Below are 144,179 nucleotides of genomic sequence, written 5' to 3' on the forward strand. Positions count from 1 at the left end.
GGTCCGGTTGAGGATATGGTCCGGATGAGGATATGGACTAGATGAGAGTATGGACTGGATGAGGGTAGGGAGTGGATGAGTGGATGAGTGTAGGGAGTGGATGAGTGCAGGGAGTAGATGAGTGTAGAGTGGATGAGTGCAGTGAGTGGATGAGTGCAGGGAGTGGATGAGTGCAGGGAGTGGTCGAGTGTAGGGAGAGGATGAGTGTAGGGAGTGGATGAGTGCAGGGAGTGGATGAGTGCAGGGAGTGGATGAGTGCCTGGAGCGGAAGAGTGCTTGGAGCGGATGAGTGCCTGGAGCGGATGAGTGCCTGGAGCTGACCGTGGAATGGAATGCAGGGGTTTATAGAGCGCATGCGGTATGGAGCACATGGGTGTATGGTTCAGATGAGTGTATGGAGCGGATGATTGTAAGGAGCGGATGGAGCGTATGGAGCGAATGGAGCGGATGGGCGTATGGAATGGATGGGCGTATGGAACGGATCAATGTATGCATTGGTTGTGTGTATGGAGAGGCTGAAGCAGTCAAGAGCGCATGCCTGGCGCTGTGAAGAGTGCATGCGTGGGGTGGACATGTGGACAGTTGGGTGGCGGACAAGAGCACATGCACTGAGCTGACTAGATCGCGAACCAGAATGCATTAGACCAGACTGGAATACATAGAACTGATAGGTGTCCATCCTCGGTACGGAGTGGAACGCATAGAACTGCGTGACATATATAGTATGGTTTAGAATGAAAAGAACGCTTGAAAGAACATACCTATCCTCTCCCTTACATCACCACTCAACTGGAACACAGAGATACTATGACACCATTCGGTATAACTGTTCTCATAGTAACATCCGCCGCTCACTCCACATCACTCTAAGTTGACACTGCTGGTCTCACACCCCCCAGCCAGGCGTTCTCCTCAGGCCTAATGCAGCCACAGCCGTTCTGGATAAAACTTGCCTGAACGAACACATTCTCCTGATCCCTCAATCACCACACCTAATGCTAAGAAGCAGCTACTACACGGATATCGCACAAACTGCACACATGCCTGGTGCTCAAACGCCCTTTTGACTCTTTCTACTCTCTCTACTGATCTGAACTTCGGTTCCAAGGGCATTCAACCTACCAGCGCCTTCAGACCATACCAATGGTATATAAGGCGCTATATAAATGCAAAATAACATAACATAACATAACATAACATCAGCTTTACTTAGTCATTTAACCACAGATCCAGTACACCCCATCTTACATTGAGTACTGGAAAGGGTTACTCCGTATCCCTTTTTATCTGTACCTCATAGAGCATTGTTTCGCTCTTTTAACATTTAGACTAGGCTGATGACAGTTGTATCTACTCTAACTTTTCTACCGCGATTATACTATATACACGTGGTATTGTTTTAGGCTATTATATTAGCCTCAAACTTAAACAGGCTTGATAAAAAATACTTTTTCCTTTGGCTCCGGTTGGGTTTAGTTGCCATTTCTTTTTGTTAAAATCCTTCTTGTGTTTTACTTTACACGGATAACCAGGTTTGCCTCCTTTGTTCACTGTCTTTTGGCATGCTTCTGCCAAGAAGCCCTCCTCTAGGCGCCTGGGTGTCTAGGTGGGCTGAATGTGAGGGAGGGGTGTAGTCACCCCCTGCACAGGGTATCCTAGGAAACCCAAGTCGCACTTTGCCATGATTGGCTGAGGTGGTTGTCCGGGCTGGAAAACCCCCCTGCTGCGTGATTGACAGCCAGGCTGTGTGAAGGGGGATTTTCGCATAAAAGACAGGTCTCTTGGGCTAGACGGCAGAGTCACCACTGGAACTACAAGGAACCAAAGAGAAGCAGAGAAGAAGACGGCTGCTGCAACTACCCCGTCCTGGTGAAGCCCTGCTGCAGTCCTGAGCTATCTACCCTTCGACGACCAGAGAAGATCCAGTCCAGAGTCTTCCACAGCCAGAGGATCCTCTTCTTGGTCGAAATCGCTGCACACTGCTGTAGTGGTCTGGATAGCCATCTGAAGAGCCTCTCCTGTTTTGAAGGAGCGCACCTTTTATTCACCGTCGTTGCTGCCGGCCTCATCCCTGTGTGGTGCAGACCCCTCCAGACGTTCTCCTTCACACCGAAGCTCCAGGAACCGTGGGTCTGCAGGAAACTACCAGGAACAAACGCTGTGGCACCAGCTTCTTCATTGAATAGGGTACTGTGTTCTGCTTGAAGAATTAGGGTGGACCCCTTTTCTTCGCCTCCGAGGCTTGCCCTTGTTTTCCCTCCTTCTTATAACTTTTGCTTCCTCTGTTGACAATATCTAAGTAATCCTGGCAACGTTGAATCTTCAACTATCCGACTGTGTCAACTCGACAACAGGAACCCGGTTCCACTTCACACTGGCTCCGGCCTATTGACTCTTGAATTTCTGTCTATGAGTGTTCTCTGATTCTGTCTGCCTTGACAAAAGTAGTGCCTATGATTTTTGCCCCCAACTCTCTCTGGTTAACTCAGGTGCTAAGTGTGTTTTTGCCCCGTAACATTTCTTGCACAGATACGCGTTTCTTTAGTAAGACCGAACTGTCAATACTGTCAAAAAGTGATTGCAAACGTATTCCCGGTAACGTCTTTTGTTTCATAACATTGGTCCGTTAATAATTAAGGTACTTACCTTGAGTTAGAGTGTACCAAAGTGAATTGGTTGGTTGTAGTATATTTTTCGTGTGATTTTGATTAATAGAAGTGCTGTGTTTATAACAAATGGTTTAAAAGTAAATGTAATTATATTTTTTTACCTGAAACCTTGAGTCAGTGTTTGCTTGAGTCACAGTAATTGTGGTCCCTTTGTGTAATCTCTGCTACTGCTCATATACTCTTGAGATAAGCCTGGCTGCTCCACTACTGCTACCACTTTAACAAAGTAGTACAGGCTTGTACCAAAGGTAAAACTTCTATTGCCACCTCTAGTCTTAATTGTGTGTAGTGGTCCCTACGGGCACTGCACAGGATTCTGCCTAATAGGGTCTATATGGGATTGTTCTTTGTATCTGTGGCAAAGTGCTGGAGATTTAGGACCTCATCACAAGTCTGGCAAAATCCAGCTCAATGTCTGCTGAGCGGAAATAACACTACCATAGGGTTGTGCAGCGGTATAAGCACAGCATCACAACCCGCCGTCAACGCGTGCCCCACTCTAGCTGTAATGCTATTACCGCCCGCCAGAAACTGCTGAAATAAGGTTTTCTGACAAACCTTTGGCACAAATAGTACTACCGCTGGCGATCCTGGCCCTATTAGCGCTGGAAGAATTTGCTTCTTCATCAGAATAGGAATCATTGCTGCTGCCACTTTTCAAAACATAATCCATCAAATATCTCTACTTCCTGCAGCAATCTGGACCTGGAAGCAAGCCAGAATGTCACAGGAGAGGTCCAGAGGCAAGGTGCCTGAAAACCATCTGCAAAAACCCATGTTTAGTGAGGGGAGCTGGTGGTCCTCATAGTTGAGGTCATTGCTCTCTATGATGAACGATATGGCAGTAGGCACCGTAAGACCACATGGCAGTGCAGGCCAGCCATCGGCATGCCATCAGCCATAAAGTGACTGCACTGGTGAGTGTACCCCGTGACGGATAGGACTGCCACAGCAGTGCAATCGCCTGAGGGTCAGGGTGTGTGAACTGCTGTCTCAACACCACCAGGAGTCTCTGGTAACTGGAGGAGGCACTGTGGAACCACTGGTTCTCACTGCCTGGGAGGAAAACTGCAGCACGGTCCTGGATATGGAGGGAATAGAGGGAGACTTAGTTGTGGAGGCGGGTGGCAGCAGTCAGGAGGCAGGAGGTGAGTCAACCTTCCCAGGGCAAATGACAGCCTAGCATATGATGCCCCAGTGGACAGAGACATGTCCGAAGACCCAGAAGCTGGGCATGCCAACATGTTGGAGTGACATGGTGGCATATCAGCCACCCTCCACAGCAGCCATGGGGCAGGGCACCAATGGCACCCTGAGCATTACAGCAGCAGCAAGGAGTGCAAAGGGACCTATCCAAGTGTCATGCACACCACAACCCTGCTTGTGTACCCTGTGCCAGCGGGATTGTGGAGTGTGAGCAACCACGACACTGTGCAGCAATCACAACAGCATGTTGTGGGCTCAGTTGACCTGCCCTATGTTGGCATGGCAGACAAGCCACAGGGAAGTACACGTCCCCCTACACTGACATGGGCTCAGCTAGCAAATTACTGTACACCACAGCACAACCCTGCTGGCTACACAGCACTGTCCCATAGAACCATGCCAGTGCCATGGAGAAGCCACAACCCCCACCTCCACAAGGTGAGTGCCACCCGAGTTAAGGATGTGGGGGGTATGAATTATCACAAGCATGCATGCTATGCATCAGCTGCCTCAGCATTGACACCCTGCCCTCCCCACAAACAGGACATAGACCAAGTGGCCATGTGTCACACACTCATTGATGCAACTATCCCCATATGCTCAAACCACATGCAATCTCCCCTGACCAACCATGCCCATCTGCCCAAATGTGTGGGGTCCCACTCTGTACCATAGCAAATGTGTCCTGCATGAAAACACATGTGGCAGAATATACCTGACATTTCCTGACATTTCCTATGTCCCCTACAAGCACTCATGCAACACCTGAGGCATCAGAGTAGGATTAGGGGGTGGGCCTATCTGGGAGTGGTGCATCCAGGCCCTTAAGGTCAGCCACCACCACCCTGCAAAGGCGAAAAAGCCTACACTGAGGCAGATGTACTGCCGTGAGACACCACAACCCAGCAGGGCCCATCCAACATTGACTCCACAGCCCGCCAGAACCACTGCAAAGCCCACTGCACACACTCCTGAAACTTGAGGGTCTGACATCAAGGCCACAGCTCCAGGCACGGCAACTGTAGAGACACAGGGGGACTCTAGCCTGGTCACTGCTTACAGAAGAACAACAAACCTCTAAAGGCCCTTGCCACTGCCAGTTTTTACAAACACCAGAGAGCCCACTCTGTCACTGGTGTGCTCAGACACAAGAGAGCCCTAACCACCGCCAGCATTCACAGACCCCTAAGCACCTCACAACTGCCAGCATGCTCAGACACCTGAGCCGGACATTGGCACACACCGTCCTATTACTCTCCTGACAACAGCTCAGGGCCACTGCACAACCCCCCTCCCATACGGCACACACCAACAAGCTGCACCATGCTGCAGAGGCTTTAGGAGATGGAGCAGAGAAAGAGGGAGATGAGGGCAATAAGCCACTCGGAAACACCTGCAGGCCATACGTGACTTCCTACAAGGGTCCACCCACAGGATTGTGCAGGCCATTACGAAGAAACGGGCCAAGGCATCCACCAGTATGGCTGCCCTAACATTATATGGCCAGATGGTGAGGGAGATGAATGCTGGGGTCTCGGCACTCACAGAGGCCATCTGACAGAGCACAGAGGTCACACTTCAACATGTCCTGGGGCCAGGCTTCATCCCTTCCAGTTCTACGACTCCCACAGAGGAGTCTCAGCAGAGCACATCCAGGTGCCAGTCCCAGCGCCATTTGCGCTCAAGATCAACGGCGGCTGGCAGGGGTTGAAAGAGCAAACGGTTATAAATATCATCGAGACACTCATTGCCCTGAGTGGCCATGCTGGGGAGTTGGTGATGGGAGTAGGGAGGGGACATAGGGTAGTGGGAGGAGGTAGGGGTGATAGTGTACTGGGGAGTTGGTGGTGGGAGGAGATAGTGGATATAGTTGGGTCACTTATCATTAAAACTGTGAAACTTCATCAATGCAAAGACATTCCTGATTGTATCAGTGCCGTGTTTATTGATAGAGGTGAGGGTCACACAGTCATGACTGTGCTTGTGTAATGGGGGCTTGTGTAATGTCAAAGTGTCAGAAGAAATTGTCTATCAGTCCCTGGCGAGCCAATTTCCCATCCCTCACGTCATCTCTGGAAATGGATGCATTTGACACTGCCACAGGCATTGCACCCTCAGCCTCTGGGGGTGGCATGTCCATATCAGGGGGTAGCAGAACATTTCTCTTCAGGCAGATATTGGGCAGCATGGCTTACACAAGCCCGAGGTTACCCACTTTCTCTGGGGCGCACATCAGGGCTCTAACAGTATGGTTGAGGCAGCGGAAATTAGCGTTCTGGAGGCCAAAGGTATGGTCAATGCACACACAGGTCTGACTCTGAGCATGGTTGTAGGCATTATCCTGCATTGTTTGTGAATCACGCACAGGGGTCATTAACAAGAGCAGCTGTTGGTATACAGAGTCACCAGCATGGGGGATGCACAGACAATAGTCATGGTGTAAAGTGTGGGGATCGCCTTGCACAATATCAGGGCAATGGACATATTGTGCATGCAAATGGGCCTTCAGGTTACGTCATGTGTCTATTTAATGTCTGTGCATGCTGTCACTCGTCTCATGCATTGTTTCTGCTTCACATGCACCCTGTTACCTTGCAGCATATGTTATGTAAGCTGGCTGTCGGGAACATGTGCAGCTGACATGGTGGCTGCCATGTGGCAGTAAATTTCCACCATGCATGTGGCATGCTGGGTTTCCCATGGGCTCTCCCTGAGCATCTGGGGCCACTGGGCCACCATTGTGGGCTAAGTGCACATCAGTGCATGGCTGTGGTACTGGCAGGGTTGTTGTGTGAGGCGATTTCGCCATTTGTCAGCATTGCTTTGGTTAGTGCTAGTTGCATTGTGGTACCTGTAGACATGTTTGAGTTTATAGTTGCTACTTTATGTATATATCAACTTCTCCATCCAGGTAAGTCTGATGTGTGCATGCTCCCTGGTCTGTACTGTGACGTTGGTGCGGGAGGTGGTCAAGTACAGATCTTGCATTCACTTGTCATGACATGCTTTGCATAGTTATTCGCACCCCCCCCCCCCATTTGGACATGTACTTCGCTGCGCATGCATTTCTCTTCAACTACTATCCCGGTCCGTAGTCCTCTGTGCCTCTCCATGTATCCTGGCAGCGTGGTGTTCCATTGGACCATGGAATTATGGGTTGTACCAGGATAGCGGGCACAGCAATGAGTGATTTACAGGTTGTGGTGGCAGGTCACCTGCATATTCAGGGAGTGATAGTGCTTGTGGTTATGGTACACTGCTTTGTGGGTCTAGGGGGGCCACCAACACAACATGGGTACAGTCCAGGGCAGAAATCACATTTGGCATTCGTGGAACGACATATAACTAACTGTGCCTTCATGGCATTCACCTGCGTTGGGGTGGTAGGCAGTGAGATGTGGCGTTGCATTTGCTTCAGGAGGGTATCTAGCACCTGCAGCAACAATGCGCAGAATGTGGGCTGTGCCATGCCGTGCATTATGGTCACAGAGTGCTGGAAGGTGCCAGTTCTAAGGAATTGTAGGACAGACACTAGCTTCAGCAGTGGGGGGAAATCTGTCCAGATGTTTATACTTCTCCCTATGTTGTCCTGTAATGTGGTGAGCAGCTCAGTTATGGCCTCCCTGTTGTAGCAGTACAGGGTGACCAACTGGTTGTCAGTGAGGGTCCAGGTTGAGGGCCTGACCCTGGGGATCGGTGCACACCTTGCCTGGGCTCTCCTCCCCCTCACCCTCTGTACTCCCTGTGCCCTGGCCTGCTTGACAAGCCTCTCAATTTCCAGGTGCAGCATTAGCAGCTGCCTGTCTCAGCTCATAGTGACTAGTGGCAGCATGGTTTTGGAAACAGTGTTTGGGGTAGAGGTGTGCCTTATGTAGCCCTATGAAGTGGATTGGGTTCACCTGTGTCTTCATTTATAACACCTGTATTCATTTACATCCAGCAAAAAGCTGGAGGTAACTGTGCCATGTTTTCGGTGGTATAGGGGCCGGGTTTTGGAGCTCTTACCACCAGGCATGGACTTGTGATGCAGCTATGTCCGTGCCTCATGTTCCCGGCTCAGATACCGCTGACTGTGATGGCACTATCTGTAAAAGCGCCGGCTGTAATATTACCTGCTGATTTTACAGTCAGCAGTATTTGCACCAGCTCATGATCGAGCAGAGCGGTACTGGCAGCGCTAATTCTAATACCACCACTTTTAAGAGTTACAGAGAGAATTGTGATGAGGTCCTTAGTGTGTTGGGTTGAATGGGATTACAAGGGGCGTGTGCTGTTTTTTGTGTGGTTTCCGGTTTGTTCTGTAGTAGGGGTATGTGTTTGTTGCATTTAGAGGTTGAACTGTAAGCTTGTAGGAAAGTTGAAGGTTTTTAGTAAGGTTAATTATGAGGTTTAAAAGGAGTTAGAAATAGTTAAGAATACACAATAAAAAAAATTCCAGAGTTTGTAAAACCATAATATGAATATCTATACAGAGATGAAGCGAACGGAACCACCTAATGCCCAAGTTGCAATGTCCAATAATCATACAGAATGTACTGCATCCAATGCCCTTATTCAATGCCTTTCCAGAACTTGTAATTTGGGCTACGTTTGTGGTAACGTACATGCCAGATATTGCCTTAAAAACTGTTAAGGCACGAAATATATTTTTTATGGACCAACGGAAAAACTATTACAAAGATCCTGCTTTCGTAAAGGTGAACTATGATAAAGAAGTGCTGAGCTCTGCTAATTGTTGTCCATACTGGGGATCTAGATATGCATACATCTTGAATGGCGTGTTTCCAGAGCACTGTAAGGAAAAGAACACACAGATGATGCTTCGCCCGGCTTTTCATTTTTATAGGTATAATATAAGACAAGCAGTCAGAGCAGGCATGATCTCACCCAAAAAGCAATGAGGTGCTAAATAGCCAGGCAATCCAGCTCTAGAAACAACCATAGATGTCACATACAGTCTTGAAAATCACATCTGGTAATGCCTGGGACACCGTGGCTGCCTCAGAGGCTGATGCAAGATGTTGCCTTATGCTCTAATTAGTTCCATGTGAATAACTAACGTGCTTCAAGTGCACAATGAATGATGTGTTGGATGTGGTGACTGTGAAACCTAGCTGTGCCTGTTGTGCTGAATATTGCACAATCCTTGAAAATATGTTCCAAGACAAGTCCACCAATCCCAAACTCCTGCCCTGGAATGCCCCTCACTACATATATCAAACACCAGGAACACAAATATAATACCTGAAGACCAGGTACTGACTAGTACAAGGTCATGCTTTTCTGCTCCCACATGATTCTTAGATGCAGTGCTTCTTTCAGTCATGTGCCTTATAGTCAAGCAATGGAAAATGGAACCAGTTATTCACATCAGAACTGGTCCTGAAGACTGGAAGCAAGGCTATGGGCAAACGACAGCATAAGGACACAGATTGGAACATAGAGTCGTGATAGCTCATTTACTCTGGTATCCATGCTGCTAAATGTTCAATTTACCAATTTGTGTTCAAGTTTCTTTGACTGCTGATGGGCAAATGTGATGGTGAAATGTCCATGTTAATGAATTCGGGGGACTGTTTTGGTCTCTTTCTATATTCTTTAAGCACTAGTGAAATCGGCGATATTACAGGCATGATCCTCTGATGCTGACGAAGGTGTTGACTAAAATGTAGGCTTCTTGTCATTAGGGGCCACTGGAATCTTATTCAATGACGCTGGGTATGGAACAGAATTTACATTCCAGTGATGGCACATTTCCAATGACTACTGCAAAGGACAAAGACACAACCAGCTTCTGGCAGATGCCCTTTTTTGTCTTGTAGTTGAGGTGACCATAACCTGGTATGGTGTATTTGCAGGCTAGACTCTGCTGGGTTTTACAGCTGTAGGTCTGTTGCCCTGTTGGCTGCAGATACTTTTGCATATCTCTGTTCTGTGTCTAGCATCAAGGTAACATCCTAGAAGAGAGCAGTTATGCAAAGGATGGCTCTACAGTTTAACTGCTGCCACAGTTGGACCCTCTGAGACAAGCTGGTGAGCCCCAGTGCTGACTCCACTCTCAAAAGTAAAATGTTCTGCTACTAGAGCTGCCAAGAAGAGAAACATTCTTCATATGGAGGTCTTGGAGGTTTGCTATAATAATTTGCAGCCTGTCTTCTGAATAGATCATATTCCATATGACTTAAAGAGACGGGCAGAGCTTACATATTTAAGGGAATATGAATGAAGGTCTCACAGGGTCAAATTTAATCGAACAAGTTGGTAGCCAAAAACTCAGCAAAGGTCATAACATTCTGTCCACGTATACTGGGAATGTGGATTCATTCAGATGTGCAGACAGCCCAATCACAGTAGCCAAATCTGAACCCACTGATATTGCCCCTGGAAACACAAGGCAGGAGATCCATAACCATATATAACCACATCTGTGGGCATCAGAATGCTGTCCAGTATGCAAAACTAGAGTTATCACCTTGATGAACTCCCTAAAAATGATATACATTGCCACTAGCTGTGGGGATTTCTCAAAACCATACATATGAGGTTACTCACCAGGAAAAATGCAAAGTATATAATTTGTCCACTTCTCATTGGTTGCTAGGACCCTAGTGTTCACATCACTTCCAGCTGCACCTCCCCAGAGGTGTTCTTCCTTTTCTCACTTTACTCCAGAAGCTCACTGTCTACAGAGCCCTGTCAGTCTCTAGGCTGGACAAATGCAACAGCCTCTTTATCAATCTGCCTTTGACTATCCGCCCTCTGCAACTTATCCAGAACAAGACTGCGAGACATATCCCTGGCCTCAAGCCCAAGGACCGAATCTCTTCAGCCCTAAAATCTCTCCACTGGCTCCCGGTTGCTGCAAGGATCAAGTTTAAGACCCTTTGCATCGTGCACAAGGCTTTCTATATCCAACCCTCTCTTCCAAAATGCCTTCCTTCTCGAGCCCTTCACTATGCTACCTCCAACTATTTAAGGGTCAGATGTTTCTCCAGGCAGAGATTGGGGGATAGATATCTCTCCTCTGCAGGTGCCTCCCTCAGCAATGGCCTCCCTGCCCCTTTCAAATTTGAGCTGGACCACTTGAAGTTCTGGAAGCAGCTCAATACCTTACTTTTCTCCTCTGCTTGCTCTCTCTCCCGCCCTGCTGACCTATCTGTCCACTGAGATGACTGGTTGCCTGGCTACCCTCAGAGTCTCACTGGGTAACAGGCTCCTCCATGATCAGTCTTCCCTGCACTGCCTTCGGGCTTAGCGGGCACTTAGGGGCTGTAACTGTAACCTTGACAGCCCCCTGCCTCCTTGCACTTACCCACAGCCGTGAAGCTCTGGCTGCACTTACAAAAGAGCAATGCTGCCCTGATATCACCTACCCCTTGCCCCTTGGCACTTCCCCCTCTAGCTTCCCCCTGGACTTTCATGGTCGCACTTGCACCATCTGAATGACACAAGGCCTTGTAAAATTGTTTGTCTTTCCTCCATCTGTCTTCCTTCCCTTGTCTTGACATGCCTAGAAACACTTATGAAATGGCACGTTATAAATTACATATATCATATCATATCATGTCAGAAAATGTATCACTAGAAATGCCTGGGGATCCGAGCACACAGGGTAAACATTAAAAACAGAGTCTAATCAAGTGGAAAACGAACATTAAAAAAAATGCATGAACAGTGCAAATGGGATGCAACTTCAGAGTTTCCAACACGTAGGGGTCAAACAAATTTCATAGAAAAATGTCAACACCTCAGGAATGCTTTTACGAATAATCGATGGGACCTGGTGCAAAGATTGTGCATGAAGATGTATGTGATTTTCCCTAAACAATTATGATTGTTTAATGTCTATCGAGTAAGGATGTGGGCCTTCATATTTTACTCCATCAAAATAATAGCTGATAAATATTAGCTGAATGTACAAGGCCATTTTAGTAAATTATTTCCTGAAGTTCTCTTTGTAATTGATCTTGCCTATATATGTAAGCTGTCCTTTTCATTCATCTCTTCATATATGTCATTTCACTCACTATCCCCTTGAAACTTTTCTTTATGTAATAACCCGTTCAGTGATCAGCTGTGGCAACTAGTAATGGCCCACCTCCTAGTCTAATAGGCCTGAGCGTAGCCAAAACCTTTAAAGAGGGGGTGGTACCATACGCACCTGTTGCGACAGGCACATTTAGTTATCATTACCATTAGCACCCATGAAAAAAGGCAGGTTGCTATTGTCAGGAATTCATTTTCAGAAAAAAATGCTTGCAACCCTTCTTACATGAACGAAACATATTAGCCAAACCTAAATGGCTCTCGGAGAAAATAGAAGAGGAGCTCAGAAAATAAGCCCGTTTAGCTATTCCGTGGGGCCTAATGTGAGTTTGGAGAAAAGCAGAGCCAAATGGGGTTGGGTGAAATAAGTCATTGTGGCCGAAGATGGACATTTGACCAGAGAAAAGAGATACCTTCGCAGGGGAGAGGGAAAGGGAGTTTGCTACTACGCAGGAGTCAGTTAAAGAACACAGGCTTAGAGCAGATAATAAAGCATATGTGCTGTGCCCCTTGATTTGCTTCTACAGCGCCCTAGCAGGGTGCTCATCCTATATTCTTTATCATTTCTGGGATTGACCTGCAGGAAAGTACATTTCTCAAAGCCATGTGATTTTCTCCTGAGCTACTTGATCTGAATTAGCTTTTGCGGTGCCTTCAATACACTCTGTCCATTTTTATTGAAATTTTAAAGGTCCACATATCAATTCCCATTGAGAGTGAGTACATACACGGTAAGAATTGATGACGAGCTCGATAGAACATGGAGAAGCATACGTACGAGTTTGAAATGAAACCCTTTGTTAGTACATTCTGTAGGGTCTGAACGTTAGGCTTTCACCTTACAATTCTGTTTTACAGAAATGCTTTATACCAAATATGTTGCACAACTTTTAACAGCATTGTACTGTCTGAACCTTAACATGTGTGCATTTGTACAAATACAATTGTGCTGAGACTTGGTTGACCTACTTTCATATTTTTAGAGAAAAGTGGTGGGAAATATAAATGAAAGTTGCCAGACAGACAACGTTAGTGGAGGTTTTTGCCACCGAGTGTACATCTGTGTGTGGAAATAGAGAACAGCTGTTTTATAAAGTCATTTGTTTTGTATTTCCAACACATACATTGGTGGCTTGAAACTACAAAAGTGTCAAAAAGGAACGCGTCAGTATGGGCAATTATTTCTGGCTGAAGACCGATGCACCTCCGAACAGAGCCATTCTTTCAAGAAAATGCAAGATTTTACATTTCGGAAAAATGGTGGCTGATTATTTACCTCTGTACTCCACAAGTGTAAATCACTACTAACTTTGCAGGGGACATGACCAGAAGGACGTTTAGACCCCTGCACGTGAAACACGAGGAGAGACTGCTCGTAAACCTAACTGTCTGTGCTATGTCTTTGAAAGGTCCAAGAGTGAGCTGGCCCTTGATCTCAGTCAAATCCCAGATGGACTTTGCATTTATTACAGCTTGTGGGCATTCACAAGAAAGGATCGATTTTTAGGACATTTGCATTCAATTTCTATGGCAAATTTTTAATTAACTGGTCATCTAGTATGTTGCATTGAGAACTCGTTGATTGACAACTCAATCAGATCCCAAAGAATCTTTAGAGGTGCAGGGCACCTTTTTTTGTCTACCATTACAATTCTGATGTATCACACTGTAAAGGAGGAGCCAAAAGCCTCTACCGGAAGTCTGGCCCCTAAATTGCTTATTTGTTGGGAACCGGAAATGGTGACAAGCAAGAGACCTGTAATGATGCAAATAACGCCAGCAGCCTTTGAAGCAAAGTACCCATTGAGAAAACTGTTCTTTATGTATCCACGAAGAGCTAACAGCCTCTTGGGGAAGATCCCTGAAGAGTGAGAGAAGATGGACGAAAGAGCAGACTGATGATGTCACATGACGTAAAGTGATAGAAGAGATAATAGAAGAGAAAGTAATGAGAACATATAGAATCTCGTGATGAAGTAAGAATCGAGTAAACGTTCACCTGTAAAATGAAGATTACACGTGTGGAAGAGCATGGAAGAAAAAGCAAACGATTTTATAATTGTACAGACACTGTATCGCAAGTAGACTAAGTAATCATAAAGGCTGGCTATATGTAGTGGATAGATACATCAATGTATGTATATGCATAAGAAATCTAGATGTTCCACATTGTGTTTTAGCAAACTGGGATTCCATGAGCAGGGAAGCCGAAAGTGTGGCACAGTTAACAAGAGTAGCTGACGAGCAAGAAATAATCCAAGATGACTTGTCTGGCCCAGTGTCAAAGGCCAGTGCAGCCGAGAACTGGTTGTCTAGCTTTAAAAGATACAATGAATGGAAAAGACGGGCTAAGCCCCTGCCAAGGTACAGCAAAAAGATAGTGAGTTTTGTTTGTTTTAAAACCATTAAATACAAAGAAGAAGCTCGAAAGGTGGTCTCCAGTCTCTTGTCCGAGATAGAAATAGACTTGGGCAGACAACGCTGAGACGAGAAGATGACAGCATGCTCACACTCTCATTTTATTCCCAGGCGTTGTGAGGCCTGCAAGGCCATGTTCAAAGGCTAATTGAATGACAGTAAGTAAGAGTGATGATAGATGTTGGCTTCATTGGGTGGGGAAGCATGGTCAAACCCAACCCACCAACACCTGGGGTACCAGCTGGCATTCTGCTAGCAAGTGGAATATTCCAGAAGGGTACAAGCATGCCAACCAATTATAGAGGGTCACGTATTAAAGAACCCTATAGTTTGTGAACCAATACATTATTGTGTATTTAATAACAATGACTTGCACCAGAGGAGGGCTTAGTTGCCCACCTGACAATAGAAACCCAATTAAAACACCATACCCCATAGAAAGTATATGTATAACTTTCCCGTTATCCAGCCACAATCCAGTTTAAGTTTTTACAGTTTACCCAGTAGTGTGACGTCAATGATGATAAAGTTGTACTATAAAAGCATGTTTTTTATGAAAATCGTTGAGAGCTTGCCATGAGACATCCGTCGATGTCCGTTTGGACTCGCTTTTTCAGAGAATTGTTAATAAAACAGCATACCTTTTGCCAACTTCCTGAGTCGATCCTTTTATTGGTTTTTGAGTGACATCTGCATCCCCATCCATCCTATAAGAGTGCCCCCTCATCTTAGAGGGCCTAAGGGCTCAAGTGGTAGCAGGTTGGATGGTTAGATAAAAATCCATTGCTTTACTAGACTCGAGATTTTCAGATAATCTGATACCCTCCACCATCTAGCTGGAAGGATACAAAGTTTCCTGTGGAGAACGGCTGAAATAGTCAAGCTGGCAATTAAAGAAGATACAGGTGGGACAGGCTTTGCTTTGCCGAAATTCTTCTTGGTTTCCACAGGTGTCTAGCGGACTGAAGGCAACAATGGACAGATTGAAGGAGGGGAGACGACACTAAGCGCCTTAAGCTGAAACATGAATGGTGAGTAGGTTGAGGATAGTGGCAAACTGTGGGATGGGATTGTGGTAATGAAAAGTAACCGGGTTGTTTTAGTGTATGATGAAGAACATCAAAGATAAATGATAAAGAGTTAAAGTGAGACGTATAGCATCTGAAATCCTGGGGTCCCCGCTCAAAAAGCGTAGAATGTATTGTCTTAATATCAAGTGGATAACAATAGGTGGCACACAGACAGGTCTGTAAGAGAAGACAATTCAAACTCCCATTGGAGTGTTTTAGAAGCTAAGTGAAAAGGGGTTTCATGACGTGCATGTGAAAGTCAACTAAGTTTGTTTATTTGTGAATTTTATGTTTTAAAGATGTGTTGGGAGAAATGGCAAGTATATGCTTTGTTGAATTGAGGTAAAAAGATATTATCTATATTGGGTCATTGGCGCCGACCGCAGGGTAGATTGAAAGCATACAGAAGTAAAGGTTTGAGCGGTGAGTGTGGACCAAGCTCATATTTGTTATTTTTCTGAAACGTATTGTGTGTAAACGCTGTTAAGTATAGAGAGTCAATTGAGACTTTTCAAAATGGGAGAAGAGACACCACTGATGCATATGTGCACAGCCTTGCCAAAACACATGCCCAAGATCAAACAGTACAGTGCAGAATGGGTAAAAGGCATGACAGATGAGATGTGCATGCCGTGGCCACAAGGAGGATCACTGTCAAAAGCAGTAGTACAGCACATGACCACATACTTGCAAGCAGCATTCACGGGAAAGAAGTTAGAGAAAAGGTTTGCTATTTGAGAGCTTTGGAAGATGTATCAGGAGGAGCGAGAGGATCCACCCCCTGAGGAATGGATGCTTAACCAGAGCAAGAAGAAGGGTGTTGAGCCTTCTGCTCCCCCTACTTCGTTGGAAGTAAACAGCGATAATATGAAAGGTATAGAACTATATCCGTTGAGAGAACTGAAGGCGGCAATATGGTATAGTAATCCGATATATGAGCCACCTTCGTATAGCAGTGGTGGCAGTTCAGAAGAGTAAGAGAAAGCAAGAAATCTTTAAGGCTTTGCAGAACAAGGAGGAGAAAAATGAACAATCAAAAGTGACCACAGATATAGAATGAGAGATTAAGAGATGGAAAGGAGTAAAGGATAAAGTTGACAAGATAACGTTTGTACAGAACAAATGGATGGATGGACAGATATTGCTTAATCTTGATGAGAAAAGCATCTATAAAAGTTAGGCAAGGGAAAGACCAAGCCGAACAGGATAAAAAAGACAGAGAACGAGAAAAAAGGTTGAAAGAAGATGAAAACAAGAGAAAAAATAGACAGAGCCGAGAACAAATATATCAGAAAGAATAGCAAAGAAAGGAAGAAAGGGCAGAGGAACAAAGAAAGTACGACAGCAGGCAAAGCGCACTTGATGAACAGGATAGACAAGAAACAAAGAGAGAAGAAGAGTACGTGCAGAAATTAAGAGATAAAAGGATACAGAGACAAAGGGAAGAAGAAGAGTGAATGGCAAGCAAAATAAGTAAGGAGAAAAGACTAGAGGAAGAGGAAAGAGTTAGATGGGAAGCAAAGAAATATAGGGAACTAGTCAAAGTAATGGAATGAAAAAGGAGACAAAGGGAAAGTGACACTGAGCCTATTTGAAAGGGGTTATTGGAACCATGTCCAGCGATATCATGGAGCCATATAGAGAAGTATCTCCTACCACAGTGAGCAATGGCAGAACCACTTGGAATAAACCTAGAGGAGTTTGCTCTGTTAAAGGTGTTAAAGGAAGCAACGCCAGGACCATCTAGGATAAACCTAGATGAAAGTTTTCAGATAAGAAGCATCGGAGACAGGATCAATAACGTTTATCAGGAGATGAGAACAAAAGGTGAATCGGGAAAGCAGGGGAAAGGAAGATCGATCTATAATTGCTCAGTCGCGAGGCAAAGAAGGAAGCCTGTTTAGCCTCGAGCATAGAGCCTTGTCGTTAGGCAGGCTGACTTTGAACAGAGATGAAAGGAATGAGAGTCATACTAGTTGGAGTCTAGATATGTCAGATAAAGGAAGGGAAACCTTCCGTGAGGAGGAGCAAGAATACGCATGTGATCCAGAGGGATGCACGCTGTTAGACAAGGAAGTGAGATGGTCTGATCTGGAACAACCTAATGATAGGACGCCAGATCATATAGCATATCCCGAGCGCCCTAAAGGACGAGCACATAGTGAGAGAGGAGAATTGCCACCATATGTGAGCAGATGAAGGTCATTTCCAGGAAGAAGCCGATGCCAAAACATTGTCCCTGCTATGGATAGGCAAACAATGGGAGCCAAGGGTGGAATTGGGTTTACGCAGTATCCTCTATTGGAGAAAGGAGGGGCCAGACCACAGTATATTCCTTGGCCCCAGATGGACAAGGACACTTTAAGATGTAAACTTCCCAACTTAATGGCAGGCACGGGAAAATGTATTCATGGACTAGAAGAAATGACAGGAGGAAATACTATAGCTTTAGGGGATATTAAGGTTCTCCTAGCAGCTATTCTTGGGGAAAGGGCTGATGGCATTTGGACACGAGCAGGTTATTCTAGTGTCATGGCACAGAATACAGCTCATGATGGAGCGCCATTCAATAATTTTAGGGCAGACATGTGTAGAGTGTTAAGGGTGCAGTATCCTGAAACGTCAGATATGCATGCAATTATGTCACGTAAGATGCAAGAAGGGGAAGATCTACTTGCTTACATTCAAAGTATTTACGAACAGTGGACTTTGGAAATTCACAAGCCTTGGGGGAAAACAGTGGCAGTATTTTACCACATTTTATGTTAGGGACTGCCGGAGCAAGTGCAGAGGCAGCTCACAAAATTAGTGGGTATGGAAGCAAGACCATGGGCAGAAATACAGTTGACTATAGTGCACCGTTGTTGACTGTTGCAAGAGAAGAATAAGAAATGGGAAGAAGCTAGGAAACATGAAAAAGCCAAGCTAGTTCAGAAGAAATTGTCAATATACTCTTTAGAAGGGGCAGTTTTGATAAGCGCAGAAGGTCTAGGAATGCAGCAACATATGGGTGTATTGCAGATAAATAATCAACGACAGACAGATCAAGGAGCAAATGGGTTTGTAAATGGGTTTGTGCAGAGAGACCGAGGAATGGATTTCAGAGGTAGGGATGGTTTTCAAAATAATCAAAATAACTTTCAGAATGTGCAAAATGAAAACCAAAATATACAAGGAGGTCAAATTAGAAGGGCGCCTCTTGTATGTTGGGCGTGTGGAATGACAGGCCAAATTGCGCATATGTGTGGAAGTCAAGGGTATGTACAGAATGGGCAACTTTCAAGAGGGGGGACAGTTTACCCTGCGGCATAAAGCCCTCAAGTTAGAAATGGGTTTGCACAAGATCAGACAGTGTATCAACAGCAAGCGCCGCAAATGCAACAAGCACAACAATTACAGCAAGCACCATTGAGGCCGCCGCAAGGACAGTCACAACAAAAACCCATGCAAATACAGCAGAACACAAACACGGGACAGCTAATGACACCTAGAGTGGGTGGTGCTACCGTGAAGGGAGGGAGTCCTTTCACAGGTACTGGGATGAGTATGTATCCACAATAGGACAGCTCATAGTGTGACTTGATGTGTTCAGTACTATCGATAACACTACACCCCAAGGAGGATCAGAGGGTTGATGTATCAATAGGAGGCAAATATTTTTTCTTTTTTAGTAGACCTGGGTGCGACTCGCTCATGTATACGAGATGGAAAATTATCGTTACCAGGAAATGCCATGAATGTCCAAGGTTTCTCTGGAGCTACAAGTAGAAGTCCTTTTCTGATGAATTGCCAATTTCTGTGGGAGAATGTGACATGTCTGCGCCTTTATTGTAATCATGGCAGACATCAGTCAATATTTTGGTGTGAGATTTAATGTCAAAACATCACATGACAATTTGTTTACTGATGATGGCATAGTGTGTTCCACTCCTGGGATACACTATTTGAATATGGGTGAATTTATAATTGCATTTACAGGGCATATTGCTCTGCAAGGAGTGCCACTGAAAACTGAGGTTGTTCTGTATGGGATACGTATTTTGTTAACATGGTTGCCCGGTTTAGTGTGAAAGACTATGAGAATACCTGTGAGTTTCTGTTTAGACCACAGCTACCTATGAACAAAGAGGGGGGATGACTCATTTCTCTAGAACTAGTTGCAGCTGTAGTACAAGGGGAATTGGCCATGCTCTAAGGCAGGGATGAGGGCAGGCCATGGAGGACAGTCATTGCTATTGGGGAAGGGTATAGATTGACTAATGTCACATATGAGGAGTTTTTTATAGACGATCCAGCAGAGGATGAGTTGATATTTGAAATTAATATTACTTATTGGATTAGAGTAAAGAAAAGAGAGGTCCCGCTGTGAATGATGATAGTGTGGAAACGTCCAGAATATGTTGACGAGGACTTAGAAAAAGTGCCAATCTCGTTGTGTACAACAGGCCCATATGATGTAGGCCTACTGCAGGTGGTAGGACAATTTCAGATTAAACTGAAGCCAGGAGCAATTTTACCTCAAGCAAGGCAGTACACCATGTCTCCAGAGGCAGATGAAGGTATGTTTAAGACTATTTCAGCATTAATGGAACAGGGTATCCTAGTGACAACAAAGTCACCATGCAATACTGCAGTGTATCCTGTGAAAAAAACAGAAATGTGGGACATGGCATTTAATTCAGGACATGAGGCTGATTAACCAGATTGTAGAGGCAGAGTTTCCTGTATTTCAAAATCCTGCGACGATCCTATGTAGTATCCGTGTTGGGGCACGATATTTAATGGTAATTGACTTGAAACATGTTTTTTTCTGAATCCCGTTGCATGAAGACTCTCAAGACTTGACGTCATTTACGTTTTGTCAAACTAAGTTGAAAAGCACATGTTTAACTAAAGGGTAGTGAGAATCTCTATCGATTTTTAATAGGGACTTCCAGATGGACTTAGGATATAATGAATGAACGGGAAAAGTGTTGTGCTGCAGTACGTAGATTACATTTTTAGTTTGCAGCATGACAGAAGATGAGTACAGAGAAGACTTGATTCAATTAATGGTTATACTAGCAAACAAGGGATATAAAGTGGACAAAGAGAAATTACAGTATTGTCAAGAGGAGGTGGTGTACATAGGCCAGTTGATCGCACACGAAGGAAAGAAGGTTACACATGAAAGAGCAGATGCAATTATGAAAACAGCAAAGCCGCACACGATAAAACAGATGCAACAGATTTTGGTGTTATGTTACTATGTTAGAGCATGGGTATTTGATTATGGTGCATACACAAGACCACTTTTGCAGGCATTAAAAAAGGCACACGCGAATAATGATAAAATAGAATGGACTGAGGAAATGGTGGAAGGGTGTGATGAATTAAAGAAAGCAATTTATACAGCTCCAGTTTTAGGAATTCCCAATTATTCTGAAGAGTTCTACCTATTTTCACATACAAATGGGACAGTTATGACAGCAGTGTTTACACAGAGGACTACCCTGGGGTATAAACATCTGGCTTATTACAATGGGATTTTAGATCCAGTTATGAGAGGACACTTTCCTTGCAAACAATTGCTGGCAGCAGCCATGTCCACCATTGAGAAGGCTACAAGCATAATGATGGGGTGTTCTGTGACCTTATTGACTGAGCATGCTTTGTATGCGTTTTTGGAAAAGCCTGAGGGTACATTGATGTCTTAGAGAGCATCTGCGTTTGAAGTTGCTATTTCAAAACCTGCAATTAAGATAGTCAAGTGCAGGATAGTGAACTCTGCCGCATTCGTAGCTGAGCCCATGGCAGAGGATGAACATGTGCATGATTGCACTAGCTATGAGGAGTAATATGACGGATAAGCCCGGCGAGGAGTAAAGGGCAGCAAACTTTTCATGTTTGGATCCTGTGGAGCTGTGTCTACGTGCTGCTGAGCCCTCTGCCCCCTGCCCCTTCCCTGCTGTGAGGAGGGAAGCGCTTGAGGGAGGCGACCTGCAGAGCATCACAAACAATCATGGACCATTGTGGGGCTCTGTCTCTTTAATCCAACATCGGGACACCCACGCACCTGCGTATCACGTGACCTATCACGTGAATTTTGAAAACATTCAAAAGACTGACTGCGGCGCACTTGCGGCGATAAGCCTGGCAAGGAGTAAAGGGCGGCAAACTTTTCCTGTTTGGATCCTGTGGAGCTGCATCTACGTGCTGCTGAGCCCTCTATGCCCCCTGCCCCTTCCCTGCTGTGAGGAGGGAAGCGCTTGAGGGAGGTGACCTGCAGAGAATCACAAACAATCACGGACCATTGTGTGGCTCTGTCCCTTTAATCCAACATCGGGACACCCACGCACCTGCGTATCACGTGACCTATCACGTGACTTTTGAAAACATTCAAAAGACTGACTGCGGTGCCCTTGGGCGATAAGCCTGGTGAGGAGTAAAGGGCGGCAAACTTTTCCTGTTTGGATCTTGTTCGGAGCTGTGAGGAGTGGAGCCTCGATTCTCGGTGACAGCACATGGCCGAAAAAGGAGTTAGAAAAAGCAGATTTGAACGTACATCTGGGCCCCTACTAAGGAGCTCTACTCTGCGGTGCCCCAGTCAACCGGCAACCCCAGCTTGTGATCAGGAAGAGCCAAGAGGTGGATTCACAGAGTCTCACCTGCCAACTTCCACCAAACCAGGTAAGCGTGCACGTTCAATCTCGCGCACGACCATGTTTGCAACTAATACATCCTCAACATCGCAAGACTGTATACTCGTCCCAGAGAGGGTTGATGACCACTATACGACACCCAATGTACTCTCGGGAGGTTTGGGCCTTGCACATAGTACCCCTAATCAGCCCCCTGAGCCCGCTGGGAAACAATCTACTAACAATTTTTCTGAAACTCAGGGACCCTGTAAGACCTCCCAATTCCTGGTGCCTACAATTATTGGTAATGACAGTAAGGGATTGCAAGATGGGGCCGAAGGGGTAGGTGCAGGCCCACACACCGTTGTGCTGGAAAGAGACTAGCTGCTCTCTGAGGGCCTCCCATCTCATATGGACGAACAGAAAGCATGTTTGATTCATACAAACAAACTGATTTTGCAGGCGGAGGTCCATAGTCTCCCACGGACAGCTGTTCTGTCTGACTTTACACCTAGAGACAACACCTACACTCCACCTTCAGCTTCCTCTGGTGACCTTGTCGACCACGTCCACAAAGAGTCAGTGGACTCGAAGATACTGCAAGACTCAGACACACTGGTACAGGAAATCATAAATAAAATAATTGATTAACCACCCCATGACTCAAATGAAACTGAAACATCCGATTCTTCTGACTCGGACTCCGAGCACATTAAGTCCTCGGTAAAAACTCTACCCAAACTTCAAGAAAAACAAGCTTTCACAATAACAAAAAAAACACATGTAAACAAGTTGGGAAAATCAACAACATTCAGAAAAAGGCACGCTCAGAAAAGAGACGGTCGACACTTACCGCGAAAGGAGGAAAAAATATCCTGCAAATCAGTTCTCAATTATTTCAAGAAAAGAGGCCAATCAGCAGGAGAAATTTCAGAGGCCTGCATGACCCTGCCGTAACACCGGAACCACCAAAGTTACCCAAAGAGCCCCCAAATGATTTTCAGGACTCTATAGCCTCTATATCTGACATCATACCAAGCAAAACATTGAGATGGCACTATGGGAACCTGAGGTCTCCACCAAAAACAGCAGAAAGCCAGCTAAGCAACCAAACAGAGTCTTTGTACATGGACTTGACATCTCCACAGCACGAAGATAGGAAATTTGACGATCCACTGATTAATCCAAGCCTCAAAGCCATCAACGAGACCGCCTCTCCAAACCAAATGGATACTACATGCAAAAACTCCTTGGAACTCACAGGAAATTAATGTACAGAATCCCTGTGGGCCCCAGGATTGAAAGGTGGCCTGCTGGACATTTTACAAATTACACCAAATAAACTTCAAATTGATAATAGAATACGGCCACGAGAAACGAGGGAAAAGAGCAAAGCAAACGTTTTCGAAGCCACTCCAAAAAGAGACCGCACATCCTTGGGCTCTCCACAAACGAGAAGGCAATCTGACCTCCAAACTCCTAAGTCTGCAGATTATTCAGGAAAAAAGCCAGATTTACTAACGATCATGTCCGCAATCACCATCGCAATGGCCCCCTTTTGCAAATTGTACGAGGGAATATCGGAAACTTTAAAGGACCATATAAGCATTGCGGTGGCAATGACTTCAAAAATGTCTATGCTGGAAGGTTATATATTGGCAAAGAGCATAGAGGCATCAAATACAACGAACCAGACAATGGAAGCCCCTCACAAAGACTTTCAGCTTCCGTCTCATAAAACTAATCATAAAATCGTCAACAGTGCGGGAGCGAATGGCTCTTATTCGCAGGGAATTCAAACGAATGAATGTCCTAATGAACCTGTCATCTTAATCCCGGATGGGGAAAATGGCCTAATTGACTTGACTGCGGTAATTAGAACTCAAAAAGGGCAAACTGTTGAAAAGAGCGTAGCAACTGCAGACTTATTGCTCTAAGGGCCAGGACGCAAACTAGCCACTACAACAAAGAACTTACTTAAGGGAGACATAACAACAAATGGATGCATATCCCACAACAACCTCTCAGAGATAAGCCCAAACCCAGATACAGACAAATCCCTTCAAGCGAACAGCAAGCCAAAGAAACAGCTGGACGAGGTGGCATCTTTTGGAATATTCTCAAAAATTCCCCAAACTATTACTGACTTTGTGTGGGCGTCTGATCCAAAGCAAAATGCAAGCACAGATAAACATCAATCAGAAAAACCATAAAAAATAAATAATCGGAGAGTGGTGCTGCTGAATATACAAAAATCAAATGCTCCACACACCAAAGGGTCAGCGCAAGGCTTCAAAATCCAAGAGAAATCGTGCTCAGTTGCCATTAGATAAGACAACCCATGATGATTCCGCCGACCTAGTGAACATGAGCATATATCTGGAAGATGATACAGAACTAAATCACCTACAGTCAGAAGGGAGAAAAAGGAAAGCAGGGACGGGAAAAAGTGATGACAGAGAGCTACCATTTCAGGAAAAAAAGAAACCAACAAAAGACTCTTTGGCTCCGGCATTCCTGACCGTTGAAGACAAAAGAAAAAAATCAAACAAACAAAACACTGAAAGAAGGCCATAAGGCTGTAGAATTTGTATCTTTAACAATTCCTCCTAATAGCTTCAGATTTAAAGAGAGGAATGAAAATGGAAGCAAACACATCTACGGGAAAAAAGATTTCTTTGATGTCAATGAACCCCTCAAAAAGCCAAATCATAGGTCTGTGGTGCTAGACGAATACAGACCAAGAAGATCACCAAATGAAACAAACACACCCGCGTCAACAAAGCACAGGAAATTTCCAGATCGACATTCGAACCAAACGAAGCAGCTGGAGAAAAAGACAACTCTTTAAAAATCTTTCAAAATTCAAAGAGTATTGAATAAAAGGGACAATTTACTACTTAACAGAAGAACCCTGATGGACTTATTTTCAAGAATACCAACTCTAAAACGACTAAGGTCCAGCGATCTAAAAATCATTGAGCCAGGAATAGATGGGCGCGACGATTCAGCTTTTTTGTTCATCGAATCCTCAGCAGTAAAAGACTGGTTGAGACAGGCGGCGGATGATCTTTATGATTGGGGCTACGCACTGGACGATGTGAAGCCAAAGATCTATGAATGCCCCTCTGCTTATAGATATTTGGACGGATCAACTCACAGATCACATCGCCCAGATAACGCATCTTGGCCAGGAGGTCAAAGAGCTTTGCCTCTCAGGAAACCTAGTCTCCAATTGACCTCCAGGAGTAACCCGGCAAGCGACATAACACAAAGAACATCGAGAAAAAGTGACAATCGGCCAAAAACAGCAATCAAGGGGGAAAGATCACAACACGAATCCCCCAGAACGAGAGAACCACAAGGATACGATGGTCTGACCTCCAGTGATAGTGATTCTCCAAACGACTGTAAAGACCTTGATCGATTCCCGAAAGGCCCCATTCCAACGATGAAAATTACCTTCAACCAAAAACGGACTCTGAATGAAACCAAACGCTCAACTCATTTGGACGACAATGGAGGCAAGAGGGCGGAAATATGGTCTTGGATCGCGCCAGCTCTAAACAATAAAAATGTTTAGCAATTACCAATACATACGGGAGCAGAGCGACCATGAAAACCCTCCAAAGAATGTCCAACGGAAAATGTATCTATTGTTTCGTGGAACACCAGAGGCTTCATCCACTTGACTAAAGAAAGTGACATAAACTTGGGACTTCATGATGTAATAATGGTACAAGAGATGTGGCTCCTAGACAAACCCTCTTTGGGTGGCTTTGAAATCTACTTCACCCCAGCATACAGAGGTACTAAAGGCCACCCAATGTCTGGTCTATTAACAGCCTTTCGATCAAGCAGCGGATTCCATCTGATCTCAACATTGACATCGACAAACTTCATACAAGCGTCTTTAGTTCAATGGAACTGTCATATTGCAAACTCAGAAACGACGAGACGGAAGATGCTTTTCATAAACATCTATTGGAACCCAAATGCTATTACCAACAAAGAGTTCCTTCATGATCTAGAAAACGTCATTGAAACGATGTCCGAGAACCATGATATCAATCACATTCTGATCGGCGGTGATCTAAACACAACTTGTGAAGGGGTTGGTGACCAAATAATAACCAACTGACAACATACAGAGCCATCAGTAAGGGCCAGATTATGGAAGTCCCTCATGAAAAGCTATGACTTGCATAACCTCCATCTACTGTTCGAAACACCAATAGGAAGGATCCCAACCTGGGAAAGAGAAAACCAAACAGGAACAATAGATCACATCTACGTTTCACTCAATTTACTCGCAGAAATAAAATCTTTTAACGTAGTAAGAACTATCCACAGTGATCACAATATGCTGCAGGTGAAGTGTATTTTCCCAAAGCCACCAATCGAGACAATGCAACATGAATTAAAGACTGATTGTAGCTTAGTGCGCCTCAAGATCACAGAAGCAGGGATTGCAAAACTAATCAATCAATACTCTAATGCTGATACAACCAATAAATCAGTAGATTATCGTCCACTTCTTATGGCCTTCAGGAAAACAGACGGAAAAACAGCAATTTGTACAAGACCTACAATCCACACATATGATCAAGACTTAGTCACAAAGCGTGGATGGATGCGCAAACTGAAGAGACAAGCAAAAAAAACAACATCACCCAGCATAAAAGTAGACGCCATTAAAGCTGAAAAAGAATACACAGCCTGGGCGAGAAATCATAGGAAGAAAATGTATCAGTCTGATTCTGAAGAGATGCTGAGGGCTATCTGTAGGAAAAAAAACAAGTACTTTCTGGACCCTAGTAAAAACCACTACAAGATCATCCAATGAAGTCCTACAGAAAAGCGTTGGAGAAGAAAAATGGATTAACCACTTTAAACAGTTGTATCAGGAAAAGAACATCTGCTCCATACAGACACCGGAAGAAACTTCTGACTCATGGGTCATTCCACACAATCCGGCCCAAATACTAGCTAAAATAAGAAAACTAAACCATTCAAGAGCCCCCGGCCCTGATGGGGTGACCAATTTTCACTTGAAAAAGCAGGAGGAGGCCTGGTCGATATTAATTTCCAAGGTATTCAAAAAATGTCAGAGGACTAGATCAATTCCAGTGTCATGGAAATGCGCAAATATTGTCCCAATATTCAAGAAGGGAGCAAGGGACAACCCAAAACACTATCGACCAATCGCACTACTTGACACAATCGGAAAGATCTTTGCCTCATGTTTATTGGATCAATTTCAAACCTGGACCAATAATAACAATATCAATGATCCTCTGCAGTCCGGATTTGTTAAATACGTAGGAACAACAGCAAATATTCTGCTTTTGAGCATACTGAAGAATAAAGTTTTGGAAGGTAAGCCAAGAGTCTTCATGGGATTTATAGACCTCATTCAAGCAGGTCAACCGGTCCAAACTTTGGAATAAACTTATCTCCTGGAAATGCCCATTGCAACTGTTGGTGCAAATCAGAGCTCTATACTCCAAAACAACATTTCAAGTACGCCTTAGCAGAGTGGGTCATCTACCAAAACCTATTGAAACAACCCAGGGGGTCAAGCAAGGCTGTCCCCTGGCGCCTGTGCTATACAACGCATACATTGCCGATTATAAGGAAAGTGAATTAGAAGTCCCAGCTTTCCCTCCAACCCTCAGGGGTGAACACCTACCCCAACTAATTTACGCAGATGACATTATCGTCATTGATTAAACTCAAATAGGCATCCAAGGAAAACTGGACAATTTGGCCTCATTTATCAAAGTGAACGACTTGGAAATAAACAACTCCAAAACCAAGATAATGTCTTTTGAACTCCAAAAGAAAAAAAAAGAAAAAATCAAAATGGTTCATTGAAGGGAAAAAACTAGATACAGTTACCAGCTTCAAATATTTGGGTGTGACCTTTAGCTCACACAAAAGGGACTTACCAATGCAAGACGCCCTCCAAGAAAAATCGAAATCTATGATTGCCCAGACCAAAGCCGTGAATAGGAAATACGGAAGATTCTCCTTCATACCGGTCCTGAAATTTTATAAGGCTAAGATCATACCAAGCCTAACATATGGCGTTGAAGCAATGCCAAATCTCCCGGAAACTCTATGGGACAAGCTGGAAGGAAAGTTTTGGCGGAGAGTCTTGTTATGGCCATAATCAACTCCGATAGCATTGATTCAGAGGGAATTAAGTCTCCAATCCATCGCATCAATAGTCGCTCGCAACAGAATCATGCTTTACAGGAAGATAATCGACATAACGAGCCCTCACATATTTGGCCTAATTAACAAAGAACTCCAGGGAGCCAGTACTAAGATCATGTCTAGATGGGTCACGGAAATTCAAATAAGACTAGGCCAAATTGGCTGTGCAGAGGAGGATCTTTTGAACAATCCAACTACTTATTCAGGATTGTATATCAATGCAAGATCAGGCCAACAAAAACAAACTGACAAAGAATATACCGCTGATAATAAACACAATCAACCAACCTCCAAATTACATCCAAAAATTTCCCAACAAAAATCTAAGGGAAAACCTTTTGAGAATAAGATTAAATTTACTAATGACTAAAGAGGTAGTAGCCATAAGAAGCAAACAAGGTGAAAACTTCTGTCAGTTTCGTCAAAACAAGAACTCGACTGAAAATTTAAGACATCTATTGTTAAATTGCCAAGCACTTCAACAGCAAAGAAAAATCAATTTTAACCACATACTTTTCGATCTTCATTCCTACAACGAAAAGGAATGATGGTCTCGTCTCATGAGCGGCGAACGAACCACTTGGGTAATCGCAGTTACTAAATTCTTCCAGAGTTTGAATCTAGACAATACGAGGCCAGATTAAAAGTTAAGATGAAAGACTGCATAAAAGAATGGGAGGGGTAAATTTCTGAATCAATATGGGACTTAGAGCTGGAAAGGGTACCAAATATCCAAGGACCACACGCTATGTTTGCACTACCACTTCATTCAACCACCCACGCACCTTCGAAGGAACTTGACTTTCTTTTAAAGTTTTACTGGATCACAGAAAAGATGAAATTGCTGATTCTTGTAAAAATTGATTTTCAAATAAAACAAGTAAAAACGCGTTGTCGGAAGGGGAGATTTTCTTTATTGATAGGTTGTTGAAAATTGATCAAAATAATGGAGAAAGGCTAACTGGTTCAGCTGTAGTGAGATACAGAGCAAATGGGGATTTTGAAGTTGTTGCAAGCATAAGGCTGCCATCTAATTTTTTGGCACAGGCAGCAGAATTGCTGGTGCTTATTATCACGCTTGAGAAATACAAAGGGGAGGAAGTGACAGTGTACAGTGACTCCGCCTATTTGACCTCAACCGTGCACACAGGGCTAAGATGTTGGAAAAGGCGGGGCTACCACCAAGTGGGCGGCACTCCAGTGCAACACGCAGTATTATTGGACAGCTTATTAAGGCACTTCAGCTCACAGCAGCCATTGCAATAGTCAAATGAGCAGCACATACTAAGAGAACTGATATTAGTTTGCGTGTAAACAAAGCCGTGGATGAAGAAGTTAAAAGGATTACAGATTGGCTATGATAATGCAAGTGGGATTTAATAATTTACCGAAAACACAGTTGATGGAAATTCAAGGTAAAGAATCTCAAGATGAGAAGGAGTTATGGGAAAGGAGGGGATGTTCTTTATCCCCCACTGAATAGTTATGGTTGCAAGACAGCACAAGAAAGCCAGTGATTCCAGTAGCATTACGGAAGGTAACGCTTGAACAGCTGCACTACCCCGCACACGTAACTAGGGAAAGTTTTGCAGCTAGTATTGTGGAGGACTGGTTTGTACCAAACCTGTTAGAACACATTGGGCCTCATTACGACCCAGGCGGTAAGTTACCGCCTGGGTCGTACCTTTACCACCATGGCGTAAACTATGTTTACGCCATGGTGGTTGGCGGATTTACCGCCCCATTCCGAGGTTGGCGGGGCGGTAAGTCCCCAATCCCCATTTACCCTTCCCCATTCCCATTTTTGCCCCATAGGGCATAATGGGAGTGGGGAAGGCATTAATTACGCCACCGTAAATTACGGTGGCGTAATTAACAACAAGGTCCCTTAGCGCCATGGATTTTAACACCTGCTAAAAGCAGGTGTTAAATCCTCCATGGCGCTAACGGACCTCGGAATCAGGCGGTAAGGGTCGGCGCTGTTTACGCTGCCGTAAACCCCTTACCGCCTGGGTCGTAATGAGGCCCATTGCATTTAATGTAGTAAATTGTATCGTATGTCAAATGTTTACTGCTGGGCACACACTGTGAACAATCAGTGGAGTGATTCCTAGACCAAATGATTCTTTTCAACATTTACATATTGACTAGGTTGATATGCTGCAGGTATGTCGTGGATATAGGTATATGATAGTGGTGGTGTGTCCCTTTTCAAGATGGATAGAAGCTGGTCCATGTACACACCCGGATGCCACTTGCAGAGTGAAGTTTTTAGTACGCGAAGTATTTCCTAGATGGGAGTATGTGAGGTGCTGAAATCCGACAATGGTCCATATTTTGTAAAGGAATTATTCAAACAGATCAGCTTGTTATTGAATATAAAACATATGTTTTCTTCTTCTTATAAACCACAAATGAACAGGATATGTGAGAGACGCAACGGTCTTCTCAAAGAGAGAATTGCAATGAAATGAACACTAAAGAAGGGATGGCTTTATTGCCTACCCCTAGCCTGATATCCATTAAGGAATCAGCCTGGGTCGGACCACCATCTTACACCCGATGAACTAGTAACAGGAAGGTGAATGAGAAGTCCTCTGACTCCTCCATCGAGGAATAGACGTGATGCCCAGAAGACAGTTTAAATGCTAGGACATGAGATATGTGATTATTTGCCATGTATGACCGCTAGTATCTCTGTCAGTTCAGATCAACACAGAAGCAAGGGGTGTCAGTCTCAGGATGCAAATGATGACCATTCAGCAACCAGAACTATTACCTGTACCAAGATTATTTGTGGGAGACCCAATCCTAATTCGCGACTTTACTAGGAAGTGGCAGGAGATCTGTTGTATTGGTCCCTATATCATTGAGAACATTACTCCCTTAGCAATAAAAGTCCAAGAAAGACGTGCCTGGATACATTTGAGTGATGTAAACTCCTATGCTGCTGAGACCAATCTACCCCCCCGTTGATTCGGAAGGAAGTCAACACAAAATAGTTCAGAATGTGCAGACTCAATCAATGATGAGGAAGAAGGATGCAGAAAGTGCTGAGTAAATAAATGCAAGTGTGCATTTGGACTGTGGCTTTCCATGAACACTCCTTATAGATAATTTAGCAGCATGCAAACTTTTAGCTTGAGCCACTGAAAACTTTTGAATTTGGACTTTAGAAAGTATTGAAGTCCTGAAAGGAATGCCAGATCTTGAGTTTTTGTTTAACGACTGGAAGTGGGAGCAGTTGCCAGATTTATTCCTTACTAAGTTCTTTTTTGGTCTCCCTAATGGCCCTGTCTAGTACTGATGCCCTCAGACTTGTTATGATCTTTTATTATATAATTCAAGTTCATTCCTATCTTGTTTGGCACAACACCAACACTTATGTGTTTTTACGAGATGCTATAAATCATCCTGCAATCAGTCGGTTACTTGTGGAGAAAAATGAGCAGATTCGGCAACTTATGGGAACATCTGAAAAATTGGCCTGATTAAAGCAGTTTTTCCTCCCTTAAAAGTAGTTCACAGGCGTGTTGTGGATCCCTGATAATGATACAGTAGTAGACAATGAACTACACTGGTGCATAATATATGCATGCACAGCATTCATCGTTGTTTTCCTGATTCTTATGGTACACATTGTTTACTTTGTTGGTTCAAAAAGGGCAGCCGTTCCTTTGATTCTTCCCACAACAGTGACCCTTACAGACATATCTGTTGTACGAAGGCCAAGGCCATATGTGATTATCCCTACACCAGTAACACATGTGAAGTCACATATTTATGTGACAGATGGCCCTATACTTCCCTTTGGAGAGAGGTCTGTTTTTGATTTGTTCCAGAATCATTATGTACAGACTCACTTATCAAGAAAGAGACCTGAGAAAGGTATAAGAGAAGACGATTATGTTGAGAAGAACACCTGAAACCAGTCTTGGAAGATTTATCTTTTTGAATCACTATTTTTGATTTAAATAGACTTCCTACTACATTTTATCAGAGAGTGTGGGCAATCATAGGTTTAGACACAGACAGATTTTGGTTTTGGACTGTTAGACATTGGCAGAGCTTAGAAAAATCAGTTGAGAGAACCATCCCTTTAGAGTTAGGGCCAATGAGATAGCACACCAAACCCAGCATTATATTAAATAATGGTTTTGAAACTATAACACTTGAGCCTGTATCTCTCTTCATACCATGCCTGTCTCACATGTTGTTCTGTAAAATGTCCCCATGCAAATGCATGGCTAGGACCTACCCGTTCCTAATTAGTCTCAGAGCACATCAACATTGAAATACACATCAAGTTACACCTCTCTCCACATTTTCATAGAAATATTTCTATTCACCATTTAGTCGTATGCTGCGGAAATGTATAGCCTTCATTTTATGATCCTAATTCTAAATTCAGATATTTTTTCAAAGCATTCGCTCCTGGTTGATACTGTGTTACCCATATTTACAGTATTACTGTTCAGCATGGTAAATGCTTTCAGATAAAATACTTGAATGTGCATTACAACGGTTGACTGTTCTAAAGCGTTTTTAATTTCCATTTGCACCCTAACACCTCAAGAGGACTGTCCTTAGAGGTCAGTCAAACCAAGTATGGATCCAATGAAATTGACTGACAGGTGTTGTTTATCTATGGCTATGTTTAAAGTGGTTTAACTGGAGTCCTGATTTTCTGCCCATCTATATCATTACTGCCATTATAACACACATGCTTTCTGTTTGGCACACTTTTACAAGCTGTAATAATGTACTCTTATAGATTAACAGAGGGGTTATCATTCTAGCATATTTACCAACATTAATGCTATTGTCCAAGGTAAAGCTGAGGATCATGACTTGAGGAAGGGTTATTCCCCAGTGGTTCTGATCCCTGACAAGGTGTATAAGACTATTAGCACAAATTGGTAACAGTACTATAGGTTTGGACGTTGTGGTGATGAAGTAAAATAAGTTGAATTAATAGAGTATTGTAAATGGAAAACAAAAGTGTTAGTACATTGGAAGTGTTTTTTATTAAAAGTTGTTTTGTTAGTTTGGTTACACTGGAATCGTTTAAACATGAGCCTTATTAGAGTGTAATTTAAAAGCAAAAGGTTTAATAATATAGAAGTCGAAACCTTTTCCATGTTCAAGTTTTCACTTTGCATGAGATCTTGGATGGAGCCTGTGAAAGTGAAGGTGTAGTGAAAAAAGAATTCTTGCATAGTAGGAGTGTCAAATTGAAATAAATCTTGCTCGGAAATCACACTGTTGGTTTTATAATACAGAAATGCACATTTCAAAATGTCAAAGATTGATTTCTGCTATTTCCATGTCTTTTTTATGGAATCTGAATGCAGTCTATAACTGTGCTTATTGACTGCTTTTTGAATTTTCTGATTAGCTAAGTGGTGGTCAATAATGACGATTGAATTGACAAGGGGGGGTGCTGGGAGTCTCTCTGCCAGACATTATTCCTGGTTACGAGAGACTTACCCAGAGTCTTTAGCTCACTCTCTTTCACAGAGAAGAAAAATCCCAAACATATCAGTCTTTGTCCTGCCCTGGGGCAGTCCAGCACCGAAATGCTAGGCAATTCTCCTCTGAACAAGAGTGCCAACAGCATTCCCAGAAACGTGTGTTGGTCTGTTTGGGCCTCATCAGTAAGGAGGAGCTGTGCCTCTCTAAGAATAGTGAGCAAGGTGTCCATGTCTGGATTCCCCCAGTAACTTAGGGTGAGACCCAAAGTTACTTAAATATGCAAATTGACAAGGGGGGTCCTGGGAGTCTCTCTGCCAGACATTAGTCCTGGTTACGAGAGACTTACCCAGAGTCTTTAGCTCACTATCTTTCACAGAGAAGAAATATCGCAAACATATCAGTCTTTGTCCTGCCCTTTGGACAATAATGACATTAATGTCCATTTTAAATAAGTCTCATAGAACAAAGGAGGGTTCATTGTCACAAGACGGGCCGTAGGGATAGCTCAGGGGCAACGCGGTCGCCTTAGAAGCAAGATGACGCAGAGCAACACAGGTTTGATCCCCAGTTCTGCGCTTAAAAACCTCTGGGTGTTAATCACACTGTAAATAACCAAATACAATGACCTCCCCCTAAGGTGCTGAAGTGAGGTTTATGGCTGTGATTTCATTATCCCAAGCATACATACCCTCCTTCAAGATCCTTAAGACCACCAGCACATGGAGATTAGCAGCTAAAAATGTTTTGGTAAAAAAAAAGTACACAAGAAAAGTACAATGTTAATGTAATGGACATGTACCTACTGATAGCAAACAATGCACACTCTGGGGGTAATTTGAAAGAGCGCAATATTGAAATGAAAGTGTAAAATTGATTTTCACTTTCATTTTCCATTCCATATCCTTTTGCAGTCATCCTGAGGCCTAGAGGGGCAGCAAAGAAGAGATAGAATCCCAGCTATGCTTTCCTCCTCCATCTCAGGAGAGCACCTAATTTTACACCTGAGAGATTTTCATGCAGGTGTAACACGAATGGATTCCAAATGGATACACCTCAAATACGCCTTATGAATATGCCCCCTGCCTTTTTTCCAGTTCTTTTCTGCTGTTTTCATCCAACTTCTGCCTTTCCCTATTCAACGCATCTGCCATTCTTGGCTTTCTTGTGCAAACTCTCCCCTGTCCTCTTTCCTGCCCCTGGCACACCTCCCCTACCCTTGATTGGCCTTTCCTTCAGAGGGAGGGAAAATAACCTTCTGGTGCCATGACTGCTCCACTGCATCTTATGTCTTGGCCCCTGCGAGGTGAGGGTCCTTTTCCCCGCCCTGTGCGCTCCCTGCTTCCCCTTTTTTGCCGCTTTTTTTCTGCTGTTTTTCATCCTTCTTCTGCCTTTCCTTTATCTAAGGCCTCTGACGTACCTGGCTCTTGTATGCAACCTCTACTCTGCCCTTTTTCCCTCTATTTTCTGTTCTTTTCTGCTGTTTTAATCCTTCTTCTGCCTTTCCTTTTTCTATGTCCTCCGCTGGACTTGGTTTTCATATGTGACTTCTCACCTGCCCGCTTTGCCGCACCGACCCGCCTCCCCTACCCCTGATTGGCCATTCCTTCACTATGACAGTCAGCTATTTGTCTTATCCAGATGAACTGTATTAGTCGGCTACTTGCCACATCTAGGTGAACTCTGTTAGTCAGCCATTTGTCATCTCTGGGCAAACTGTGTTGCTTAGCCATCACTCACATCTGGGTGAACTAATGCTAACACTCAACCCTTTGCATACATCTCTGACATACTGCACTAAAGACAATCATAACTCAGCACAACAAAACGCACATACTTCAAAACACTGCAACAACAAGACATTACACACATAACCTTGCACAACATCACCCAACGGCCACTGTCGAATCTCGCACCAGGCTCAGTGAACGGTCCATCCGACCTGAAGCTGCCAACAGCACCTCACGGCTCCCTTGCTCTTTTCCCACTCCTCCCACTAACCGTACCCTCTCCCCTCCTTATTTTTTCACGGAACTACCAGAGCGGTGAGAGACCAAGCAAGCGGCACCTGTGTGCGGTATAAAAACCTTAACATTAATATTAACATTAACACCTGCTAATGACCCGGTGGATTTCATTGGAATCCATTGCAAAACAGTGCATCCATTTACATATTTGCAGGCAGTGTTTTATTTTCCTTTACACAGAGATTAAGTAAAAAGCAAAGGTGATTTTGCCTTGCTTTACTTTTCCACTCCTCTTTGAGAGAGTTGACAACTGCATGCAGAGGGCCAGCAACACTTAAGTGTACGTTATGGTGAATCAGGGTGTTTGTTGGCACTGCAAAGCGACTTTACACCAGTGCAAACTCACTTTGCACCATGCTAAAAGGTCTATGAATCGGGCCCTCTGTGTGTTTCATTGCTGTTTGTTGGTTTGGGCATTTGAGCTGCGCATTTGAGCTCCTATCAGCCTTCATGCTACCACTGGCAGTTTTCATCTTGTCTGCTTGTCAGGCCGATGCCCGAGTGACAATTTGTGAATGAGGTACATGTGAGAGGTTGTATACTGCATTCCAAGCCTCAAACATTCTGTTTGGCCACGAGATGGTCTGTGAAGGAATGCAAGGGCTAATTAAGCTTTAACGCCTGCAGAGGGTGGCTCTGAAAACCACTACGAGACCAGAAGACTGATTTACTGGTCCTCAGTGAAGCAAGGGCTGTAAAGGAAGGCTGAGGGCTCCAAATGTCCGGAAATGCTGACCCCATGGGTGTTAGGTCTTTTTGCAGCTCTGGGAGTGGACATAGCACATCCCTAAAAATGAAGACGGGGATATGAAACCTCAATGCACTGCATTGCCAGGGCCATATTGCAGTGCAGAGGTGAGTTGTGGATAATAAAGCTGCAGGCAGTGGCATGCCCTGGGCCATCACATGCAGTCAGACAGAAAGGATGGGGAAGTAGAGAGAGAAGTGTTTACTCTGGCACTCATGCTCCGCAGAGAAGTGTTGCATTGCTCTACCCAGAATTGACCTGTGAATGTGAAGAAAACAGCACCCCACTTGCTCTTGGGGCCAGAGGTGTAGGCAGGGTAGGGCCTGGGCAGTCAAGGGCAACCTAAAATCTATAAATGGCCACTCAGCGTTGTGTGGACATTTGTATATGTTAATGTCACTGCGATGGGCCCAACGACATTAGCTTCATGCCCCACTTGTTATAAGGCAAGGGACCTGGGCCTTGATAGCTTGTGCGCTGCCCCACCTGAACCATTGGTTTTGCTGGAGCAAATAGAGTCCAGGTCATCGGTGGTGGAAAAAGTGGCTTTCCATAAGCACACGAGGAGCTCCTGAGGAATACACACCAGGATCAACCATGTATGGTATGTAGGGTTTGGCTCAGCCAGACAGGCTTGAGGCAGTCCAAGCACCCACTTGACGCTGGGTGCAGAATATGGCCGGAAACCTCTATGCCCAGAAAGTCCAACTTAAACACTTTGAGCGAAACTTGGATGTTAAGTAGGATTGCAGTGCATCTTCTTGCTGGGAATCCTTTCTCCATTGGTGTGAACACGTTTAGCACCTGTTGAAGAGGGTGGAAGGCAGAATGCACTTACCAAAAGTCAAACGCGTGTTAAATGTGTGTACATAGCGTCCATGCACTTGGTTGTTATGGCTCTTGATGAGTGGCAAGTGAGATCATCCCAGGATTTAACCACATAACCTGGCTGACAGATTGAGGCAAGTGTCAGTGCTGGGCCACAGAGAGAAGGGCAAGGTTTGCATCCGTGTTTGCAACATTGAAATAATTGAAGAGAAACAGTCATTGGGTAACAGAGGCCATACCGATGAGGGACGGTGACAGCAGAGGGCAGTGGGGCTCAAGAAGAGACAGAGATGGAAACTGGGACAGACATGTCATGTCAATGAACTGAGGCATATTGGAGTCAGAACAGTTTTGCACTATCAAAGATTAATGCCCAGAATACCTGAAATCTGATTTGCTGGCTACTCAGCAACATACTAAAATTGTGATATTTTACTTTTTTTTTTTTTTGTTTTTATTTTTTTATAAAGAAAATTGTGTTTTCATTTTACAATTAAACTTTTTAGACTCTATTGCATTACACATTGCTTGTAATAACAACAATTTATAAACAATTTATAGGATACAAAATTCATGAAAACGGACAACATAAAACAATACAGAGTAATTTTACTTAGCCTTGGTCCCTGAACCTTCGCCAATCAGTCTCCCCCTGTTGTACAATCAGTTTCAATTTCAAAAAGATAATTTCCAACAGATTACGCAAATCTAAAATCAGAGCTTGATTTGAAGTGGTCATTCACCTGTTCCACAACAATGATGTCGGAACGTGATCTGTCGATATGGTGATATGGGGTGTTCTAATCAACACACTGTTACTGAGTTGTCAATTTCAGATGGGCAGGGACAGCACAGCTGAGATTCCAGTCGTGTGACGTCCTTATTACACACACAATGGGCCTCATTATAACCCTGGCGGTAGCCGTGCCTGTAAAACAGGCATGGGTGGCACCGGAGTTGCATTTTTTCCGGCACCCATCAATGAGGAATTACCTGGTAATTCCAACATTGCCGGACCCGGTAATTCCTGCATTGCCGGGTGCCTGTGCCTGTCAGTCCCCATTCCCATCTGAGCCCCATAGGGCTCAATGGGAATGGGGAAGCTGCATGCACTGGTGCCATTCGTGAATGGTGCCGGTGCATGCAGCATGCTGTGGTCACGGGTGCCGCTCTGCATGCCAGGTCCGACCTGGCGGGCAGAAAGGCCCCCACGAGCACAGCTCATAGTATGGCGATCCGAGAACTACGGTACTGGCATGCTTACCGGTAGCATAGGTCCCGGACCACTATGCTTATAATGAGGCCCAATGTTTGTATGGTTTGTTTTACTATATGAGCATTCATTTATTCATCTCGTCACTCTCACCGTTGCTTTGATTCACATGCAGATCAAAATGTACTTAACGACTAGACCGAGCCACTTTTACCATTTTAAAACGTGTACAAGTCACCTTCAAGTTTATTTTTTACTAGCAACATTAAACCAAATAGCAATCTTGCCATCATATGTAACATGTTTATGCAACATAACATTGCACTCACACCTAATACTAAGTTAATTATAGAACGATTAAGCATTGTTTATTTGTTGAATCTTAAGGCTGCATTTTGCAAACATCAGAAATTATGTTACAACCAGGTCCAACGGATGGTTATGTTACATATGTCTCTGTTAGGAGAGATTGCAATAACTGGTTTAAATGCCTTAATATTGTTTTTTCAACAATGCTTCATCATTCGTTTGCCCTTTTCTTAGAAAATATATTTATAGAATTCCTAAGAAAGTTCCTCTGTCCTGACTTGCCAGTGCTCCGTGGTATGAAAATATGTTAAAATATGCCGAGACGCTTCCAGGCATGAGACACAAAATAAATCAAACGTGCAGAGAAATATAAGAAAACCGTGCTGATAAGGCGTATGCACTTTGGGAATCCAGGGGATTTACAACATTGTAGTATAAACTGTTTAGAAAAGCTCTTTTGCAAGCAGATTAGCTCAGCAAAGCAAAAGCCACCAGAACTATTCTGTATGCTGAAAAGCCCCGTAAATCTAGCCTCTGCCAGAAACAAGATAGATTAACTGCCGTGCAATCTAGCCTAATGTCTTTGTTCATGAGGCCGATCACATTTCAACACCTACCACATTTGCAGAAACAAGATGAGTGGGGTGAGGTTCCTGGAATGCATTTCAGGCACTGCACTTCTGGAATTCATCTTTTTTTCGGGGGGGGGGGTTAGGGGGGTGGCTCACATTGATGGTACGCATAGATGCCCAGCCACTCCCTCCATTTATGGGACTGGCAAATTGTATCTGGGTCAGTAGTGCAGCACTGTTGCCGCCACTGTTTTGCATGTATTTCCAGGGAATGAGGTGCTTTCGTTGGGATAACTTTCAACAAATGTGTTTTATTTTGTTGTAAAGATCTGAGGGGAATGCGGATTGGGTGTCGCGTTTGCACAATTATTCAAAGTGCATTTTTCACTCTCGGTGTGGGCTTTATGGGGGCTGACACAACACTACAATTATCCTGTATTTCCAAATTCTAGCAACAGTAGATCTCACTCTTCGGAAATAAGAGCCAGCTCGTCCATTCGTCCTTGATTTCCAATGACTGTGACGTTTCTAAGGGGGGATAGACAGCAGGTTAGGGACTCATTACAGGTCGGGCAGTCCGGGATTAACAGGGGCGGTAAACCCGCCGCCACTGTTAATTCCGGACCGCCTGATCCCGACTCCTGCAGGAGGGAGGTGATGTACAGCCAGGTCTGACCTGGCGGGTTTAACACCGCCCGCCTGCAGGTGGACGTGGAAACACCAGCACCATCACGAGATGGTGCCAGTGTTTCCACTTCCCCATTCCCATTGAGTCCTCTGGGACTCAATGGGAATGGGGATTTACCGAATTCTGCCTCCGGAATTCCCGGGACACCAGGGTCGCAATGCCCTGGTATTTCCGGGAGTTACGGAGGTGGAATGGTAATACGAGTCCGGCGGCAACCAGGCGGTTTTGCCGCCTCGGTTACCGCCGGACTCGTAATGAGGCCCAATGTTTCCTGCTATAGTAGTTCAGCATGGATAAACGAGATCTGGCTCATACAAATAAACCCCACTGGGTCAGATTCTCATCACTTGTGCCAAAAACGTTGTGCCTTTGTGTAATGAGGGAGTGGCACATTGTGCACATGTTAATGGCAATGAGGGACCAGGGAGAGGATGCCAGCAGTAACTGAAATGAAGGATGGAGAAGAGGATGCCCTTGGTATTGAGGGACTGGGACGACGATGCTTGTCGCAATTATAATGGCAATGAGGGACAAAGACAAAGATGTGTGTAGTGAAGATGGTCCAGCACTTGGATGGGTGTGGTAATGAGGGAATGGAATAAAGATGGTACAGTAATGGGAACGAGGGACCAGAAATACAATGTGCATGTTAATGTGGCCATGAAGAAGAAGAAGACAAGAATACATTTATGAGGGACAGTGAGGAGGATGTGTGCAGTGATGCTAGTGAGGCACTGGACGTGGATGTCGCGGTAATGAGGATGAGTACTGTGAAGAGGGTGTGGGTGCAATAATGAGGCACCAGGAAGCCCCATGTGTGGTAAGGAGAGACCAGAACAAGGATTGTGCTGGTAATGAGAGACTGGGATGAAGATGCATGCAGTAATGAGAGCCTAGGGCAATGATACATGCTCCAATGTAGGACGCTCTGACATTGGGCACAGAAATGAGGGTCTAGAACGCAATGCACTGTGTCATGGTAATGAAGGACCAGGATAAGGATGCATGTTTTAATTAGGGTCTTGGATGTATACATGTGCAATTTTGGTATTGAGAGACTGAGGTGAGAATGCTTGTGATTATGAGGAACTATTTTAAGGGACTGTGATGCCAATGCATATGGCAATGAAGGGCCTAGTTGAGGATGGCCAGGGTACTAAGAGACTGGGATGACGGTGTATGCAGTAATGAGGTATCAGGGTAATAATGGACCAGGACAAGAATACCCACTATAATGAGGGACTGCAATGGTTACGAGGGTAGTAATAGTAATTTGGGTGGGGGGTGAAGGTATGTGTGGGAATAAGGGACTGTGATGAGGATGGCTGCAGCAATGATGGAGCCGGATGCAGATGTGCTCCATAACGAGAGACAGGTAGAGGATGGTGAAATAAGGATCTTGAGTATGATACACTCCTTTTCATGTACTTTTATTGATGATTGATACACAGATGATTTGTGTGGAGAGAGTCCACACCAGCTATATCGCTCCTTCTTCCTCCACCATTTAAATAGCTGTCCTCAGAACCTCGTTAACCAACACTCTACTGTTCTAGAACCCTCAGGCAAGCTCACTACAGGACCTGCAACCTTTTTGAATAATCACACATTTACACCACACACCTCCCTTCTCTATTTTAGAAAATGTAACCTCAATTCACTCACGGCCCTCATACTTTCAGCACTCTACCAAGATTCAACACTTGGCCACAGCAAACCCTCACCGCTCCTGCACTGACCTTTTTTTTTTTTTTAGAAAGCATTGGTCAACATTTTAACCATTACCATCGTGCAAGTGGATGTGGGGTTTATAATACAACACGAACATAAAATAATTGAAAATGTCAAAACATCTCTGTGTACTACTCTTTGAGAGCTCTATAAGACCCTTAGAATCCGTGCACTTTAGTTAATACCATATGTATTGTCAAGTAGTGAAATTTTTTGATTAAATGTCATGGAAATAATTGTATTTATTAATATGAACTTTTTCTGCACGTTCTAATGAAATACAAAATCGAAAATGAATTAATTTAGATCCCTTTAGTTTTCTTTTGAAAGCTGAACGCAAGAAAAAACTGGCCGAGCCATTAGACATTTCTAGTAGTTGTTTTTTAGGCAACACACTCACGACCTCATCTAAAGGTAGCAAAATATTTAGAGTCATTCTAAATGATTAGGTACATATGGTTACCCATATACTTCATTAGTGCGGTTTTTCATCAGATCCTTGCCACTTGCATGGGATCGTTCTAAAGGACGATCTCATGCAAGTGGCAAACCCCCCTACCTTCTGACACCCTTTTTCACTCTTAGGGAATCACATTTCTTCACCTCCCATTCTTCCACATCTTTCCTCTACTTTGTCTCTCTTTGTATAAAATACACCATTTTCTCACCTCTCCCAGATCCACCAGTTTAACTTTAGCCTGCCCCAGCCAAGATGGACAAACACCGGAGTTTCCTTTCCTCCCACTCATACGTTCAAATGGCTCTTCGCCAGTTACAGCGTTTGGCGACATTCTCAGCCCTCTTATGCTTTCAACCACCATTTCCTTTTTCCTTTTTCCACATTCTACCGCCATCCATATAAAATACATTATACTCCTATTTACCCTTTCCATGACCCCTTTACACTCAAGGTAGTACAAAGAAGTTCTCTTATTTTTAACCCCACAAATCCCGAAATGCTCTTCCATCACTTTCCCACAAAACTGTGAACCAGTGTCGGTTAACACAGACACTGAGTAGCCTTCCCTTCCAAATACAAACTTTAAGGAATTTCACAATTCTTCCTGCACTCGCCTCACAAACAAAATGTTTCACGAGGCAGTGGGATACCATATCTACCAAAACAATAACATATTTTCCACTTCCACCTTTGACATGAAAGGGGCCCAAGATATCAATTGCCAACTCTTCCCACAAGGGGGAAACTCAGAGAAAATAATTGGCCTTGCACGTGCACCGTGCACACAACCTCTTACCACTCTTCTCGCCCTCCAAACACACATCCAAATTGTTCCACCATCATATCCAAACCCGGCCACCAATAATACACGTTCAACACCCGTTTTGTCTTGGAAACTCCAACATGGCCAACATGCGCCATCTCCACCAGTCGCTCCCATAACCTAAACAGAACAACTACTTTTCCAGGAAGGTAAAGTATCTACTTTTCAATACTCAATTCTCACGGAATTCCCAATATGCTCTTACATCACCGGCGTGAAGTATTTCCCAGATAGGGAATACGTGATGTCATCAGCTCAGATAATTGCACTCACTTTTTAAATGAGATGTTCAAGGAAATAGGCTCTCTATTGTGTATAAAAACAAATTGTGATCCATTTACCACCCACAAGCCAACATGAGATTGGAGAGAATGAAGCAAAAACGTGCCAAATGATGTGATGCATTGCACAAAACTGGCTCCATTGTTTGGCCCTTGCCCTTTTTGCACTGCGCAATCTGCCAGGTTCTGACCATCATCTCACCCTGCATGAAATAATCACAGGCAGTTGGCTGCACACACCTCTCACACCGGCATGCAAAGTCTCTGATGCACAAGCCTCTGCTGACATTCTTGGAGAAGAATTCCAGGGATACCTTAGAGAACTAAACAAATCTGTCAGATTTATATCTCACCAGGTTGGGCCCCATCACAATGGGCAAGACCCACTGGTAGACAACTCATTGCCAGTACCACAAGAGTCCTCACAGTGTGCTCAACTGCTGCTCTTTCCAGGAGATGGCGTCTTCATTCACAATTTTGTGCACTAGTGGAAGGACCCCAAATTCCTTGGAGATTACTACTCCCACAGCCGTAAAAGTATCGGAATGCAAGACATGGATACACCTCAGCGGTGTCAAGAAGAACACAAGTTCCATCACCACTCCCCAACAGCAGGAGAAAGAAGAGGGGGAAATGACCAGGGGAGTTCCTGTCTAAGTTCCATACATCCATTTGGGTGACTAGACATTACACCACGTAATCAGGGACAATCAGATCAATTTAGGCTGTATATGCCTTACTTTGCTCTTATTTTTTGCATCTTATGTTTTTGCATGTTACATTTTATGTGCTTTATCCCATTAAAGGGTGGGTCTCATAACGTTACTGAAATTGAACATACACCTGCAGTTGTAAATGTTTCTGTGCCTAGAGTTAGGAGGGATATTTCTAATCCATGAGTGAATCCAAATAAATGTAACATTGTGCATCACCATGCAGAGGAAAACATGTGGTTTCGCCACATGGAGGCAGTGGGTAGAGAGACATTTAGTGAACCTTGTTTTGTGTGTTTGTTGACTCCTTATTCAGAAGCCACACCCAGATTATTCTTGCCTCAAGAGATGCCACCAGAGATAGCAGGCTGTTTAGTTTACCTAGCCTTATGCAGGGTATGAGGAACAATGCAGCCATACACGGTCCAAGTGCAGTGGGAAGAAGTGAATGCAACAGTGCATGATGACAATTATCTAGAACTGACAACAAGGTAGAAAGGGTTGAGTGAACTTATACATAGTTATCAAATAAAATCACAGGCACAGGTGACTGACTTTCAGGAGAAGCAAGTTAAGAAAGGGGCATTGATTACCAGCATCATCTGCATCACGTTCTCTCTGTGGTGCAGGGCAGAGCCTGTCTCCTTGTGAGGGGAAACCTAGGTTGCAAATCCAAAGTGCTGTTTCCTATTAATAAAAATTGGTTGAAGGACTGATTGGGTGCAGGGCAGGAAGAACGTTTGGACTAACCAATGGTGTGGTCCTAAAAATTAATGAAACACGTTCAACAATATGGATGAAATATTTCAACAGACTGACGTGACTTATTCAGCATGAACCCCCAATTACAATTCTGAAACTTATTCGGTATTCCTTGTGTTTCAAATGCAATGCCAGTATCTTTGTGGGTACAAACATAAACTGCAAAGTCACTGTGCACCTTCCCGACATTCGAGGTGGCACTGCAGCACTCATGGACATTTACTGGGTTTGTGGAGGACTGGCCTATATGCAATTGCTACAGTCCTGGGCCGGTGTCTATTCAATGGCAACATTGCAAGCTCCCATGCTGACAGCACCAGATGTCAACCTCACTGCCATCCTCAATCATCCCATGGCCAAGCCTATGTATGTACTGCACCAGTGGGTTCAGCGATCTCTGTGCCTGCTTTGTCAGTGTTGCAGTAACCACTTTTTTTCAGGAATCAAGTGACAAGCTAAATGTGATAACACAGGAGTACAGGCTGTTCAACTAAGCTGAAATGTTTTTGCCTCAATCCTGACTCCTGGGGTACAAGCAGGAGTAAATGCCAAATCGCTGCAAATAACATGGCCGGAACCCATTCAATGATACAAGGAATGGATTGAATGTGATCAATAAGGATCTTAGGGCTAAAGAAATAACCACTTTGCAGAACCACTATGTCTTAGATCTTATCACTGCCATGGACCCGTGGGGTCTGTGCAAAACTAGACACTTCTTGCTGCACTTACATACTATCCAACAGCACAAAAGATGGAAGTATCACACAAGCATTAAACTCACTGCACACTCTGGGCACGAACATGGCAAAAGAAGGTGGGGTGCAGAATGATGATTGGTTTAAGTTCATATTGTTGTGAGTTCCCTCAATGGATGAGTACATTTCCTAATGTTTCTCTTCCTTTTATCACCTTGCTTTTGGTTCTTTTTTCTGCATGTGTGGCAATTTATTTGTCTTTTTGACAACTTAATTTGAATAGGTTGCATATATAGTAGTACATTCCAACAATAGAGCATGGTGTATAATCATACATTATAGAGGCATAACTATGTCAAACCTTTCCCCACCTCCCTTGCCCCCTACTTGCCCCCATCATTTCCTAATCCAGTAGACCTCAATGGGGTTGAAAATGTGTTCTTAGTAGTTTTGAAAAAACAACCTTGCCCTCTGTGGCTTCTGTGTTTGCACCGGGATGTTTTGGTCATGTTCCAAGAGCGGGGACCGGATATCTGTACATTTATGGAGGCACCCTTCTCCCAAGTTTGGCCAATCATCATGTTTGCTGCTAAAAAGAGTTGGGTAATTAGTTAAGCTGTCACCCCTGTCCTAGAGTAACTCCCCAGGGTAGGGGCCCCCAAAAAGGTAACCCCGGGCTCCATCTGAAGTTTGATCAGAGTAATAGCTTCAGTCCTGCTGACTACTTTTTTCTCAAAGTTCTGAGCCAGGGGGCACTCCCACCACAGTCCCTAGGGCCCCACATTTGCTCCAGCATGCAGGATCCAATGTACTCTTAAAGTGGTGAAAGCATACGGCGGAATAATACCCCCGATATAGCAGATTAAAGCACACTCTTTATTTGTCACACATTGTGAAGAAGAGTAGTTTCTTGCCCAAATATCCACCCAGGTCTGGTCTTCTATCGTCTGACCCAGGTCCATTTACCAGTCAGCCATGTAGTTGGGTTGCAAGGTTGTTATGTCGCCCTGTAGTAGCGTGTACACCCTGGATTTGTTCCCCCCCTGAGAGCCATCCAGCAGCATGAAGTCACTGTGATTCATGTCACACATGGCCCCTTGTTTTATAAGTGGGTTTATTATCCAGTGTTGAATTTGGACATAGGAATAGCTATTCTCCTCAGACAGCGAGAATCGTTCAATTGTCAAATGGGCGTGGCAAACCATTCTCAAAAAGTTGTGAGACAGTCTGCAATTCTCCTCACTCCCATCTCTTGAAATCAGCAGGCCGGAAGGCTGGGGTAAACTCTAAGTTTTGGAAAATTGGAATGCTTGGGGCTATGCTCCCTGTATCCCCCCTTATCTTCAGCACCCAGTCCCATATCTTTATCATTGTTTTTGTGGAAGAGTGCATCTCTGTCCAAAGCCTATGTGCCGGGAGGGAGACATATGGCTGAGAGCATAATGGGAGCGGCACTCTAGATTGTTCAATGTCACCGCATTTTGGGGGCTCATTGGTGGAGAGCCCTAGCAAGAAAGTTTGTCAACTGTGTCCCTGCATAATATTTTCATACATCCGGGCCCCCCATCCCTGCCAGTCGGTCACTGTCCATCATGATCAATCTTGGGATCCTTGCTTTCCCCCCACACCACACAAATTGAGGGATTTTCCATTGCAATCAGAGGAGAGAGTTTTGGGGAATTTCCACTGGGAGTGACGTGCAAAAGTAAAGGAATCTCAGGAGTAGATTCATCTTACATACAGTGATGCGACCCATCAGTGAAATCTCTTGGGCCAACCATATCTCTAGGTCAGCTTCTAATTCTTTAAAGAGTTGTAGGAAATTAGCTGCATACAGATCTTCCACGTGTGCCGGGATGTGAACCCCCAGATATTTTATAGTGTTCCCACTCCATTAAATTGTGCAAGAGGGCTGGAGGTCCTCCACTTCCCCAGGTATTAGCCCCACTCCCAGAGACCCTTATTTGTCATAGTTAATTTTAAAGCCTGCCAGTCATTTAAAGAAATCCAACTCTGTAAAAGCTTATTTTAAGAAGGGTTGAATGTTCGTGATGGAGAGCTTTATGTCCTCAGCATAAGGGGATATCTTATAGTGATTGTGGCCTCTCATTACCCCTTCAATGGTGGGGTCATTGCAGATCCGTCGGGCAAAGGGCTCCATTATAAGAGCACAGATTAAGAGGGAGAGTGGGAACCCTTGACTCATCCCTCATGTGAGTGGTATGGGAGTTGATTGTTTCTGGTTCACCGGTAGGAAGGTCTTTGGTGATTTATAATGAGCTAGGAGCATTTTACAGAAATAGGGACTGAACTGGAATGCTTCAAGATTCAGTTGCAAAAAGGCCCAGTCGACTTAACTGTATGCCTTAGTTTCATCCAAGGTCATTAGTGCCAATTTCTGTCGTTGAGAGGTTACTATTTCAACCAAAATTAAGGCTCGACGAATGTTGTGCCCCGTGTTCCTACCCACTATGAAGCCTGTCTGGTCCGAGTCAATTATTTTAAGGAGGACTCCGGCTAATCTGTTGGTCAAAACTTTAGAGTAAATGTTGACGTCAATGTTAACCAGTGAGATCAGCATGTAAGAGGCACAGCCTTTAGGGTCTTTCCTTAGCTTTAACAGCAAGAATCGTGATGGACTCTTGCATTAAATGGGTTGTGCAGCCTGGAACTCAGAAGTAGTTATAAAGATCTGTGAGGGGAGCTAAGAGATGGGCCTGGAAGAGCTTCTAGAATGTAGGCTTAAACCATCAGAGGCCCTAGGTTTCAGGAATATAATTACTAAATCAACTTCCTCTGTAGTGATTGGCAATTCTAAGGTGCCTCTGTACACTAACTGGATGCCTGAAAGATTGGCCTCTCATATATTGCCTCTGGTCAGATAGGACTCATGGGGTGGCTGTCATAGTTTCGATTAGGTGGGACGTTGCATGTTGTAGCTTAGTGTCTTCAGTATACTGAATTGTCTCCTCTGGATTACGCAAGTCTACTATTGTATTGTGTTGTTGAGTTTTTCCCAGTTTTCTAACCAAGAATGTGTTTGCTTTATTGCCTTTGCCATAGTATCCATGTTTTGTTTTAAGGAGGGTCTGAGCTGTTTCCGCTGCATAATGTGCCTCCAACCAGTTTCGGGCAAGCTGTAAATCTTTATGAGCTCTGGGAGACCAGCCGTTTTTGTACTTTCGCTCAGCTTGTGTTACCTCTTTTTCTAACTGGGCCCTTTTCTCCAATCAGCACCTCCAGTGGGCTACCACATGGGCTATGAATTCCCCTCTGATTACCACTTCATGGCTTCCCATCTGTTAGCCTTCGACGTGAGCCCTATGGAATTCTCTTGGAAGTAATTTTGGATGTCCTTAGCAATTCCATTTATGAGTGCCGTATCATTTAGGGTTGGATTGTATAAGCACCATTAGGGTCTAGGAGGGGCTCAGGGTCATGGATTTGAAGTGTTAGAAGTACCGGGGCATGATCATATAACAATCTAGTACCTATGGACCCCTCATCAACATATGACATCTTTGTGGGTTGTCTAAGTTCAAATCTATGCACGAGGAGGTGCGGTGTACATGAGAGGAAAAAGAGAAATCCTTTACCTCTGGGTGTATTACCCTCCAAGTATCAACTACCCCTAAAGATTGAAACAGGTTGATCAGCCTTAGCACTATTTTGCCATCTCTCAATGCAGGTTTGTTTGTTTTATTGGCTTGGGGTTCTGGGACTCCATTAGAATCTCCCCCATCACCAATTGCCCTTCAAGAAAGGGGAGTAGTTTGGATTCCATATCTAGCAGGAAAGCCTACTGCCCCTCATTCAGAGCACAAACAGAAATCACAATGTAGAGTTGTCCAAACCGCCTAACCCTGACCCCTATATACCAGCCATCTGGAGTGCATATTGTCTCCATTACTATGAATGAAGCTTCCGTTGCTATAAGAATCACTGTTTCTCCACTTTTGATTCCAGTGGATAACAGAAATTACCTTGGGAAGACTCTACTATGCAGGTTGGGGAAATCAGATCGTATCAGGTGAGTTTCTTGGAGGAATACCACTGTGCTATTCTGGCCCTTCAGGTGGTATAGGATTGATTTGCGTTTGGCTGGAGAATTTAGGCCTTTCACATTAAGAGCTACAAATTTGAACTTCTGGTGAGGGAGAGGTGTCACCTGAGGAGCCGCTACCATCTCTGGAGAGGGGGGAAATGGGTGAGCATAAGAGGCCATCTGTTTCCAATATCGCCTCTGCACTCTGCTGCAACTGGGTTTCTAACTTTTTAAACCAAAATGCACCTACCAAATGTGGAACTAAAATGATGATGGGCTTACTGCCCCATTGGCCTGCGAGTGCCATTACAATTCTGGTCTGGTGTTGACCGTGTGGTGCCTGGGCCCCATGTTTCCAATGTAATAATTTGCCTGCTCACTTGGAATATATATGTGGCTTGGATGGATCCGGCATGGGGTCGTTCGGACCTGATTCATGTCTGCTACAGGAGATGCTGCAATTCTGCTCTTTCACCCAGGTATTATGTCTAGGTTTAGAGTCATCCTTTATTGTAGATATGCAGGGTTCTGCTAGAGTGTCATTGTTTGCGCTAGGATGACCTTTGCCCAAGATTGTTTCTGCTTCCTTCAAAGAATAAATGGTCTGAGTTGTGCCTTCAGCATGAACTTCAACGTACCCGGGAATAAACACTGCTATCTGATTTTACGGTCTTGCAGGAATGTTGTTAGCGGTCTGAGCGCTCTCCTCCTTTGTATTGTCGCTCCAACAAGGTCTTGAAAAATCTGTATTGATGTACCCTGGTAGGTCAGATCTCCTTGTGACTGGCTCACCATCATAATCTCTTGTTTGGTTGTGAAGAAATTGATGCAAGTGATCTCATCTGGTGGGCCATCTGTGGATGAGCCCCTGCGACTGTGCAGCCTATGAGTCCAGTCTAGTAACAGCATGGCCATGTCCAAGTGTGGCAGAAAAGTCTGGAAGAGTCCACTCATATAATCACTTAGGGCTTGATCAGAGAAAGTGGTGGGCACTCCTTTGATTCTTAGGTTGTTTCTGTGGGGTGTTTTCTCCATGTCCTCTTATTTAGATGCCATGGTTTCACATTTCCCTTCTAGTGTCTGGTGTTTGTATCCTGCACAGGATGCCAAGATATCTGGTCTCACCAAGGAGAATGGCCTTGTATTTAGTTTACTTCTGGGGATGGAAGATTTCACCCTTTGTACTGAGTGACCATGATTAGGTCATCTGTGGGATTTGCACTAAAATGTAACTTGTTGTTCTACTAACCAATCAGAATATGGCAATGTACTAACCAATTGGAATAGGGCAATGTATTCTGACTTTGGTTTTATATGGGAAGGAGTCAATAGAATGTTTTAGAATATAGTTACACATACTTTTTAGTTTGTACACAAATGTATTCTAATTCTTTAAATACTACTGTCTGATGTGGGTGGGCAGGTTCTCAGCTTTCCGGTCTCACAAGACTGACTGTCTCTCCTTGCTGATTTTTTACATTTGAATATAGTTGTGTTTTCTACAATTCTTGGTCTCTATTCATTGTTTTGATTTTCTTCAGGGTCTACACCCTGCATCACTGCAAAAACTTCCACACCCTGTTTTATTGCTTCCATCAGTTTCCTTTTTCCTATAACATCATCATGAGTTACAAATATTTGCTCACACCACTCTACCTTAACTACTTCCTGCTGTTCCCCTAACCGTGCCAAACAATCAGTAAAATCCTTAGCATTCCCTGCAATAAACTCTACACTAAATGAGTGATGCTGAATCCTTGCTACCTAACTGGCCAATCTTCCTGAAAACGTATACAGCAAGTTTCTGATAGTCTGTACATAAAACAAAATGAGAACCTCACACAAATGTTTTAAACTTCTCCACTGCCCAATGACATGCTAATGCTTCCTTTTCAGTACCTCTTTTCAAAACCCCTTAGTACACGCAATGCAAGTATAATGAACTTTTTATTCTAACTCTCATCATTCTGAGACAGAAGCGCACCTAGACCTACATCACCAGCATCAACTGTGGTAATAGTGTTTATCCGTGTGTCAAAATGGTTTAACAGAATTCCTAAATCTATCTCCTCCTTTATCTTGCAGAACTCATTCTCACACCTCCAGCTCCACTCAAATGCCACACCATTGCACAACGTATTTCTTTTTTAATTGTGATTTAGTTTATTACAAGCCTTTTACCATATTTAGCCACACATCTTAAAATGCCATCATTTGTTTCAACTTTCTCAGTGTTATACACCCTCATTTGTCATTTTGCCCCATTAAAAAACAGAAATTATCCTATTCACTCGTAATGTTTGTCTAGTATTTTGTCTAAAAAATGCACTCCTGCACATACTTGGATTTTCACCTAATAAGAACATGCTCCACCAATCTTCTAGTGATACGGTCCTAGTATTTATGATGTATTCCAGCAGCAGAAATTGTTCTTACATCGATCAGTGCAGGGCACACTGTAATGAGGTGTTTGCTCCTGTGCAGTCCAGGTGGTCAGAGAAGCGGCAGATACTATCATTAGAATGCTGCTGTTTCTGAACATGCAATCGTTCCTTCGTTGCATACAAGTTTAGTAATGCAGACACTGGTTTCGGTGGTATCAGCGAGGCCACTTTCGCAAGTATTTCAAGGTCGTGTTTAACAATGATTTGTACAGTGCTTTCTATTCATGGGTTTCAATCCTGTCTTGTTTCCTTATTTTGTATTTCACCACACAGGGGTTGGTCATCAAAGTCTCCAAGGATGTCTCCAGGTGGAGCAGATGTAGCAAACATTTTGTGTACCACTTCTTTAAGAACCAAGGGCTGTGAGTTTAGTATTCTGTATGGAATTGCCTCATCGGGTATAACGATTTTCTGTAGGAAAGATACATATTCCCATACAATAACTGATTGTAATGATTGGAGTACTAATTCTGCTATCATAATGATGACTGTAAGACTTCCTGGTAGTTTCAGGGCTGCTTTCCAGAATGTACTTTGAGCACATTCCAGATTGTCCATGAAAGATGTACACTTGCTTCAACTGCAAATGTTAAAATGGGCAACACTTTTTGTTTGTAAACTGTAAGAGGCATTCAGCTGCTCCTCTTCAACTTCGTTGTCACAGTCCTCATTTGTTGTAGTAAATGATCTGTTTTATTATCTCAGTACCTCTTCTTTGTCACATGCCTTCATCATAGTACTTCTCCTTTGTGACATACATTTTCCCTCTTCATAGGCCCTTTAGTTTGTAAGTTTACTTTAGCTTCATCATATATCTTCTGTTTGGATATTCGCTCTTCTTAATAACAAACCTTCTACCGTGTTAGTCATTCGACACAATCCTTCTCCTTTTTGACACACTTGTACTTCTCACTCAGCAGCCCTTTACCACAGTGCTTCTTCTTTGTCACAGTTCTTTTCCTTCATAAAAGTAATTCTCCTTCGTAGAAATCATTTTTTGTCACAGCACTGCATGATATTCCTTTCTTTTGGCACAGTATTAATTGGTTACACTCTTTCAGTCCTTCTCCTTCATCAGTTTTTCTTATTCACAATCCTTCATTGCTGTCCTGCTCCTTCACCACAGACTATCATTCTCATTTGACACAATTCTCCTTTGCAATAGTCCCTTGTCTTTGTCACAGTCCCTTGCCACTGTCCACTCCTAATTACAATACTGAATCACAAGTCCTGCCCATCGTAGTGGTTCATTGCAGCACTTTCCTTTGTGTCAGTTCTTCATCAGAGGCCTTCCTTCTCTTTCATGTCAGAAATGTTCTAATTGGTCACATAACTTCTCAGTCATAGCAGTGCTTCTCCATCATGTCAGACATGTTCCTTCTTAACAGTCCTTTTGCTTTGTAACTGTCCTTTATCTTAATCAAAGTCCTTCTGCTTCATCAGTCCTTCTCCTTCATCACATCCTTCTCTGTCACATTCCAGCTCTTTCATTTGTCTTCATTCGCATCTTGTCTCCTTCATCGCAGTCCTTCTCTGTGGTGACATCCCTTCTGTTTCATCATAGTTTTCCCCTTCATCAAAATCATTTTATTTGGTCACTGTCTTTTCAACACAGTGCTTTTCCGTCTTCACAGTTTTTCAATAGTCCCTCTCCTTCATCATAGTCCTCCTCCTTCATCATAGTTCTGCTTTATCACAGAGCTTCTCCTTCATCACAGTCAATCTCCTTGATGACAGTCCTTCTGCTAATTCATATTCTTCCCCTTCATAGACTTCCTCTTTCCTCATATCCATACTCCTTTGTCATAGCTCTTCTATTTTGTCATAGTCGTTCTCCTTCATGGCAGTCCTCATTCCTCACAGTCCCTTTTCACAGTCTTTCATAACAACTCTCTTTCATCTAAGTCCTCCTTTTTCACTCTTAGTCACAGCCATTCTACTTTATCACGGCCCTCGTCCTTCATTATTGTCCTTCTCCTTCATTACAATCCGTATCAGAGTTTATGTCCTTTATCACATACATTGACCTTCACAAGCACTTCTCCTGCATCACAGCCCTTCTTCTCTCCAGGCTTTCTCCTTCAACAATCCTTCTCTTGCAGTACAGTATTTCTTATTCTAAATAGTTAATCTTAATCACAGACCTTCGTCTTCAGAACCAATATTGTCTATTGTCAAAGTCTTTCTTTTTTGCAGACTTTCCTCTTTGTCGTAGTACATCTCATTTGGCATATCCTTCTTCATCACAAACTCCTCCTCTATCAGTGCTTGGTCACAGTGCTTATCCTTCCTCACAACCTATCTCATTCATCACAGTCTTTCACAGCTATTTTCCATCCTCACAGTCCTCCCTTGTAGCAGTCATTCACATTCATAACAGTTGTTTGCCACAACAATTTTCTTCATCAGGTACCTTCTCCTTCATCATAGTATTTCTCCTTAATCATTGTTGTTCTCTTTTGTTGCAGTCCTTCTTCATCTCAGTCATTCTCATTTCTCAGAATCATTTTTCCTTTTCCTTATTCCTTATCAGGAATTTGCTGTTGTCACAGTCTTTCATTGTAGTCTGTCTTCTTTGGTCTATTGTTACACTCTTTCTTTTTTTAATGCAGTTCTTCCTCATCACAGTCCTTCTCCTTCATCCCAGTCCTTCTTCTATGTCAAATTCATTCTCTTTTGTCATAGTGATTTTCTTCCTCCTTCACCACAGTAATATTTAGTCACAGTCATCCACCTTCATCACTGTCTTTCTCCTTTGTCAACATTGATTGCTCCCATCTCAGTCCTTGTTATTGTTCTTCTCCTTCCTCACAACCCATCATTTGTCACAGTTCTTGTCGATTGCCACAATACTTCACCCCAGTTCTTCTTCATCATTGTCCTCCTCTTTCATCATAGTGCATCTCCTTTGTCACTGCTATTCTTCTTTATCAGTCTTACACCTTCATGACAGCCCATGTCCAACATCCCTTTTATTTAAAATCTTTCTACGCAGTCTTTCTCCTTCATCACATCATATATCTTTCTTCATGGTACTTCTCCTTTGTTACAGTCATTTGCTGCAGTTTTTCTCCTTTGTCACATTTTTTCATCTCAGTCACTCTCCTTCCTCACAGTCCTTTATCAGTCTATATCATTTTGTCACATTCCTTCTCCATCTGTCTCTGGTCATCCCACTATCTATCATTTCTCCTTTTTCTCTCCATGTGTCCCTCTTTTTCCCCATCTGTCTTGCTGGCTATCTTTCTTCTCTCATCATGGTATATGATGGCAACTTAGGCTCAAAAACCCAATTAGTCAAAAAATCAATCCAATGAGCAATGAAAGTGCACGAGTTGCAAGAAAAACAAATGTTTATTACATGCACCTGGGCTGGGAATGTTACAACCATCATTCAACATGTCATCATTAAATGGCGGATTGTATACGAGTGAGTGTCATCACAGCTTTAACAATGTTACAAGGTACATGTACATTTCTATTCACCCAATTGGACAGTAGTTGCTGTCCCCTACAGAAATCTATACAATACCTAGCACTACCAAATTGGTAATCTCCTCTTAGTTATGACCTAATACTCAGGTTATCAAAACTACATTATATATACCCCCACCCTTGCATGACCCCCTACCATATTCCCTACATTGATCAAGCATCCCCTTGCTTCTGTGATCATGAATCCTCATTTCTAATATTCTTAGCCGAAGTACATGTTTTGTGTGGTACTTGTAGCTTCATTCTTGGGTGGGCATGTTCTGCCAAGGGGCAGTGTGAGTCTCCTGCCTGGTCTCATTCTCACCAAACGGTGACCTTCACCTTGCAAGTTTTAAGCAATGTGTAAGAACATTATTTATTATAATGTCACTGGTTTAAGCCTTGGGAGCCTAGTGCACCCTCTGCTTCTAACCAACCAGTAACCAGCCATCCTGTTGGGGCCCAAGAAGGTAACATAACCTTACCACCACAACACCACGGATAGAGAAAAAAACAACTCTCAGGGAGTAACAGGAATGAAATGTCTGAAAGCCACTTTGCTCTCCTCGAGGCAGAAAAAAAGAAACATAACTGAATGCACTGTTCAAGATTCACACAGATAATACCCACCCCTGACAGTGAATGTAGCTTACCTGATCAGGAGTTAGGAGGGATGTAACAGGAAGGGAACACTAGAAGAACAGGAATTAGAATCCAGAATGAACGAGGATGAACTACAAGGATGGAGCGAAGGAAAGAATTCAGACTTCAGAGGAGCGTTCTATTATAACAAGTATCCAGAGAGCTCAGTGCCAAAAGTAATCTCTTTAGAAACCATTCCAGATAGAAATTCATTTGCAAAATAGTCCAACCATGAGGAAAATCCAAATGAGTCCAGAAAACAGAGCCAGGTGCTTAAAACACAATCCATTCAGAAAGATACCAAATAACAAAAAAATAACAATCCAGGATGCAGTTCCCAAAGGTAGAGAGAGCTGGGTAGCCACAGAATTACAGAATATACAAACACCTCTCACTTACTGTTTAGAACAGCTGAGAACTGCTAGTTCTGTCAGTTCATTGTGGTTTATGAAGCATCTTCGGCTTCCCGGATGCTGTCAGTCAGCCTTCGCATCACATGGCCATGTGTCAGTCTGCATGCTGTGATGCATGAGGCAGACCGGCACACAGAAGTTCTTTGGAATTGTAGTTACCTCTGCTTCATTGTGTCGCAGAGACGCCAGTGAAACCATCATGAGATGCAGAAATGCCTGACACACGCTCAAATCATGGCACTCAGGAACTGTCAGTCCCTTTCCTGAGGGTTTGGGACAAGATGAGTCATTTTTATTTGGCTCCCAACATGGGGGCTGGCATGGCACACACCTCTCATGGGTCCTGCAACACAGTGAGGTCCTGAGAGGCAGCGTGGCTGGCAGCGATCCAGGTCTTGTTCCATCAGCAGTTCATACATAAAGATCCCTGAAGATGGTTAGAAGGCAGAGATTGCCTTGAAACACCTGCTTTCACCTCACAACTGGAGAACTTTGGAATGGGCCGCTCTTCCAACAGGGTGCAACACAATCCTCTTGAAGGTTTGAAGTCCAGCGATGATTCAAATAAGTGGTGCAAACCCTTCTTTTAAAGGCAAAAACCCACAGGTGATTTGACTAAAGCTAACATTCTTTAGCATTCCAGTCCCTGTTCTTGGAACAAGTGGACTTTGCCTTCTGAAATCACACCCAAAATGCTTTGGGGTACAGAAAGTGGAGAAGAAAGGAATGAAAGACAGAGGCAGAGAGAAACAAAATGGTAGAACATTCCCACAGCTGTAAAGAGCTCCCTCTGTCTAGGCTACCCTGCCCCTTCGCTTCTAAAAATAATCAAAGGCCTTAAGATATGTCACCCTGGGCTGAGGCCCATCCTTTTCTGAATGGGTGTGCCCTTTGATTCCTGTTCCCATACCAGCTTCCTGTAGAGTGGCTGTCTTTCTGGGGAGGGATTACCTATGTTCATAAAGGAAATAACAAAGAGAGGCAATCTCTGAAGTCTAGAGTTTTGTGAGCAGTGGCAAGGTCCAGCCTGTCTCTGGTGAATATACGTATACCTTCCACAGCTGAACTGGGCTCACAGGACTGATACAAGTGTGATACCAAATTGATGTTGCTTGGATAACTATAAGAGATGCTTGTCACTAAACCCTAACTGAGGTATGGTTTACATGTATAGTTTAACTTGAAACCAGGACAACATCCTTCTTGGTATGTCTTTTTTGGAACAGGGTTGCATACCTTAAATGCAGCCCCTGTGCCGAAATGACTTGGGTATCACTGCAGCTGTCAAGAGGGCACCTGTGACCTCTGAACCAGCTATGTGCCCTTGGTAAAGCAGAGCAGGTGCTGCACATAAGGATACTGATGCATCAGGGCACAGGTACACACAATGATTTTGGTATTGAATGTATAAAAGAAAGGGGAATCCGATCATCAGATTTCACTTTCAGAGATGGAATTAGCCACATAATTGTATTAATTTATGCAAATAAAAAAGGTCTGGATTTCTACACCCTCGCCAGATGCCAAATACTCAGAGGGGTTGCTTGGAATATTCTTCAGAAGAGTTTTGAACTATCAGTGCAGGCTTAACGGCCCCTTCTTTGGTGGGACCAATACTGATTTGCACGTAGTCTCTATCATTCTGTATTTACATGGCAGGCTGAAAAACAATTGTCTTGATGGTTGCCCAGAGCAACCCAAGTGGTGGTGACTAATTCACGACCATCCAGCCGCCAAACATCAGATTTTCGTCTGTCATCCCAAGTGAGTTATATATACCGTCATGAGACTGCTGTGCCTAGACATCCGGGATACACATCTGGATGATGTACAAGGAAGCTGAAACATGCCTGGGATTGATTGTGGACTCAATCAGGTTGCATGAAACCTAGCATTATGCTGGCCTGCCTATTGTGCTGTGGACCATGTCTGATTTCCATAGGATCTGTCCCTTCTTTAATAGCATGACAGGCTGAAAAATGGTGGTATGGATGGTTGACAAGAACCATGCCAGTGGTCATGATTAATTCAACACCTTCCAACCATGACGCATCAGTGATGCTTTTTTTACCTGGTTAGTTTCAGTGATAATAGTATTCCCAAATGTTGGTTGAAAGCCTTCTGCCCCATATGATGTAAGCTGAACCCTACGGATTATGCCTGATGAAGATGAAACTTTTCTTGGGTAGCCAGTGTTCTCATGCAGGCGGAATGCAACATAGCAGCTGGATCTGGGCTGTCCCTTTTGGGGTAGACACAACCTTGTATGCCCATGGTCTTTCCACTTCTGTAATCTCATGGCAGGCTGAAGATAGTTCCAATGCAAATTTCCTGCATGGCATTTTTACAGGGATCTTGTTAGCCGAGTTCAGCTTTGGTGCTGCAGGGAATATTGCTTGTTTCCCCACCCACCTTGACCATCATCTTGTGCAGGTGAAACCCGGCCTTCAATAACTCCCCCTTTCCATGCTCCCCTTCTCTGGTATGGGGGACACTGTGAGGAATTCCACCATCCACACAGGGAGAGTCCGCTCGCCTGGGCTTTTTTGATTTTTTAATAATGAAAATGAATGATGGGAGACCAATCTCCGAGAAATGTACAAGGCCATTTTGCATACATTTCATCTGAATCCCACACAAAATGTATAGGAAATGTGCTCCTGGAAGACACAGCCTACAGGCGCGGTCTTCCCCTGTCATATTCAGGTGGAATGTGACAGCCCCGGGTACTCCATAGCATCTCAAGGAGGGGATCGGTACACCATCCTCCAGCAAAGGCAGCCTAATATAAATATCAAATGCTCCATCGATCGGCATTCCTTTGTCCTCCGGCTGGTGGCAGTGCATACTAACGAGATAATTGAAGCAAGCCTAGAGTAGAGGCTTGGTTGCCGTAAGAGACAACAGGAAGTCGGGACCAACACCCCTTAGGTATGCAATGTGTCAGCTTGAAGCTAGTTCCCACCCATCTGTATGATAGGCAGTGGAATGCATGTTTGGGTCCACTATTTACCATAGGCAAACCCTTGAAGAGCTGACCCCTTTTAGAGGGGAGAAGTATGTGGTTTGGGGGCAGACATGAAGTCTGCTCCCAGCACATACTTCAAGGGAAACCTGCACTTTTAGTCAAGAGTCACAAAGGGCTCAGTTAACCAGAGAGAGACTTTGATCTACAACAGACAGGGAGATGGGTGGGAATTAGGTATATGTTGTCACACCCGTGTCTGTGTTGCAGAGCACTCTGGTCCTGACCTCATGCATACCATAAGATAACAGAACAGAAGTTTGTTGGTGAGGACCCATGATTGGTTCATTAAGGTAGGCTTTCAATCACTGGGGCCCATTTAGCTTTAAAAGAGAGCTGAACCCCTCACTTAGCAGACCATCTGAAGACTTCGAAAGGAGTAAGAAGGACTCATTTGGACCTGAGCTGAAGGTACAGTCTGCCTTACATCTTCCGCCAGTGAAGGAAGGCCAGGAGTTCCAAAAGGAAAGCAAGATCCCTCCCCTAAACATCTCCCAGGGAACAGAGGGAGGTACCAGACTCAGAGGACCCGTCCAGCAGCTTCAGAACCGGTACCCCACCGGCACACTGCATGCCCTGCTAGGTTCTGCCAGCAAGCTTCCCAAGTGGGACATAACAGAGAGTCTCTTGACAAAGGACAAGGCCATTGCCTGCAATCACTCTCCTGAGCTTTGGCCCGTCCATATTGAAAGGATGCTACAAGCCCTGTGAAGAAGCCAGGAGGAGTGCCACACAAGCATTGTCCAGTGTCCATCTATTAAGGACATTTTCGATTTAGACAGTGGAGTTCTTGAACTGCATCCGAATGCTGTCACGCTGCAGTCGCAAGGGCCATCCGAGCCAACACAACCAGCATTCCAGATCCACCAACCAGCAAAGAGACAATGATTCTCGTCCATGAGCCGCTGTGCTGGAGAGCGTGCAGATGTCCGTCCACCCTCTTTTGCCCAACTGCCTGCTGCCTTGTACCTGCAGCTGTCTCCTACCACTAACTCTGTCTCAAGAGCTACTATACGCCCTGGAACCACCTTAACGCTGTCGAGCACCGAGAAATTCTTCAGCACCAGGTATAATGCGTTTCTATCCCCTGATCCTTCTCTGAAGGTCCCTAGAGACAGTTATGACCCTTTGCCCCCTCGGTGCTGAAACCAATAACCTTGAACAGTAAGAGTGATTACTTTACCAACTACCCTCCTGTCAGTATCCAGAGTGCATCCCTTTCCTTTGTTAAACCGTTTGTCCTCTGTGTTCTTTTACAGGGTGGGTCGTATTTGCTGTGTGCTAGAGCTGTATGTTGTAGTAATAATAAAGTAGATATTTGTATACAACATTGACTGGACAGTCCCTTTTATCATTTGGTAATAATTGTATTTTTGCTGTGTTGCAACTAACCAACGATCCAGGACCTTGCAGAGATAAGCCTGGCGCTACGTTCATGTTACCAAAAGTGGACAAGGAGGTCTTATAATTCACTTGTATTCCAATATGTTCAGATCCCTTCCAGTGTACTAGAGGTGTGGGGTTGATTGATGGTTTAGAAACCGATATTCATCCCTGGACCACTGGTGCCCCGGAAGTTGATTTGTCACAGACAACCCCACAGCCCCGATCTCCCACCTCTTCCGGCCTCTCTCTAGTTATTCGCAATATGCACATGCACTTTTCCGACAATCCGTGGTTTGAACAAAGTGCCCTCTCAGGAAATACCATTTTGGAAAAATGTGCATTTCTATGAAAACATGGAGGTTTCCTTCGAGGGATCAATGTTCAGTTTTGTTTTAGACTATGGGGTGCCTTGTTCAAATTCCCCCTGACTCGCTCTATTATTTTTTAGAATTATCAGCATCTTTTACACACTTGCCTTTGAATAATGTCGTAGATGACACATATGAAATGTGAGAAAACTGCCATGCGGTCTGTGTGTCTTTAATAGCAAATTACAAAGGTATCAGAATCATAGCTGAGACTGTTTCTTCTACAACAAACAATAATCTTGTGTAGTTGTTTGCATTGCACCAGTGCCAAGCACATTGGAAGCACCTGCTTGATCTCATGCCAAATCCAAATCACTGCCAAATGTTGAAAGACAAGGTTCTATCAAATGCTAAGTTACTTAGAATACACCTCTAACCAATGCACACATCTATAGCCAATACTCCATACCCTGACCCTGTTTCACTCCAGCTCTTCACCAATACAAGCTATCTAACCTGACAAAATATGTACGATGTAGTTTCTGTTCAAGTCTCGCCCTACAGTCTCACTGATTGGCAGCACTCACAGTGATTCTGCAATGTTGGCGAAAACAGTCAGGCCACTATAATGCATTACATTATCCATGGCTGCTACACATACCCCTCCAGCCTTTACAGTGAGTGCATGTTTTTTTTTAGTGTCAATAGCATGTAGAGGATGACTCTGTGGGTCCATGGATGATACAGCAATTCACAGAATCACTTTCAATAGAAATGCTCTCCCATCTTCTCTTTCAGTCAAAACACTCACACTTCCCTACCTTTGACGTATTTTGAAACAGGACCTCTACAAATGAAACTGGGAAGCACTTAACCTGACGTATTTACCTAAGATTACTAATTCAGATGCATCTGTTACCTTGGAGGGGGAGCAATTGCATTGCGATAGAGAGCTGCGTGTGTCACAGAGTTTATCTCGAAACTGCAACCATCAACATCTACTCTAAGACTCTTCATTGCATATGGAAATATCCGAAAAAATACTTTAATGAATAATATACCTTTTACAATTAATAAATTGTACGCAGCCAATCGGTAAAATGCATTCCATTCATGTTACAAGTGTACTTAAGTTCAAGCTGTCTAAAAATGGAAGTCTGAGGAATAATATGACATGTACTTTCCCAAACTTTGAAAGAACATCCTTGATGTTGTAAGAGGATTCAATTCAACACTACAGCTAAGTCAACGCCTAGTCTATAATACTGAATGAAAACCCTTATTGATATATCTTTATGTCCAGTTCATGCGTTCCGGATGACTACCCCTATATAACACCCCTCTCTTGGAATCCCCCTGACCCCACTGAGCCAAGAAGTACTTCTGTTTTGCAAGTTTAAAAGGTTTATTTGATAATTTAAAATATATATATATCACACTTTATAATAAATTAATAATTGAATATCACCCTTAATCTGATATGATAAGGATTAACAACGGAGAATCTGGCACTAGCACACTTCTTTATAATCACTAATGAGTTGACATGAAATGGATGAGATAGCACACTGGTAAATAGGAACAAAAGAAGAATAATGTGATAGAGAATGCTTTATAGAGTTCAAATGGATACAAGGTTGAATGAATGAAATGCAGTATAGAAATACTCAATATGATTTCAACAAAACAATGTAATCACTTTTCTCTGGCAATCCCCTCCCCCCCTTGATGCAAGGCAAGGAAATGGAAGGAAAACACACAGTTCTCAGAATGCAATCAAATGTGATTCAGTTCACCCCAGCAAGCTTAGACTACAGAAGTTTGAAAACACAGGCCCAAATTGCTTTGATATGTGCTGGCAATGAATTGAAAATATATTCTAAAATGCTTTTAATTCCCTTTCAGAGGTTCAGGGTGAGTGGTATCTAGTTAATATTAGTCCCGGCTCACACTAGCAATGATGCAGGGATAGTTAGCAGGTTAAACGAATTTCTGGCAAATGGAAGGCAAGCAGCAGCAGTTTTTACATATGAAGAAATTTGCAAATCGCGGTAAAATTCGCGAATGCGTGTTCCGCGATTGCGGTAAAACTATAAGGGGTAGGAATGTGGTTCTTGGTGCGATTCAAAGCTAAGATTCTAAGCTTTCAAATGAAAGTTACTGCAAGTCTCTAGCACAAACGGTCGCGGAGATATGAGCGATTAAATAAAGGTCGTTTTTCAGATTTGAAATTTTAAAGTTCAAAAAGACAAGTGCAGCTTGCAACTAGAAAATGACAAGTGACAGCTTTGCAATTGGCAGGTGACAGTTAGGAGACAGTTCTACTTAGATTGAAATAGGATTGAATTATATTATTTTAACTAAGAGATTGGTTCTGAGCTTTGCTGAGTACTCACAAGAGATTTTGAACCGGAAAGCGACTTGGTCACAGACTTCAGTCTGGTCAGGTCTTCCCGGGTTCTGCTCACAGCGCCTGGCCTCTGGAACTGCTCACAGCATCGGGGTCAGCACTCTGGATACAATTGGCCTGGTCTCTGCTAGGCACCGGTTCTCTGGGTCGGGTCCTGCCTTCTCTTTGGATATTTCTGTCACCGGGTTCTTGCAAAAGTTCTTGGCAAAATTCAGACGGCTCGCCCGGCTGTCTGAAGAGTTCAGTTGCAAAAATATTTTGAGGCCTGCTGACAAATACTCTTGCTGGCAGTGGCCTTTTTGGTTAAGGTTCTGAAGTCTCTGTTTATCTTGGAGTCTAAGTGTTGGCTCTTTGAAGATTGATGGAGGTAAGTATGGATTTTTCCGGCAGAGCGTCCCGCTGCAGATGGAATTGAAGGTCCCTATCTGTCCTGTCTGTCTGCTTTTATGTGTTTAGAATGTGGGTGTGTTCTAGCATCACTGACCCTACCTCTCTCTCAGCTTCTAATTGGTCAAACTTCCATTTATCATTTGATTGGCGAAGCTAAGTTGTGTCAGAGTGATGTCATTTTATGGCTTTCAGATAGGACACTCCTCTGTCAGATTGCACACATTCTATATTTGATTATAAAAGACATATTTCACAGTTACACAGTTGCTTGAAATTACATATACATGGTGTGGCTGAATTTAGCCATGTCTCTGTCCAAATCTGCTGTTTCTAAGAGCTTGCATTCAGAAATGGCACATAATTGACTTTTTAACTGATTTTTCAATTTCTGACATTGACCCAACTTTACATACATGTGCGCAGGGAGTATGGACATTAACTGATGAAGTTTCAGATTTTTAACATGCATACATTTAGAGTAATATCCTCTTTTCCGCTAAAACCCCCCTGAACATGCCACCGGGTCGAAAAACCTCTTAAAATGTGGGCAGAAAAATCACAAGAATTATGGTGTCATTTATAAAATTTTCACATGTCCGTACTATGAGTTATTCATCTTTTTCTAAACAATATTCTGGCTACAAAGGGGTGTGGTTTCCTCTCAGCACAAGGTAGAAATACTGGTTTATCCAGTTCTGCCAAGCCAGCTTGCTCTCACAGGCAATGCCCCTCCCAGCTTCTGCCACGAGGAAGCTACATTTTACGACTGCTGTAATAAAACCTTTGCCTGAGTCAAGACAGGCTTTGTTCAGAGCTCCTGTAGAGCACAGGTAATTCAATTATCAGATAGATGGCATATCCTTAGTGTTGCCAGCAAAAGGCAGATAGCCTGGGAACACAGCTGTGACTCAAGTTTCACTCCTGATGGGGGTAGTTGCCAGGCAAAATCGAGTTCCTTAAGCCAGACTTTCGGCTAACTGTCATGTTTTTTGTTGCTTTTTAAATTAACTTGCAATTTTACACATGCAGCTAGAATGCTGATTCTAAGTGCAAAACTATGACATTTCAACAGTTACAAAGGCATGTGACACCAAACATAGGTCACTCATTTAATCTAAACATTTTCGATTTTAGTGTCTTTAAATCCAGTGCAACTTAAACTGCTGCAATCCACAGCTCAGCCAGTCTTGTTATAAACCTTCAAGTCACTTCAGAATATCACTTTACATTGTATCCACCTCTCAGTAAGTCTTTCTTTGGCCTGCTTTGGGTTCATTCATTTTTACACAAAAAAGTAAAATCTGGTGTTGTTTTAAATTGCCGGCTTTTGGATAGTGGTGAGTACTGGTACTGCACCCATTTTTGGGATTTAAGAATGAATTCCCCACAATTCTAGGTTGCATTTGGCAATCAGCATTGCCATTCCCAATGGTTTCAGACTACTGTGCGGGTAGTCCAATGGTGGTTTTAAAGCGCTTTGAAGCTAACCGGCGCTACTGTTTTTCCTTTGGCAACCCATTTCCCTCATGGCAACCCGGCCTTTCATTCTCGCACTGGTGGGTGGCAAGTGAGGCAACCATTTTGGTGTGCGCACAAACTGCGCAGCTTTCCTGGATTTCGGCGCACATGTGGGTTTTCCGCCATCTTGAATTTTCTAAGCCCACAGCACCAAATGTTGTGGCATGATAGCTTAAACGTGGGTCAGGACACCCAACAATGTGATATTGCCACCTGTTTTATTGTTCCTGTCCCAGGCTGTCACACAACATGCTGCTGAGACATTGTCCCAACGAGACATAGGGCTTCATTTACAAAATGTTTAATGCAACACAAAATGACTTTGCTCTGTAAAAGTCCACGTTGTGCTGTGCTAAAAAACTATTTCTGATTCAGATTTTGAACTTTGCACCGGCCCTTCCCACTTAGCGCTCTGCGCCAGCGCTTTGTGCGTGGGCACGAGAAGGCACAGCGCAAAGAATAGAAAGGGGGCGGAATATGCAAAATCCACATTAAATGAGGAACATGAGGAAGAACATGGTTATGGGGAACGAGGCACCATGCAAATAACAAACACGACCCATCAAGCGTTAAGTAAATCCTATTCACAGAAGCTATCGTGCAATTGTGTTGACTCCAAAGGAGAATGATCATACTGCAATCTCACAGCCACGCGGTACCTGTCGCAAAGTACAAAGTGCAATTAAACAAACATATGCATAAATGTTCAATGCAACCCAAATGAACATACAATTACCCCAATGCCGGATGCTGCATTGCTAGCACTCATATTACTACATGGAAGGAGGGGGAGGGCCAAAATATTCCATCCACAAACAAAATTATGTGGGATGCCAAATGAGGAGGTGTATGAAAGACACCACCTCCCTCCCCATGTCATCCTAGACCTTGTCAGGGAGCGGGAGACAACCTTGTACCACGCACCATGTGCTCACAGGCTGTGCCACCTGTGGTCAAAGTGATATTAATTTTACACTTCCAGACCACAGGATCATTCCAGCATACTACAGCCATGGTGGGTGATATATCACAGCCCACTCAAAGTGCCTGCACCAGTTCTTGCACTGCATCCTAGCATGTGTGCATAGGCATATTCACATGCCATGCTCACTGCAGGCAAGGGAGAGAGTGTGCCAGAAATGCTATGCCTTTTCAAACTCCCCCCAGGAGCCATCTGCAGCAACCTTGTAGCACTGCACCACAACCCTCCATCCCCCAGAAACACAAAGCACGATTATTGCAACAGGAAACATTGGCATTGCATCAATGTGCAGGTGATCTGTGATGCCAAGGACTGTAAGGATATTTGGCGTGTTACAGCACAGAGTACAGCACTACTACACAGGTAGCAAACAGCACAGAGTACAGCACTACTACACAGGTAGCAAACAGCACAGAGTACAGCACTACTGCACAGGTAGCAATTTTTTTTTTGCAGCACCACCACAAGGGTGCGGTGCATTGCTATATGTGTTACCAGATTAACAAGAAAAGACAGGCTATTCAGTCAAAAACGATTTTAACATATAAGATGCAAATCTATTCTTACAGTTAAAAGCACACGTGCTCATTTAAAAATGCACACTATTTTTCACCTGAAATGCCTATGGTGCGAGAGACACATTTGAAAATAACAACTAACATAACTTATAACTAACCTGACTAATGAAACATAATCCACTAATAAAAATGTGTCTCCACTGCAGAATTAGGCCTATTCTGAAAGTGAACTTTTAAACGCACATCCATTTTTTTTTCTGTTCTCTCTGCTGCCCTGTCCATATAACTACAGGAAGCAAATGGGCTCGAAAGAACAGGAAATCAGTTGGTTACAAAGTATTACTATAAAAATTAGCCATTGTGTAGAGAAGGAGGAGATGGCGTGATTAATTCTGATTGGAGCAGCGTCATAGCAAGTATCATGCAAGAGGGAGTGATCAGGTTTTTGCTGGGGGGAGTTTGAGGAAGGAGAGAGTCAGTCAAGATTTGGCAGAGCTGGAGGAAGGACCTTTCCCCTGGCTGAGGCATTCCTATCTGCAGAAGCTATATGCTGAGGATTCCAGATAATAACCCCGGTTTGAGAACGAAAAGCGTTCGTTTTCACTGGGGTTAATCTTCAAGGGAGCCACATTCAGAAAGAGAACAACTAAAGAGATAAGGTAATTACAGGGTATTTTGTGGAGATTTGGGGCCTGACAGTATTTTATTACCACCGAAAAATAACTTAGCAATAATCACTCCTTGTATTCAGATTTGGCCATGTGCAACAATAATACAGTGGACATGCACTATCTCAGCACCCAGGCATGCATATTTGGTATGCGTGGTTGGTAGGCGTGGTTGGTGGTATTTTGGTGAGCATAATTCCCTTGTTTTATTTGTGGCCCCAATGTCCAGAATCCCTTATCTTTGCTTAGATTTTTCGTGTAATCACTAGAGACCTCAGGCCTACATTTCAGGAATACCACATTTTCAGTGTTAGTGTTAGTGTTAGTGTGCCGCCATGGGCAATCTCACTGACTTATTTACGACAGAGAGCTATATGCGGTAATTTTGTGGTAATTTCCACTACCTTATATACGGTAGGGAACTATGTCCAGAGAGTCTCTCTTCCCGTTGGCTCATGTACCTCCAACGAGCTATGCTACAGTCACTCACAACTGTTCATACTGAATCTGACATGCACACATCTGTCTTAAAATGACCATTGCATTGTTTAAAAATCTCCCCACATCATCAGCATTGTAATGGTAAATAGTAAACACACCACCCGTCTGCTTTCAAATACTTTTCTGTATTATAAAAGTTGCATTTAAACACGATCTCATTCTTTACAGAAATAAATACAATAGCACAGTAACAGCTTTGTCTATGACACACAGCAAAGAGAGTAGCGGAGAACAGAACTCAAATTGCAACATTAGCATTTGATTAAGGCACGCACAGGAATCCTACACTGACTGCATATTCTCGTACACACTCAGCTCCCACACTTCTGTAATTACCTTATCTCTTTAGTTGTTCTCTTTCTGAATGTGGCTCCCTTGAAGATTAACCCCAGTGAAAACGAACGCTTTTCGTTCTCAAACCGGGGTTATTATCTGGAATCCTCAGCTTCTGCAGATAGGAATGCCTCAGCCAGGGGAAAGGTCCTTCCTCCAGCTCTGCCAAATCTTGACTGACTCTCTCCTTCCTCAAACTCCCCCCAGCAAAAACCTGATCACTCCCTCTAGCATGATACTTGCTATGACGCTGCTCCAATCAGAATTAATCACGCCACCTCCTCCTTCTCTACACAATGGCTCATTTTTATAGTAATACTTTGTAACCAACTGATTTCCTGTTCTTTCGAGCCCATTTGCTTCCTGTAGTTATATGGACAGGGCAGCAGAGAGAACAGAAAAAAAAATGGATGTGCGTTTAAAAGTTCACTTTCAGAATAGGCCTAATTCTGCAGTGGAGACACATTTTTATTAGTGGATTATGTTTCATTAGTCAGGTTAGTTATAAGTTATGTTAGTTGTTATTTTCAAATGTGTCTCTCGCACCATAGGCATTTCAGGTGAAAAATAGTGTGCATTTTTAAATGAGCACGTGTGCTTTTAACTGTAAGAATAGATTTGCATCTTATATGTTAAAATCGTTTTTGACTGAATAGCCTGTCTTTTCTTGTTAATCTGGTAACACATATAGCAATGCACCGCACCCTTGTGGTGGTGCTGCAAAAAGAAAATTGCTACCTGTGCAGTAGTGCTGTACTCTGTGCTGTTTGCTACCTGTGTAGTAGTGCTGTACTCTGTGCTGTTTGCTACCTGTGTAGTAGTGCTGTACTCTGTGCTGTAACACGCCAAATATCCTTACAGGACACATTGTACATGTCAATGCCAACAACCAAGGATGCTCGAATGATAGTTAAATCTTTCTCCATTTCCCCATATACCAGGCTCTGGCATAGGGAACCTTTGGAAATACCTCGATAGTGAGTGAGTTTCAACCATCACGCACATACAAGCAGTCAATAGACTCACAGAAACACAAGAAATTACAATACATGCAATTAATAGCCATTTATCCTTTGCAGGGGACAATGCCTACCCGCTGTCACCATTCCTGTTGACACTCATCAGGAATCCACTAACCCCAGGTGGGCAGCACTACAATGCAGGACACATAGCACACATTCGGAGTGTTTACATCACAATTCTGCTCCCTTGACCACAAAGATAGATTATTGCTATGTGCACCCCCTGTAGTATGCAAAATCATTGTGGCATGTTGTGTCCTACATAATTTGCCACATGTGTCATAGCAGCAAAGCTGCAGGAGGGCTTTCGTTCTTAAACACATGCACTACTCATTCCATTAGCATGCCAAAGGGCACAGGGACAGGACACACGCAGCCATGTAGTACAAACTTATTTCACATGAATAACAACCTCTGTGAAATACACACAGTAAAGCCAAATACCTGATGGCCTTCAATGATGCAATCGGGCCAATCCAACTCGACCATTACAACAGCTGGAGAATGTGCCTCTTTGATCCCCAAACTGTGTGTGCTCCATAACATTAAAAGTACAATGCAACCTCATTGATAACCTTGGCATGAAGTGCACATACCATGTCTACACTCATGTCAAGTTGAAAGAAAATTGTCCATGTCACATGGGCAAAATATCTGATATTGCAAAGCCAGCTCCTGGCATGATGGCTCCATCATATGTGTTCCCTTGAGTCCCTTGCATCCCGTGGGAAAATAACATCTTGCCATTTTGAAGTTGGGTCCCTCTGCATCCATTGCAGCTGGTCCTGTTCACCCCACTCACAACTGCCAACCACTCACCAGTGACATTTATGTGCTACTGCAATGGGGAAAATCACCAGCTGCCCACCCACCCCCTCGCATGCATGTTTCTGATAGCCTCAACATGTCCCTTGTCCCATCATGTAGATGCCCACCAACTCTCCCAGAAAGTGTTCTGACCACTCACAGGGTACACAAACATAAAACAAAATTATGTGAGGTTACACACCCCTTACTATCAAGAGTCCCTGATCATATCAATGGGAACACAGCAGCAACATTAAACATGACATATGAGAAAGACCATTAGAACCCCCACACCCGCACCTCAGCAGCATTGCACTGCATACTTCACATATCATCCACATGCATACTTGTCATCTGGACCATTTTCTTACTTGGATTATGAGAGTCAGGTGTTTTGCCTATCCATGCATCATGGACAGGGTTGGGCTGGGAACCAAAGAGGCCCTGAAAGTCATTCCCAAAGTGGCCCAACTTCACACTTTTAGAACAAGTCCAAGTCTTTTCCTTTCTGAAAATGGTGAAATAGCACATAAAAGATGCTCAGGGTGGCAAGGCCTACTGGTAATTACCAGATGCCCCCATAGGCCATTTCACCACTGATCATGGAGTGGCTACTTGACATGGCACATGTCAGGAGACAGCATGCAAGACTGACTTGACCAGGGCCGGACTGGGAACCAAAAGAGGCCCTGGAATATGTCGTCAAAGTGGCCCAATATTTTGCTGAACGAGCGAGCATAGCGCGTGAGCCCAACACACTGTGCATTAGACAGGCCACGAGACACCCGGTCCCACACCAAAAGGGCGTTAGGAAACCTGCTATTATTAAGAGTAGGAGATTGAAATTAACAGGAAGAAGGAACACCTGCCCTCCCCTGCTTCCAAGATGGTGCCAACTGAAGGGTATTTCTAGGCACTTTAAAAGGGCTAGGGTCAATCCCCAGGCCATGATTGAGTCCGGTGTTTGTCTTCCCCCGGACCTTCCTTTGGTTCTGTGTTAACTGACTCGTAGCTTGGGTCCTTTGTTGGGCCAAAGCACAGGTAGGCTAATACGAGCTGAGGCTGTTAGGGAAAATGGGCACCGTGAAATCAATGCCAACTGCTTAGTGCTTCTGGGGCCCCTGACCATGGCACGGTTGTCCCCCATCCCCTCTCCAAGCCTAGCCCTGGGCTCTGGCAGATGTAGGCCCCCAGGGTGTGTGGTAGTCACTAGTCACATTCTGTGAAGATTTTCATTGGATCTGCTATTTGCTCTCACTCTAACTGGCTTTGTGAGGGAAGATGAAAACTCTGTACACTTGTCCCTGCACATGCTTTCTGTGCCCCAATGTGTGCAAACAGATAGGAACTATGTGAACATGATTCTGAGGGTCCTCTCAATGGGTTAACGTGTGCAGGGGAGAGGAGCTATGTGTAAAGGCTTCTGAGAGTGCTATCAATAGCACAGGGTGTGCACAGAGGTAGAGGCTGTGTGTACAGGCCCCTGAGAGCACTCATACAACAGTACCATGTGTACAGGGTGATGGGGGCTATGTGTAGGCGTCTGAGAGCACTCTCAATAGCCCTGGGTTAGTAGGGAGGTAAGCGCTATGTGTGCTCCCCTGAGAACGCTCTCAATGGCCGTGTGTCTTTATAGAGGTAGGTGCTATGTTCACAGGCATGAGAGAGAGAGCTCTCAAGTGATCTGTATGAGTGTAGGAGCTATGCACACATGTAAGTGCTCTTGTGGGTGAAGGGAGGTAGTAGACATGCATAGAGGTGTGGGACTGCTTGCATGGGGTCTGGGTATGAAGGGATGTAAACAGAGTCCTGGGGTGGTTTCCTAGTGACCCTGTGTGTGCACGCTTGTAGGAGTCATGTGCACAGGCCACTAATAACTCTGTGTTGTGGGGTATGCATAGCAGTAGGTGCTATGTACACAGCAGGACAGCTGCTTGAACACAGGGACAGTGCCACGCCTGTTTGCCCACAATCCACAGTGCACAACGTGGAGGAAACTGGTATGAAACACACATGACGTGATTTAGGCTTGGTGCCCCAGCCAGCTCCTGAGGGTGTTTGGGGGGAGCTTCTGTGCAACTAATTCCCACCAGGCTTTGTGGATGTGCTGCAGAGGCAGGGCACTGGGCACGTGCATTAGACAGGTCCCTGGATTTGAAACACAGCAGGCAAAGTTTGTGTGACAGGGCAGTGTGCAAAGAACAGGCAAACAATGTGCACAAAGGCCTGCCTCAGGGCACGCAATGCAAAGTGCATGGGAGGGAAACTAAAGTGCAATTATGCAATCCTCACTGTGCAAGGATTGGTCAAAGAGATCACACTGTGGAAAGAAAGATGTAGGGACACTGAGTAGGTCATTGGTACAGGAAACTTAACCAAATGTGTAAAGTGCATCCACTGCATACATACTATGTTCAAGGGCCAAGAAGAATTTGGGCCTGTACCCATTAAAAAACGTTTTGTGATGAATCATTCCCATTGCGTAATAAACAGACTTTGGGACACTGTGTAATGCTAATGCCCACCCATTACTTAGTTATGTGATGCCAACGCATGAATTACAAAATATACACGCAGGGGGCGCGCCTCCCGTGATTTGCACCATGCACACATTGGAAATACACTCCTCCCATATAATTTGCAAAATGTGCATTTCGGAAACACACTTAGTAAGTGCATATGATATGACTGGTGATATACACGGACTTCAGGAATACACGGACACCACACCCTCATGGCCAGTTGCACCCACGTGCCCTAGTTTCACTGGACCAAGTTGGTACATTTTACTGTTGGCTCTAGAAAATAGACTGTGGGGGCATGGGAAGGATCCAGAAGAGAGGAGGGCAGGTAAGCCAGGAGAGGAGAGGAAAGAAGGAGGTAAAAGTACCAGAGAAGAACTAGCAAGTGATGGTCACTCAGCAGTGTTACCCAAAATACTCATCCGAGTCTATCTGTCGTCCCCACTGCGACCTTGGCATGAACAGGCGTGTGCTCCTTCAAGGAGCTGACTTTGACACTCCCTTCTGACAGCTGTGGCTCTCCTCTGCCCCATTTCAAAATGTGCTCTGCGGAACCTCTTTCAATAACTCTAACAACTCAAGGACACCACTACAACACGTGGGTGTGTGGATTGCAAGTTAGAGCCACAAAAATTGTCTACCAAACCCCGACTAACAATATAACATTATGTCAAAAAACGAAAGTCAGGAAAACACAGCCAAAATGTGCACATCAGTGAAAACCACAAACAAATAAAAATGAACCTACAAGTACGTTTTAACTATTATTTTACATTGGATAACATGGCAATGCCCCCATTCATTTAACAAAGAATGTATGCGAGGATCAATCTAACCTGGTGTGATACCTCAGTCAAGCAAATGGTGGCCTGATTTGAATCGGTGTCAGTGAATTGGCCATTGTGGATACAGGTGGTGTATCCACAATGATGCTGAAGCAAGATAAGCAGATATTATGCATATTTCAAGCTCGTTAACATGTCTCCACGAATAACAGCAGCTATACACTTATGTTTCCCATGTGCTTAGGTTTGTGTTAAGTGTAAATGGTCTGGGTATTCCATGTACTTGTGTTGTAGGTTCTTTTGTGAAGGGTGTGGTTGATTACTTTTCTCCATGTGGAAAGTAGGTCTTGTTTAAAGTGTTCTTAATGTGACACCAGCCTTGTTTCAATCAGTGACATCGTCTGGGGGCTTCATTGAACTCTCAACCTTAATTACACTCGTCCAGAGTTCGAAAATGTAACGTCCAGTCACTTATGTGAAGTATTGACTCGGATAAGTATTTTTTAGATTTCAGTTTTTTTTTCTTCCCTTTTTTTAGCCAGTGCTTCAGTGAAACGTGCCATTCAGTAAGTTACACTACATCCATATCCATAGCGTTAAGCCTGCGGGCAGTGGCATTACATTGCCCCTTGTGCGCAACTACACTCAGCAGAAGATACAATGGGAGAGTGGGGCACTCAGCACGCAAAAAATAATTCTTACCTTTCAGTCGGCAGTCTGGCTGCTGCCCTCAGCCACAGCCTCCCTCGAGTCGCCTCCTGCTTCTGCTATCTGCTGATGGTTTAGGGTGACCAGATTTCCAAAACGAAAAACTGGGACGACCAACAACATAAAAGAGGGAGTAACACGTTGCAGCCCACCAATTACCGCCCCTCCCCAACCAGTGGCGTAACACATGGTCTGGGGGCCCCCCTGCAAGCCATGCTGAGGGCCCCCCCCCAACTCGGCAACAAATCACGGGTCGCGCCACACGCTGGGCCGGCCTAGATTACCACGCTTGCGCAATACGCAGAAACGTGTTGATGAAGGGATATACCACACACTGCACTAGAAGAAAGATATAAATATGTGTTTTAATGCTATATACAGCACACTTTCCGAGAAAAATTGGCTAAAAAGCCACAGTGTTTGGTATTGTTCTGTAGGTTAACAGCAATCCAATACATGCAAGTCACCAACAGTGTACATGAACATTAATGCTTTGCTATTAAAAATGCCATGCCACAATGAAAACATGTCCAACTGGCTGCACAATGTAGACCAGTGTAGACACATAAAAACATTACAGTAAAGCATGCCAGGCCACATTAAGACATGCCTAGACTGGTTGCACCAAAATGCCAGTCGAAGCAATAAGACTCATAAAGAAGAGAGCACACATTCAAGCCTGCGTCTCTGCGGCCTCTAACAACACAGCCAAACTCTTTAAAATCTGCAAGGAACTGGCCAATCCTGTTGCGGTTTCTACCTCTCCTGTTCCCTCAACAGGTCCTCTGTACAGCTTTGGCCTCTTGCTTCTCCGCTAAAACTCAGAACATCCTGTCCACTATCTCCTCTTCCTCTCCCTCTTCCTCTCTCGGCCCCCTTTGGCCATCTCTCCCTCTCCTCCTCCTTTCTCCTCTTTCTCTCTAACACCTGACTAGGTTTCTAGACAAGCCCCACCTATGGAAGTGTCGGCGAAACAGGTGCTCGCCTGCTCCTCCAGAACCATTAAGGACCACATTGACACCCTTGATCCATTTCTGTAATCATACTTTTGCCACCGGAACTTTCCCCTCTCCCAAACTCTTGGAAAAGCTGGCCAACTGCCAGCTTACACTCCAAACTGAATCTGTTGGTTGTCTCCATGACCATCAGTCTGGCTTAAGAGCTGCCAGAGAACTGCTGCTGCTCTCCTGAACAACTGTGAAGATCTGATCTCTAACCTTGATTTCAGCATTCCTTCTGTCCTCATTATCCTGGAACTTTCCTCTGCTTTCAACACGGTCAACCACGCCATCCTGATCAATTGACTCTGTGAGAACCTGGGCATCATGGATCAGACCCTGGAGTGGCTGACCTCCTTCCTCTTGGACCGCCCCTCCCAGGTCCAACTTGGTCCCTTTCACTCCGTCACCTCTCTCTACATGTAGCGTTCTCCAGGGCTTTATCCTCTCACCCTGGTTTTTCAACCTCTACTTGGCCCCTTTGACCCACCTAATCACTACCTTGTCCTCTAATTTACAGTGTTATGCTGATGATACTCAGCTTTCCTTCAGGTTCCCTCAGCCTCTCCTCTCTCGCTCATTCCTGGTGTCATCTTCAACTCCACTCTCTCTCTCTCTCCTCACATCTCGGACGTAGCCATGCAATCCCACTACCAGCAGCACCTCCTCAACGGGACTCTTACATTTTTCACTTTCCCCCAGAAGCTCACTGTCTCCAGAGCTCTGGTTCTCTCTAGGGTGGACTACTGCAACAGCCACTTTCTCAATCTGCCTTCCTCTACTCTCCGCCCTCTGCAACTAATCCAGAACAGGACTGCGAGACTTATCCTTGGCCTCAAGCCCAGGGACTGTATCTCTCCAGCCATGAAATCTCTCCACTGGCTCTCGGTGGCTGCAAGGATCAAGTTCAAGACCCTTTTCATTGTCCACAAGGCTTTCTGGGGCTGGGATATGCACTACATCCAATGCTATCTGCCAAAATACCTTCCTTCTCGAGCCCTAAGGGTTAGATGCTTCTCCAGGCAGAGAGTGGGGGGGGGGGGTAGATCCTTCTCCCCTGCAGGTGCCTCCCTCTGAAATTGCCTCCCTGACCCTCCCAAACTTGAGCCGGACCACCTGACGCTCTGGAAGCAGCTCAAAACGTTCCTCTTCTCCTCTGCTTTCTCTCTCTGCCTCCCCTGCTGACCTACCTGTCCGCTGTACCAACTGGTTGCTTGGCTACCCTCTGTCTCACTGAGTCCAGGCTCTTTCTTGATCAGTCACCCTTGCACTGCCTCCAGGCCTACCACGCATTTAGGGGCTGTAACTGTAACCCTACAGTCCCTTGTTCTCCTTGCACTACCCAGAGCCACGCTGCTCTGGTGGCACTTACTCAGGGCATTGCTGCCGTGTTTTCCCCTCCCCTCTCCCTTGCACTTCCCCCCTCCCTTTCCCCTTGCACTTCTCGTTCTCACACTTGCACGATCTGAATGACACAAGGCTTAGTAAGATCATTTGTCTTGTCCTCCCTCAGTTTTCCTTCCCTTGTCTTGTCGTGCCTAAAAACACTTGTGTACAGGTGTGTTATATATGACTTATCATATCATAACATATCATTTTATCACAGATGCCCAGAAAAATATACAGCGCCGCAGTAAGAAACGGCTAGACTGGCAGAACCCAAATGTCAGTCTAGCCAGGAATTACACTTAGCAGGACTGCTCTATCAGAAATGCCCAGTTAAAAAAAGTCATACCAAACTGAGGAATGACTAGACTGGCTGCACCAAAATGCCTCTCTAGCCACTAATGCCACATATTATGCCTGCATAGCATGGACATGGGCGACCATTATGATTTATTGCACAACTCCACGCCCCACACATCCCTTCTCCTTCCCATCCCCTACCCCAACCTTCAAAATCAGCTCATTGGCCCAGAATTACCTGCATGTCCCTCTTCCTTGTCCCAGTGCTTACGTATGAGGCTCCTTGCCTCACTGGTAAGTACTGGGATGGGGCAGAGTGGGACTAGGAGTAATGAAGATTACAGGTAGCTAAGTCAGGCATTACCTTCACGTACCTCTACCTTATCCCAGTACTTGTGCATGAGGCATAGTGCCTCATACACAAGTACTGGAATGAGGAAGAATAGGCATAGGTGAAAGATGATTACCAATAATTAATTAATTAATCAAGGCATTAAACACAAGTAGTGGTGCAACACCATTGAGCTGACTGGGTTTCAGCACTCCCTCCCCCCACTGAAATTGTGGGCTATGTTGACTTGACCTGGCTGACCTACAGAGCAGTTGCCGGACAGAAAAGGACACAGATGTTAAATGGCACCTGGGTTTTGCCGTTAACAAGGGCCCGGCCCAGCAATTACCAATGTACAGCATTTCACTGTTAGTACCTGCATTCAAATACCAAATTTTTTAAGCAATTGAAATTGCGATGTGGGTTTAGTACTTGCTTGCCAGGGGAGTGATTGGAAGGGTAGAGAGGAAACAGGAGACCAGTCATTCTCACAGCAGCCCATAAGTGGGTGCTTTCAGACCTAAAGGAGAGATTTAACTGCTTGTAACATTGAAGCTGCACTAGAATAGTCTCATTAAAATGCGTAAAGAAGTTAGATGCCGCCACATAAATACGTTTTCTCCTCCCCACCACACGTGAAGTTAGCGCCTCTCCCAACATTTGAAGGGTTAGCCTCCCTGAAATGTAGGTTTTGTTGTGCCCCTGAACACAAACACACACACCATTCACCATATACACACACACACACCCAGCCATCCATATATTTAAGAGTGCACTCTTTCACCATACAAGCACACCGAGGCAGCCACCCGTACATTTAAGTGTTCTCCCTTTCACCACACAGCCACACACACCCAGCCACCTGCCCATACATTTAAGTGTGCACCCTTTCACCATACAGGCACACCCAGGCAGCCACCCATACATTTAAGTGTAAGTGTGCATCCTTTCACCATACATGCACACCCAGTCACCCATTCATTTGTGTGCACCCTTTCACCATACACTCAACAGGCAGCTACCTATACATTTAAGTGTTCACCCTTTCAGCATACCCTCACACAGTCAACTATACATTCAAGTGTGGACACTTTCACCATACAGGCACACCCAGGCAGCCACCCATACATTTAAGTGTACATACTTTCACTGTACACACACACACACACGCATAACCAGCCACCCATACATTTGTGTGCACTCTTTCACCATACACTCACACATGCACACGTCATGGGTTGAGGGGAGCCATAATGCTTCAAAAATTCATTTGGCCTCATTAGGACCCTGGCGGTGACGGTATGAACGGTGGCGGTAGGGCACCACCACCGTTCATACTGTCCCGCCGCATTATGAGTTCTGCTCGCAGGTTCCCGACCTGTGTGGCACCAGCGAGCATAACTCGTAATTGCGCCGTCACCGTTAACAACGGTGCCGACACAACCATGCTCCCCACCCCCATTCTGCCCTATAGGGGGATCGTGAGCCCGGCAATACCGCCACCCGCGAATGGGAAATTACCGGCCCATTCAGCTTGTAATGGGCCGGTTATTGCCTATTCGCAGGAGGTGGTGCCATGCTCGTAATGAGGCCGATTGTTTCTTTTTGAAGTCACTCTGACTTCATAAAGAAATTATTTCTGTTAAGGACTAAACCATAATGGAAATAATTTCTTTATGAAGGCAGAGTGACTTCAAAAATAAACTATTTATTTTTGAAGTCATAGGCTTCCCCCACCCCATGACATGGAGGCCTCCAGCCTAGGGTCTTCATGTCATGGGGTGGGGGTAGCCACCAGAATTTTTGTATTCACTCTGCCCTTCATGCAGAGTGAATTAAAAAGAAAATGTAAAAAAAAAAGTAGACTTTTTCTTTTTTTTTTTTTACATAAGTGGGGCCCCCTTCCAGAACATGTGGTCACGGGGCCCCCCGCACCGCGGGGGATGCGGGGGCCCCTGTTACGCCAGTGTCCCCAACACGCCTCCACAACCACCACCCAATCATATTTCCAGCACTTCTCGTTTTTATAAACTGTATATGATCTAATTTGTGCCGTTTTGTCTGTGAATCTTGGCATGTTAATTCAAAACAAGCGTTTGCTCTCATTGATATTATATGGCTTTCTGTACAGCCATTTCCAAGGCAGTCTCTGTGGCACAGTCAATAAGTGCTGTGACTTGTACCTGGAAGTTTGGGGGTTCGAGCCAATCCTCCAGCTCCAACATTCTGAAGTGGTAACTACAATTCTAATTACCATTGTCACGGCGCTTCCGCGCCAAAGAGGCCCTGCAGACAGAGGCCTACGGTGTCCCGGTGGGGCAGTCCAGCCCTGGACTTGACAGGAGTGCAAATGTAATTCCACAAAAAAAAGAAACTACTGCATCTACTCACCAAAAACATGTGCACAGGAACATCCCAAGGAGACAGTCTCCAAGCAGCAATTCGGGGAGGTTTAACCCGTAACACAAGGCACATCAATAGCTGATCAAGGAGAATTTATTTGATTTTATGCTTTTATAAAGCGTATATCACATAGCTCCAAGCAGAGTCTGCATCTGGGCACAGGTGATAGACAATGATGAATGAGATTGTTACAGATTTTTTTTATACGAAGAGATAGAGTTTCAATTCTTTTCTTAAGGTGGGTAAAAAGTCAATATTGCACAAGGCAAGTGACAGTGAGTTTCAGGTGCACGGTCCAAAGTTGGAAAAACAATGTCATCTCAGTTGACAGACCTGGATACAGGGACTACCAGCAGACATTTCTCAGTTGATTGGAGGGATCTATTGGGGCAATAGGTCACAATTTGAGGATAGGTAGGAAGTTGCCAGACCGTGGACATACTTAAAAAACAAGCAAAGGTTCTTAAACAAGACTCTTTGCTGCACTGGGAGGCAATGGTGATTCCTATGAAACTGTGAAACAGGGGATTTCATAGGCAGTGAAAAGATGAGCCTAACAGCAGAGTTCTGAGCAACCTTAAGTCGCTGTAGTTGATACTTTGGAATGGCCATAAGTAGGGCATTGCAATAATTTATCCTTGAGTCGGCTAGTGCTCCCACAACCATTTGGCAGTAATTTTCTGTGATGAGAGGTAGGAGGGGCTTCAACTACTTAATTGACCATTCACTGATTTGACAACCTGATTACCATGTAAGTTGTAATTCAAGTCTGATTGCCAAATACATTCTAATTTCTTCATTTTTGACACAAACTTTGTAGGTACCCCAAAAAGAGCAAGCCATGCCACTTTGTAAGTTTTTTCTTTGACCCAAACAAGAGCAACCCCATTTTTGATGAAAATTCAGTTGCAATTTGTTTTCCATCATTCAGTTCTGTATGTCGCTGGTTGATTTGAGTGTCATCAGCATATGAATGATATTGCGAATCAAATTGATAAAATATATAAACATTAAACAACAGTGGGGAATGAGAATAGCCCTGAGGGACCCAACTTGATCTGTTGAACACTGTCCGTTCGGAAAAAAAACAATAATTTCAGAGCATTATCGGACCCTTGTGCCACTGAAGATAATTTTGAAATGAGGATATCATAATCAACCGTGTCAAAGGCTGTCGACAGGTCCAGCATGACATGCTGACATCTCCTTCATCGGCAACCCCCAGCAGGTCTTCCCAGGTGGATACCAATGCCGTCTGGTTACAACTTTCTACAGAATTTTTGCGGGCCACAGTAGGCCAGCAATTGGGCAATAGTTTGACAACAATTTATAGTCCAGAGAGGGTTTTTTTTAATAGTGGAGTAAGGTACATTGTTTAGGTCAGGTGGCACACAATCTTGCGTTAGTGAGGCATTAACCAAAGATTGAATAATCTCCTTCAGAGCTGGTGCATGCTCTTTAGCTAAATATGCTAAGGGGACATGCATACACACAATTATGTAGGACAACTCACATCATCAGTGACAGTGGCCATCATCCAATCATCACCATATTACATTATTAATGCAAATGCTATGTATGCCACATCATGCCATTATTAGGATGTGTATGTCACCAGCCATGAAAATAAATGGCAGTACACAATCTTACCTGCAGGTACAGCTTTTGTGTTGTGAATCTCTCACCACCTCCACCTAACACTTGGCCTCTGCATTGGTGTTAGGAGAGTCAGTGTCCGGCAGAGGGAAATGGGACCTGTTTGGAAATAGGGTGCTGGGGGTCCTCTCTGGTTGTGTGGGCACTGGATGAAGCCAGGTACCTAAAAGGACATTGGGCATTTGCTTGGACCAGCTGCAAGGTCCTGTCCGACAGAATGCACATATACACATCAATGTTGAATGGAATGTTGACCTGCATGTGGGAGGCTGGAGCTGTCCAGAAAAACACATCAGTTGACTCCATTGAGCATGACCACATGTTCAATACCTAAAATCATAAATGTGCCCAGTATCAAGCACAGTAGACTAGCTTCCCTCGAGAACACAATAGCCGGGGCATGAAGACCACAGAAAATGATACAGACAAGGATAGCTGAGAAAAAAATAAAAAGTCAGTCCACCTTGGAGGAGGGTACATACAAATGAAAGAATTGTTCACCCTGGAGGGGGGATGGAGGAATACATAAATGGACAAATCCATGACCCCTCCATGGATACCAGGGTGCATGAAGAAGGAGTGGTAGTGACAAAAGGATAGGGGTATGTGGGGACACGGTCAATGGCATCACCTGAGTGGTTCATGTGGAACCCCCATCCTATGGTGGATCCTGGGAAGGTGCACACTGACCACACAATAACAGAGCTTGGTTCACATTGGCAATGACAACTCGTGAGGGGGATTCATGCACGAGGGCCCCAACTGCTCCAAGGTCCTGATGATGGATGTCATGAGTGGCCAAAGAGTAATTATGCATGCTGTCCCTTGACGTCTCTTACTGCATGTTGAGAGATTGTCTCAAGGAATCCATCTCTTGATGGTGGATGTCCCTTATGGCAAACATTGCATCATGCAAAGACTGCCTCAAGGAATAGGTGTCTTGACGGCTGGATTCCCTTATGTCCAACATCTTCACGTGCTGGCATTTTCTCAGGGAATCTGTGTCTTGATGTTGGGATTCATTTGAGACCAACATCCCCACATGTAGGGTTTCCCTCAAGGTGTCCATCTCCGGCCGATGGTATTCCCTTGAGGCCAACAACTCATTATGTATGGATTGTCTGAAAGCCTAATCATCATTGCAAATCAATTGCCTCAGTTGTTGCCTATCTTTTCTCCTCTCCTGCCACAATAGGCAGAGTTTGACAGTGTGTGCAGCATTTGAGGAGTTCCCATTTTGTACCAGGTGATCAATGTCACTCGCCATCTTCTGCAGGGCCTCGCCCCATGGGACACTTGCACACAGCAACTGCTCCTCCCACTCTGAGTATCCAGCAGGCACATGTCCACCACCTGTACAGGACCTACCAAGCCGGAATTGTGCAGCCCGGGCCTGTCTCGGTAAGTGCACTGTCATTTACCAAATGCCTATTGCCCTGACTAGCTGTTTATTCATTAGCTTGCTGCCACATGCTTTGTGCCCTGACTAGCTAATTCCGAACTAGCCTACTGCCACACGCTCTGTTGCCCTGACTAGCTGTTTGTACATTAGCTTGCTGCCACATGCTTTGTGCCCTGTCTAGCTGACCTTGAATTAACCCAATGCCACATGCTCTGTTGCCATGATTAGCTTATCCTGAACTTGCCTACTGCCACATGCACGTGTTGCCCTGATTAGCAGATACTGAATAAGCCACTCTCCTCTGGTTCCTGAAACTGTGTAACTAAACCATCCACAATATGCCTCCCAGCATACCTCCCACACTCTTTCTACCTCCATTCGCATGCACCCCCCTGCTCCACACAAGTTCACCTCAGCACACCCACAAATGGCCACCTCACACAACAGCACACCTCTTAGTGACACCCTATCACATCCCGCACCCACAACCACACCCACCTCATGCCCCAGGCCAACCACCCTCAGAAACCAGCTCCTCAGCACACGCACCAGCCATATCCACACTTCCATGCCCACAACCACCACACTAAGCCCCACCACACCACACACCAACACACTCACCCCCACACTCACCCTCACCACACCACACACCCTCATACATGACCAAACCAAAAAACTCCCCCACCCCAACCCACCCACACACAACTTAACTGCGCCCTGATCAACACACGCTCCCTTCCAGCCTATGCCACTGAACTCCATGACCTAATCACTAACCTCAACCTTTACATTCTCGCCCTCACTGAAACTTGGCTCAAAGCCGCCTCAGGCCCCTCCATCAACCTTACTCTTTCATCTGGTTCCTCCCTGTTTCACAAAGACAGAACCTCCAGCAAAGGTGGTGGAGTAGATCTCATCACAAGAGACACCATCGCAGTCAGACTAATCAACTCCACCATAGAGGACCACACTGACTCGTTAATAGTCAAACTAGCTCACTCCCCTAATGATACCATCATGCTTCACGTTATATACCGCTCCCCTGGCCTGCCACTTGACATCCAAGCCAACCTCCTCCATCTCGTCAGTGACAACCTATCACCACAGCCATCATCCTAGGCGATCTTGACCTAGGTCTAAATGACCTCAAAGATAAGCAAAGCAAAGCCGTGAACAAATCCCTCCTCGACATGAACTTCACCTAAAGAGTGACTGATCCTACCCACAACAAAGGTCGCACCCTTGACTGGATAGCCGACCACAATTGTCCATCGACATCAGCTCCAACATCCCATGCCCGTGGACCGACCACCACCTAATTCACTTCTACATCCCCACAGGAATCAAGCCCCACCCTACTAAACCATGCCCGCCAGGCTTTGCAAGATCCTCCAGACACCTCATGAAGGAAAGACTCATCCCCATCTTAGAAGCTTCACTAGCTCTTAAACCACCCTTCTCCTCAGACCCTGTGGAATTAGCAGACCTCTACAAAAAAAACTATAACCTCAGCCATAGACTCTATTGCTCCCCTTCTGCCTAAAAAAGCCAAAAACAGAAAAAATGCTAACTCATGGTTCTCCCAAGAGCTACTCAACCTCAGAGACAAAAAAAGAGAAGTCCTCTCTCTGTGGAAATCCCAATCCTCTCCCTCCTCACTGTAGACATACAAAACTCTTGCCTCCCAGTACAAAAAGGAAATTACCACAGGGAAATCATCCTCCTATAGCTCCACAATAGATAACGCCATATCGGAATCCAAGGAACCGTTCGCCATCTACAAAGAGCTGGCATCCCCGCCAACTAACACCCAAGAAACATTCAAATACAAAGCCTGGTGCAACTCCATTCAAACAGCCATGCTAAACAAACTAAAGACTCTCCAAGAAAAAATAAAAACCCACCGTAAAGCAATCCTAAACTCTCCCCCCAAAAACAAGAACCAAATAAACAATCACATTAAAGACTATCAACCATTCTCCTTCCAAGATGTGACTGAATCAGAAGTCATAGCGCTCATGAGAAGTATCAAACCCTCCTCTTGCAAGGGAGATGCATGCCCAGCATCCCTGATTAAAGAATGCACTGAACCCCTAGCCCCATTCCTAAGGCTTTCATCAATGCCTCACTATCCTCAGGGCTCGTACCACCCCCCCTCAAGGAATCATGGGTACTTCTGCTTCTGAAAAAATCCTCGCTTGACGCTGATCAACCCAACAACTACAGACCGATAACAACCGTATCTTTCCTGCTAAAAATATTAGATAAAGCAGCATACTTACATATACAACAACACCTGGAAGACAAGAACATCCTTGGCAATCTGGTTTCTGGCCTCGCCACGGAACCGAGACAGCCCTATTAGACCTGAAGATGCAGCTTCAGCAATCCATGGACCAGGGCAAACCTGCACTACTCCTGTTCCTCGACCTCTCCACTGCTTTTGACCTTGTAGACCACAGGATACTTTGCAAACACCTCAAAAACGCAGCACAATTCTCCTAACAAGCCACTACCTGGGTCACATCCTTCCTCGAAGATAGGCTCATGAGAGTCTTCTCCTATCAGGACTGCGAATCCCCCACTCCCATCCACTGTGGAGTTCCTAAGGTATCATGCACATCACCCACCCTCTACAACATTTTCACCCTCCCCCTCTTCAACGACCTTGATGATCACAACATAGCCTACACCAACTATGCTGATGACACTCAGGTCCTTCTCCCTCTCACTGGTTCATACGAACAGGATGCAGCCACCCTCAACAAGATCTTCTCCATCATCCAGGCCTGGATGGCAGTAAATGGCCTCTGCCTCAATGGAGACAAGGCAGAGATATTCCTAGTAGGCCCCAAACAAGTCCTCAGCAAACTTGATAGCAAGTACGCCTCCTTCAATATAGACAACACAACCATCACCACTGCAGCTGCGGTAAAACCTCTAGGAGTCTACCTTGATGCCTCTCTCTCTATGACCCGCCAAGTTAATGCTATTGCATCTTCCACTGCATTGGCCACCAAAGTCATAAATGCAGTCAAGCCCTACCTCTCCCCCAAAAACTGCCTTGCCGTTGCTCGACTACTGCAACGTCCTATCTGAGTACCTCCTCCAAAAACCTAACACAACTTCAAACTACACAAAACAACACACTGAGGGCAGCCCTCAGCATCCCAAACAGAGAACACATATCCCAAGCAAGACGAAACGCTCGCTGGCTCCCTGTAAGTGAGCACATCCTCTTCAAATTACTCTCCATCACGGACACATGCCTATTACTGAAAGCCCTGCCATACCTCTCAGAAACCATACACATGGACAGCTCTACCAGACCCAAATGCACCCAACACTGCAACCAACTCTCGGACCCTACCTTCAAAAGACAAAAAGCTGGCGGGTCCAGTTTCGCAGTGCTAGCACCCAAGAGATGGAACGCCCTACCACCCACTCTCAGAAATGAACCCTCAATCTCTGCCCACAGTAAGGCTCTGAAAATGCAACTCTTCCAATAATGCTCTAAAGATGTTCTCACCCCCACCTCTGATATGCCCTCTACCACTCTGGCATATAGAGAATGATATAACGCTCATGCCAATGTCACTGAAACCTTTTGACTATGCACTAACCCAATATTCTTGCTATACTCTATACTGTATACTAAACCACCATGTAAATCTATATCAGGATAGATATGACTGTACACTGAAATGTACCTCCTAATGTATTAATAACTGTATCTTCAAGCAAATCTACTTGTAACAGCGCCACAAAGCCCCTGGGCCACTGGTGCTTTATAAATCCAAATAAATAAAATGTACTGGTGGTCTACAACCCTCCCGACTGACACCAGCCTCCTTTGCTGCCTCCACAATGGGCAAGGGCAATCCTGCAGACACTGAAGCCACCATTGACACATAGTTTGCCACTGCCAGGCTCAGGTCTCCTGGCTCTCCTCCTTTGACTCAGCAGGGCCAAGGAACTCAAAGAGCTCCATGCCATCCAGAATACTCAGTGCTGTACCCTCCACCATGTCCCTCAGTATGGCCAAAACAGATGCAGCAGCATCATTGGCACAGTCAGCAGGCCTGCTGCTGATGACCTGCAACACCAGGAGATTCTTACCTGGCACAGCACCCCAGTCTGCACTGTTGGATAGTTGCGCCTCATCCTCCTTGTCCTCCTCCTCCACACAAAAATATTCAGAGGGCTACCTACCTGGCTGAACATGCATATTAGACACAATAACACATTGGCACTGGTAGCTCTGACATGTGAAAGGCACAAGTGACTAACATTCAATGCTCTGTACAAACATGTTGGTGCACATTAGTCCCTGCATCATGCCACAGATTGAAAAAGTGGGCGAACATACATAAATACATGAGCGTGCAAGGTCTAACTGTAGACGACTGATGGAGGTCTGTGCTTCATTGCTGAGCCCTTTCTCTACTTGGAAGTTTCACATTTACTCCTGCTGACCAAACCTGTATGCAGGCATTTGTGGTTCACAAAACCACATCACCCCCTTCGCCATATTGTCCAAGGTCAGATTTGTAATTACCCATGCTCACAGGCATTTTAACTATATGTTAGGAGAGTGCAACATGGATATGACCACTGTGCACTTTCATGGCCACTGAACAATTCACACTCCAAATGTGGAATGAACATCACTCAAACATCTTCCAGCCAACCACTGCAACTCCTGCCTGGAACACACCCTCATGCCACTTCTCACTGACATTGTCATTTAACCATGTCCACTGGCCTCCAGGGCCAGTGAATGGGTAAATCTGATGTTGTCCACTGCTTGGTGTCATCCGGGTGAGTCATAATTGCGTTCACAATGCAGTATCCACAAGCTTGACATTGTGAGCATGTCCATTTACATGTGTCTTGCATGACATTGCCACATAAAGAAAAAATGGTGTCCCTAAAGAATCCTGTATACAGTAATGATTTAAGACCAATGTCAACTGCAAACAGAGTTCAAACATCCACCTTCTAGGATGCAAAACGTGTCATTAAAGTGACCATGGATGTATTACTGCAATACTCGTGGATGGGTGAGAAGGACCCCAACCAACTGTACCACACTATGTGATAGCATATCATCTGTAGATAAAAGCACATATAAAATTCACAAATGACAAAGCAGCATATACAAAATTACCTGATGAGGCTGCATAGGTGTCCACCCTTCCCACGCCAACCACCTGATCACTGCTGATGAGGCCACTAGTGACCTCTTCAAAAGAGGTCAGCTAATCTACTTGTGGTGATCCACCTCCACTGGCCTGGACAGAGCTACATTGCTGCTGATCTTCCCCTTGTCTGTTGCATGAGTTCCCTCATCCTCTTGTGGACATTTTCTGAAGTACGCCTCTCCACATCACCAGCATTTATGTGACCTGTGACCTTCTGCTGCATGTTGTATTGCTGGGTCACAGGAAGGGTACTGCCAGCCCAAGGGTGTAGGTCGACCTGGTGTTCATTGACATAATCAATGAGGATTGTCAGCTCCTCATCTGTAATTTGCCTCTTCCTTGGTGGCACCTTCTGCTTGACCTGTGCCCTTTCATAGGCTGCTTTCTGTTCCTGCTCTGCAGGCTGCCCCTCTTGGCCCTAGTGGTGCTTGCTGTTACAGGGGCACATGTAGGATCACCACCATGTTTAACAGGTGAACCTTCTTCTGCCGTTTTCCATGGCTCGTCCTTTCCCGCTCTGTCCTTGCCTGCTCTGCTGAGCCTCCCACTCATGGTGCTAGCAACATTCACGGCAAGGTACCCGCAAATTTCGGTGCAAAATCTGTGTCGTACCCTCTTAATATCACTGCTTCCACACATGCCAGGAAAACTGCTGTGTACTTCTAAATTTCACTGCCTCAACGCACGCCAGGAAATCCGCAATGTACCCCTAAATATCACGGTCTCCATGCACCCCAAGAATTCTTTGGTGTAGTGCTAAATATCTCTGCCTATGCGCACGCAATTGGGGCACTTATATAGAGTGTTACACATGTAAAAGTGCTGCATGCAGCTGGAAATGATGTGCATAGGGCCCTTCCTCTGATTATTTCACTGCTTCCTCCTGTGTGGCATGCAGACACCTCTGCCTTGCTGTAGCTTCTGTCTTGTGCCATATTTTGCCTCCTCCAGCCTCATTTTCCTTCCATACCTCAACATCACCAGCTACCTGGTTGTGTGTCACTGGCTGATGACCACTAGCACTGCCTTGGAGTGCCTGATATTCCCACGCAGCCTGTTCTTCTGTGCCTCTCCTGCCAGGCTCTGTGACCACCTCTTTAGCGAAGGACTTCCACCACCAGAACAGCTCCACAGCACATGTAGCCAGAGCCAAACTCCACCCCACCAGCGTTGGGTACACTATGTCTGGAACATTAACCAGCACCCACAAGGCGAGGCTGAGGGCTTTCATCTTCACAGCTTGTGAAGATGTCATCCTGGGTGAACAGGTGCTTGCTAATTATGATGCCTTCTTCGCTCGGGGAAGCAGCTTGAAACGTGTGACCATCAATAGACCTGGGTGGGCATCAAGGCTCCCATCAATGCTGAGGGGGTGCCCGTCCATATAGTGGACCATGCACAGAATTGCTGGGATGAACTCTGTATCCAAAGCCAGGTGAAGGCGAAGGAGGCTCTTGAGGCAGGTGCATCTGTGGAGGTGCACCATGCAAGCTGCCATTGGTTATCACCAATTCACCTCCAGTTCTGGAGAGGGTCAACCCAGTGGTCCGTGCCCAGGTCCTTGTCCTAGATGTCCACATCCAAGCTTCAGCTAAGTACTCACAGGCCAACTATTTCCACAGAATTTTGTATGTCCTGCATGGATATGCATGATTTAGCTAGTTAATGCTTTTCACAGCATGTGTGTAGCACAGTACTTCACTGGCATGCTGGTTCTTCCTGACGATGGAAGTATGGGGTGGCACACATCTGTGAAGTGGACAGGTGTAGGTATGAGCAAAGTCAGCTTTTGGGGACACAAATAACTTGTGTGCATGCACTGTGTGATGCTGACAGCAAGGCCTCTGACAGGAACGGTTGCCAGATTGAGATGTTGATGCCACGTGAGGCACATTTATGAAGCCTCCTCTATGGGTTGTTCAATTGTGTATGATTATAGTATCATCTACACTCAGCAGCTGAGACTGACACATGGGTATGGATCTGTGGCCATGTCATTTGAGTGCATCTGACTATCCAACTCAACATTGTGTCCTGTCAAACCACTGAATGAAGGGGCATACAAGGTATGTCATCATGACATATGATTGGGTTGGGAGCAAGGGCATTGCTGCTTGATCCTCACCAATGTGTGCATGTATGTGTTGCATGGTTTCATGTTGGACTGTCAGGGGTGCATGTTGCTAGTTATGGTTTGATTTAGTCGTGGCCATGCCTGCAGAACACATTTGGGTCAGTGCTTCATTTTGAGGGGGATGTGTAATGAGTTGCTGTCATGTGTTTGCTGACATATGTTGAAGTGCTGTGTTCAACTGTGCATGTCGAATCATTTTGACATCTCGTTTTGCTTTCACTTGTGAGACTGGATTCAATCATTTTTTCAGAGCATGGGTCTGTGTGTGGGAGACAGTTGCTTGTTTATTGATGCTGACAGCATGCTACTGATAGAATTGATGAGAGTACACATGCATTGGCACTAATGATTGATATCTATTTTCTTTGTTCCCTTTTCCACAGTTGCAGTGGAAGAAGAGGGCATGACTGGTGCTGTGGAGCTGCAATCTATGGGCAAGGCCTCCAGATGTAGGTGCAACCCCAGTGCATCCTGTTGTATCATCCTCCGCTGAGGAAGATGTGCCTGGGGGAGCACCACATTCTGCGTGGTGGACACCTCAGCAGCTGAGGGGCAGAGTGGTGGTTGTGATGTAGACACCCAGAGGCCCTAAAGCATGGAGTCCTCAATGGAGATGGCTGGGTTGATGGAGGAGAAGAAGGAGAAGGAGGAGGTCATTACAGGCCGGCCCACGGTTTCAGGTGGGGGCATCAAGAGGGATGTGCAGGGTGCACACCTGGCACAGAAACAGGAGGCTGTGCAGTACACTGTGGAGTGGTCAGCACACCCTCCTGTACCAGTGTGACACTGCCAACTTCACCAATGCCTCCACCCAGAGAGAGCCCACACCTCTGTCTGATGTCCCCATCTGGGATGCATTGCTGCCACTTCTGATGGGTGGCGTGAGGCTGCAGGCATCGATGTGTGATGTTGTGCCAGCAACTCATGAGTTGCTTGTTGAGTATTTCTGGTTTACAGGTCCTCTAAAGGCATGTAATCAATGAGTTACCAGTAGTAGTCCAAGAAGGAGCATACACCAGGCAAGAAATAATACTGTTTATTAAAGGTGGACAAACACAAATCAAACAGCACAGTGGAACAGAACTGGCTGATGAGAGCTGCTAAACTGGCTCACAGTGAACAATACTTTAATACTACTAATACAATGTGTATAGAGTTAGAAAAAGTTGCCCTTCAAACTTTACGTCTTTTATGTTCTCACAAAGCTGACTGGCTAGAATACATCATTCCCCTATAGCTAAACATATGTAAGTTGAATACAATTGGAGCAAAACAGAACTGCCCTCTCCTGGGTTATTCGTAAATACTAATAACATAATTATGCTGACCTCTGGATCTTTATTCATCTGCCATTTGTCAGCACCAGAAAAGAAGGAACATGAGACACTCTGAACTAGTGGGAAGGGATAAATTCACATTGCACCTCCCAATGAGAAATCTCACAATCATTGTTGTATCACTGTGTACTTGTTGCTTTTCAGGGACACCAAAACGTACCATTTGATTGGCTCTTCTCGGAGCACCGCCTTCACTCCACATCCTAGTTTCCATGTCTATTAGCCAAGGGGTGATTTGAAACAGCGTTTAAAGGTATGTGAATGCCTCCCCTGATAAGGATGATTTCCTCAGCTGCCACGAGTAACCATGGGACTGGCTCACCTACCTTGATTGTATAGTCTGGTGCTCTTCCCAGAAACAGCGGCCGCTGGAGAATGCAACCAGAATTCAGCTTCCCCCACCCCTCAGCCGCTGCATGTTTTCCGTGTGTTACAAACTGTCCTGCTTTGAAAGGCCCACCTACAGTATCGCCATGGAGTGCACTTACCTGTGTTTTTGCCTTCTTTGCACTTATGCAGCAGGTTCCGTTGTGTCCAAGTGGTTAGATATACAGAGTGCCCCCCCCCTTGTTCCCCTCCATGCTTGGTCCTGGGGCTGGGTACATCCTCCAGGGATCTTCTGTCCCTTCCTTGGGGGGTGTCCCTGCATGCCCCTGTTATTCTGCTCAATTGAAACATGTGTCCCTCTGCCTGGAGTTGATTCTGCACCTTCATTGTATTCCCCACTGTTCAATCTATCTTTCGATCAACACCTTTTTCCCTATCATTTCTTTATTCTTAATCTTGGGCAACCATGGTCATGTTACCCTGTCCATGTCCCCTCCCTCGTCCTCATATGCATCCAATGTGGAGCCAAGTATTAGACAATTCTGTCCATCTAAAGAGCATGCTACCCAAAGAGCATCACAGTCCTCTGTATTTGATGGTGGCACTGCAAATACCACATGCACTCCATCCTCACCTTAATTTACTCTGGGAGGCTGCATTTCATATCCGCTAGCCTCATCACCAACTTTATTAACAGTCATTATATAGCGTACTTTTCCCATGCCACAATTACAGTTCTTGATGATCCACTGTCCGATACAGAAGGCAACAAGCATCACGTCGCATTGCCCAAATGTAGCACCTCATAGTGGGTAATCTGCAGCCACTTGGCATTTGTGGCTGCTTCTACCCTGGGAAGTAGTAAGGATTTGAAAAAGACTGATGCCTTTTTGAAAAGCCTTAAGTGCAGTGGGATTGCATCCAAGCTCTGTGATGATTCTACTGAGATGTAGGTATTACTCCTTTTCCTTCTTGTCACTTGCTTTTGTTCGCCTTGCCCCTCTTTCACCTCTTGTTCCCTTTTCTCCTACCTCAGTTTAGGGAGCTCATTGAAAGGTAGTCAGTCTGCCTGGTGTTTGACCAATTCAGGGTTGTGGAGGGGCACAAGTGCGCACATCCCTCCCAAATCTGGAGGCAGCAGGGCATAGGCTCTAGATCCATAGGCCCAACAATAATCCATCACCACTGCTGTCCCTTTCTGTAATGCTGGGATGCTCTGTCATGATGCCTACCCCCGGGGACCCAGACCAAGTCCAGAAACCCCGGAAGCAGGTATGAAGTTACCCCAAGCAAGCCCAACAACCCCTGCAAGGGGCTATTTGGGTGCAGTCCTGGTGCCTATGGCACCCGGCTCATATGGAGAGTCAGTCCTGGCGCCATAGGCACCAGGCTCATAGATTAAAACTTACCTGATGCAGACCATGCTGCAAACTTACCTGATGCAGACCATGCTGCAAGAGCTCCAAGCCAAAAGAGGCTTGGAAGGGAGTATTTTACCTAGGGACTATTTTTTTACTCGGGTGGGGCTGGGGAGGAATACTTACCTGGGACTACTTTGGAGGCTATTTAAACCACCCCCGAAGAGCAGCACACGCTTTGCGTTATTCTGCATCCAGCAGCGTAACGCTCACCGTGCCTGGAAGTCTGCATCCAGCCTTCTGCCACGCCTGCCTCGAGTTTGGAGCTCCTAGAAAAAGGGAGAAAGAAGGAGAAAAGGTTAGAACAAGAGCAATACCATTGATCCTTACCTGAATTCCCGATTCATCGCGCCTTCGAGCTGGAAGAAAGAAGTTATTTTATGCGTGTCGCCTCTCCTGCTGCAGTGCCGCGCTGAACTCACCGGCCTTCGCAGCATCTTCACATTTCACTGCATTCTCCTGCATGTTCCCGCCGCACTCCGGCACCTAAGGAAAAGACAAGAACAGCAAGGTGAGCCAAGGGAATACACAGAGGAATACCCCCCATAGACTTACCTGATTTTACCACCGGGATTACTATTCTTCTTCACGGGTCGGCGCAGCTTCCACTGCATCCTAGCCGAACCCCGGACCCTAAGGGGAAACAAAAGGACAGCAAGGTGAAACAAGGGACTAACAAGGGGAACCCTCCTCACCACAAAAGACTTACCTGATTTTGCCGCCAGAGGCATTATTCCCCGAGACTTCATACTTTCTCTCAGCGCCTGAATAAGGGAGAAAGCAACAGGTTACATATGGACATTACTTTATCGAACTGTGTTGGATAATACAAATCCTTACCAGAACATTACCGGTTGCCATAAGGAACTCTTCAGTAAGGTCAAGCTGCAACCTGCAAGGAATCGGACAAGAGTGAAAGTCAGGCATTTGAACTCTTACGAACTACATACTTACGGCATCTTGCCGGGAATATCGGAGTCAATATTGTCCTGGAACTCACCAATTCCTTCGAGCCAGTGAAGCAACTGGTTATCTACGTGCCCCTGCGCTCAATGCAGGATGGAGAGCTCATCTTTTCAAATCATCATAAGAATATTCCTACGGGCCAAGCAAACGATGCGAGGTGGGAAAGTCCAGTCCGTCATCTCGGCCCTAGGCGTCACATTGGTGGAGATCGCAGCAGTCCAGTCCAGATCGACGCCTCTGTGGGAGCCAGGTGAGCGTAACATGCTCATCATATTTCCACAGCCAGTATTCATCCCCATTATGATTGCCCCTGTTGCTCGGAAACACAAAGAAAGGTGTGTAAGATGCATAATGTACACTGGTCAATGCATCTCCTCTATCCATGTCAAAGCATGTATATCAGTATTCTATATTGTCCTACAGTCATTATTTATCTTTTTTACCACCACTTCTTCATATCTCACTAGCCCTTCTGTGCAACACTGCTCCATCCCCGTTCCCATTTCCCATTGTGAAACACTGAACCTCCATTTCACATCAGGGGTCTGGTGTGGCACCACAGGATATCATGTCCTGCTGAGTTCTTGCAATATATCCTCATTTGGGCAATGGCCAACTGTTCCCAACTTCGTGTCCCTTCTGTGATATATTCTAATATGCAATGCTTCATTGCTTCCTACCTGGTCATGCTTACAAGCTGTATATAAATGTCTGCATATACCTGTTCCCCTTGCTCTATCGATTGTTCTTCTAATGCATGTCCCTGAAAACAAGCCCTGAGTCTTACATAAAGACAGGTGCATTAGGCATCCCACTGTATTGCTGTTACTTCTTGTGGCAAGAATTGTTTTGGTGTCCCTGTAACGTGTGGGATTAGCGAGCACAAATAGCAACTGCCATTAGTGCTCTCTCGCTCCACCCACTTCATATCATAGCAGACATTTAAAGATTCTGTGTCTCCCCCCTCCCCAATGGAGTCATAGAACTTCTCAGCACTGAATAGACTTCTCTTAGTTTGTGTCTCTTTCACATTGTCGGTGGACACACCACCACTTTCTTCATGCGATAAAGACCAGGGAAATAAGAGAAGGCAAGAAAACACTTTCATATCATGTTTATATTTTCTCCAACTCCCCCGACTTCCTGCCTGCCCTAGTTCATCCTTATTTGTGGGCTTTCTGTAAAGTCTTAAAGCTGAAACAAATGTCAATGAAAGTTGGGTAATACTTCCCATTAAGTTTAGTTCCTCTCTTCTCCTTCCGAGGGGGGCTGCTGTTGTCTTTGCGGACATCAGAAATGTGAATCCTTGACCGTCTTTCCTTTATCTTTACTGCTGTGAGTGTCGCATACACTACTTCGTAAGGGCCATGGAATTTCAGCTCTCGCCACTTCCGTTCAAAATTACAGATCAGTATTTTGTCACCCTGATGGGCTGCACTTCAGTGTTGGTCTTCCCACTTGTTAAACGCTGAACCTGGCGGGCGATGTATTTGAGGGCTATTGTCATTTCAGTTGGATACGTTTGCATTCTTATCACAAATCCTGTGCCGTGGTGTGAGCGTTCACACTTGAACGTGCAGGAGCACCAGGCACAAGCATCCTTCTGCCAGTTACAATTTGCGGGAGGAGCTAAATGATGATCCGCACCGGGTGTGTTGCGAAGGGCAAAAAGCTCTAATGGAAGGCAATACAGACAGTTTTTGCACAATGACGTGGGTCGCTTTGCTAAGCGTTATTTAAGCAAGTTGTTTAATCTTTCAACAACCCTGTTTGCTTGTGACCAGTACACTGTGCATAGCCTATGTTTTATTCCCTTAAAAAGGTTGTTTGCGAAATGTTGCCCATTAACACCTCTTGCACCAGGAACTTTGCGGCCACCTTTGCCTTACTTTTAGCACAGGTCCCTGTCTCTGCCCAGCGTGAAAAAAATCAAGCATGTACCTATAGGAGGTACTTCTGTCTTGCATGTCAACATAGTCCATATTCAAGTGCCAGAATGGCCCTTATGGCCTCAGCAATGTTTCTTTGCATTGTTTTTAATGTATAACTGGACAAAAACTGTTGACACACCACACAATTACCTGTAAAATCTGCCACTCGCTCAAGCAACTTCGGAACGTACCATCCTTCGTTTATTTCTTCCGCTATGTTTTTTTTGACACGTGGTCGGGACAGTGCAACTGCTCTAGTGCTAAGCACAACTTCTTTGGCATCACTGGTTTCCCTGCGCTATTTTGCCTCCATATCAAATCTGTAGGTGAGAGGCAACAACCTCTTGTTTGTATTCTCCTTGCAGCTCTATTATCTTTACAATGGGTATTGTGTTAAAATGTTCCGCTTTCTCTTGCTCTTGTCCCTTTCTCGTCCCTGACGCCACCATTTGTATTCTGTCCTTCGCACCTGGGTATAATCTGGTTTTCCCTTCCGGCAAGTAGGCTGCTTCTTTGGCTGTTCTGTTGGCCATTTCGCACCCCAATTATATTAAGTCCTGTTCACCTGTTGAGCGGCATATTTTATTATGCCCACCCCTACTGGTAATTTCAATGCTTCTAACAGTTGTCAGAGCAACTCAGCATGTTGTACTGGGTACCTGTTGCTTCTCCTGAACCCCCTAATTTCCGATTGTGATAATCCTGAAAGTATCGTGGATTTGACAAAAGCAGTCTGAGAATATGTTAGCTGCATGCTCTCCCATCATGTTCAACACACTGATCTTGTCAGTGAGTGAATGGCCCTCATCAGGAGGTTGGAGGTAACCATGCCGCTAGCGGCATGGTTGCCTCCTTACCACAATCTGGGCCCGGGTCCCTCGAATGAGGATTTACCGGGCCATTGCAACCTTGGCGGACCCGTTAATTTCCTGTCCGAGGAACCCGGACCCAGTCCATCCCCATTCCCATTCGAGCCCCCATAGGGCTCAATGTGAATGGGGATGGAGCTAACAACGGGCCCGTTAATGATGGGCCTGCTGTTAGCTCCCTGGTGTCCTTGCAGGACCCGGTATGGATGGCTGGTTTTTCCAGGCACCCATTGCGGGTCCTGCGAGGAGACATCGTGGTAGGGCGGAATGGGTTTATTGGCACCGGCACCTTTACCGGTGCAGGTAAACCCATTCCGACAACCTTATGATGAGGGCCAATATGTTTATTCGGATGTGCACATCCATTAAACAGACAAAATACAAAAACAATACTTAAATAATCCACAAGACAAAGTAGCAAAATTCCAAAAAACACAATATACAATCAACCAATTATGAGACTCAGGATAGTACAGACCTTCATGAAACTGCCAGAACACCATTTCTCTTATTCATGGCTCTTTTTTAGAAAGACAATAACTACTGAATCAGCTGATTAAAGACAAGTCAAGGCAGGATGATGGAAATACAAATTCAACTTTCTAAAAATGAGTAAAATTGTGGACCTTGAAATGTCACTTTATGCCGAGTAGAAAAGAAGAAAATGCTTTAAAACCTGCCTGGCTTCTCCACATGCTGGCCAGCTCGCAGTGCCAGGATTACCCTTCCAATTATCAGTATTTCCCCCCAGCTACAAGCAATCAAATCTTGCATGAGTGATCAACAAGTGATCTCCCCTCCTGGAGCACAAAAAGGAGATAAGGCCATATCGTATCCACTATACTAATAACAGCATTGGCTCTATCTGTGTTAGTAGCAAATTCCCTGTTTCCCTCTTTTCCACAACCACTGAAGTAAAAATGCTCTTATAACAATGCCAGTGCCTGGATGATAACAATCTACTAGGGGGAAAGAGGACTAAAGCATTGCTCTCAATAAAAAAAATCACTAATGAAAGAAATCCGTTACATTTTATGACAATTAGCCCTGCAAACAAAAGACTTAATAATAAAGTGGCTTAGACTTGCATGTTCGTTGGACCAAAGGTGGAGCCAAATAAGAATCAGAGCCAACTTCCACTGATTCTCCAGAAAGCCCATGCCCATTTCCATGTGGATTGCTACACTGTGGGTGAACCCGGGGAGTCCCAGTATTCATTCAAGAAATGTATTTTTCCTGCACCTGTAGCTAAAACGTTTTCAGATAACCCCAGAGATGTGCTCCATACAAATTTGCCACCTTAGACTGAGTCGCATAAACCTCTAGAACCAAATCCAGAGGTTGCCCCTGGCAACAAGCCAAAAAGCGATAAAGCCCTCCTATGTATTGGTTCATCTTTAAAGATTGTTTACTGAGATGAGCTTACCCAGTGACTATCTTTTAGAAAGTCCTTAACTCTAGGAAAAATCACCCCATTACACACCATAGAATGCATTTTCACCAACTTCTTCCCCCAACACACCCCATCTAAGCTGATTTAGAGGTGTTAATCTTCAGCTCCAGGTTGTTCATAAACTCTGAATATGCGTTAATCAAGCCCTGTAGGCCCGTGGAGTTTCTAGCTATCAAGACTGTGGGCCTCATTACAAGTATGTAGGCAGCCATGCCCTTAATAAGGGCATGGCTGCCTCCATACCGGGTTCCAGCTCCGGGTTCTGTGAATGAGGAATTACCGTGTCATTCCAACCTTGGAGGACCCGGTAATTCCTCATTCACAAAATTAATCCCCATTCCCATTTGAGCCCTCATAGGGCTCAATGGGAATGGGGATAGAGCTAATAACGGGCCCGTTAATAACTGCCCGTTATTAGCTCCTTTGTCCCCTTGCGGGACCCACTAAGGATGTCTGGCCTGACCAGATTTCTGTGCAGGTCCCGCTAGGGGACCTCGTAATCAGGCATCCCGTAATGAATGGTGCTGGTCCCGCACCGGCACCCTTCATTACGGGAGCGCCAGGGTCGTAATGAGGCCCTGTGTCATCTGAGTAAGCTAGAATGGGTAAATCACTACCACTCAGATGCGCATAGTCCACCTTGGTCTCCACTAGGGCAACCTGTAGTCCATTAATATATAATGAGAACACAATCAGGATCAGAACTCAACCCTGGTGGACACCAAGACCCACATTAAAACAAGCAGTACATTTTTCCCCTGGCCCACTTCGTACACCCGCCTGGTTCTCGCTGTGTAGTTCTCATAACACAGTCAAAATCTCAACTGAGCACCCCAAGGATCCTATTAAACTTATCAAAGGCTGTGCTCAGGTCGAGGAATGCAAGACACACTGCCTCCCCTCTATAATACACAGAATTAGACACCAATAGGTACAGGTTTAAAGCTGTTCCATTGTGCCCACTCCAGGCCGAAAACGAATCTGTATATCTGAAAGGACTAAGCAATCTGACACCCATGCTTCAATGTGTCCCAGCAACACCCTCTATAAAATGTTGAATGAGGTGCCAAGCAGGGATATGGGTCTATAGAAAAAGAGCTAGAAGGTTCCCCTTTTTTAAAAATCAGAAGGATTATAGCAGATTTCCAAGAAGTCAGGTGATGTCCAGACTCTAAACAGGCATGAACACCAAAGCCAACAAAGGTGCCCACAAATCATGTTGCTCTTGAGACAGGTCCGCTGGAATGGCATCCAGCATTACTGCCACCCGCAAATGGGCAATTAAAGGCCCATTCATCTCATAATGGGCCGGTTATTGCCCAATCGTGGGAGGAGGTGGCGGTAGCGAACATGGCGGTAGCTGTGGCTGCCATACAGGCACGGCTAACCCAATGCTCATAATGAGGCCCCATGTCTGCTCCCTCTATTTCTTCTTCTTTTACAAATATGTTCCCTTACATTCAGTCCATATGGGCTGCACAGTCATGCCTGTAATCCCCTTGCTCTAAGGGTTCTTTTATGAATGTGGCTTGGTTGACCACACAACACCTCACTACCACAATAGCAGGGTTTGTCAGTTTATTTCATATCCTGAAGCCCGTTGTGTCGACAGTATGCTCTTTGACTTTTACAAAATGGTGAATAGTGAATTCTCCACATACAGTACTAAAGCATAACCCATAGTAATTATTGCTGCCTTCTCTATTGCAAATGCTGCAGCCACAAGTGCTTGCTTGCAAGGAGAAATGCCCATGCATTACTGTGTCTAAGACAAGGCTATAGTAAGCCAATGGCTTGTGCCCCTGTGGCTTCTTTTGCTTGAGGACGGCCGACATCACTGAGCCATCTGAGTGGGAGAACAAATAGAATTTTTCTTTGTAATTAGGGGTAGTCAACACGGGTGCATGGGTCAATTCTTCTTTTAGTTCTGCAACATTCTCATTCCTTTCTGATGTCCACTTATTTCCCTTTTCTCCTTCTGCACTTCCATAAGGAGCTGCAGTAGGGGCTTTGTAAATGCAGAGTAATAGAAACCCATGTCCGGCAGTAATTGTGTAACCCCAGAAATGTCTGCATCTCCTTCACTGTGCATGGATGTGCAGTCATGTGAATTGCCTCTACCCTCTCCTGTGTTATCTTGCGTTCTTCTATGGATATTATTTGCCCAAGTATACAACCTTCTCCTGGCAGTATTGCAGTTTCTCTGTGTCCACCTCATACCATTTGTCTGCTAGTCATGTCCAAATACACTGAGTCAGGCCTGCACTGCTCCTCAGTCTCACTTCTTACCAATAAATGATCAATGTATTGTATGACTGTGTTTGACACTTGCAAGTTACTTAGGTTCATCAGTATCACGCTGTTGAGGATGCTGGCCGATTATCAATATCCTTGGGGCAGCTAAGTGTGATCAAATTGGGGTCTGCGATATGTAAAGACTGTCAAATATCTAGAATCTGGGTGTAGCGGGATGGAAAAGAAGGTTGTCTCCTAGTTTATTCCGTACTTTGCCTTCGTTGGAACATTGCACAGTATTTTAGCGGGGTTCCGTAGCAGGGGAAATTCTGCTTCAACCACATTGTTCAGAGGGCGTACATACATCTTGCATAAATCTCCACAATCCTCCCTTTGATTTCTTTATCCGGTATATAGCCTTGTTGCATAGTGACGTGGATGTCTGTATTGTGCCCTGCTGTCACAATGTATGTATTATATTCCCTCATATGCTTCTCGAGACAATGGGCCACATTACGCGTTTGGCGGTAGCCATGGAGCTATTAGCTCCATGGCTGCCGCCAAACCAGGCTCCTTTACCGGGTTCCCTGAATGGGGAATTACCGGGCCATTCCGAGTTCGGAGGGCCCGGTAATTTCTCCCTCAGGGAACACGGGCCCGGACCTTCCCCATTCCCATTTGAGCCCCTATAGAGCTCAATGGGAATGGGAGATGGAGCTAACAACGGGCCGATTATGACCGGCCTGTTGTTAGCTCCCTGGTCCCCTCGCGGGACCCGGTAATGATGCCTGGTTTTAACAGGCATCCTTACCGGGTCCCGCGAGGGGACCTCTTAATTTCGCGGAACGGGTTTAATGGGTCCGCCTCCATTAGCAGAGCCCGTTAACCCGTTCCGCGAAGGTTATAATGAGGCCCAATAGGTATTGTTGTGCTCAGAGCAGCAGCACCCCTCCCTTTAGCTTTATCTTTACCACCCCACTCCCTTTAATCCCCCTACATCATGGGGTCCTTTTGTCCATATTCTTTCTGGAACCTTTTTTAGATCTTCATCTATGTGTCTGCTTCCCCTCTTTATCAGTTGTGTGAATAATGGCAGAGGAGTTTCTACTACTCTTACTGGGCAAGGAATTTGTAACTTGAATACCATCTCTCGCTCTGCCTCCCCATCAGAGAACAGTTGTTTGTCCGTTACTTCTGTAATTATCAGTGTTGGTTCAATGCATAGTTTTAATAGTATCAATGCCATTCCATGTTGTCATCATCAATTCCACATAGGATCAGCATGTCTTTACTTATCACTACCTCTTAATGCTGTAGCATTATTCAGGTGACTATTTGTGTCTTCCTTCTGGCACTGTGACCAGAATATAAACTCTGACGCCAACCGGAACACCTTCCCTTCTATTCCCGGGACCGATCCGAGCATAAGCTTGTCGACCCCACACAAAAACATGCTAGGGTACATGGGTTGGCCTTGTTGCATGCTTCAGGCATGTGCTGCTAAAAGGAGTGTGGCCACTCATGTGTAATAGATGCCTGGTGTCGAGCAAATCATCCCCTTTTCTGTAAATGATATTGTAGCGTTAAGTTTTCTCAGTAAGTCTCTCCCCAGTATGTTGATGGGAGTGACTTTGGAGTGCAACGGGGGTGCTATTATGTGCTCCGTCCCAACTATTACTGGTAAATCTTTTGTAAGTGGGGCCGTCACTACCGCTCCAGAGAAGCCCTCCGTGTCCATTGCTTTGTTTGATAGCGGGAATCCCTTCTCCCTTATACAAGATTTGGTGACTCCTGTATCTATGAGAAATTACATTTCTCTGGGTCCTATTTTGACTGCTACCTCTTTAGGGGCCGTCAGTTACTGCTAGGTCTGGACACACTCCATCTCTCTGTGGGCCCCCTTATTGCTGCTGGTTACTCTGGGAACGGGAAAGGATTTCTTCTGACAATGCTGACCCAGTGTAGTGAGTAACGACGTTCTGTCCTAACACTACTGCACTTCCCGCAGCACTCTGGGGCTGGTGTTTGTTTTCTACTCGGAAGTGCCACCCCGCCATCCATTGGGCACCCTTTGGCCCACTGCAGACCCTGGGACAGGTGCCCCCGCTGCAATTGCGCCTGACGGGACTGCACCTGTTGCGACTGCTGCTGTGCTGTGACAAACCCTTGCTGCTGTGCCACTTCTGTTTCGTCTTACTGCCCTTTTTGTCCGAACAGTCAAGTGCATCAAAAATTCCCAACATTCCAACATATAAAGCATGGCTCAACTACCATGCATTCTCCTCCTCTTGCTCGCTGTGCGTAATTTGCCTGCTGTGGAGCTCCCCATTGTGGTGTATACAGTTGTGGCACATTCCCCACTTGCGGGAGCATGTCCCCCTAGGGCAAACCCACCCTGTTGAGTGAGCACCACAGCAGCAGTGTAGGTATCAAAACTTCTCCTTCCATTATATACTGTGCCAATTTCTTTTGCACCAGGCTATTTTCTGCCTTTGTAGCATTTTCTGCCACCAGCATCTCGCTCTCTTGCTTCCTTTTATAATAATGCACTATCGTTGCCTGTATCTATGGCCATTTCTTTGCTTCTATTCCTACAATCATGTCTAGAGATGCCTGGACATCTGTTCACAGTCCCTTGACCAATATCTAATAGAACAATGGTATGTATTAATCCCAGGGCTTCTGTGTTTCCAACATCCAGAGGTCTTGGACTTGTTTGATATACTCTGCTGGGACTTCATCAGGCTTCATCCTGTGTGCCATGACTGACCCTAAATCTGAACTATCTGGATACATGCGTCTCAGGACCTTCCACATGTCTGCTCGTTAGTTGTTGAACGGAGCTTTATTGTGTGCATTGGTTCTCAGTTTCACCCCTTTGTACCCTTCCTGCTCCATTATTTTACCCCCTCACTCTCCTATTATGGCCGCAAAAAAGCTTTTCATGTCCCATATTGCCAACGTCACCAAGGCTGTCTCTTTCTCGAGCGCATATAACCACTTGCTGACCCCGACCACAAGGGAGGGCAGTCTACCTATTAGGTTGTTACCCTTTTCTGCTATGGTACATAGTGTGCGTCCCCTCCCCTTTTGTAATACTGGCATAATGGCATCAGCATTGCCAAAGGTACTGTCCCCCCTCCACTCTTTGTTGTCTGTGTCAGCCCTATGTTTATCTTCTTGTGTCTGCAACAAAGGGAGGTCGACCAGTCCCTCCGGGGCTCCTTGAGTTCCCCTCATCTCATTTGCTTTTCTCCCCTTCTCCTCTCCCTATTGGGGTTCAACTGTTCATCCACTCCATCACTTAAATCTAGGCACTCCTGCTGCGGGTTGGGATACCCTGCCGTAGGTCGTAATGCCGGATAGGCACCATAGGGCGGTGGCAGAGCACTTGGACGGTCTGCTTCCCCAGCCCCTTCTCCTTTCTTCGAGTGCCCCCCCTTCTTCTCCTCATACAGTCTTCAGAGCCCCAAAATATTCTGCAGGCTCTTTAACTTGGAGTGTTTATATCTCATTAATACAAATCTGAGAACATGCTTTCTATTATTTTACTATCAAACGTTCCCTTCCCGGGCTATGCATGGAATGACCTGCAGTCTCCTGACCCATTGGAAGATATACGTTAGTATTTAATCATTATTGTTATGATATGGTTGCCAGTAACACCAATAAAAGGATACATGTAGGTAACCAAAAAGGATACACTCGAAGATGTCCTGAGATCTTTGGTCTGACGTGGCACAAAGTCGTCAAGTGATACCTTCCAACTAATGTCACTCCCTGACTTGTAAAATAAAGAGTCAGAGAGAGCTATTAGTGGAAAGGGTGTGTGTGAAGTGTGGAACAATGACACCAGGCTGTTGATACAAAGGAATTACATAAGGACCTGAACTGCTATAACTGACATTAAGCGCCCATCCAGTTTACACTAACCTGTTGATCAGGACAGCCTATAGTAGATTCCAAAAGATCAGCAAATAGTTCCAAAAGGTACAACGACAAGGAGGGAAGTTAGTAGAGGAAGTTAACCCGAGCGGAACGAGGGCCACACTAGAATCGGGTTGGTGCATATCAGGATAGCGTCCATTAGTCCAATGCACAACTCTCCAAGCGAATCTCAGAGGAACGAATGATGTGGGTAATGTTCCAGATAATTGAATAGAATGCCCTTATAAGAAGTATTCAGATGGTGAGCAGAAAATACCCTCACAGTACTTTTAATATGCAAACTGGGAAGTTGCTTCTATATGAAATAGATAACAGGAAATAGGTAGACTAACACAACAGTTGTCCCCACCTGAACTGGAACGGGAGTAGGTAGTTTGCCTCATGAACAGCAGGGAAGCTGAAGCAGGAAGTCAGGCGCTGAGTAGCTGTAACAAGTAGTTAAACTCTGTCTAAAGAATTATTTATAGCCCAGGGTAAACCGAAGCAGATCTTGGATGCTGCCGTAGGGGACAGTTGCCGACTCTGCAAGGAGCTGAAGAATTCAGTCGGGTGCCGTCTGATATTTCCTGGCGTGAAAGATAGTGACTGCAAGTGGGAGCCGAGTGAACAACAAATGGCTCCGGGCTGAAACGCAGCAGGAAAAGAAGAAGCTGCTTAGCGGTACTGGAGCGAGAGGAATAAACAACGCTGTAGGAAGGAGGAAAACTGAAGCCGCGGAAAGGCAACTTCAAACTCTGGAACGCCAACGTAAAACGATTAGAAGCGGCGAATGCCCGGAACTGCTGCTTTAAATACGTATCACGTGACACAGGCACAAAGCGTAACAAACACATCACGTGATAACAACTGCGAGTGAACCCATCTAAGCAAAGCAGATACGCATGTATTCTAGAAATGTTGTCAGCATGCTTTTATTCGGACGTAATATGCCCTTTAATGACGGTGCTTCCCAGGCAGCCTTCCAAACAGTCTCCATTGCGTGTAGAACGGCCTTGCAGTTCTGAAGGCCGTGTGGCTTGGTCGCACGGAAGGTTTGGGAGTTCCTGATGTAGACATGGGAAAGCCCTTAGTTGTGCCAGCTCTTGATGGACAACCGGACAAAGGCATGACAGTGCCATCCCCCAAAGAGCACCTCACCCCTCGGGTGGCATGAAATTGATGCAGTAGTACAGGAGCGTGTATGTTAGATAAAGGTTCCCAGGACCGATCCTCAGGGCCGTAACCCTTCCAATCAATGAGGTGATGCGGGACACCTGCACGCATTTTCATATCCAGTATAGCCCTGACCTCATACTCATCATTACCCTTAACAGAGACTGCTATAGGCCAAACGGGCAAGCGAGTCTTGAATGAACAGGGCTTAACCAAGGACACATGGAAGACAGGATGAACCCGCCAGAAGCGCTGAATGCCCGGAACTGCTGCTTTAAATTTGTATCACGTGACACACACGCAAAGCGCAACAAACACATCACGTGATAACAACTGAAAATGAACACATCTAAGCAAAGCAGATACGCATGTATTCTAGAAATGTTGTCAGCATGCGTTTAGTCGGACGTAATATGCCCTTTAATAATGGCGCTTCCCAGGCAGCCTTCCAAACAGTCTCCATTGCGTGTAGAATGGCCTTGCAGTTCTGAAGGCGGTGTGGCTTGGTCGCATGGAAAGGTTTCGGAGTTCCTGATGTAGACATGGGAAAGCCCGTAGTTGTGCCAGCTGTTGATGGACAACCGGACACAGGCTTGACAATGATATTGGGATAATCTTTCACACATATGTTCTAGGGGGCTATCTCCCTCCTTTTAGCTACCACCCCACACCCTAAGTACTCAATGCACCTCCTCCCACTTCTCTCATTTTACCTTATATCTTCCACTTTCCCTTTTTTACCTGTCTTCCCCAAATACCCAAAATCTCTCTCATTCACCTGTCTCCCCTCACTTCTCCTTCATTCTGGCCTTCTCCCAAGGCCTATCCACTCACTCTGGGTTAGAAATGCAAGAACCCTCTTCAGAGGCTCACGTCTCCCCATACTAGTGTGGGTATGGGCCAAGCCACCTCTCCTCTTCTTGCTCATGCCCACTTCTGGAATGCCAAGCAGGCTATTCTACACCACAGACCTATCAGCAGTGACCCTTCCACCTTGGTCATCACCACAAAAGCAATATGGAGTTCCTCAAGGATCCTGCGTTTCCCCAACTCTCTACAATGTGTTTACTAAGCCTCTTACTTGATTATCTGGGTATCACGTACACTAATCATGCAGACGATACCCAGGTATTCATACCTATCACTGGTGAACACACTGTAGACGGTAAGACACTCAAGGATATCTACAGCACCATACAAATATGGATGTCAAAGCATGGTCTATGTCTTAATGACAAAAAGACTGAACTGCTCCTTCTTGGATCTCCAACTAAACTGAACAAACAAGGGACCCTATTCACCTCTTTTAACACCGACTGCAAAATTATTAAAGTTGTCAATGATGTAAAAACCTTAGGAATCTATATTGCACTCTCTCTCACAAGACAAAATATTGCATTAACATCCTCCACTGCTTACACATGCTAACTCATCATGGTCTGCCGTCCTTACTTGACAACAACTAACTGCATTTCTGTAGCAATAGCATTAGTCTTATCTACGCTTGACTACTGCAATGCCCTCTACCTGGGTACATCACAACAAAACATCAATAAAATGCAAGTTATGCAAAATAACGCCATTAGATCGGCATGCTACATTCCTAGAAAACAACACATCACCTGAACTAGACAGACCATGAGGTGGCTAAATATCAAGCAAAGAATTGATCTAAAATCACTCTCACTCACTCACAAGTGCCTCTGCAAGCAGGCGCCTACCTACCTTTCTGACACCCTGTCACGACATACATCGTCACAAACCACTAGAACTGTGCAAGCGCATTGCTTCTCCATCCCACGATTTAATCAACAACGTGCAGGTTGAGTCAGCTTCCCAGTCCTTGAGGCAAAGAAATGGATAGCTCTCCCTATCTCCATAAGATAGGAACCATCCTTCTCAAGATTTCGCATCAACGTTAAAAACTGGTTCTTTGAGCAGGACCTCAATCCCCCCGTTCCTTAAAGTGAATGGCATAACATTCTGCTATTGCACCTTTATATATGTACTATCTGTAATTATCTGCTTGTAATATGTATACTTTATACCATCTGTAAATAGCTGCTTGTATTATGTGTACCATATCTATCTTCCAGTTGTAATTACCTGTATATACTTGCCTGTGTAACTTCTAAGATTAGCATCCAGTTGCCTCAGGGCTTGGGTGCGCTTTATAAATAAATAAAATACAAATACAAATATGAACAACACTTACTAAGATGCACCTGTCCCTCTCCGCTCCTTCAACAAACTGCTTCAACGATAAATAACATCTGTCTTTCCTAAATGACACAACTAAACAATCGCTGGTACTATGGGCAACTCCCCTCAAATGAGGTTCACCTCTTACTATGCACCTCCCCTCCTCTAACACTGGTGTGTCCACACACACACACACACGTCCACTCTCTTAGGGGCGACTTGTACTAAAATCTACTACTTCTATAGGCGATCATCCTGCCACCTTGAGGATGCGTCCCAAACACTATAAAATACAGTTCCTCCCATACCCGGGCCATACAACCATGATACAGTGCATTCTTGCTCGGATATACTCATGTGTCCTAGAAATCCTTGAGTCCTCTCGGTGCTGAGCATCCCGTGTTGGCTCACTTCTCCCCTGAGGGCGGGCGGCGCTCAGGACCAGGCAGACCTTCGTGAACTTGTTGTCTGCAGCACCTCCAGGGTGTCCGGCATGGCACTGGTCTGTAATCACCAGACCCATGCCCCCAGTGAGTGTGTACAGAATGCCTTCAGTTGACCAAGGGAACTGAGGATCCCACTGGGGCATCCACAAATTTATTAGGGTCTTCTAAAGGCATGTAATCAATGAGTTACCAGTAGAAGTCCAAGAAGGAGCATACACCAGGCGAGAAATAACGTTGTTTATTGCAGCTGTCAAAGCACAAATCAAACAGCATAGTGGTACAGAACTGGTTGATGAGAGCTGACAAACTGGCTCATAGGAAACAATACTTTTATACTGATAATACAATGTGTATACAGTTAGAAACAGTTGGACTGGACTGGTTAGAATACATCATTCCCCTATAGCTAAATATATGTTAGTTGGACACGATTGGAGCAAAAAAGACATGCTCGCTCCTTGGTTATTCTGCCCCCCCATAGGGGCACCACATTGCCTCCCGCTCGAACCCCCCTCGACTACGCAAACTATTTGCAATTAGTGCTAACAAAATTATGCGCACCTCCAGATCTTTATTCGTCTGCCATTGGTCAGAACCAGAAAAGAAGTAACAAGAGACACCCTGAAATAATGGAAAGGGAGACATTCACATGCCACCTTCCCAATGATAAATCTCACAAACTGTTGTGGACACACTGTGCTTTTCAGGGACACCAAAGCTCACTGTTTGATTGACCCTTCTTGGAGCACCCCTTCATTCCACATCCTTGTTCCCATGCCTATTAGCCATGGGGCAATTTGAAATGTTGTGGTTTATTAAGCGGTCACACTCAACTCAGGGAATTCCTTTCCCCCCAATCAAGGTGGCGCACAACAACACACTCTTCTTTTGTTAAGGTTCAGTATGGTAAGGCCTCCAGTCCATCTCCAACCCAATAATATAATTAATAACACTCCCAACAAATACCCGGTGCCACAATAGACTAGGAACCAGGCCTATGTGTAGTAAGAATATAGATTTATTAATTTATTTAAACCAAATTTGACAGACCGACTAACATCAGCCACCAATGCTGTGGCTTCAATAATGGCACCAACACAGAGCTAATACTGAGATATGCAGTCACAATTTCACTGAGCTTTCTTTTCAAACCCGTCACCAATACAGAAAATGAACAATTCAAAACACACAGTGATTGATGATTTTCTTATAATACTTTTCTCCCAGCAACCCCCACCCGCCAAACATCAATTAGACTTGGCCTCTCTGAATTGAAGTCCAGTGGCAGAGAGTGGGAACACAATGGGAACATCGTTTTGGTATTTTGATAAAAATGAACTCTTTAGAAAAGGGTTTCAAGGGGAAAAATTGTTCTTTCACTTATTACCAAAGATGCAACATGAGGCAGAGAAAAACAATGGGAACATCTGTTTTGCCACACCTGAAAAGAACAGGCAGAACTTTGTGGTTAGGGTCAGAGCACAATGGGAACAACAGGGCATTTTATTTTCCACCACACGTGCAAAGGAAATACAAGGCTTCACACTTTGATTTAAACTGAAAGGGATCGATGGGGAATCACTTACTTGGAAACGTGGTTTCGGGATTCATTCTTTTGGCAAATCTGTATGTCTATACGGGTTCAAAACACACTAGGAGGAGCGTGTTGGTTTTGAATGCTAACAAAACACATCTAATGATTTATATAAGGGAATTAATTAATTTACTTTAATTAAATATGCTAAGGATCTACACAGATAAACAGGATATGTTGCTATGGGGAAATACCAGAAAAATACTTACGGGAAATCCAGGGCCTACACAATCTATGGCTTTGGGGATAGTTTTACTCACAGGAGAGACTTTGTAATGGGCATCAGGGAACAGCAGGGCACCTTTTGGACAGCAAGGGTGTCAGTCAAAGATAGTCCATCTGGCTCCTACAAGGGCTCCCAATCAGCTTCTATGTCTCCTGGTCCCTGTCTCCAATGAAAGATTTGTGATCTCTCTGCTTGGGTGTTTCTCGCAATAGTTCAGCAGCAGGTCACCTCCCATAATAAGTGTAAAATCCCTGTTCTGATGCAAATGCATTTATTTATAGGGCAAATGGCATCACAAACATGTCATGATTCCTGCAGTAGGAATTGGTGGGTTTTCTCTACCCACCTCCCACCTGTGTGCTAATTGGACAAGGAGATGAGGGGTGTGAGTTAGGAAAGCTGTGGGAGGAGAAACCTTTTGTCATCTCAAACTGATATGTAGGCTCAGCCTATTTAAACTTTAAAAATCTATTAACATGGCAAATACCCAAATGTTGCAGGTATGGATATGTTTTTTAAGAACTACATTTTATTTAAGGCAAATCAGATGATGCTAATCTGAGGTTGGCACGCACTTCCTATGCAGAGATATGTTTTTTCTTTGTTTACTCAAAAGCTGTATCTGAGAAAGATATGTCTCTTCCTAGTTCCCATGTAAATGTTGTCCTTCACCCTCACACCAACTTTCAAATCTCTCGGAATCAAGGGAAGGCCCTAATCAAATGTTCATTAATAACTTCTGTTATTTTTCTCACACAGAGGGGGTTACTGTTACCTTTAATAAAAGTCCAAAATGAACTTTGTGGCAAATTCGCTGCCCTTTATATGCAATTATATGAATGTTTCTATTACTAAACTCCAGCCTTTTCTTTATTCTCTCAAGTTTCATTTCCCCTTAAGCATGTGATCAACCAGAGGCTGGCTCATGTTTGTCTTTGCCCATTTCTTCTTGGTTTTATGATGGCCCTGGCTGCAACTCGAATGTACATTGTATGGGAGTTGTGACCTCAAGGTCACTTCTGCTGAAAGAACAGGCATGGCTTTCTCTATTTCCACTGTGATTTAAATCTTAGCAGTGTATTTCTTTATACTTTTTCAAACAATGGACCTGATTGATGGTTGACAACCAGACATCCTTCTCCAGGACCAGGAGAGGAAATGTCTTGGAGGTCAAATATCATTTTCAGGAGAAATGCTCAGCTGCTTGTAAAAATCCTGCAAGAAATGGCTTGTAATCTCACACACAATGCATTTTACATGACACTTTATAAGACACCTGGCCCTTATATCCATGTGTAATGTACTTCTTTAATGTCACAGTTGCAACAGACATCAGTATCACTGGTGAATGATTGTCCATATGTATAGAGTAGTTATATGAGAAAACCATGTTCAAACTCTGAAAGTCTGGTAGGCACTTGTATCTGCATACTGTCGTTTGGATTAGGGGAAAAGGGACGTTATTTTATTTCTTATACTTACAATAAGCTTGGTTTCAATTAAGATTTCAGGATCACAGTCTCATGTTGCATAAAGATATTGTACATGCTGCTATCTGTCTCTTTGAGTAGAAAGTGTAGCGCTCCATGGATTTAGTAAAACAGCATTGTCATCCGCATGTCTTTCTTTTCCTTGCTGAAATACACTGCGCATATCCACGCACTTTTGAACTTCCCAGCATATGTCTCCTTCATTTGAGATTTAGGTCAGATTTTAGTTCAATAGGCCTCATGTCCGACATTACCATTTCTGTGCTGGATTTAGACTTCAAATGGGAATTTACAAATCACTCTGGCCTCTTTATTTCTGGCTCTCAGGGGCTATTGTTTACCCCACAGAAACCGCCTGTGGTGTTATACGAGTGACTCCCTGTACAAGGTTGATTTCCCCAGGTGTCATGAGTAACCGTGGGACTGGCTCACCGACCTTGATTGTATTGCCCGGTGCTGGTCCCAGCGATGGTGGTCTGCTGGAGACATGCAAACAGAATTCAGCTTCCCCCACCCTCAGCTGTTGCATGTTTGCCGTGTGTTCAAACTGGCCTGCTGTGAAAGGGCACCCACAGCATCCCCATGGAGTGTGCAGACCTGTGTTTTTGCCTTCTGTGCACTTATGCAGCAGGTTCCCTTGTGTCCATGTTGTTATATATACAGATTCCCACCCCTAGTTCCACTCCATGCTTGGTCCCTGGGATTGTTTACAGCCCCAGGGATTCCTGTCCCTCCCTTGTGGGTGTCCTGACCCCACCCCTTTTATTCACGCAATTGGTCAATGTGCCCCTCTGTCTGGCACTGAATCAGCAACTTCTTGTAGCATCATGGGCATATGGGCCACCTCTTGTCCCAACTGGCAGCAGCTCTGCTTTCCGGTCAGATAGGCAACAGCAATGGCCCTCTCCTCCTCCTATTCATCTGTGCCCTAGTCAACCTCAACTGATGCCACCATGCCTGCTACTACCATGTCCTCCGGTACCTCTGTCCCACCATCGGCCAGTCTGGATATTCATGTACCCCTTGTGGAGGTGAAAGTGTGTGCTATGGCAGCTGAGGTGGTCACTAAAACCAGACCAGGAACATACAAGGGAACAGGCTGTGGATGAACTGCAGGCACTTGAGAGTAGGTGTAGGTGCTGTTCGCTCCAGACACAGACTGCCATCCATTCAGAAGGAGTACATGGACCGCACATACACTGCCATGCAGCATGATATGTTGATGTTAGAGAGGCAAATCTTGGATGGAATTGCAATCAGGGGGAGGCATTCAGGTGTACCCGTACGTACGTACGTACATATGAACTTTGACAATAATTGTATATGTATGTGTTATTTATGTTCTCTATCTGATATGAATGATAAATCACTTAAGCTGAAATGCACTTTGCAACCAAATAAATGCAAAATTGGCAATGTGGCTCATACAATGTAATGATGTTGGGAAATGGATTACTAATTGCAACTGATTGACCTAATGAATAGATAGCACTGACCCTGACGAAGGACGTGACCGTCCAAAATGCATAGGGCCTGGCACTGGAATGCATCTGCAGATCACTGATGACACTATCTTTTGAGACTAATTGTGAATAAAAGAAGATTGAATAAGGAAAATAAGAAAACAACATTTTTTGCACATTTTTTGTTTAAAATAACTTGAAATATTATTACATACCATGATGTGGTTTCTGGGAGTGCAACCCACATTACTGGCGTTGTAGCCAAGGTCCTGTTTTGTTTGTAGGAGGCACAACGGTGCCTGCAGGCACTGGTGTTATCGCAGGTGTCATTTGTGAGGCAGCAAGACAAGGAGAGGCAGCAGGCACATGAGGTGGCAATTGCCGAGTCCAGGGTCGAGACGACAGAGCGTCTGCTGAGGGTGTGGGTGGCCATCCTGGAGGATTCTTACAGTGGAGGAGATTTAGTCTCGGATTAGGGAAGCCCTGCAAGCCCTGAGGAAACAACAGAGGCTCACCAACAAGAGGCAGATTTGCAGGGTGAATCAGCTTTGGCTGAGGCATTGTCAGAGATTTCCATGGACTTGCCCACTGACTCATGTACATACTTCACTAGTTGAAGGTTTTCTTCATGTATTCATGTTTTTATTAGACAATTATTCTCTTTCCATGTTTGTACACAGTTTGTCTTTGAAACATTTTCCATTTATGATTCAACCACACCATTTTCCATCCCTTTGTCTAAGTGCACCTTTTGTTTGCAAATTGTTTTCATGTAAGTATGTCCTATAGCTGTCATGTGGGTTTAGGGAGCACTCTGTGGGTCATGTAGGTACTGGGCTGTTTGCTGAGGGACATGTGTGCATGTTTCATGTGTGTGTGATGTTTAGTATGATGCATTCTTGGCCATTGTACATATGTGGACTATTGTAGATGTGGGAAGCTGACTTGTTTTGAGAACCACATGTTTCACATTTTTGTGATGTGCATCTGTTGCTTGCTGACTTCCGCTGTTTACAGTACATCCATCTTGATCAATAATGTACACATTGTGCACAGGTGTGTAATACATGCATGCTGTAGTTGACATCTGTTTCTTTCAGTTGACTGTGTACCTTTAGGTCTTCGACTTAGGTGTGGCCTGGGCATGGGAGACAAATTGGTACCTCCAAGCTCTGGGAAGGTGCTACTGCTGCAGTTTCCATTCTTGCAAATTGTCTATAATCTCTTTGTCAGGTTCGTAGGAGTGCAGCTGCACAATGTATTCCCAAGAACTCAGCCTAATCAAAGAAATGAAAAGGCCTACTTTGCATCAATGTGTTGGGCAGTAGAGGGGCGCAATATGCCTTGCCCTCATGAAACACACTCCATTCTTCTCTCCTTCATAGATATGTCACTGCAAGGATACCAGCAAGGAAAAGTGTGAAAACAAACTGCAAAGTGAATGAATCTATCAATGATGTGTGACCTTGAAGGGAAGTGCAGGATGGCACGTTCTTTCATACACTGGTGACCCCTGCTCAGTGTACCCTAGGCAAGTGCATAGTTGGCCTAGTGGCAGCAGTTCCTGCTTATTGAGGATGGGTACTAATCGCTTCATGTTTCTTGCCAGATGTTTCACTGAGTAGAGATGCATGGGGTATATGGGGACTGCTCATTCAGCTCTGCCCATTCACTTCTCGTGGTTCACTTTATTGTATGTTGTGTTCCTTTCTGGTAGCACAGATGTTTAGGTGCCCATTTGACACTTGCTTGTCCATGTGGATCTGCTCACACTTCGAAAACAGGTATGGCTTATTGGCATCATGGATGGCGAGAATGAATGTGGCCTCAGTCCTGATCATTGTGCTACTCACATCCCATGTGGACAATGTCACCTGTACACCATGGGAAGAAAGTGTAGGTGCAGTAACAATATTTTTGGCTGTTTTTGTGCAGCTGAGTGTGATCCAACGGGGAGCCTTGGAAGAGTTAACTGTCTTGGATTTAATGGCACTGCTTCCAAGTGATCATGATATAAGAGGATGTCTGGCAGGTGTACTTCATGGTGCACACAGTCCAGAGCAGTTGAGCTGGGTAATGCTCCACATTGAACGGTGCCATGGGTGTCTTTGGTGTGCTGCCTTAGCTGCGGGGATTGGTGAACAGTTTAGTGGGGGTACTGGGACAAGGGCGGCAGACTTGTGAGTGATGCCTTAGGTCAGGGGAGGTTGGGGTGCAAATTAGTGGGGGTACTGCGATGAGGGTGGACTTCTGGGTGCTGCCTTAAATTAGGGGGTTGAGGCACAGAATAGTGGGAATAATGAGATGAGGGTGGGTTTGTGTGTGCTGCTTTAAATTAGGGGATTAGGGAGCAGATTAGTGGGGGTACTGGGGTGAGGGCATAATTGTGGTTCCTGCCTTTTGTTAGGGGTTTGTAGTGCAGATGATTTGTGGTACTGAGATGATGGCAGACTTGTGGGTGCTGCCTTCAGTTAGTTGTTTGGGGCACAGATTAGTGCAGAAACTGGAATGACGGCAGATTTGTAGCTGCTGCCTTAGGTTAGGGTGCAAATTAGTGGTGGTAGTGTGATGAGAGTGGACTTGCGAGTGCTCCCTTAAATTAGGGGATTGAGGCGCAGATTAGTGGGGGTACTAGGATGAGGTTAACTTGTGAGTGCTGCCTTAAATTAGTGGTTTGAGGCACAGATTAGTGGGGGTAGTGCAACAAGCGTGGACTTGTGGGTGTTGCTTTAGGTTAAAGGGTTGGGGTGCAGATGAGCGGGGGTACTGGGATGAGGGCAGATTTATGGGTGCTGCCTTAGTTTAGGGAGTTGGGATGCAAATTCCTGTTCGTACTTTCACCAAAATATGTAATATATACCAAATGAATAGCCAGCATACACAATTCACTCAACGCATCAACCCCTATACAATCCAAAGACAAGCATTGCATTCCTATCACTGTCAACGTAGTTACAGTATGTCATACCAAGAATCAAATTACACTGAACATATTCCATGAGAAAGTCAAGGTATACACTTCTGAACTATAGGTGCACAATTATATTAGATGCAGTAATAGAAGATACATTTAAAAATATAGTGAAACCTGTTCATTCACATCCTGAACTGAATGAAGCCATTCACAAAAAAAGTTGCAAGCTTGTAAAGAGAATTAGATACATGTGCAACACTGACAGAAACAATGGGTGCACTGTTTGCAAAGGCAGTTAGCTTCACACTAAAAACACATGAACCTTCAATTGCAAAGAGGCTTAAAATCAACAAAAAAAAGAACACTATTCCCATTGATGTTGATGGCAGAGTCTCCGAAGTAGTTAATGGAGCAATGAGAGAACATTGAAACTTTAATTCCAGGGCTAACCTAGTAGACATTGACTCCAAATGTTCCCCTGAACATGCACCATGTCAACAAACCATTGGCAGTGAACCACACAACGCAGTGCTATTCAAGTTTATTTTTTAAATCACAGAGACTCTTTTTTAAAGACATATTTTAAAGGGTTGGACCAATGCAAAACTAAACTACTCCACAATACGTATTATGGACACTCTGTGGACTATCTTTCTCAAATTACTTGTAAAAATAGCTTTCATCGCATAAAGATGTTGGCTGCACAGCACTCTACAATGTGCAAACCTGTGCACACACTGTACTTTGATTGGAGTGCAGCTCTTCACCTGCTAAATGTAAACATTATTCTATGGAGATTCACAGCTAAAAAAATACTGAGACATGTAGACAATATTCAAGCTAGCTGTCTACTTTGATCTCATATTAGTATGAAACATCACCACTGTTGAAATAGAAGCACGACAGTTGGCGACCGCTGGCTTTCTGGACAATAGCTATCAGAAAAATGCTAAATGTACAGAATGTTTTGCTGAACTAGCAGATAAAGTCTAAGCATGATGTTGCAGAACCTTCTGAAAAGTAAGTCCAAGTTTAGTTTTCTTTAACTGTGTGCCAAAAAGACAAAACAAGAATTGGCAATAATTACTCGATCTACCCAATGGTAAACAGACTTTGCAATATCTGAAAGAGAACAATGAATATTACAGTGATACAAATAAAGATGAAGACATATTGTCATACCGACATATACAGATATTCCCCAAAATAGTCAATTTGAATGGGTCAATCACGATGCAATGGATGGCATGCACAAACATTACACAATCCACCAACTGTGTTCCTAAGATGTTGAGGGGGTATTTTGGAAACAAACGAAATGCATAAAACATACGAGTGTCTGCATGTGTCTCTTCATAGTGACCACAATTACAATGCAGTTCAGCTTCCCTTGGCTTACAGCCATCAAGCAGTGCCAACAATATGTGCCTGGGTGAATTGCCACATAGTCCCACACAGGGATTCTGCTCAAATGCAGTTTCTGCTAGTTGTGTTGCCTCCCCTAACCACTAGTCGGGGTGGCACCAGCAAAAATGACTTGAAGCTTGCAGCAATTGAGCTATCTGGTCAGGATTGGGTGTGGTATGGTGCTTGGCTTGGGAAAGCGTGCCAGATTACTATGAGTAGCACCATGATGTTCTAACATCCACATCCTCATCACCACTGGAGAGAGCAGTGCTGCTCGGGGACAACTGTCCCCAGTACCTATTTTCATGCCACTCATGAAATAAGTTTTAGATGCCCCTTACCTATCTGCCCACCTCAATTTCTTCCTACAAAAATCAACCATGCAGAAGATCTCTAGCTCCTCCCCCTAATGGTCTTTTCCCAGTGGCAGGTCAAAGTACTCTGACGCCGAGGTGCATTTGGCTGTGTGCTACATTTGGGCTGTGTGTAGGGGTAGTGCTATTTGCTCCACAGAGGTCCTGTGGCTGCCTTACCTCTTTTCCAATGGAGAATGCAGGGTGAGATGTTCCTACCAAGAACTCCTCATCCCACTACTCTTCCTCCTCAATGTCAGGTATGTCCGCAACCTGCTTCAGCACCATAACTGGTTGAGACTCCACCTGAGGCTACCCTCAACGTAAAGGCCCATCTGAATAACATCCTTCTCCTCAGTACCCTTGCCCTCCTAGGTGGAGACAAATACCTCTTCAGCAATGATGCCCTCCCAATGAATAACCATTTAACCGTACTCTTCCTCCAGGCTGCTGACTTCAAGTGCCCCATCCTCCAACATGAGGAGTATTGCCTTTCACCCGGTATGCTCTTCTGCAGCAAAACAGGCCCTGCCTCCATGGGGTCTCGACCAGAGGCTATGGGCCTCATTACACGGATGGCGGTAAGGGTTTACCGGTACCGGTATTTTACCGGTACCGGTAAATCCTTACCGCCTTACTACGAGGTCCCTTTTTCGGGTTGGGGAATTTAACGCCTGCTTTTTGCAGGCGTTAAAAACCAACCCGCAAAGGGACCAGGGAGCTAATTACGGTACCGCAATTTGCGGTACCGTTATTTAGCGCCTTCCCCATTCCCATAGAGCCCTATGGGGCAGAAATGGGAATGGGGAAGGGCAATGGTGGAAGGGGGAATTACCGCCCTGCCAACCTTGGAATAGGGTGGTAATTCCCCTTTCCACCAAGGCGGTGCCGGATTTTACCAGCATGAACCATGGCGCTAATAGCGTCATGGTTCACCGCCATCCCTGTAATGAGGCCCTATGTCTTTTATGGCTGTATGAAAGTCTCCACTGGAGGCTGTGTCTCCCATGTCTCTGTACGTAAGGCATCCTCAAATGTCCCTGCCTCATCTCCCATTATTTCTATGGAGGCCACCCTCCATGGCTTCAGCCTTTTCTGCCAACTTGGAAGAACAATACATTTGCATGGCCATAGATCAAGAATCAGCGCTTATGAATAGCATGAGGTTCACCCTCCTCATCAATCTTGCAAGAATACTTCCCATCTGAGAACAAAATCTGCTCCTCCTCCTTTCAACCCACATTCTTCACTTTCCAGCTTTGGAAGTGTGCAATTCCCCTCCTCAAGTAAGCAAACTGGCAGGACAAAAACCATCCAGAGAAATGAGAACACCAACCGAAGAACAAGAACAGAACCCATGGACCAAGTCAAGACTCAAGGCGCATGTGTAACCAGTTTTGCTGTGACAAGTCTTCTATTGGTTGTTACATATACAATGATAAGACATGACTCTGATGTGTACAACATGTAAATGTTTTATTATAAATAGGCAGTACGATTTCTATAAAGCAATTCGATATTTTCAAGTGGCCATTCTCACAGTCACTACGGGATCATACATGCAAACATTCTACATGATACATTCCCACTCACAGGCAATGACATTCCAGATCATGACATGCGAAAAGATGCTACACAACCCTTTGTAAAAAGAAAATAGTATACCAACTAGATAATTCATAATTGACATGGATATGATGTTGCAAGATACTTTGGAAGCAATAGAATACCAAAGGAAAAATACACCTAGTTGCAAAACTGCTAACCAGATATTAAAAATGAATCTAAAAGAATAATTTAAAATTGTACTTCTGATCACTTGGTATGGACCATGACACCCATGGCCCCGGTGACAGGATTCAGAAAGAAAGACATTCATATTTGAGTTTAAGAACTATGGACCGGACACTAAATAATTAAACATATTGGGTCTCATCACGAGTTTGGTGGTAACCCTTAAATGCGATGGTAGCGCTATTACTGCAACATTTAAGGGTCTGCCAAATCACGGGTTTAGCAGATTTCCCCCAGCTCTAAGCTGGGGGGAAATCTGCCGAAATGTCACGCTCTTACCGCCGGCGGGAAATCTGCCGGCGGTAAGAGCGCCAAAATTCCCCATTGAGCCCAATTGGGAATGGGGAATTCCCGAATGGGCTCAGTGGGGAATGGGCAATACCCTTTCCACCAAACCCATGATCCGGCGCTATTAGCGCCGGGGGGTTTGGCGGTAGGGCTATTAACACCGGCGCCAATAGCGCTGGCTTTACCGCCCAACTCGTGATGAGGCCCATTGTGTCTTTGGTTTTAGAATGCGGCTTATGATTCGAAACGTTTAGACAAAAGCTGTTTAAAGGTGCTGCTCAATGCGCAGTTATCACCGTGCATTTTCGCATTTTAACAGGACAGTGTAATTATGCATTGAGATCAGTTTATGAAGATTTGTTTTGAAGTTCTGTGTCCAAAGTAACTTATTTATAGTAATGAAGCAAAAAAAGGAAACTAAAAGTACACGCCATACACCTGACACATGACACATTCCTGGAAGTGTGTGTATTTATATCTGCGCACAATCATGCTCACTGTCTCCAAGTACTGTGGGTAGCAAAACATTTGAGTTGAAATATTTTTAAGTTTAGCTGATTTAAGATTTATATTTCATTGTAGTTTCTTTCACGGCAGACCTGAATAGGAAGACCTATGTATTTTCTTTATGTGCATGAACATATCAGTTGAATAAGTGAGATGTGGGCAAGGATTTGGTGCCAAAGTCAAAGTGATAGCTACTTGGCATCATTGGGATGTTGTCGAAGAATTCACCATGGACTAACTTTGCTGATTGATTTCTCCCTTAGCTGATTGGATTTGCTCTCAGTAATCTTAGCTGTTGAAGGGCATACACTGTTTAGCACATTACCATGCAGAAACAAAGGAGAACGTAATGGCAGAAACAAAGGGGAAGGTAACTTACAAGCACAGGAATCAGAATGACGAATTCAATAACAAAGTCCCTGCTGTGGCTAATGAGCAGGCACTGGGGTGAGAAAAAGAGCACCAGGTGGCAGAGCATGTGAATGCTTAGAAGGGTGGTTCTACCATATGCTTATTAATCACATACCAGAGGAAGAAGTCACTTGTGAGGTGGCGGATATCATGGGGTAGGTGCGCTTGAAGCAAAGCCACACTAGCAATGAATGGCAGATCACCATGACTTCTTCCTAGTTCAAAAATAGAAGGGGTACCTGTTTTAACGTCCCTAGTTCTACAGGTCAATCAATCAGAAAATACAAGAGAACTCGAACTAGTAGACAGAGGTAAGGATGACAGAATGCACAGGTGATTTTTGACTTGGTTTCAATTCCCAAGATTTTATTATTTTATTCAAACAAAAAATGCTATGTCTAAAAACATATTAAACATTTCATACAACATTATGGCCCATTCACTTTACATTCGTTCACATGCATACTGTTCTCATCAATCTCTCATTCCACAATTCATTCTTTTGAAAAAATGGTCTGTATATAAAAAACAGTTAAACATCTGTTATATCTCCATGTGATTACAATTCATTATAAAGCATCCCCACGAATTTGGGGTATTACAACAGTCTGTGTTCTCTTATTCCCACAGATTCACATCGACACGTGTTTCAGTTGCTCTCTGCGAGCATCACCATTAATACTCTCTCTGTACGGCAACCTTCTTCAGGACAAAACAACCCATTTTTCAGGCACATATATTGGCATGGGCCACACCATCTCCTACCCGTTGGAATCAGGAGGGACAGGATGTAGTATTAGATTTCAGCACATCTCAATTGGAATCTCGAGGATGATTGTCCTCTGATTCAAAAGTGGAAACAGCCACGATCTGCAATGTTAATTCGTTTTGGGCGCTTTATTGGATGGAAAAGGTGGCTTCTAATTTCGAGGCTTCCCTTCTTTCCACACCTTGTGTATGGTTCATCTAGTGGTTAGATTTTCTCAGGTACGTGAGTCTGTTCGCCTATCCCAGGATTAAGGCGTGCCGAATCGGCACATGCCAAATTCCCCAGATATCCACTGTGCTTTTTTTTCGGAGCTCCGCACCCGATTATCCCCTCCCACAGTGCCCCCAACCCGGCAGGTTTCAGACCAAGCGATGACCTTCGGATGATGCCTTTCATTTATGGCCAGTGGTATGCCGAGTTGTTGCATCATCAGAGTGAATCATCACGCCAGCACAATCTTCCAGCCAAACATCAACAGATTGTGAGAGCAAGCTATAAAGAACCTCAAGGATATGTAGAGTGTGCGTGATGTGAAGCATGGGTGGCAGTGGCAGAAGTATTACTCTACTCACTTTTCAGCTGTCATAGATCCAAACTTAGCCGGTCAGATAGCACAGCGATTGGCGCGCTCTCTATGACTTCTGTGCAGAGCCTGCCTATGCAGATTCGAATCCCAGCAGGGCCAAACTCAGCCTTTCATCCTTCCGAGGTTGATAAATAAGCAGCACAGACCGCGGGTAATAATAAGCAGCGCTCAGATGCCTGTGGGTATGTGGCGCTATATAAATGCAAATTATTATTATAGATGTCCTTGGGAATCAGGTGTCTTGAGTGAATTAAAGTTCCTATTTTGGTAGTGTGTTAAAGGCACATCCCACGGACACACCGTAAGCAATAGATTCCAATGTCCTAAATATGAAGGAATACATTCAAGAGTGTATGTCTCTTGGGGCAATAAGACTGAAGGATGCTAAGAAGAGCAGAAGACATATACAGAGTTCCTGGCTCATGTCAGCTCAGATAAGTAGGGGAAGGAACGTTATGCTGCTTGTCTTGGAGTGGGGAATCAAGATAAATGTTTAAAAAGAAACATGCAGGAATATCCTCAAGGTTAGAGCAACTATACAGTTTAATGTGTGGTCGATACAGCCCCCCACAACATAGATATCAGGTATACATGATCAAGCAGTATTGCCTCACAAATGGAATGAGGTGGTGCTGGATTGCTGTGGCCGAGATCCTCATGTAGAGCTGCACGGTTTGCTTTTATTCTATCGCATTGAATATCTCAGACCATTCAAACACCATCAAGAGATGCAACTTATGTTTTGCCAGTTTGATGTCACGTTCTACAGAACAGGTGGGCTGTATACTTTATAGAGTACTTCATGAATATGTACAATGGTATCCGCTCCATTTACATCCATGTATGGCCTCATCTGCTGTCCATGCTGGTAACAAGAAAGATGTAGAGGAACATTTGATGTTTCGGCATTATCATCAAAGACAGTAGTCACGGAGACAGCCCCATAATTCTAATAGAGAAGCAGAATGGATCAGTTCACTTTTGCACAGACCATCTTTCTGTAACCGGTTGCAGATGGTGTTACATACCCACTGTCATGCCCATTTCAATTGCCTCCTTTGAGTTGGAGCATTCTATATTACACCTCCTGTGAGGCATTGCGTTGTTTACATGTGTACCCTAAGGGATTTACTGGTCTTTTCTTTTGGTGAATCATTACCTAAAGCATCATACAACATTGTCACTACAGGTTAGTGTGCCCTGTTCCCTTTGTGACTCTCCATGCACAATTGGTGCTGTGGACTCCTTGAGCTTCAATGTTATACACATCTGTTTGTAAGGCTGGCGGGCTACTGCCTCCAGGACTATGATGGTGGCCCTACAGGGAACCTCTGTGTAATCCAGAATTGAGTCCAGTAGTACATTCTTTGTCCTTTGAGAGATTGATTCAGAAATGCCTGTTGCTCTATATGGTCATGACCTCTGCCTGTCTCAGAGAGCAAAACCTATGACTGGTGCAAACAGCTTTGGCTGAATGCTTATATGTTGTTTAACTTGAACAGTAAATCCACACATAACATGAAAGCTCAGGGAGATATCACAGACGATTTTAATGTACTGTGGTCCCCCACTGATTATATGGCTGACACATGCTTGAATGGATCAACCCCCATAATTGGGAGCTGAGTCTGCACCCATCCCCAAATATCCAGAGAGTCAGAATCCGTAACTAGTCGAAGCTATGGAAGACATACAGAACAAAAGAAGAAGCCTATTTGAAAATGTAACATGAGTCTGCTCTATTGGATCCGCTAATCTTCACAAAGATGGTGTAGCTCAATGAATGTCTGCAGAAGCAGGCCTTCTTCAAGGGGACCACAAGCCCTGTGACATCTTTGCGTAAACACGAGGATGAGCTTAGTAGGACGCCTTTGTGGCCCTCTGCCCTGGTACTCAATAGCTATGAGAGCCCTGGAGAGGAGAGAGTGCCAACAGGCTGCAATGCCTGCAACCTGTGGCTGTTAAGTCCTCCAGGAATTCAAATTGATTTTTTTTTATAAACCAGGAAAACAATTTTAATCAGAATCTACCACATATAATAATTTCAATATTTGTTTATAACATGAAGGTAAGAAGTGGAAACAGGGGTCAATTTCTGACGTTTCTATCAATTAATCTTTTTTCAAGCTCCTAGCCATAAAAGAGATGCATTATGATAAATTTAAAAGTCACTGAAAATGAATGACACTGCAAGAAGGCACAAACAATAAAATAGATGGTAAACATTAACAAAGAGGTATACAGATTGTATTACTGATTATGTCTGGGAGTGGTATACCATCCAATTCTATCAGTCTGCCGGTTATTATGAACCAGGACATTACATGTGAAAATGTATATTTCCTATAGCTTCAAGGACGTCATTTAGGGGTCGCAAGGGGTCGCACCTGCGACCCCTGTGGTCTCTCTTGCTACCCCTGTATTTTCCCTTGCTACCCCTAAAAAAAACATTGTACACAACGTTTTTTTTTTTTAATAAAGTGAAGCACCTGGGCTGTGTTTAATGCCATGTGGCTCTTTACTTCTCGAGTGGCTGGCTTTCTTGTTCAGGCTTCCACAAGTGTAACACTTTGAGCAGTCACCCTAAATAAGAAATAATAGAAATAACAAATCATTTTTCTTTCTGAAATTCTATACAGTAATTGCTAGACTTATTAAAGGTTTATTTCAGGCACACTTCAGGGGGAATCACTGAGTTAGTCTGTTCTTAAACACCACAAATTCACAATGAAGACAAAATCCACCAAAAAGAATTTAGAGTAGAATAAGCATTCATTTCGGACTATGTATTTTGCTTTTCGCAAGTGGCCGTTGAAGCATTGTTTTTTTTTTCTGCAGCTACATATGGTGATCCTTACTTGTATGAAATGTATATCACTACGGTGATATTGTAACCATATCTTTCATAATGTACTTAGAAACAATGCTATGTGATGCCACTTCCTATTTTGTCAAGGGGTAAAAGGTTGTGTTCCATCACTTCCTCTGATGTCACTTTGGGGTGTGGTCAAATGACATCACTTCCTGGGATGTCATAAGAGGTCAAGGGTCATGTGATGTCACTTCTGCTAGCCCTAGCATTTTGGTGAAATTACGTCCCTGTATAACTTGTCCAAGTTAAGCAGCAAATGAAAGCTCTGTATGCGGTGCATTCTAGAAGAACGTGTGTTTATCTGTTCCCAATATCACAAGCAAACCACATGAAAGGAACTTTATTTGATTAGAATGTAGCTAGACATGAGCGAATGGGAACTAGTCATTCCTAGCTATGTGAGGATTGCCGTATCCTGGACCACATGCATTCTCAATAGATTGTTTTCGTTAGTGAGGAACAGAGCATGCGTGAAGTATGTAGACATGTGTATTTCAATATAATATTCATGGTATCAAATTCATTTCTCCAGTTTGCCTATTCTAAGTAATACAGTGCACAAAGATCTTAGTTTCCCTACAAGCCTTACACATCTAAATCATTCACTCTATGTTTTATGTGGGCACAATATGGAAAGTGGTTTGGCACGTGTGAAGTTGTGACTTCAGTAAATAACGACGCTGTAAGGCTTACGTCCATGCTTGGCATTAAGTGACATCAATGTTAATTCAAGCTCACACATGTGTCATGCCTGTTTCACTGTAAAACGACCATGCCAATATCACCTTACCTACACTGAAGGTCACATTTCATTGGGACGTTGTGTGGCAGTTGAGGGTCTCAGCGGTTGGGTCTACGCATCTCCTGTGCTCTGGGGCTTCTGTGGCATCAGCCTTTGGTCCAGAGATTGCACAATGCAGATCAGGGAAGGGTGCTATATAATAGTGGGTTCCAGCTACATTTTCAGCTCTGCCAGCATGGACCTGGTGGTAGCCCCGTGTGACTCATAAATCACAGTTCTCATACTGGATAAGCTAACAAAATATGGATTAGGAAAACAAATAATAATGTTAAAAAAAATGCGTACCACAGCCTCAAACTGCCTGAAGACTAAACATAGAAATACGAGGTGAGATTTGAGCTCATTTTGCTATCTGTCAACTAAGAAGAAGGAAAGAAAAGGGTGGTCTCCTGTTGATGTTAAAAACCCCATATTCTCTATTATTCTAACTGAGAGAATGCTATAAGAGAAAAGATGTTGCTGACATGTAGACCCTGATAGTACTCATTCAAGAGCTGCATTCCATTCCCATATTTCTTTTATCAGCGGTGCTTGTACAAAATACAAAGTGCTATACACATATGGTGCAGCAACAACAGGTACATGGTTGCCATGATATTCTGTGTTTGGTTGTAAGGAAACGTGAATCTGCTACACAAAGCATATTTCTTTGTTTTTCCACAGTTTAAGAGACACTTTAGCACGTGATCAACATTGATCACTATTGCAAAAACATCTGTAAATAAAAAAATCAAAAAAGGAACAGATCAGAACAGCTCCCTCTAACCCGGAACTGAGTATCCTGCACAAAACGGATGTAGCCATAGGGAGTTCTTCCTAGCATTGCCCATAACACTGCTGCTGTGCCATGCACCAACCACTGACATATTTGAGCAATGTACATTACCCAGACTATGTAAATCCTAAGTTGATTGGTATATCATAGCCTCTAGCTCACACACGTTGCTGACCTGGGCACCAGTGGGAATAAAGATCTTTCCCTGTTAGAGCGGCCAGAATCTGGAACAAACTCCCAACTACTCTAAGGGCCTCATTACGACCCTGGCGGATGGACCATGGTGCTAATAGCACCATGGTCCATGCCGGTAACTCTCTGACTCCGCCAATGGCGGAATGGGGAATTACCACCCCATTCTGAGGTTGGCGGAGTGGTAATTCCCCCTTCCGCCATGGCCCTTCCCCATTCCCATTTTTGCCCCATAGGGCATAATGGGAATGGGGAAGGCGCTAAGTACGGTGCCGCAAATTGCAGCACCGTACTTAGCACCAAGGTCCCTTTGCGGCATGGTTTTTAAAGCCTGCAAAAAGCAGGCGTTAAAATCACCATCCCGCAAAGGGACCTTGTAATCAGGCGTTAAGGGTCGGCGCCGTTTACGGCGCCGTAAAACCCTTAACGCCTGACTCGTAATGAGGCCCTAAGACTGGAACGAAATAACCGGAAGTTCCGCCGTGCTTTAAAAACTCCTCCCATTAAGTAATCATTAGGATAAACGGTTGCTTCTTCCTCTTTCTGTGTGTCCTGTATCACTTTTGTTTCGTCTCCATGTTGGCGCCCTGATGCCCGCATCCTTTGGCGCCTTATAAATATATAATTAAGAAAATAAAAAATAAATAAAAAGAAAGGCACACACATCAGTAAAGCTTGACCACCTACAAGGCGCCCACTTTCTAGACAAAACATTCTGTGCGGCTAATTTCTGGGCCCAAATGTACAACTTTGACCATGTCATGTATTACACTGAAGAAGCACACGAAAACATGATAAGCTGCATTCCTCTTGTGTTGTGCCTTTCCTGCCGATGAAATGAGAATTGCATTGTCCGTGAACAGGGGGAGCCGACTGGCACTTTGCCTGCTCATGAAATGTCCGCCGGGCAGAGCTCAAGTGCACTTTAAGACCATCAGGGTACAGATAAAGAAGAGGAGCTCAAGAGCAAAGTGTTGCCTCATCCCTCTCTGAAACGTAAAGGAATAAGTTAGCTGCACCTGCAGCCAATATCATAAAAAGGTCTAATCAAATGAAGGATATTGTCAAAGAAATACACTGTAACACCAGTCACAGGCAGGTATGTATGCCAAATTAAGTTACTTCCAATTTGGCAGTCCTTCGCCATTTCTGTGGAGCATCATTTTCTGTTTGGGAACCCATCTGGCACCTCCCGGAATCTCTCTGCTTTGGTGCTGAATGTGGCCTCTCAGAATTGTAGAGTAATGGGACTGACACAGTTCAAACGCCAGTTTCCTTACTGTACACACGTGTGTTATCCCAGTCAGTGCAATATGGGGTTATCCATCCAATGGCGAGAGTAACGCATGTGGAGTCGCTAAAATACTGCAAATCTAGTGCATATCTAGTGCAGCACACGCTCATCAAACTTACGAATAAACATTAGTGTTGCTATTGCAAATACACTGTGGACATGTGGAAAGGATTTTGTTTCTGGCTCCGCCACCTATAGAATGTTCATATATCATTTGTTTAGCCCTCCTCTCTCGCCCAAAAACTGTGACACCCACTTGAACACATTTTGGGCCTCATAATAAGTATGATAGTAACAGTGAAAACAGGTGTCATTTTGAAGAGCTTATATTTTCAAAAATGTAATTATAAGTTGCGATTGCATGGAAAATGTGTGGCATCGGGTCTATTGAAAGGAAATCATTGCATAAACAAGCCATAGAAGTTTTCAAGATTCCCTCTCATAATAAGGTGCTATATTTTAAATTGTATGCATTTCAAATACATCTTTGTACTGGCACCGGGAAGTCAGGTGCTGTAAAAGTGTTATGACTCTGGCGACAACCCGCCGGTAGCACCAGCAGATTACCATCGCACTCGTAATGGGCCCTGAGTCTGAAGTCAGCTCATGTTTAACCATTGACACAACTTTGTGCGCACGTGTGTGCACAGGGGCTGACAGGCGCAGGACAGGCAGGGAAGTCACAGGAGCAAGTTAAGTGAGTGTTCTGTGTTGTTCATGTGTGTGTGCACGTGTGTTTGTGTGTGTGTGTGTGTGTGTGTGTGTGAGAGAGAATGCATGACTGTATGGGAGAGGACAGGGAATGTGTTAGGCTGGGAAGGGGGTGGGTGATAAAAGGGGGTGGTTGGTTGGTGCAACATGTTAGGGAGATGTGTCATTGCTCTCCTTCATCCTCTCTCCTAGTGAGACCCCCAGCACTTTTTGCTGGACTTCTGAACCTTTTTCTTTCTATCTTGAATGAGGGGAACCTTTTTCTTCTCGTTCATTCTTATTTGCTCTGACATTTAGAACTCTGTTCTCAGTGTTTTACCCTTACTATGGAGTCTGTTTTCCTCCATATCTCTTAAAGGCATCTATGTTTAACCTTTGACGCACACAGCACCTTGAATGCAGTAGTGCTGGGAACCCTTTGGGTTCTCCTTTGAGATCCTTTCCTTATCCTTACTAACTACAGTTCTTAAGGATAGAGGGATGGTCTGTATCTTTCCTAAAACGTTATACTATGAGAGATTAGCACACACAACCTTATGTGAGGTGCTAAGGGGATACCTAGTATCCTCCTTCTCTCTGCTCCTGTGACATTTTAGTCACATAGAAAACCCCATAGTTACGGCGGATAGCAGTGGATGCGTTCTACCAACTAATGTGCTATTTTGTACTGCAGACTGTATCCACAGTCTGGCTTATGCAAAATAGGGTCACCTATGTCCTAACATGGAAGCTCCTTTCTTTTTTGCAATTTCTATTGTCGTTATTCTTTGCTTGGCCTTCTTCTACCATTTTTGGAGGTGGAGATCTATTTGTGTGTTTTGTCTTTGACAGGAACCCTTGGGTGTCCCCGCATAGGCTCCAGTGTGTCTGGGAAGGCAGGAAGTGTGGGAGGAGTTAATCACTGCACTGCCCTTTGTCTGGCAGAGGGCCTGAATCGAACAAGTTCCCACAGGGGGGCTGACTGTCCTGATTACACAGACACCCACCCCTTTCTATAAAACACTGGGATGTTTTGCAGAGGAGTGTGTGGAAAATGGAATAAAAGGTGAGGTTCCTGAGGTGAAAAGCAAGGCACCCACTGGAACAGAAGTACCGAAGCTGAAGACAATCAGAGATGCCTGCAGACCCTTCCAATCACTGTGAGCGACCACTGCTGTTCCAACCTTGTTTTCTAATCGAAAGAGGTGCTCCGAAAGTGGTGAAATCTTCCCTTTGGCTGGTGGGAACAACCAGCCCTGAGACAAACTACAATATGAGCCATCTCACGAGGTACTGTGCCTGCAGACCGCAAATACGAGAAGACCTCCGACCCATTTGCAGTGCAACTTCTTTGCAAGGCAGAATACATCCAGAAGTGTGGTGAGCTCCAGTTGGACCTCCAGAGGCATGATCTGACACAACTAAGTCCCCTCACCAGAGTTCAGGACTTCAGAAGTGAAGAAGATCGACCAGACGAATACTGTCCTTTGTTGGTGCAGAGAAAAAGGTGCCTAAACCGCAGACCGAACAAGGAGACTTAAGAAATCTGTGCCAAGGGTCCTATCTAGAGACAGACTGCTGCTGAGACATCCCATTCAGAGTCCTTCCCTTCATCACCAGACAGAGGAATCAGGTCACTGTGATTGTCGCTGCTGCACAGGGGAGAATCCAGCTATGCTTATTTCTTCTAACCTAAGGTACTGTGGGGTGAAAGGTATAACATACATTTAACCAAAGAAGTGGCTCCAGGTTGACTTGAGTGCATTAAGAGGTATTCAGGGTGACCACCCCACCTCTGATACAAGCTTGCCAGCTTGTGTCCCTTTAGGGAGTCCTTTTGTAGGGCCTTCCTATTGTGTGTTATATCTTCAAGTCATCGTATCCTAGAGACTGAAAGTATCCTTTGAAACATTTTCTATTCTGTTACTTTGTAAGAACTTGGCTCCACTCCTACACTGACTTTTTCGTATAGTTAGGGATTGGATTTAGGAAGTGTTAGAAGCTAGGAAAAAGTGTATCTAGAACGTTAAGCTCTGCTGCTGTGTGTATAACCAACCTTTTGCCATCTTAAAGACATGGGCCTCATTATGACCCTGCCGGTCTGGAAACAACGGTGGCGGTAAATCCGCCGCCACCGTTGTTTCCGTACCGGCTGATTCTGAGTTCTGCAGATGGGAGATGTCACTCTTGCCAGGTCTGACTTGGCGGGAATAACAACACCCACCTACAGGGAGAAATGGAAACACCAGCTCCGTCATAGACGGAACCAGTGTTTCCATTGTCCCCATCCCCATGGAGTCCTATAGGACTCCATGGGAATGGGATTTACGGAAATCCACCTCTGGAATTACGGGTCACCAGGGTTGTAATGCCCCGGTGATTCTCGGAGGCGGAATGGTATTTCGGGTCTGGCAGCAGCCTGCCAGTTTTACCAGCACGGCTACCGCCGGACTCATAATGAGGCCCATTATCTGATGTGGTTTTACTAACTAAATACAATTGGCATATATTTGCAAAGCAACACAAGTGTCTAGTAGTACCAATAATACGGTAGAACTGGCATTAGTGTCAAACTCTGTAGCAATTGTAATCACTGAATTGAAAAGTATAGTGTTGCACACCAACAGGCCATATCCAACCTGATAAAAAACAACCATCAATGCTCACCTCCCGCCACCACCACCTCCCCTTGCCCCTCCTTTGAATTCAAAGACATGACCGTAGCAGAAGTTACCACCCTCCTCACTCCATCAAACCCACCAATTGTAAAGGTGACGCCTGCCCAGCACAGGCCATCAAGGACTGTGCCCCCACCCTTGCCCCCTTCATTACTGCCTTTATCACTGCCTCATTCCAGGCTGGCCATGTTCCCGCTGGACTCAAGGAAGCCTGGGTTCGCCCGCTCCTAAAAAAGCTTTCCCTAGACCCCCTGTGCCCAGGCAACTACAGGCCCATCACCACTGTCCCTTTTCTTCTAAAAATACTTGACAAGGCAGCCTACGTTCAAAAAGTAAAAAATGTTCTAGAAGACAACCACCTCTTGGGTTTCCGCCAATCAGTTTTTCGCCCAAGGCACGGCACCGAAACGGCCCTCCTTGATCTTAAAATCCAGATGGATGACATAAGAGATGCCGGCAAACCTGCACTACTTCTCCTCCTGGACCTCTCCGCTGCCTTTGACCTGGTGGACCATAAAACCCTTTGCCACCATCTCTCCACTGCAGCTAACTTCTCCCCTAGTGCCTGTAAATGGATCACCTCCTTCCTGCAAGGCAGAGCAATGAAGGTCTTCTCTGACTATGCCTCAGCCGACCCAACCATCATCCAATGTGGGGTCCCACAAGGGTCGTGCATCGCACCCACCCTCTACAACCTCTTCACGAGGCCACTGTTCAAAATACTTGACGCACTGGGCATCTCATACACAAATTATGCTGATGACACCCAAGTGCCTATCCCTCTCACGGGCGATTACGCGTCTGACCTGAACTCCCTTGACACCATTTACTCAACGATCCAATCATGGATGGCGGAAAACTGGCTATGTCTCAACAGCGAGAAAACCAAACTTCTGCTGATCGGATCCCCCTCCACCTTGGGCAAACTGGATAAGCAATACAGCTCCTTCATCGTAGACAACATCCCCATCATGGTCTCCCCAGCAGTCAAGACCCTTGGTGTCTACCTTGATCCCAACTTCACCATGACTAGGCAGGTCAGTGCCATTGCATCAACCTCAGCCTATCACTCCAAACTCCTTAACGCAGTAAGACCTTTCTTGTCCCAACAAAACTTCCTCACAATCGCCAGAGCAATAATAGGCTCTAGATTGGACTATTGCAATGCCCTCTTCATTGGTACTTCCAGCAAAAATCTTGCCAAACTCCAGCTGGTCCAAAACAACACCCTCAGGGCAGCCACAGGCGTATCTCGCAGAGACCACATATCTGGGCTCAGAAGACATGTCCACTGGCTACCCATTAAAGAAAGAATTATCTTCAAAACTCTTGCCCTGACCCACAAGTGCCTCCACGATTTAGCTCCCCCTACCTTGCCAATAGACTCTCCTAACACTCTGATGCCAGGCCATCCAGAACCGCCTACACCAACACTTTAATCGTTCCCATGACACGCAGAGTACACGCTGGTGTCTCCAGCTTCCCTGCAGTGGCTGCCACCACCTGGAACGCCCTTCCACCACACATCAGGAAAATTGACTCCCATGCTTCCTTCCACAAAGCAATCAAAACCTGCTTGTTCGTATAACCCTGCCTGTACCTGTAGCCACCTGTGTGTGGCCTAGTATCTATTCCTATGTGAAACAGGTACCGTAACTATCAAGTATTCCATGGGCGGCTTCACTGTAACCCTCTTAACTAAGCCCTCTTATTCTCCAAGCTTTCAGCGCCTCAATGCCCGTGGGCTGTAGTGTGCGTTACAAATAAAAATAAATAAAGTGTTAGTGCAGATGTGAGTAAAGGAGGTGCGCTTTTCCTTGAAAGCGCAGCCTATATTAGGCTTATTTATTATCAGTCTTGTATTTGTTTTTGTAAGAAATGTATTTGGTTTGTAATCAGATCATAAGTACAGTTGTGCCAACACAGAAAAGGCTAACCTAGAGCAATGCCGGTGGTTCATATTCATTCAAACCCTTCCACCCGTCTCCTTTGTGGTTATAGTTTGTCTCACTATGTGAGAGAGGGTATGCCTAGATGGGGGTCCCCTGCTTGCTGTGCCATAGGGGACCAAGTTGCACCTCTCTGAGGAGGCCCAACAAGGCTGAAACATGTCTGGGGTTGCTTGTGTGTCTGTCCAGCGGGGACCTGGCCTAGCAGTTCGGGCTGGGCTGCTACCATTGGTGGCAGTACCTGACTGATTTGCATATGACTGGGCCCCTTTAGCAATGGTGCAGGTGGGCTAAAACACAGTGGTGTGGAAGGTCGCCCAGAGCAATGCAAGTGGTTCAGGTTAATTCAAAACCTTTCACCCATCACTTTTGTGGTTATAGTTTGTATCACTGTGTGAGAGAGGCTATGCCCAGATGTGAGTCCCTTGCGCGCTGCGCCATAATGAACCGAGCTGTTCCTCACTGAGCAGGCACAACAAGAACGAAACATGTCTGGGTTGCTTGTGTTTCCATGCACAGAGGACCTGGCCAAGCAGTTCGGGGTGGGCTTCTACAATTGGTGGCAGTACCTGACTGATTTGCCTATGGCTGGTCCCCATTAGCAATGGTGCAGACTGGCTAAATAATAGTGGTGTGGAAGGTTGCCCAGAGCAATGTCAGTTGTTCAAATTCATTCAAAATCTTCCACCTGTCACTTTGGTTATTATAGTTTGTCTCACTATTTGAGAGCGGGTATTCCCAGGTGTGGGCCCCTTGCTTGCTGTGCCATAGGGAACCAAGCTGCACCTCAATGAGGAGGCCCAAGAAAGGCTGAAACATGTCTGGGGTTGATTTTGTTTCCGTGCAGATGGGACCTAGCCTAGCAGTTCTGGTTGGGCTGCTACCATTGGTGGCAGTAAATGATTGATTTACATATGCCTGGAATCCTTTTGCAATGGCGCAGACAGGCTAAAAAACGGTTGTGTGGAAGGTTGCCCAGAGCAATGCCAGTGTTTCAAATTCATTCAAAACCTTCCGCCCATCACTGTTGTGGTTATATTTTGTCTCACTATGTGAGAGAGGGTATTCCCAGACGTGGTACTTTGCTCACTGCGCCATAGGGAACCAAGCTGCACCTTACTGAGGAGGCCCAACAAGGCCGAAACATGTCCGGTGTTGCTTGTGTTTCCGTGCACAGGGGACCTGGCCTAGCAGTTTTGGCTATGGCTACTACCATTGGTGGCAGTACCGGACTGATTTGCATATAGCTGGGGCCCTCTTGCAGTGGTGCAGATGGGCTACAAAATAGTGGTGTGGAAGGTTGCCCAGAGCAATGCCAGTGGTTCAGATGCATTCAAAACCTTCCACCCATCACTTTTGTTATAATAAACACAGCCATCATGGAAATCTGATATTATAATGATAATAATGGAATTTATTTGGCACAGCCAGCATACACATTTTTTACATTGGCGGTACTGGCATATTTTGTGCATTTGGAGCTTGTAGGCATGGTCCTAAATCAAAACATTGCATATATTGTGAGAAAAGCATCATCATAATATTTTGTGGTGGCCTGAAGTCATATTTCTTGGTCACCGTGATCATGAATGTGTACTTTTCAACTGCATTGTTGACATATGTTGACATGTAACAGGCACAACAATCATGAAGATGTGTTTTACACAAACAATGTGTGCTTGCATATATTATGGGCAAAGTGATCACGGAAGGCAACTGGCTTGGGCCTTGATTTGCCTAGTGACTCTGGAGCTTTTAGCTTGCTGGAACCCAGGACATGTCCTTACAACTTAACTCTGTTCCATCACCATGAAGCCATGATCACTGGTTCCCGCTGTCTGATCCTCAGGGATGCTTTTGAGCTGCAAGAGCCCCAGAGTAGACCTGTGTTGCTCACTGCTGAGACTCTGTCGCATGAATGAATGAGAGACAGTTTGTACTTTACACATTTGCACTGTGGATATTTCAGGATACTCAGAATGCAATGGTGTTGGTTTCTACAATTAAAAAGGGTGATTTTGGGGCATAGTCCCAGTCCCCCTAATAAGTGAGCCATCCCAGTGAGCTAACACTCCAGTTAGCAATAATACTTTTCTGAATCAGACACTACAGCCGGATTACATATATTGTCAGCAATAGCTGAAGGTTTGACCTCTGTAAGTAATAAATGTAATTGATTTTATCAGGCGAAGCAGGTGCGTGTAAAAGGTTGGCGACCCTCCTGGGCCCTGGCCAAACACTTTATTGTGGTTTTTTTCAGTTCCCCAGCTCCGTTTGCGCCCCCATGTGCCCCAGACCCCTTGCACGATGGGCCTTCCGTGCTTCCCACCTGCCTGCCTCCCAGCCCTCCCCCTGTTCCTGATTGGCGAGAAATTGCTTGTTTTGTTGGTGTCGTAGCACGGCACAACTCCCTGCTCGCCATTTAGTCATCAGGTGAAGCAGGTGAGTGTAAAGGGTAGGCAACTCTCCTGGGCCTTGGCCAAACACTTTTTTGTTTTGTTTTTGAGTCCCTCAACTCGGTTTGCGTCCCCAGACCCCTTGCCCAATGGGACTTCCTTGCTTCCCACCTCCCACGTCCCAGCCCTCTCCCGAGCCCTGCTTGACAAGAAATCGCTTGTTTTGTTGGTGCTGTAGCATGACACAACTCCCTGCTCGCCATTTAGTCATCAGGTGAAGCAGGTGAGTGTAAAAGGTAAGCAACCCTCCTGGGCCCGGGCCTAACATCTCCCAGCCCAACCCCTGATTGGTGAGTTACTTGGTCTTGATTGGCCCTCCCAGGTCAGCCCTCTGCCCGGCAGCCCCTGCAGTTAAGGGCCCGAGGGCAAAGGGCAGCTCCTACAATGGCGGCTCCAGAAAGTGTCAGAAGTTGTCTGCAGAGGAAGCCAGAGAAGCCAGTGACTTGCCGTCAACCAGCAGCAACCAAAAAAGTAAGTGTGACATGGGCGGGCAGTAGAGCAATTACTCTACTCTGGAAAACCCTGCCACTCAACATTGTCTTATCTTATCTTACCTCTGAACTGTGAATGTTACCAATGCCGCGCTTAGTTAGAATTGTGAACATTAGCTCGCCCATTCTGCCAAAACTGCCTCCAGGCCACGTGTCCCTGCGTAGTGCAAGGAGACCACTATCATGTCTCCTCTCTCCCTCCCACCTCCCATCCCGCCCTCCGCCTCACATTGGCTGACTCACCTGGTCATGGCCGACCCTCTTGGGCAGGCCTCTGCCCGGCAGCCCAGCGGCTAGGTGTCAGCAGGTGGAAGCTAGGGACCAGTCATAGACTTGCATCGACCGGCCAGGTGGTTGTAGCATAGGTGGGGAGTAGAACACTTAGAAGGTACTACGAATGTTAGCATGTGTCGCTTCGAGATAGAAATGTGAATGTTATCTTGTCCCAAACTTTAATTGAATTGTGTTTGTTGGAGTATCGTGCACTTAGATGGAATTGTGAATGGTAGCATGTGCCACACTTAGAGACAAAATCGTTACCATTGGCCTGTGTCCCATCGAGATAGACTTGTGCATGTTGGCATGTCCCACACTTAGATAGAATTATGAATGGTAGCTTACGCCACACCTGGAGGGAATTGTGAGTGGCAGAATGTGCCACACTTAGATGGAATTGAGTATGGTGGCATATCCCACACCTAGATGGAATTATGAATGATAGCATGTGCCACATTTGGATCGCATAGTGAATGGTAGCATGCACCACACTTAAATAGAATTGAACATTTTAGCATGTCCCACACCCAGAAGGAAATGTGCATGTTAGCATGTGCCACACTTAGATAAAATTGTGAATGGTAGCATGTCCCACACTTAGATAGAATTGTGAATGGGAGCATGTCCCACTTAGATGGAATTGTGAATGGTAGTGTGTACCACACTTGGATAGAACTGTGAATGGTGGCATGTCCCACACTTGCATGGAGCTGTTAAGGGTGCCATATGCCACACTTAGATGGAATATTAGACACCAGGCTACGTTGCATCTAGATGAAAATGGGAATGTTAGTATGTCCCACACCTAAATACATGAATGTTAGCATGTCCCACACCTATTGTGGAAATGCGATTATTAGCACGTGCCACTCCTAGATGGAACCTTAGTCATTAGCCTGTGCCGCATCTAGTTAGGATCATAAATGTCAGCATGTGCCACACTTAAAAGATATTCTGAATGATAGCATGGGCCACACTTAGATAGAAATGTGAATGTTAGCTATGCCAATTAACCAATCCACTAACAATTTCAACCCTCTGCATACACCTCTCAAACTCTAACCAAGCACAACCACGAGCCTATAAACACAATATTCCGCACAAACTTCATTACACTGCAACAACAAAACAAACCACACATAGACTAGCACAACAGTACACAATGGCTACCGACCGGAAAACACCCCAAGTCCAGACAACGAGTTACCGGGTTGAGACTGCCAACAGCACATCACTGCCCTCTTGCACTTTTACAGCTCATTTCCACTAACTCACCCCCCCCCCACCCCCGCATTTCCCTTTTTTTAGAGCCGCCAGAGCGCCAGGGTACGACTCTGGTGGTGATAGTGCGCGGTACAAATATCCTTTAACATTAATATTAACATTAACCTGCGTTATATCATCATGAAGATACTACATGGTGATGTTATCCCATGCATGTCTTCGACCTGCAGTGATTGAACACGTTTTCTTTTTGTTTCATGTCCATATTTGTATTTCTTTTGCCTACAATTGAAAGCAAGCATTCAAATCTAAATTGTCATAATATTAAGTCAGTATTGTACTCTTACATATGAAAACATTATCATTGTCGACACTTGAATTGCTAAACATTCCAAAGCATACTTTTCATTCAAAGCCATAATCATGTCAAAGTTACACATTGCCAGTCGGCCATGACCAAAGTGCCCTGAAGCTTACTTTAATCAATTATTGCAACTAGTCTCACAAGAAACAAGACTTCTACTTGCATATATGATAATTCACAACGTTTTCAGAGAATAGGCGCATTGGTCATAATTCAACTGTTAAACATCACCAACGAGCTTCATGTGCAGCCCTTGCCTGCTATCAAATCCGTTTGCTCCGCATTCCTAAATGTTACTATACTTTGATGCAGTTTTAAGAGGTGCAGCAGTTTGATGACTCTCCCAAATGAAACGTGTTTACCGCAAAGACGCCATAAAAAGCTTTATACATTTTATCAAACTGGAAGCCAACTATTTATGTAAGTGGACATGTTTACTTCTGGTAAAAATAGTACAAGAAGTAACTTTTAGAGACTAGGTTATGCAGCAGAATTGCTAAACTAGGCTAATTGCAGCTGAAAGGCTGAGCAATAAAATGCAAGTAGGGAAACTCTTCCCGATTGCATGACAGTGAAGTACTCAATGATTCGGTGTATCTTTAAATATTCCTTCAATAATACAATATAGAGCAGATGGAGGCAATATCTGTGCACGTTAATCAAATTAAGTCATCCAGGCAAATGTTAAAATCTAATTAGAAATTACCAGTCTGCAAAACAGCATCTTCTAAATACTTGATGACAGAAATCATTTTTGAGACCGTGTATTTATATTGCTGTTTACGCTATCTTCTTTAAATTAAAGAGATCACTTGTTACCAGAGTACAGGAAATAAGATTATGAGATTAGCCTAATGCTTTCCGTTTTACTCCTTACAGGCAGATGTTAGTGAATTCTCTTATTCAAGTTTCACTTGGAGGCCTGCACAATAAACACACTTCAAATGCATGCATTCGAACTCACTGAACATTGCTCATCTCTGTTTTGTTTCCACTGCAAGACGGACCATGAAAGCATCTGTTACACTGCATTGGTCATCTTCCCTAATAGAAATGGTTTGTTAAGTAACAGAGACTAAGTGAGTGAATTTAAAAAATACAGGGGTATTTTCATACCAAGGGTTAGGGCCCGATATAAAGAATAAGCTCACCGACCCTGTAAAGTACTCTGCAAGTAAAACAACTTTGCGTACAACTGCACATGAAAGTCCCTTTGCGCGCATAGCTTATTCATGGAATCCAAAGCCCAAAGCGAACCGACCCGCAAATAAAACCCAGCTGCGCGAGGAACTCCCACAACACATCCCCACACAAACCAAATCCATTGTGAAAGACCAACCTTTGCACAAACCTTTGCATCCACCTCGGACTCACCATCCAGCACCTCAGAGCCACTGCACACGGTCCCCCTGCAAGTCAAAGCTGCACCCCGGTGAAACTGCAAGAGGGCACACAGTAAGCAACGGCTACACCCCTGTGAAAGTATGTGCAGTAACCCGTAAGTAATGACTGTACCCCCACGAAACTGAGAGCGGCCCCCTGTATCGGATACAACCCTGCGAAATGCACATGACCCCCCGTAAGTCACGGTTGCAGCCCTGCAAAACTAGACGTAGTACCCCGTACGTAACGGCTGCACACTAGCAAAACTGAAAACTTTCCCCTCTACTCCCAAGGCACACAAAATGCTGTCATATACCCTTAAGTCATAGCAGCCCCCTCAAGCCCTGACACCACCCACCAGCCATCTTCACCTCCGGCACACTTGGATACAGTGTTGCAGGCCACGAAAAGGGTTAACCTCACTATCAAGGTAACCAAGTGCTAGATAGCACAGGGGAAGGTTACCTACCTTGGGCATGAGGTAGGAGGGGGTCAAATCCAACCTCTCCCTAGTAAAGTACAAGTTGTACAGGACTAGAAGACTCCCTCTACTCAAATCCAGGTGAGAGCTTTTTTGGGCCTCACTGGGTACTACATAAACTTCATGGCAGACTATGGTACACTAGCTGCACCTCTGACAACTCTGACATCACCCTAGCAGCCTAGGAAGGTTCATTGGAGTGAGGATTGTCAGAGAGACTTTGATGGCTTGAAGGAAAGTCTGTGCAGGTCACCTGTTTTGTGTGCCCCTGATTACAGCAATCTCTTTATTGTGCAAACTGATGCCTGTGATACTGTGGAATTTGAGCTGTCTTGTCTCAGTTAAATGACAAAGGGAGAGAACACCCCATCATGTTCATCAGAAGGCAACTCAAGAGTAGGGAACTTGGGTGGGCCACTGTTGAAAAGGAGTGTTTTAGCATAATTTGGGCACTTAGGCGTTTTAGAGCTTACCTTACAGGTTCTGCCTTTAAGGTCCAAACTGACCATAACCCCTTAAAATGGCTTATGCAGATGAAGAGTGAAAACCCCAAATTGCTCAGGTCGTCCATTAGCCTGCAAAGGCTAGACTTCACCATTGAGCATAGGCCAGGGAAGAGTCATGACAATGAAGATGGGCCTTCTAGAAGGTATGTTGACCGTCTGTATGAGGGTAACACTCTTGCGGGAGATCAGTTGCCCTAACCTGAGTCTGGGGGGCATATGTGGTGCTGGAAATGCCTTATGTAAGGACAGGGCCTCCTAGTCCTTGTCCTACCACTAATCGGTGTGATATTTCTCTATGTTTTCATGCCAATGAGATTGAGCCTAGAGCTCTGGCAGTGCAGCTCTTGATTGTATCTTTTGGTGAACAACACCCATCGGATACCCTTATGACACCCATGGGTGGGGGTACATCCTTGTATCTCTTATGTGTGTTTTTGGAAACTTGTGTGTTGCCAGAGAGCAGGGTATGGGCTAGTGGCAGGTACATGCTGACTTGGCAGTGGCTCTGAGTGTTCTCCATTTTGGGACACCCACGCCATGCCATAGGAAACAATGGATTCCCAAAAGAAGGCAAGATGGTCCCTGTGGCCTCTTTGGTTCTATTGCCTTTTACCTTGTTTACCAAAGTAGTGGGAAGCCTTACTCTTGAGTGGCTGTTGGGTGGAAACAACATATATGTCTCTGTTCCTGTTCCTTCTCACTGGTTGTGGGGTGGAAGTACCAGATATGGCTCTGTGGCTGACTCCTGTCAGACGGACCGAAGCCTTCACAAGGGCTTTGTGTTGTGAGGACACCCTAGGGGTGCGACCTGTGTGAATGGAGTTGGAAGTCAACTCACATTCTCTGTTGTGGGTGTCTGGTTTCTGTGTTTGTGTGTGTGTGTGTGTGTGTGTGTATTTGTGTGTGTGTGTGTGTCTTATGCCTCACCTTGCCCACCACCACCGGGATGGCGTTTCCTATCTCTTCAGGGTCTACATGCTCTCGGCAGCTGGAGCGTACAGTTCCCTATTCGTTCTCATACTGTCATGGCTGGTCGCAGTGGTTCGTTTGCCTCTGCCATCGTGGCAGCATTTCCGTTTCCAGTTTGCTGGTCAGAAACGCTACTTCAGTGGATCAAGTGAAGTAAAAACCAAATGAAGGAGACAAAGGTAAGGCCTGGCACTAACAGTGTGACACAATGAATGAGACAGCCATAACTGAAACTGACATGAATGCAGTATAGTGTGCTGAAGAGCTGGGTACGTGAACCAATCCACACATTTCTTGTTATGGGTGTCTGGGTGGAGTGAATGACTTGAATGCCTGTGAGCCTGACTGGCTGCCTGCCTGCAAGAATACCCTTCTGCGTGATTTGCTGACTGAGCCTGGCTCAGCCAGTCTGCATGGGGAACATATGTGTACATCTGGGGACCTCTGACTTACCAATTTGTTCAGAAGCTGAAGTCGAATCTGAAGCAAGAAGAAGCTGTTCCTTGAAGCCCAGCTGGAGGAGATGTCTGCTGCTGCATTTCTTCACTGTAATCCAAACGTTGTTGTGTCTCCCAAGGAATGATCCAGAGAGGACCTGCAAAGGTGACCTCTCCTCCATCTACGAGGAGACCATTTTGCAAACTGCTACTATTCATCTGAAGTGCCCTGGAAGCCATTCAGTCCTGTGTGCCTGCCATCCAGAAAAGAGGTCTTTGTGAATCATGAAGAGGAGTGCCTGAATATCTCGAGTTGAAGAAGTCCATTGTTGTTATACAGAGTCTGCAGTGGATTTTGTGACTACTGGAAGCTATTGCTGTCTACTTCCCAGAAGAGGGGGTACACTGTCATAGTGCTGCTGGACAACCAGAGCTGCAAAGGTTCCATACTGCCTAAGAACATTTCAAGACACATCCTTGCCATATCACTAACCATCTTTTCCCACCAGAGAGAGTCAAGAGTTGCTGAGTGCAGAGGAAGGTCTTTTGGTGGGCTTCCAGCCACCACCAGCTAATTAAGATGTTCAGAGTGTCTAGACTTGATGAGGGTGCATGGTCCCCTCCAGTGGTCGAGTCCAGGGCATCAGAAGACGTCCAGATGCCCATGTTGTGGCTGCAGCACCAAAGAACCTAATTTCATAAAACTATGATGTTTTGACACCTGGCACCTAAAGTGACCTATGCACCCATCACTGCCAGAAGTCATTGAAGGGTCCCAGGGGTCTTACTCTCATCTGCCAAGCCTTTATGGAGCCCACAGCTATTTTCATCTTCACAGGACTTCTAAAGTCGTAGAAATCGTCAACCAAAGGAGAGCACTGTGAGGAGTAAAACTGCTGCACTTCAGAAAGACTTGGGTTCCATTTTTCTAGTGGACTCAGCATCCCAGTGGCTCCTTTTTCCAAGGGGGGTCCATCCTCGGAGGGAATCATTAAATGAAATGGAGAAGCTCTGCCATTTCGCTTGCCAAGGCCCCAAAGGTACTGTGATGAGGAAGAGCATCTTCTAGCCTCAGGAGTCGTCCATGGGTCCGCAATTCATCTTGGATCCTGTTCTCCTGTTGCTTCTCAGGTAATTTGGGTAGAAGAACCTTTTAAAAGAAATCATAATGTTATAGAACATTATTGGACTGCGCTGCAAAAGACAAGATAAGTTACTCCCTACCTTTTCCCTTAAAGATTGGCCAGGTGCGGGGATCTTCACGCAGAATGGTATATCTATTCTAAAGAAAGCATTCTCCCACTGTTCACAACTAACATGTCTTCTTCCCTATGATATGCTGATACACCTCACTTAAGAATGCACATGCCTCTTTAAAGCTGTCTGCAGTTAGTACATCTATTGCTGAATTTAAGTAGTGTGTGGGGTATTACCCAAATTGTTTGAACACAATTGTTCGAATGACCGAATTGTGTGATATATATATATATATATATATATATATATATATATATATATATATATATATATATATATATATATGGTCAATTGTGCAAAGGTCAATATATATATATATATAGTGATCTTCGCAAATTAAGGAAGAAACCCTTCAACCATAAACAGAATTTGACTATTTCACAACATTCGGCCCTCAGTGAACTACAGAATTTGTCCAATATTGTGATAAAACCGGCCGACATAGGCTCTAATATTGTCATTCAGGATGGGGAATGTTATGTGGCTGAAGCCAGTCGTCAACTACTGGACCGGTGCTGTTATTCCAGGCTGCAAAAAAATCCTTTTGGAGAAATACAGTCTGAGCTGACTTCTCTATGCGCCAAATGGGCCGATAAAGGCCTTATTGAGAATGAGTTAGCCAGATTTCTTGTTCCTGACAGCCATACCATCCCTACTATATACTTCCTGCCTAAAATACATAGGTCTTTGACTCACGCGCCAGGCA

This window comes from Ambystoma mexicanum, chromosome 7q (assembly GCF_040938575.1).
Source record: "Ambystoma mexicanum isolate Mex_15411 chromosome 7q, UKY_AmexF1_1, whole genome shotgun sequence".
Lineage (NCBI taxonomy): Eukaryota > Metazoa > Chordata > Amphibia > Caudata > Ambystomatidae > Ambystoma > Ambystoma mexicanum.